Here is a 144179-nt window from a genome sequence, read left to right on the forward strand (position 1 = left end):
ATCATGTTCGGTCACAAAAAAAAAGTTATTCTTATTTAGGAAGCTGCTGCGCCACCCTGGTTTCCTACTAGCGCTGGATGCACTTGATATGGCACAAACATTTTTCTAATTATGGTGAACAAAAATGTTAGTACTATCGTCGGTTTTTGCTTTTAGTCCTCACACAAACTTGAAAACATTAAGCCGAACAATTTTGTCTAGACTTTGGCTCCAGCAAACTGAACCATATTTTAGTCTTTGCTGCTCTTGGGAAAATAAAAGGCCGATATCACGAAATGGAGCATTGAACCACCGCACCCGTTTCTTGTGCTGAAGCTTAAAAGCTCTCCAGTCTTAAAGCAGGTTCAATACAAAGCCTACGCACGATTTCCTCTAAAAAATAATAATCTCTACGAATGCTATGAGCCGTATACCTGTGCTACATTCCTTGCAGCTTAGCCTAATTGCAAGACCAGCGCTAATCCCTAAGCTAGACATCCGCTATGGAGGTTTTTGGCTGCCCATGAGATTGACAGTGGGTTTGTTACACTTTACACAGAGGGAAAAGGTATCATGATTCCTGCATCATTCTAGCAGATATGTTCGTATCGATGCGCAGGAGAACGGATTTTTGTTTCTTCATTTATCGCTTTAGTTTTCTGCTCGGGGTCCTAGTTAGTGCCGAATTTTTTCTTGCCTGCCAGCCTAAGAACAAATACTGTTCAAACGTTAGGACTGATGATTGGGCGAGTTGGTATGCTATTTTCAAGAAAAGCGCGAATTAGACAAGGACTGAAGGACGGTACTCACAGGCGCTGACTTGCAAATGAACGTTTATTTCTTGCTCAAACGAATACACGAATACATCCTCTCACATTTTTGCTTTTGCTTTCTGTTGCTTCTAATTTATATTTGTAATACGTTTCTGATCATTTTTTTTTGTACACGCTCTTTACGGTAAGCGTTCGCTTTCCAACCAATCAGCTCTCACAGCCGAGACGCGAGACTTCCACATTTTTTTTCTATGTTTGGTTGTTTTAGTGACATAGGAGCCCTGAAAAGTGATTAATGTTTATGTTGTTGTTATCACAGCAGAACGAATTGATCTATTTCAAAGCATGGCTGCTTTGCTAGTGTGTGACCGGCGTGTCGTGCTAATGGGTGGCTTTATTTGCCTACGTCATCCGCCATGTCGTGCTACTTTTGATGCTCCCAGGGACAAGAGCGAAAAAGTATTCTCACGTGTTGCAGGTGTCGCTGTGCTTATCAATACGGGAGCATCTCGCACTCCTTCTGTCTCGTTCACGCTTATTCGGGGGCATTCTCGCGCTCGTATCGATCGAATTGGAGCACGTTCCGCACTCATTTCACGTATAGGCTGTTATGTGAAACCACTAGTTCCATTTTGTGGCAGCAAAATGGTAGTTGCTCAGCTCGCAAACATTAATCGTTCAACATTTAATGCACAATGGGCTCTTCGGAGCCAAAAGTATCTCATTCATATGCGATTGTAACTCCTATTATCTGTTTCTTGTTGTATGCCGCTGTTTGCGGCTCGGGAATTGCTCAAGAGAGAAGTATGTGCGGAAGATTTTTGAACTTGGCTTTTCTGTTGTTTCGTAGGAAATGGTAAAATTTGGCTGTTCATAAAGTTTGTACAGATTAAACAAATTAACATGCCAAGAACCTGTCTCTTATATGGGTGAAATTTATCTGAAGTGTGAATTTCAAAAACACAATGGCCAACGATAGAGGACCGCCTGAGTTCGAAATCGTACGAAACGTGATAAGCATTGTGGACTCGACCCAACATGACAGACTCGACGAACACTCTCATTGAGTGCAAAGGTGACTCTGGGAAGGATGTCGGATGACACTCAATTGAGCAACACGAGCGAAGCATATAAATTCTGGTTCGCGAATTGTTACCCTGCATTGTGTAGAGCTCCTTCTCATATATATATTCCCACATTCCGTCGCATTTCACCGTCTTGTGAGGCTTTATCTCATTATTGATCATTTATTAGCAGCTCGTTCGCGAGGTAGAACTAGCAATTTATTAGTAACCTCTATCAAATACTCTCACCCTGATACAATTTCATGCGAAATTCGCTCGTGTATTAAATAAATTAATACGTCAAGAAACTAGTACACCGTTAAGCACTCGTTGTGGGAGCGCAAAATTCCGCCACGAATGCACCGGTTATTACTACTGCACTCATGCAACGGTATGCTATTCTTTACATAACTGCATATACAAGCAGCCATGTACTGCTTATTTCACTGCATATAACGCAAGCTAAGCTTTCATTATGTGATATTCTCTTAGGCACCGGTTGCATATTTAGATGTTTAGACACTACAATGACGCTGCAAGAGGCACCAATGATGCGATTGCCTGCCTCGGAAAACAAGCTTCATGGTCGGTTTTGTTGACACCGCTATGGACCAGCGCTCCTCGCTGAGTTCATCTTCTTTCTCAGCTGTGGAAAATACTTGATTTTAAACGGTTCTATGCACTAGCATCTATGGTGACCGTTTGCATTTAATGAAACACTCAAGTTAGTAACCCGCAAGTGGCGCCAAAAACTGGCCCTGGCAGCCTGTAGCTTTTGCCGTCACACCGAATCACTGGAGTACTTCCTGCTTATTGTACGCGCTTCCTCCGACGTACACAATCTTCTATTTAGGTCGCTGTTAACAGGACTACACTAGATGATCATTTGCATTAGATGAAACTTGTGAATTCGCTCTCTTCAGTCGTCTAAATCGCACACAAGAATCTGCGGGCTTGCTAGGCTTACTCGTGAAGGAAGGAGTCGACCTGCCCGGCACCGGATAAAATTTCAAGAGAGGCTCATCACTTGAAAGTGTTCATGTATAATTATATAAAATTTAGCCCATCGTTTCGGTTTTTCAAAAAAGTACAAGGCTTCGACAAGCGCAGCAGTTAAGGTCATCAGTAGGAATAGTTTCATCGAGCTGCAATTGCCACCTCGATCGTAGACGAAAGGAGGCATGTCTACTGAAACCACAGCATGCATTGCAGACGACTCTGCCGTCTGCATGTCGTTGAGACGTCTCGTCAGCATTTCAATATGGCGGTAGGTGTCGGATCCCAATATCGATAACATGGGCACTCAAACATTCGAAAGATTATCACAGCCTCTTGTATTTTTCAGTGAAGTTCAAAACTGCAGTACTTCGGACAGCCGTGCCATAGCCCGCTTAAGAACCTCTCCATTTAGCATTATTTGCGCGTTTTCAGATGTCCGGGAACACAACGCTGCACAAGCTGCTTCAATTTCTCAGAAAGCAGACTTTTAAAAACTGCGCTTTACCTTCGCTTAGACACCTTGTATATATACTCAATGTGCGCACATGCCGGCCAGGCAATTCGAGGTAAATTTCATGCTAAATGGGATCCTTCTAGGCGCTTTAATGTAGCTCAGCGATTGCTGGTAACGCCAAGCTGCAAATGTTCATATTTAGGATAGACGTACTAAGCGTTATGGCGAACTTGTCGCTTCTAAGTGGAATATAGAAATACGGCTTGCAGGTGGAAATAAAGTGGAAACACATTCAACAGCCAGTGATTGAAACGCATGGGTTCTGTACTGAGGCGAGAGAGAAATAAAACCGCATGAAATGAAGCCAATGACGAGGGTTGTGGCATGTGACAGAAGTCTTCCAATGACATGAGGAGCAAAAAAAAAGTGAGCTTTGCAGTTGGCGGCAAAAAAATTAGCCCCGCCGCCTATTCCCATTCTTTATTTCCAACTCTTTCAGATCTGCGCCATTTTAGAGAACGCTGACAGCGGCGCCCACCATCGATAGCCGAGCAGAAGAACATCAACAGGACGAATGCGAACAGAGCAGCGTCAGTTGACAATTTTGGATGGTCAAATCATGTGCGAACACCACGCTGACTTCTGCGGCGTTATCCTGCCAAATTCAATTGCACAAGGGGGACGAATCCAAGCTTATCAACACATGATTTTCTGAGCATTTACAGTAAACGGAAATCCCTGTTTTTTTTTTACTTTCTCTGGTAAAGTACAAACCGAATGTAGACGGCTCCACCCAAGGCAGCCGTTTTGGGACTTTTTTCTCTTTTAGTATTTGTTTGTTTCTATAGATGCTATTCACGTGCGTTTTTGTAATAAAACTTTCTGGACCAACTTCGTTGAGATGGGGCGTTTTCCTCGCCATCTCGGATAAAAGTAAAAGACCTCCTCATTCATGTTCCCACGCCTACCATACTGCGTGGGGGCGCCGCCTGACAAAGTACTTCTGCTGTCGAGACCGGCGCAGTGTGCCCTTCACTATACTGTACTTCTCGAAGACAGAAGTGCTTTGTCAAGAGCGCCCCCACGCAGAGTGGCACGGGTCGCAGCTTGGAGGGGTGGTCTGCAACTTTTGCCCACGATAGTAACTAGGCTCTTTCAATGGCTTTCAACTCTGTTCGGCCTTGTCCTGCCTCTTGGCTGTCCTCGATCTGTCCGTTTTGTCGCACAAGCTTAACTTGTCTTCCATTCTCTATTCGCTGTGTGTTTTATCTGTCTTTCACGTCGCCATTAGCACAGAAGCACATACCCCTTCCCTCGCGTGTGGGAGCATAATAGAGCTCGCTCAGTCCTCGCTGTATTGCGGTTCCTCTTTCTCAGCGGAAGAGTGGCATCTCTGCACGTGGATTCTCAGATCATTCATGTCCCCAATACCCTGACCGCAGTGCGGGCAGTGCAGCGTGTACTGGCGGCTATGAACTATTCTCTCATGCCTTGTGGCATTGCTGCGTCTCGCAAACCTCCGGCCACAATGCGAGCAGGCATGGGGCTTTTCTCCCGTGTGCGTCAGTATGTGTCGTTTGAGGTGGTGGAGGTCGCAGAAACCCTTCCCGCAGAAGCGACACACGAGTGACGCTAGCCTGCCGCCGGAGGAGTCATGCACTTTGCGGTGACGAGCGATATCAACGGGGTATTTGAAGCGCTGTCCGCAGTCCGCGCACTCATGAGGTCTTTCCTCTGAATGGGTCAGCAGGTGGTTGGTCAGGTGTTGCCGCTGTGAGAAACCCTTTCCGCACTCCTTGCACATGAAGGGCCGCTCGCCTGTGTGGTTCCGCTGGTGTCTGTTGACGTTGCCTCTATGTTAAAGCAAATAAAGGGAGGAGAGGAGAGGACATATTTTCACAGGCATAGTTGACGGCGTTTATCAGAAAAAAAGAATATTTCATGCATAATAGATAAACAACATGCGGCTATCCATCATCATCGTCATCAGCCTGGCTGCACTTACTGCAGGGCAAAGGCCTCTTCCCTGTCTCTCCAATTAACCCTGTCCAAATCTTTCCTAATACCATCCGCCTACTACATCTTCTGTCGCCCCTGCTGAGCTTGCCTTCTCTTGGGATCCACTCCATTACACTTAAAGACCTGTGGTTATCATGCCTTGCATCACAAGCCCTGCCCAAGCCCATTTCTTCCTCTTGATTTTGACTAGGATGTCATTAACCCTTGTTTTGTAGCGATAGCTACACTACGCAAGCACTTCGAGCCTTCAGCGTGGCACCCCTTGAGCTCCCTGGCGGCGCAATGGCCTGTCACGTGGTTGGTCGCGTGGTGCGGAGCAGCTGCCCCTGCTGATGGTGCAGCGCTCCGGAGTGGAGAGGGGGAGAGAGTGAATCCACATCCACGGACAAAGATGAAAAAGGTACCCCAAGTGAAACGGAGTGGAGAAAGACTGACTTTGCAATTCGACTGAGCAAGTTCCACTCGGCCAAATGTAGCTCTTGCATCACTCGAGGTTTAAACTCCGGGGGACTTTCAAAGTAATAAACCTAACTGAACCAGAACTAATCCACAACCAATTTTTTTTTTACCTCACCCACTCTGTCCACTTCCGGTCTCTGAGAATTACGCCTATAAAGAATTGGGCGTAAAGAATTGAGCTTTCTTTGCCAAATGCAGCTGCATGACTCTGCTCACTTTCTTGTTGTAACAAAGTATTGGTCGTCTCCAACTCCGTTTATTGCAGACTGCAAATAAATAATAACGGAAATTAATAGCAGATGGTTGAGCATGACTCATCACGGAATAACCAGAAGAAGCACTAGTCACGGTGGTGTATTTCCGAGCCCTCAATGATACAGCGCACCAACTCCTGGTCTTTTATCTAGTGGCTGATCTGAAAGGTTTTTTTATACGGCGCTTTTTGTTGTAAAGCCCGTCATAATGAACCCTGAATACAATGTAAGACACATCGCGACAACGAATAGTAAATTATAGCTGGGACGCAGTAATTGCTTATTCAAATAAAGAAGAAGCGAAATTGGCTTGTTTTCATTGGCTTAAGCAGAAATTTTGCCTCGGATTTCAGAATGCGACCTGACAGGCTACACAAACAACCTCCAGAAAAAAATTAGAAATGCCATGCGTCGTTAAATACTGAACAAAAAAGAAGCGAATAAAAAAGTGTTGATGACAAAATTGGACTCGACCTGGTATCTTCCACGTTCTAAAGCAGCGTTCTTGTCAACTGCGTCACAGAACAAATGCAAATCAGCGGTTTTAACAGCGCACTTCCACGTTCTCAGTAATATTCTGTACTCTATAAGTGCTGATTCAGCTGAGTTAGTGCGCTGTACCGCCGAAGGTTCAAAAACACGTGTGAAAAAAATGTTCGAACTTGGCGGGGCACAGAAGAGAAGGAAGTTACCCCATGCAGCTGCACTGCCTTCTTCGCGTGAAGTGCCTTCCTTTGCTTCTGAGTCTCGTCCAGTGCGCACTATTAGTGCCTAAACACAAATTCGATGCGTACCAACGCAGAGAAAAATCGTCCGTTGTCTGTTCCGTTTGTGTTCGCAGCCAGCCTAGCTCGAGGGTTGTTGTTGCCTCAAAAACGATGGCAAATACCCACGGTAGGGGATTGGCCAGGGTTTGGTGCTAATCCGAACAGGAAAAAATCACCGAGGTTTATCTCAAGCATATCATAAGTATAAATGGAGGAATCTGAGAAAGAAATCACGAAATTTGACAGACCTTGGAGAAATTAGAATGAAAATCGACGAAACAAAGCGGTCCATCCCGTTAAACTGCAAGCTCGTCGTCGGCTTCTACCTAGCAGAAATCCCTGCTCACTCACTGATGCCAATATAGAAAAAAAATTATCTGTAGTTCTTTTCACCATGCGTAAACAACAGCAGCAAAGCATATTTTGGCTTACTTGTTATTGCTGGAATAGGGGCAGTATCTACAGCTGTGCCTCACTTCCGGCTTCTGCGAGTGGTTGCTCTGCCGATGCTTCTCCAGAAGCTCTTGTGCGGAGAACAAGACGCCGCATGTCTCGCAGGGGAAGGCCGGAACAGGAGCAGACTTAGTGTTTTCACCCTCTGAAAAGAGATCAGAGTAGACAGCGATGTGTTGGTAGACACCGAATAATTGAGACCATATTCATTTTAGCACTGCTCTTTCTATAATGGTCAGAAACGCACATCTGTATGCATGCAACCGAACAGGTGAAGTAAAATCGAATGCAAACTTCATTTCACTGGATGCTTTCTTGAAAACAAGTTTTGACGGCTCATCCTTGGGAAATATTCACGTGACTTCGCGGGCGCCATTTTGTTGTATACAGCGCTCAGCTTCAGCAGCAAATACCGGGGCCTTTCACTGTGCCCCATGTACACATGGCGGTCACTGTGGCTCGGGTGAATTCTCTCTATACTACTGCTCCTACAAACGACAACCCCACCTGCAATTTATTTGAAGCACGATTTTGGATAGGGTGACAAACAGCGCAGTGATTAAGTGTTAATCTCACCTTCATTTCCTAACACCATTCAATCTTCTCCCCTATTCTTATTCTGAGTTAACGCGAGGTGGCGGGGGGATAATTCAAGTTCATTTACTTCAAAACACATCTTTATCTTCTGACCAGAATAGATTTGCCTACAATAAATTATACAGGATGGTAGCAAATTATACAAACTTCGCTGCCAACTTGAATTAGAACTACTTAGCAAAGTGGACCATTGTAGTTAACTTCCCGAGCTGCAATTGAAGTTTAAATGAGCTGTTCTGAAAATACTTATTAAGTGGGTGATTTGTGACTAATGAAAGCCAACTTGTGGTCATATCGAGTACAAGTCTGCAAGCGGGCCAATAATATATAAACATTTCGTTAGAGCGTTCCCATTTATTGGCATGGTAACGGGGGCAGCATTTGCGTCCGGATTCAAAAAATGAGGCGTAACAGCCTCTCCTGCATTGTTTCCTTCCTCCATGACCCCAACTATTCGGAGATGTTGGAGTGCGAGACCAGGGCGACGACATTGCAGTCAGTTCCAGAAACAAGTTACACACACTTGACCGCCTCGGAGCAAGGAAAGTCGCGGCCTGCCGCATCACGACAACCTTCCGAACGCCGCTGCGATGATCGCATGCAAAGGCAACATTCTGATGCTGCGGATGAAGTGCCAGTATAAATAAGGCACATATGGTGGAACCAGCGAAACTGACGCAGGATCAGACGAAGAGGCACACACACAACACCGTGCTCACGCAAACCTGTGCATTATGAACCAAATAGCCCAGCAATTTACTCCATCGAAATAAAATAGGCATATGGAATAGCGTGCTTTAAAGTGTGCGTGCGCCAAACGCTATTTCATATCGAGCCTTACATTAGGCTTGCTTTGCGTACCCTATTTTCTGAGTTTTATCGCACGCGGCTCTTCCCTGCTCTAAAACATCTGTTCCAAAATGGCCGCGCTAATTAAAGCAGGTCCCCTCGGACACTCGCCTAGGACTGAATTCGTCGTTGTCACTGTCATTTTCAGTGCGTTCACTGGCCATAAATGAGGCCCCGGGTTTTCGCTTCGTCTCATCTCGCCTATAAATAAACGTATGAGTGAAAATTTGCATTAATTTTCTACTTAGAGGAATGATTATATCGCTTCTAGTCTCAAAAAGGAGTGTCGATTTGTTGACAAACATTCTTCCATTTCACACAACCAGATGGCGCCTCTAGGCTCTGCTTATAATGTGAAAAATGCGTGCGTTTAGCGTACCTAAACGAGCATACGCTTCTGGTACGTAGACAGAGTGAATTATACTCTTTTCTAACCATTAATGTGTACGCCGCGAGCAGACCAACGCATACGATTAGGTGGACCGGAATATATTTAACGCGCTCTCCTGATTGGCTGAGGAGGTTTACGCCTTTGGTAGTGCGGCAAGTTAGCTACGGGATGCTGTTGTGTTCCCGTCAAGATGATGTACTAGTGAATGAACAAGGTCCCAAAAATCACTAGGTAGGTTCGCATAATCTATTTCGCACACTCAACGAACTTGGTTTCATTGTTCTTAAAAAGGCTGGCTGTACGAAGAAGCATGAAACCAAGTTCGCTGGGAATACGGAATGGATTGTGTATAGCATACCATTCACTTTCTAAAATAAATATTTAGGTCAAAGTTGAAGGCGCCTGAAAGCCCGCCTGCGTGAACATTTTTACAATGTAAAGAAAAGAAGGGTGGCTTCACTGATGTGCATTGCATGAAGTTCAAATAGAAGAGCAAAACTATAAAAGATCTATGAAGAATGCACTGTCGTCACCAGGAATGGTTGCGAACTGACGCACAAAATCATTGCGGCAGAAGTCATAGATAGCTTAAGTGACACGTGCATCGCTAAACAATCTGTCGGGCTAGAGCACTCAAAAAAGCATTTCGTCTACTGGCCCTCCGCAATGTATGGCCACGTCGTGTGTATCACTCGCTGTACACTATAAACAATTGAAAGTTAGCTCTCGTGGGTGTGCTTTCATTTTCCTGTGTGATGTTGCGTTATCTCCGTGTTATGTTAGCAGTACTGTTCCTCACGGATGGCAGATCACCTACAGCTGATGGTTTGAGCCCTTGCGAGCGGGTGGCCGGGTGCAAATATTCTATCAAAAATTAAATGGCTGCGGTTTAGCCCGGGTTAAACCTGGAGTGACGCGATAGCTACATCTGGCCGAGTGGAACTCGCTCAGTAGAATTGCAGTCAGTATTTTGCCGCTCCTTTTCGCCGGGCGTTCATACTTCATATTCGTCCCTAGACGAGGATTCGCTCTCCCCCCCCCTTCCAATCCACCCCACACTCGGTTTCGTCGGCGCACTGCGTCGTCGGCAGCTGCTCCACACCACGTGACCAACCACCTCGTGACCAGCCACGGCGCCGCCACGGAGCTCAAGAGGTGCCACGCTAAAGGCTCGTAGTGCTAGCGTAATGTAGCTATCTCTATAATAACAGTGTTACAGATAAAACTCCACTCTCCAAATCCAATCGAGCATTCACACTGGGCCACTTCGATTAACCCCTCTCGGTCTGCCCGCTGGCTGCCAGAAAGTTCGCCTCTGACAGGAAAGAGCGTGATGGTCACATGGGCTGGCGTCCACTCGCTTCTGCGGAACCGTCTGCTCCAGTTGCTAAGAGACGCTTGCTTGCTGTCTCACTCGATAGTCGTCGGGCAAGGCAATAGATCTATCATTCAGGAATGAGTCTTGGCTAGTTGGAAAACCACGTTTGAGGTAAACCACGCAGGAAGACGAGGGCTAGTGAACACGACTGACCAGCTTTCATCCCTGCTGCTGTCATCAAAACAGGCCAAAAAAGTAATCTATTTAATATGGTTGCCCAGAGACAAGCGTGACGAATTTTACTGACGTGACAGCATGACGGCAGTTAAATGAGCCTTTTTCCCCAGTTAGCTTTCTTTAAATGTGATACGAAAGGGAACGAAAATAAACCTTAACTGGGGAAAAAAGCCGCCTTTTGTTGGCGTCACGCACTCGCGGCTTCTTTGCGTACTGACGCGCAGAAATTTTGGTGCCATGATATTCGTAGTGAGCTGGCGCAAAGAAGTAGAGAGAGGGGAGAAGAAATAATGCCTTCGTGGCATTAAGATAAAACAAATATTAAACTGAACAAAACGCGGCGACTAGAGCTTCGCATACTCGCCTACTCACAAGAGCGCCTAAATAATACGGCTGTCTTACTGGAAAACGCCTTTGTGATCAGGTTGTGAAGAAGCCGCTCGGAAAAAATTGATGTGGCCTGGCAGGTTTTAACACTCGCCTTTTTACTTTCTTGTCCTATGTTCTTGGCTTTCTTGGCCTTGGCCTAGTGCAAGCGATTGTGGTCTCAACATGAGACTTCCGACAGCGTAGTGCAGAACGTGCGATGCGTGCCGAGGCGGCTGTAATCGGTAGAAGAAAGGCCGCGTTGCGTAACGACAACGAGGCGCCTCTAATCGGAAGAGGAAGGCGGCCGCGAAAGCAGAAAACTTGCAAAATCGAGGCAAAATTACGCCACGCCCCTTTGCTTGAAAAGAGATCGTAGTGTGTGATGCAGCAGTAAGATACGAAGTTATGAGAGAGTGTTGTGTTGCTGGGTGTTCTGCCTTCACTACTAAGGTGCACAGGGTATTTGGCTTTTCTCGTGACAGCGCGCGCCGAAACAATTGCTAATCGCAGGTGAAACCAGACTGCCTGACCAAGGGTTAACCTCAAAATATGAGAGGTAAGGCATGCGAAACTCTTGTTTTACAGGAGAGTTTCTGCTTGGGACGGTGGTATAATGCAAATCTTATCTGTGCACCCTGATTATTATTTAAATTGAAAGCTATAAAACGCAGCATTTCGCACTGATTTCATGGCTCGAATAAGTTGGCTTAATGGGGGTTTAACGTCCCAATGCGGCTCACGCTATGAGAGACGCCGAAATAAGTAATCCTGATTGTTGGAAAAGTAATTGAAAGTTATAGTATTCGAGTCAAGAGATTGCAGTGAAATATGCTACGCAAGTTGATAGGAGGCTATTAAGAAGGAATACAGCGCGAAACGAACGCTACAGAAGAGAACCAACATGCATGAGCGCACCGACTGTTCATTAGGCGCTGAATTTCTCGGCAGATTAGCTGCAGAAAATAGCATAATTTAGAGTAACTACCGCTAATTCACTGTTCAAACAATCTCCGGTACCACTCTGTCTCAGTGGAACACCACATTTCCTGCATTCCTAGCATCACCTGCAGTTTTCTCTTCGAAACGGCGCGCCGCTGCATTGTGCGCAGTGCAGCCGAACGAGAGAGTGGAATCCAACATGCCCCCGCCGAGAGCGGTGTCTTCAGACTCTTCACCCTGAAAGCGGCGCTGGCCCATCAAGGCACCCTAGTCCGTGGCGCACCCGTCTTTCTCCGGGCCACACGCAGCCCACGCTCGATCCGCGCTCTGAAGACCAGCAGGCAGCCTGCGGGGTGACAGAGGCGGAAAACTGAAGAGGCCCACTCTGAACCGCCACTCTCCATGTTCTCCCTCGCCAACCAGCGCCTTAGACCCGTTTCACATGCTGCGAATTTCACCGTCCGGCACTGCGAATTCGTTCGGTCAGCGGCTGGAGAGGGCCGCCGCTCTTGCCGCAGACGGCTTGGGAACGATTTCCGTCTGGTTGGAATTCATTCGCAGCGTCGGTGTGTTCGCTCTGAGACTGACGAATAGAAAGCATCCACTGCTTGGCAGTCGGTCAGGTTTGGCTTTGGCCAGCGTTGGCCAGGCTTAGCTTTGGCCATCGTGTACTTTTAGAATTATACAGAACTGTTTACTTTGATAAAAAGATACGAAATGTTACCTTCTATCTGAAAGTGCGCAAGACGACAACATAAACACATTCCATGTTACATTACTTCCGCATTTATTCACAGGTCGGATAAGCAGACATCTAGCAACCCTGTTGTCACAACCTAACGAATTCGTTGGTTGTGCGTTGCATGTGAAAGGACTGAGCGGAAATCGCAGAGCGGAGTCCGCAGCGGCTTCGATTCCGCGGCTTCGGTGCGGCAAAATTCGAAGCATGTGAAACTGGCCTTACTACCTCTCTTCCTCTTCCATAACCCATTATCCCTGCCCTCATCTTTCCTTGAGAGGAGGGTGCATTTTCCTCTCTTCACTTTCCCACTGCCCACGGCCGACCTCGAAGGGGGCACGCGCAAGAGCGCGCGCTCCCCTCGACACCTGCCTTCTGCCAAACAAGGCTACACACGAAAAGAAGGTGTTTTTTTTCCCGCAATGGCAGTGCTAAGACTGATGCCTTATTAAACTCAAAACAAACATTGTGGAATCATTCAAAATATACCTGATGAATATGTGAAGTTATGGCGTATTGTTTTCTTGGTTTTTCTGGTAATGTGTGTATTGTGTATGCGTTCTTTTTTATGCCTGTTTAGAATCTGAGTTTTATTTTATGGACGCAATGTGTTGTCTTCACGTGCCGCATTTATAATGTAAAGCATTGTCATGGACCCGAAACTAGACTTGAGCTTTGGGTCTATTAGCATTGTGCGTATTGTAACCTTGTAAATTCGTTTTTAATAAAAAAATACGCCTCCACGCAGTTCCTTTTGCACTAAGCAAATCACCCGTTGACCCCTGAGTTGCAGCTTTACGACCAGCGTATTTCATTTTGAGAGCGACCCATTTTCGTCGTTATACTTTCGGCCACCCCACATATCAGATAAACTTAGCGACCCATATACTGCACGAGAGAGGCAAAATCCACTACAAAACATTTTTCGAGAGTCGAATTTTTATCGTCATCATCATCATATTGATCCAGACTACTCCCCCTGACGTTTACGCCCACCACACTCACTGCCTCTCCCATGTCTCTCCACTTAACCATGTCATTTGCCAGCTGCACCCACCTTATACCTGCGAACTTCTTAATCTCATCCGCCCACCTTACCTTCTGCCGACCCCTGCTACGCTTGCCTTCAATTGGAAACCACTGCGTTTCCCTTAGAGACGAGCGGTTATCTTGCCTGCGCATAACATGCCCTGCCCCAGGCCATTTCTTCTTCATTTCGATTAGGAATGTATTTAACCCGGGTTGGTTCCTTCACCCACTCCACCCGCTTCCGGTCACCTAACGTTACGCCTATCATTTTTTTTCTTTCCATACCTCGCTACCTTGTCCTTAACTTAAGCTGCACTCTTTTCGCTAGCCTCCACATTTCTGCCCCATAGGTGAGTACCGGTAAGATACAGGTGTTGTATACATTTCTCTTGGATATATTGGTAAAGTGCCATTCATGACCCGAGAAAACCTGCCACATTGCGCTCCACCCAATACTTATCCTTCTAGTTACTTCCCTCTCATGATCCGTATCAGCTGTCACTACCTGACATAAGTAGACGTTTGAACTGCTGTTCCATTGCTAGGCTGTTGAACATTACTTTAGTTTCCTGCACGTTAATTTTTAGAGCCACCGTTCTGCTCGCCTGCCTAACTCATTGATCATGCTTCGTAGTTCATCTCCTGACTGACTCAGCAAGGCAAAGTCATCAGCGAATCGCAAATTGTTTTGGCATTTTTCATTAACTCTTATCCCCAACTGTTGCAATTTAAGCCTGGGAATACCTCCTGTATATTGGCGGTGAATAGCTTTGGCGAGATCCTGTCTCGCTGCCTGACGCCCTTTCTAATTAGAATTTTATTGCAGTCTTTATGGAGGACTACGGCAGCTGTGCAGTTGCTATAGATATCTTCCACTATTTTCGCATAAGGCGGTGTCGTCCGGATCCACATAATTCAACTACTCCAGTCGCAGGAAGTATAAGCTCATCCGGAACAGCAGCATGAGCCTAAAAACGATAACAAGACGCCTGCAGCAGAGTCCCTTGTTACCGCAATGGCTTAGTCTGATGTGTTCGTGTTATCAACTTTCTCTGATGCTGAACGGCCTGCTCTGCCATCCAAGGACATCACCACGGCAAGACCAAGACTGGTTGCCACTCTCCAGCTGACACTGCTGCCAAGCCCGAAGGTCAGGATGTGAGCAATATGTTGAAAAGGCTTGAGAGTTCAAGGCGCGTGCTGCTTTCACGCATTAACACGCCAACAGCAAAGATTGTTGTGCAGTTTTTGGATGCACTTGAGCCGCTCTTGGCGGCATTGCAGTAATTCATTATGGCACTACCAAAACCCGCTGCGACAATGCACGTGCGCCGTAGTGTAGTGGTGCAATTGAATGGCCGAGGCCTACGCGGTCGTCTGAGCAATTTCCGGCAACGCGTCCACAAATACCGCTTCCCTGTGCCTGTTATATGTGAGCAAAACATGCCGTCTCCTTTCCGCCTTTCTGGGTACGGGCTGCTGTGGTCTCGCGAAGAAGACGTAACAAGCAAAGTCTTAGTTTGCAGACGCCAAGACATTGCGCACGTCCGCCACGTCCTATAGCCACACAACACAAACCATTACATCTGTTTGACAGTCACGCTAAAAGGACGCGTCTTCGCGATAATCGGTGCCTACATTCCACCTAGAGGTGCCATTGATACTTCGTACCTGTATTCATCTATCTAGAGTTGCGAAGCTCCTCATATAATAGTGGTCGATTTAACTGCTCATCGCCCTCAGTGGTGCGGTGTTGTTATGAATAACCGAGGCAGGAACCCTGTTCGATTTATGCACTCCCAGAATTTCGTCAATATCAACGATTGTTCACCTACGTGCAGAAGAATTGCTGAAGAATTCTGCAAAATGGTTGTGGGCACAATTCTGGTAGCATCAAACAGTTTGTATACTTTTGTGCCGCCTTAACCAGACGACCGCTAAGACATCCTATTCACGATGCCTGAACGATGCTATTCACGAAGCTGTTCTTTCGTCGTGTAGGCGTGCATCTACACCTGGTAATGTCGGGATTCCGTACGCGTCTCTCTCTCTCACCTTGGCATGGAAAGCCCAGACTGTGCTTCTCGGTTACTACATTAATACATGGGCTTCCGGAATCGATCCAGAATACTGGAATATCAGCCGCCTGGTGGCTCTTTTGAAGCCTGGAAAGCCTTCTTGTGAGCTTACCTCATACCGGCCAGTTGCACTAGCAAGCTGCGTCGGTAAGGCTATGGAGCGAATCGTGCTGGCGCGGCTCGAATGGTTTTTAGAGCAGCTCTGAATCAGGATATGGTGACCGGGTTCTGGCGGGGACGTTCTTCGATTGACAGCGTAGTCGGTTTCATATCGACAGTGGAAGATGAAAAACGTAGTCGCCGACTTGTCGGTGCTGTCTTCTTAGACATCAAAGGGTCCTACGATAACGTGCTTCATGACACCATTTTTAATGCCTTTGATGACATAGGCATTGGCGGCCTGATGCACTCCTGGACTGTGAGCTACCTCAACGGCCGGTCTGTTTTCATGTCTACGCCTGATGGAGACTACCCTTCATCAGGTTTGCCGTGTAGTCCCTCAGGGAGGAGCTACCAGTCCAACCCTGTTTAACGTGGCGTTGATTGTTCTGGTAAGTGAACTTTCCACTCACATTCACATCAGTGCCTATGCTGACGATATCTACATCTGGGCTTCGGGTTCGAAACGTCCGCAAACGCGCGCGAGATTACAACGTGTAATGTCATCTACTTCAAGGTACGTACAGCGTCAGGGTTCGCACTTTCCAGCTGAAAAATGTGCTGAGGTCGCATTCACGCGCAAGTCTGTCTGCCACTACCCGGCAACACTTCAAGGGGTTGCAATACCATACGTCTCCCACAACAGATTTTGGACATTAAAGGTCGAGGCGTATAAATATGCTAAAGAAAAGACTCACTCATTTTTGCCATCTCCTTCGCTTCGTAGCAGGCATTAAATGGGGCCCAACGGAGCGCTCCTTGCTAAGACTTTACTATACTCTCTTCATAGGCAACAATCGTTGCAACCTTCATGTACTCTCTACCATGAGCATTTCCTCTTTGCGGACATTGGAGTGTTGGAGTGCGGACTTTGGAGTGGAGAGTGTTCAAGCAGAGGCACTCAAGATATGCCTCGGATAACGAGGCTGTGCCTCGAACAAAAGCTAGATTGATGAATCTCGTGCGTGCCCAATATCGAACTACCTGTTGCACGAACCACTTCTTGTATATTCATGCGCGCTTACACGGCACCGCTGTCACCCGCTGACGAAGATTTTTGATGGGCGACCGGACAGCAGTTTTGCACCTGCACTTCGCTTCCATCAATCCGAATTGCCATGATACTGTGCCCCGCCGCAACATCCCTTGCAGCCACCATCGGTGATGGCTCAGCCTTCAGTATGCCTGCTTGTCCCTGGCATACTAAAGAAATCTGCGATGCCGTTTAGCGGAATGAAGAAACTTGCTTTGCCTACATCTGGTCAGAATACCAAAACTGTGTGCATGTATACACGGATGGATCTGCGTCAACAAAGGCATCTACAGCAGCTTTGGTAATCCTCGCTGAGCAGACGACCCGGAGATTTATTTTAAAGCACAAGTCTACTTCAATCGCTACAGAGTTTGCTGGCCTTCAGGAAGCGATTCGCCACATCAGCGGAGAACCGCCTCAGGAGACAGGAGTGATGCATTTTCACTGACTCTAAACCTGCGCTATAAATTTTGGGATGCTTTCTACGCCACACTGCCTACCAATCTCTGGCTTTTGATATACTTAGACTCCTGTCATTTGCTCCTGAAAAAGGCCACCGTATAATGTTGCAGTGAATCTCTGGACACTGCAGACTCGATGGAAATGAGACCGCCGAGCTGAAGCAAGGAGCGCCTTCAGCAGTGACCTGCGCACAGCTGTGCCGTTCTCTAGACCAGACACCACTTGTCTCCTTTCGGGATCTATGAGGAGTGCCACGGCTATATGCTGGGCCCTGCCAGACACTCGACACATCCGCCTTAAATGGCTAGGCCCAGTGATGACCTTGTCAATTCCTCGTGGAATATTACGCCCTATTGCATGCATAACCCATAGATTACATTTAAATGTCGCCTTTGCGCGCAAGTACTTGCATTTAATTGGACAAGCAGACTCCTCGGACTTTACCACATGTGGCGTGCTAGAGTCTGTCGAGCATGTTTTAGTGGCGTGCCCAGCGTATGCACGAGAAAGGCTCATGCCAGTAGCTGTTTGCAGCCATTTGACACCCGGCCACTCTTGGAGGATGTGATCTTCGGGGCTTGGCCAGGTAGTTCAAAAACTGTTCAGGCAACGCGAGCGCCCTCACGCTTTTTAAGCGCTTTGCCTCGCGTTTGTGATGTAAGAAAGTGTTCCTTGTTTTCTTTTCTTTTTCATCTGCTTCCTCCCATCATCATCATCATCCACCATCGTGACCCTTTTTTTTCTCCTCTTCCCGTTCTCCAGTGCAGAGTAGCTGGGCAGATATTTATTTTTCCGACCAAGTAGTAGTAGTAGTAAAAGACTTTTATTCGACCATAATTTATTGGCCGAGCATGTCGACCGCCTGGGCGACCAGAAGCCGCTGTTCTTCTTCGCCTTCAGCGCCAAGCCAGTCGAGCCAGGTGGTGATGGATAGAAAGGGTGGGGGGAAGGAACCCTACTGCTGAGCAGCCGGGCAATAGAAGAGGCAATGGGCCAGGTCCGCATAGATACAGGGGCAGTTGGGACAGGAAAGGTCCAATCGATAGCGATAGAGGAAGAGGCGGGACGGCGTGATAACTGCATTCTTCTGAATGTGCCGAAGAAGGCGAGACTCCGGCACCGTGAGTGATGGATGAGGGGAGGGTAAAGGCGTTTGTCGAGGCGGAGCTCAAGGTAGACCTCTTTTATGGTGCGGCGAAGGGTGAGTCTCCCACTGTCCTCCGAGGGCTTGGGCCAGGGGATCAACGGTGCCGGAAAAGTGTGTCGCGGGCGAGCTGATGGGCCAGCTCATTGCCGTCAATCCCTGAATGCCCAGGGACCCAGCGGAGGAAAACGATGGAAGGCTGCAGTGCGGAGACCGCTCGTTCGACCTCCTGTTGGAGAGAAGGGGTCAGGGTGCGTTTCTGTATGTGGTGTATAGCGGCTTGTGAGTCTGAATAGACTGTGTACTCTTGGAGAGAGGGAAGGAGGGCAAAAGACTGGAGGGCATGCGCAATGGCGAGGACCTCGAGGGACAATGCGTCTGGAGGGTGTAGATACGGCCCGCTGGGGTAGGTTTCAGGAGCAGGGAGGTGTGGATGGTACAGGGCGTAGCCGCAGGAACCTCGAGAGCCACGAAGGAGGCATCCGTGTAAGCTACACCCTGGGTATCAAAGAGAGGGGAATGGTGCTGTGCGGCCGCATGACGACGTCCGGCGTGCAGGACGGGGGACATGTTGGTCGGGAGGGGAACGATACGAAGATTGGGAGCGGGGGTGGGAATAGGAGAGGTAAACGGGGAGATTGGAATGAGCGAGATACCCGCTTGAGTCAATAACCACTGACCCTGACGGGTAAGGGAAAGGCGGGCAAGCTGCGAGTCACGATGGAGACTGAGAAGAGAATGAAGAGGATGGAAGAGGCCTGTGGCAAAGAGCTTAGTGGTAGAGGTAGTGATAGGGAGGTTGAGAGCTGCCTTGTAGAGGCCCACAAGGGCAGTCTCGAGAGCGTTAAGTTGAGTCTGAGTGAAGGAAGCGTAGGGTGCAAAGTACAAGACATTGTTGAGGGCCAGCGCGTGGGCAACGCGGCACGCGTGAGCCTCGTGGAGACCTGAGCGTCGAGTGACCACGCGCCGCAGGAGGTGAGTTAGAGTGGCAGGTGGTGATAGCGCGGTGGAGGGCTTGCACATTTTTAGCCGCATGCAAAGGGAAGCCAAGAACTTTGCACTGTGTGACGACAGGAATGGGAGAGCCAGAAAGGTGGAGAGAGACGAAGTGGTTGTGTGAGCGTTGGTAGGAGGAATGGTTGAGAAGGAGAAGCTTGGATTTCTCAGGAGCAGGAGAGAGGCCAGCGGTGGTGAGAAAGGAGTCGATGAGATCTAGGCCACGTTGCAGGGTGTCCTGTACGTGACCGGGAGAGCCAGATGAATACCACAGAGTGATGTCATCGGCGTAAAATATATGATGCAGGTCGGGAATTTCAGCTAGCTGGGAGGCGAGAGGGTCCATAGTGAGATTGAAAAGGGTAGGAGAGAGAACAGCACCTTGAGGAGTGCCACGGGTGAGGTGGTGTGGGTTAGACAAGTGGGTATCTACTCGAAAGCGAGCCACACGTTTAGAGAGAAATGAGCGGATATAGGAGTACATGCGGGAGCCACAATTCAAAGAGGCGAGTTGAGAAAGGATGTGATCGTGGCAAACACCGTCAAAGGCCTTGCGAACATCGACAGTCACAAGTGCGTAAATTTGAGTGGGTGTAGGGGACCGAAACGTTTGCTGGAGAATCAGAAACATGTCCTGTGCACAGACGCGGCGTCGGAAGAAAATGAGAGAAGGGGGGAAGAACTCCCGTGCCTCAAGAAAATCAGAGAGGCGAGTCAGAGCCATTCGCTCAAGGGTCTTACCAACGCACGACGTCAGGGAGATTGGGCGGAGGTTAGAGAGAGAGGGAGGTTTGCCCGGCTTTGGAATCATAGAAATAAGGGAGGATGTCCAGGAGCTCGGCAAGCAGCCGCTCTCCCAGGCCTCATTGTAGGTTTGAAGGAGGAATTCTTTGGCGCAGTGAGGAAGGTTACGAAGTGTGGTGTATGTAATGGCATCCTCACTGGGAGCCGAGCGTGTAGCATTAGCAGCCAGAGCAGATTCGAGCCCCCGGAGAGTGAAGCATTGGTCCAGATCGGGGTTAGGTCCACCTGAGTACACCGGGTAGGAGGGTGCCAGAGGGGGCGGGAGGTAGAGAGAGGCGAGTTGATCAAAAACTTCAGAGGGAGTCCCCTGAGTGAGGGCTTTAGCTAGAGTGGGAGCAAGGGCAGGCTTAGTGCCAAGGAGGGATTTAAAGAGAGACCATGCGGATCGCGTGTGCAATGCAGAATCAAGGCCATCACAAAGAGCACTCCAACGAGAGTGCTCGAGGGAGGCGCAGTGGGCGACGATCTCAGCCTGCAGAGTAGTGATCCGGGAGGAAAGTTGGGCATTGTGTGGTTGGGGGCGAAATGAGCGTTGAAGACGTTTACGGCGACGCCATAAACGGATAAGGTGAGGATCTGGGTCTTGGGTTGGGTAACGAGAGCGAACGCGACGGCTACTGGACGTGAGCGCTGCAGAGATGCGCGACGTCCAGTCGTCGTAGGATTGAAAGGAGTCGGAGGCGAGATTAGTGCGAAAAGCATGCCAGTCAGTGTGAATAACCGGATGACAGCGAGGGATGTGGGAAAGAGAGGTGGTGATATGGATGAGAAAGTGGTCACTTAGAAGAGTTTCGGCTGTCACCTGCCAGTGAAAGGAAAGTGAACCCCGAGAGAAAGTGAGGTCGGGTGTCGTGGGGAGTTGTGAGGCAATGCCCACTCGAGTAGGAGAGCCAGGAGTATTAAGAAGGGTGAGGTGGCGTTCCTGGGCCAGACAATGCAGGAGGCGGCCGGGTTTGAGGGTTTGTGGGTAGCCCCAGAGTGTGTGAGGGACAATAAAGTAACCACCAAAGAGGAGATGGGAGGTAGAAGGAAGAGAGTGAAGGAATTTGCCCAGAGCAAAGAATAAAGAGGAAGTGACAGGGGGGTTGTAAAAAGACAAAAGGACGAGTGAGATGCGGGAAGAAGGGTGGTAATAAACCACACAAACTAAATATTTATGGAGGGTGGAGGGGATGTCAATTTGCTCCACGAGCACGTCACTGCGTACATAAATAGACGCAAGTGGTGTGGCCGTAGTGGCATAAGGAGGGAGAGAAACATAAAGGAGGGAGTGAAACAAGAAAGGAAGAGAGAGGTGCCGTAGTGAAGGGCTCCGGAATAATTTCGGCCACCTGGGGATCTTTAACGTGCACTGACATCGCACAGCACACGGGCGCCTTAGCGTTTTTCCTCCATAAAAACGCAGCCGCCGCGGTCGGGTTCGAACCCGGGAACTCCGGATCAGTAGTCGAGCGCCCTAACCACTGAGCCACCGCGGCGGGTCGGAGCTGATGGAATTTCATGAGTAGAGGAGAAGGAGGAGGGGGTGGTGGTTTGAGTGGCCCGGCGCAAAGCTAGGCGTCGGAGGTATGCAGCTTTAGCACACTCGCGTTGTTTAGCAAGGAGGTAGGGGCAAGTGGGGTCGAGGGAGGGGTGGGTGTTCACCTGGCAATGAACGCACCAGGGCTGGGCACACACATGAGCGGAAAGGTCAGCGGGTAGAGGAGCAGCACAGCGACGGCACTTTGCCGGAACGCTGTGCTGGGGGCATTGGTGGGCGCGGTGGCCTGGAGTGAGACAACGGGTGCAGGTGGGAGGATTAGGTTTATGAGGACGGCACCGGAAGGCAACGCGTTTGAAATATACAAAGTGGGGGATGACGGTACCAGCGAACGTTATGAGCACTGATTGAGTGGATCCCATCATGCGAGCAGCGAGAATATCTGTTTTGAAAGATTCTAGATCATGCATGAGCTCATCAGGAGAGAAGTGGCCACCGGCGTTATGGATGACGCCGAGGCATGAGATGGGAGGATGGGGGGAATAAGTTTTGATGCTGACAGGCTTACCGTGAAGGTGAAGGTGCGTGATAGAAAGTAGGAGGTGGGCGGTGAGAGGAGAATGAGTTTTTAAGAACACAAGGCTTTGGGCTGGCTTGGCCTGAAGGGTGATGTCTGCACTGGTCTTGGAGGAAAGTTGTGCAGCGGAGGTGACTGCGGCGAGCACGTCGTAGAGAGGCAGCTTGGGATTGAGGGTACCAGGAGGGAGTTGTATGCCAACAGTGATGAGCTCGGAGCGGGGTCGGGTGGCAGAAGCAGGCTTGCGGCTGGCACCGATGGTGCTCCAGCCGATTTCCGGGGATGGAATTTCGTCTACCGGGGACGCCATGAAGTCCATGTCTGCCGACGAATCGTCAGCCTGAGGCGCAATCTGCGACGCTGGTGCCGGGCTGCAGGTCTTGGTGTCAGCGGGTAATGTGGCTGGTGTAGGCGCGGCGGCACCGGCGGCGTCGACGAACGCAGGCGGCTGCGACGCGTCTATGGGCCCAAAGGTGTTGGCGTCCCTTAGAGCGTGGAGTTGGCTAGCAGTGGACGCTGCGGCGACGACGAACGCTGCCGGCTGTGCCGCGGCCGTCGATCCGGAGCTCCCAGCGTCGCTCACAGTGTTGGTTGCGACAGGATTTTGCGCGGTGGCGTGGGCGGTTGGAGTAGGCCCCGCGGTGGCGGCATCAGTGGGTCTGGGCTGCAGGGGCTTCGACAGACGCTGCATTGCAGAGGTGCAGGCGCGGCGCGTTAGGGTTAGCGAGGCGCCGCGCCGCTTCAGACTTTTGGAGGCGCTTGGAGGGCCAGCCCGGCAGCGGGCCGTGATGCCGGTGGTATCCACGTGCTTCGGAAGCCTTCCGGAAACGATGGAGAGGAAATCCAGGGGCGGGCGAAGCCCTGGACTAGGCCAGCGGCAGGTGAAAGCGGAGCACGATAGGCAGCCAGCTAAACAGGGCGGCGCCACATAGCGGGTCTCGACGATGATGACGTCTATATAGCTCAGGCAGCTCAGCGGCATACAGTGCACGTTTGCAGTTACACTGCGCGCTTCCTGCTACTTGTTCTGGAGTCCCGCATAGCAGCAGTCATTGAGTGACGAGTAAAATGTCCCTAAACCCGCAAAGGAGGCATTGAAAACTTTTCCGGCCAACCTCTCTGCCTTCACTCTCAATAAACCCTCTCTGTCTTCGAATAAGGCTCTTCTACACTCACAGAGCCTGAACATTAGTGCGCGAGCGGCGCGAACTTGATTGATTTATGTATTTTCTAAATAGTGTACAAAGCTCTCCCGTGTCCTTTCCTGCTATCGCTCCCCTCTATACTCCTCCTGAAGGTTAGGTGCAGAAGGTTAGTTGGGCGGATGAGATTAGGAAGTTTGCAGGCAGAAGGTGGGCGCAGCTGGCAAAAGACAAGGTTAAGTGGAGAGACATGTGAGAGGCCATAACACTGCAAAGGGTGTTGTAATGATGCTGATGATGATGATGATACTTCTCCTCGCTATCCTCTCCCATTCCCCTCCGCCGGCTAGAGCTCGGGTGCTTAAGATATTAGATAGCGAATTCCGCTGCCGGAACACTCTTTTCCTTCCGTCTTTTCATTTATTTTTAAATGAACTACTACTACTACTTCTACACTCTGATTCCGCAATGCCTCCATGAATGACGAGGTTCCCACTGAGTCAAATGCTTTGTCGTAATCAATAAAGGCTATATATGAGGGTCTGATATTCTGCGCATTTTCCTGTCACCTAATTGATAATGTGAATATGATCTGTTGTGTAATGCCTTTTACTAAAGCCTACCTGATCGTTTGGTTAATTGAAGTCGAAGGTTGCCCTAACTCTAATAGCGATTACATTAGTAAATTCTTTCTAGACAACGGACAGTATGCTGATCGGTCAGTAATTTTTCAAGTCCTCGGCGTCTGCTTTCTTATGAATTAAAATGTTAGCCTTCTGCCAAGCCTCTGGTAGTAGTAGTAGCAGTAGTAGTAAGTGGTTTTATTGAAATAATGATAGAAAGGAAGGAAAAGATTTTTGCTGACCCCGGCCTCTCCCATCGATACTGAAGCGCCTAAGCTGGGGCAGCGGAAATAAGAGATAGCAGGCAGAACGGAGAAATGAAATGAAAGAGGTGATGGGACAGGAAGAGAGGATAGGGGGAGGAGTAATATACGCAAACTATTTCCAAAATAAGAAAATCTTCTGGAACGCTCGAGGTCATAACTTAAGGTGGTCGCGCGTTTAAGCACGTCGCTAGAGTATTCAGTAGCCGCAGGCATCTTATTCAATTGGTCGAGCGTTGATTTAACGTTGCGAGCCCGAGGTGATATCACCCTCCCCTCCTGAAGTGAATCACATCCGCGAAAAATGACGAACCCCTCACCGTCCCCGGGTGGCCGCGAAGCTCGCGGCTTGGTGAGCAGCCCTCGCTCCCTGGCGCACGATGGGCTGCATGACACGAGGAGCTCCTCGCCCGTGCCGACAGCCTTGCACGTCCTGTAGTAGACGTTACCTTGGCGCGTGTACGCCACCAAGTTAGGTTCCCGCGGGCTGGTCGCGCTCTTCACGTATCGCATCCAGTTGGAACTGTCGAGCGGACGACCGTCCACCAAGAACTCCTGGCCGTTCTTGCGGACCTGGGAACACCGCGAAGAAACATAGCTGTGTGTCAGGCCATCAGGTCAAGATTAGAAGGCACCATGAAATTCTATTTGGTGAAGGTGGAAATTCTCACTATCCTTCTGTGCTGGGCACCGCTATCCCACTGGAGGCAACAATGGAAGACCTGGGGCTGTATATTGAGTTTCAAGCGTAAACTCGTCCTGAGAAAGCTTTATCATGAGCACTTGAAGGGCAGCGCGCGTGATATTATCTGCTGTTTGTGGAGGTGAAATACACTCAGGCATTTTTCTTACCTTCATCAGATGGCGACAAAGCCACCGACAAGAAATTATTTCACGTTTAGAGCTATTATAGTAGGAGACACTGCAGAAGATTCCTGAGCTCTAAACGGGGCCACGGTGGTTCTAAACAGGCTTCGTAATAGACAAACCTGCCAGGTGTAGGCGTTGCTCTCGCCGTTGACTTCCACCCTTAAGCCCTCGTAGGGGCCGAAGAAGACTCTCCTGGGCAGCGGTTTTAGCGTGAACACCCCGAACTCGGTGCGCTTGAGGCCGCAGCGGCGGATGAGCAGACCTTTCGGGAGGCTCTTGTGTGCACGCAGCGGATCCCCGGCTTCCACCTGCGAGCGGCACGCCCTCTCGTGGATGCCTGCCGCGGTGCCAGCTTCTGTTTTTCAGAGCATTCACTAGAAAACCACACTCACTACAGCACTTAGCCTCAGTGGAGTTGAAATTTAATACACGAAAACTCTATTCATTTGCATTTGAATGAACGCTGCAATCCTTGGAATCTATGCTGAAAAGTGATCTTCCAGATATGTGATATTTATTTATTTATTTATTTATTAGTTACCTGCATCGCCCCGTAGGGCATTACAGCAGGGGGGTACAGACTTCATTTATAGGTATAAAGCAATTATTGCAGTGCATGGAAAAATGCTTCGTTAGATGTAATACATACAATGCTCGATGGCAAACTGTTCCAGTCCCGAACAGTTCTAACAAAAAAAGAATAACGCAAGACGTCACCCTTGCAAGAAAATTCTCTGACCTTCAAACAGTGGTCTAGTCGCTTTGATATATAATGAGGTGCCTGGATATATTGTTCGCGGTTTATGCCAGTTTTTGAATAATAAATCTCATGGAAAAATTTCAATCTGATGTACCTTCTACGGTCCTTCAACTCTTGCCAGTTAAGTTTTCGTTTGCTTTCCGTCATACTAACTTGCCAATTATAATTACCAAGAACAAATCTAACTGCCCTATTCTGAATTTTCTCTAATTTTCCTACACACTCAGATGTGTGTGGGTCCCAGCAAACACATCCATATTCAAGTATAGAGGGTACGTGACTGAAATACAGCTGTGTTTTTAAGTTACTTGGTAAATGGCTAAAATTCCGCCGTAGAAAACCCAAACGTGACGCTGCCTTATTCGCAATATAATTAATGTGCTTATTCCATCGTAAGTCCGATGTAAAAAAGACGCCTAGATATTTAAATGACTTGCTTATGTTAAGAGTAAGATCATTAATTCTATACCTATACGGATGATTAGCACGTTTTCTTGTGAAGGTGACGTGAACAGTTTTGTTTATATTTAAGGACATGTCCCAACGTACACACCAGTCTGCCACTGTATCTAAATCAGTTTGCAGGATTTGTGAATCAGAAGTGGAATTTACTACTCTGTAAACAACACAATCATCGGCAAACATCCTGAATGAAGACTGTATGCCAACTGAAATATCATTAATATACAGCAAAAACAAAAGTGGTCCCAATACTGAGCCTTGGGGAACTCCCGACGTAACTGGTGCATACTGTGAAGAAATACCGTTCAGAACAACAGCCTGCCTTCGTAACGACAGATATTCTGCAATCCACGCAATTATTTTACAATCCAGGTTATACGCTTTCAATTTGGAGAGAAGAAGACTGTGCGCGACAACATCAAATGCCTTGCGGAAATCCAAGAAAACGCAGTCCACAATTTGTTGCTTATCGATTGCCGATGCCAAATCATGAACGAACTCCACCAGCTGCGTATTGCAGGAAAATCCACGCCTGAAACCATGTTGACTAGTGCATAAGAGATTGTGTTTGGTGAGATGGGCCATAACGCAACTATATATTACATGCTCCATAATTTTACAGGTTATGCTGGTTAAGGAAACGGGTCTGTAGTTCTGAACGGAGTTTCGCATACCACTCTTATGTATGGGCACGACACGCGCTACCTTCCAATCAGCAGGCAAGTCGGTTTCATTAAGAGACTTCTGGAACAGCCGGGTGAAATTGGCAAGCAATAATTGGCAAGCAAATTGGCAAGCAATAATGATAAAACGAAGGGGCAGTAATTCGCTCAGAAACGGTTGTCCTCTGAATAACGTGGTCAGGGCACACCTCGTCACTGAGATGTGGTTCAATCACACTCACATCCACTCACACTCACGTCCACTCACACACACAACCATTTACACTCACAACCATTTAGTGACGCTCATGTCCACTCGCCCACATTTCCGTTTACTTGTTTTCGGAAAACGGAAGTAATGAAATATTTACGGTCGCGGGCGACCCCGCTCGTGGCTCCGCTTGCAGAGCCCGGTTTGCACAGATGCGTTGGTGAGCAGCCCGGGGCTCTGTCGGGTTCTTTATCCAAATTTCGCAGTTTCGGCACTCGAAGGAATTTGTCATTTTTCATGCATATTCATGTCCCGGACCAAGCTAACGCACGTGTGCTCCCTTGATTCCAACTAAGATGATGACTGCGTGTTTAGAGTCAGCTAAGATTCTTAGACACGTTTTTGAACGGTGTCCAAAGGCGTGCGCAGGGTTGTTCATTAGGGGGAGCGAAGATTAAGCGCAGTGGCCACAATTTCCCAACCTCCTCTCACCTGGGGCCTCAGGATCAAAAATGAGTGCTAAGATGAGGAATGATGCAATTGCAAGCTATAGAAGATTTTTTTCAGCAGTAGTTCATACTTTTGTGTGTAACATACGCAGAGGAATTCAGTCCCTGAGCCACTGAGGCATCAATATAACAACGTGCTTACGAAGGAATTCTCATAATATTTAAGCCATAGAAAATATAACATCTTTTTTTTTTTGCTAACCGCAAAAGAGAACCTCAAAAGATCGCCTCAAATTGAACTGGCAAGTAAACACTTCTTGGAACGCAATTTCACGGTACCTCGACCGCCACTATCGTCTAAAAACGTGCACGTCTAGAACACTGACCTATAAGCAATGAAGGAAAAGGTGTAACAGAAAAAAGGCATTGGGCAGACTTGGCGCCCCTTTAGATGATGAGGATGCTAACACTGCCCCTAATTATTCTCACCGTAGTGCGCCTTCCGTGGAAGAATACGTACGTCGCTAACTCTTTAGCCATTTTGCGGTACAACACTCGTTGAAACGGCACGACGTTATGGGGAAAAAGCTCTATCCAGAATTTCGTAGAGGCAGTCGAACTATCCGGTTGAAACGATTCCTCAGGCTCCCCAAATATCAGTGCAGCTGGAATTGCTTAAATCGGAGCGTGCAAACAAGCTATTCCGCTGACATACAAAAATTGAAAACGCAAGGGTAAAAATTTCAGACACCCATTCCACTCGCCCAGAGCTGTTCCGCTCGACGCCTGCCGCAAGGTCGCCTATGGACCGGAAGGGAGCTGCTTCCTCGAGCCAGCCTTGGTACAGCGGAGGAACTTCAGTAATGAATGGTCGCTCTCGGGTAAGGCCGGTCAGCAAAGAACGTGGAGCACGTGGCGGCGAGACGTGCTCTTGCGAGGGAAGCAGCCAGAGAGTTCGGAGGCAGTGACAAGCCATCTGCACGCGATGGCGGCATGTGCACAGTGGCGAGTCGTCGCCAGAGTCTGAAGGGATTAGCGCTGGTGTCGCTCAGTTCAGTGACTCCCCCCCCCCCCCCATGTATACCGGGAGGAAGCGTGGATCGAGTCTCATGCGTGAAGGCCACTGGCTTTAAGGTTGTGCTAGGTCCGAGTTGCCCCATGTGGCCGATATTGGTGAAGGCTTTCGGACTGAGGTCCTTGCGCGGGTGCGATATGCGAAGGTTTGCGTCCAACTTTGTTGGAGACTGCTGCTTGGCCGCGCGGCGGTGATGACAGCAGCGACGGCAAGACGAACACTTTCCTGATATGGAGAACGCGCAGCTGAGTACGAGCTGTGCGATGGTGTCACCTAAGTGGCGAGACCCTGTATGCGATGTTGATTTGCCGCCATCGCCGATGGCAAGAAGGAATATTGCCGCAGGACTGGCTGCTCCGCCCCAGCGCTGAACCGGACCCTATTGGTGCGCACTGTGTCTGAAGGGTATTTAACCACGTAGAAGGGTGTAGGAGGAACTCTTGATTCGAATGATGATGTGAACTAATAAGTTTCAAGCTACAACCCGATGCTTCTCTCGGAAATTCTTTCCATGTGCCAACCGACAGAAAGAGCGTATGAAGAAATATAACTAGTGCCCATTACTGGGCACGACAAAAACAGAACCACGCCTTGAACACGTGCCGCGGAAGCACGCATGATGTTTTTGATTTGCAGGGCAGCTTCCAGGAGCCCAATTAGCCGATGGCGTATTTCCTAGTACATTGATGTTGACGGCAGGCTTTTCATGACCTTGAATAAAAAGGTCTTTTTTTTTACTCTGGGGACATTGTGGGAGAGCTTAATCCTCAGCTCACTCATGCTCTTCGAGCACAGTTCATTCGCTTCTATTGCTTTTTTTTCTGTAGGTTTCTTTTTGTAGAGCGTGAGGACAATCCGCAGAGACATTATATTTTCGATCCCTCTCCCGAGTGTAGAAGAATTACGTTAGAGCTCTACTTCTAGCCAATCAAAATGGGTGCGGCCAATTTGGCTCGCACCTCAGATCCCATTAAATCGCCGCACGTTTCGTCACCATCGCAAGAAAAATCAGTTATTGAGAAGATTAAAGCATAAAATATTACAACTTTGGTTATATCCTTGGCGTCAAGGCGTTACCATGTGTGATGGTATGGGTAAAAAAAATAAAAAACATATATGCTTGATTTGCGATGAAGGGCTCCTTCATGCAAACGATAGGAAGAATTAGGGACCACTGCGGTTACCGAAAAGAGCGCTTGCTTTTCGCGCCGTTTCGGGGCTTGAGCCGAGCTTGTGCAGTTCAAGAGCAAGGCCAAATGCGCCAGTTTCTTCACGTGGGCCCAGTTCATTATAAAAAAATTATGGCCAGAGCAGAGCTCTACAATGCCCACACCAGGGCACACAAAAAATTGCAGGGGACACTTAAGCTCTGCCAAGAATATAACGTGATAGCATGAGTTAATTCAATGTATGCAGAATTGCTTGTTTTCTTCTATACATTCATAGAAATCCGGGCGCAGTGGAGCACTGGTTAAGCGATGCGCCACAGCCCTGCGATGGCAGGCGCTGCCACAGGTCGGCTTTTAGTGCCCCAGGTTCCACTTCCCGAGTGACCAATCATTTTAACTGCCAACTGCCACGACATACAGTTGCTCACAGTCCGGTGGACAGGTTGCATGACAAGAGATTACGTGGGCATAGGTGGCCCACCTGCATCCTAGGTTGCTTTTCTGGGGAATCGTGGTTTTTTTTCCTGCTCACGGTCAATGACAATGCCAGATTTTCTGCGTCACGAGCTCCTTATCGCTCTCGCGTTAAAAACCTAAGCGTCCACTCCACTGCTCGAGATACCACTTTACGCTAGTTGTTGCAGATCATTTGCCCACCGTTTTTTAGCAGCACGCAATGAAACTCTTCGTATATGAACTCAAGCTGTGTAGAAGGACTGACAAGAGAATCTACCTTTCTAGCAGAGGCATGGCGAATTTCGATCAAAGGATCTGGCACAATCCGTAGCGACTCATTGCACCCGCGAATGGCGTGCGCCCACGCCAACTCTGAATTAGTAGGGCGAACAATGACGAAAGATTCACGTTCCTGCGCCAGCGAAATTCCCAGCTGCGGTCGTCCAAAAACACCGGCATGATGCCTTATGCTACCTCGAGGCGCCCTCGGCAATGAATATTTTCTTCCCTCAGCTGTGAACAACATGAATAGCGGTTACCTTGATCACGGCCCACACGCGACTAACTTCGCTGTTGCGTCCACACGCCACTGACATCCACTCACGACTACTCGCATCCATTCAAGTCTACTCACATCCGTGCATCACTTATGTCCATTCACCACTCATCACTACTCACACTCACATCCACTCACCCACACTCATCTCGACTCACACTCATATCCCCTCACTCGCACAGACACCCACTCCCAACCATTCACTGACACTCACACTCACAGGTCTGAGTGTGAGTGAGTGAGACGATGTGAGTGAACTCATGATCGATGTTCCGCCCAGTGGGTCAGGTACGACACAAAGATGCGGTGAAACGAGAGAAACAGGAAAAGTGGCTCCAATGGACAGTTCCCGTTAAGCATGCATGCTATGCCAGGTGAGGGTAAATTCTGCAATCAAGGACTGCCCTCTCCACTCTTGACATTGCCTGTCGTGTTCTGCGTCGGCTCTGTTCATGCGGACTGAATAGGCGGATAGGAATTGGACTCCAAGGCAGCGTTTCACTCTCAATATGCACGTGCTTCGCACTCACCTCGGTGTCCTTTATGTGTGTCAACGGTCCGTGTACTGGGCAGTCGCCGAGGTGGTCGCTCCCGCAGTCGTCGCAAACTGCAAGCATAGTGTCGAGGCCAGGGTTTCGCAGAAAGCGCAACGAGAAGGCCGATATGGAAGCTCGCTGGCTTAAGTCAGGGCGAGGCACAGGAATAGGGAGTAGTTTACATACACATGAAATATGTGTGTCTATAGGTGCATAAGCCTCATTTGGTCATCAATTAAAAGGCAGTCTTCAACGAGCTGTTTCAAAGTGTGAGACATGAACAGCATAAAGCAGTTTACCAAATGCTGCTCCGAAACGTAAGACAAACTGCCGGAAAGACCAGCTAGAAGGAGTCTTCTACGGAAGAATTCGTGCAGTTCTGTACACGTCATTGTGCTTTGCCAATGTCCACGCATTCACTAACGACTAGTAAGCTTAATTATGACGTGCGTGAGTTTCATAAAGAATCTAGCAACAGTTTTCGTGGACAACTCACACAGGTATTGTTCGGCGGAATTGTCCCCGCAGTCCATGAACTTGACTCTCTTTCCCTTTCTTCTCGCGTAGCGGGACTCGCCGGTATGCTCCCTGGAGGAAACTGCGATTAATTGCAGCAGAGTTGCTGTAAGAATGGTTTTGGCACAGAATCTTACGAAAACTTGTAAACGCAAGCTGCGATTGTTTGCTAAGAACAAAAGTGGAGGCTTGTGCCTAATTAATATTCTATCTTTACAGATGAAGTTCAAGGGGCAAAAATTTGCAGCCCCGGTCTGACAAAATCCAAAGAGCTGTTTCAAAACTTACGCTCGACTTATTGCCTCCCCCCCCCCATAAAAAAAATTGGTGCCCTGTCTAAGAAGCGAAGAATTGAGAGTAAATTGCTTCACTACTCAGTGCAATATACCGGGGGAGACTGGCTAAGACTCTCTGTATGAGGATCAAAATTATTGTTTGTACATTGCCGCGTAAAGTGCTAAACTCAGCGCGAGCTCCGCTGTGAAAGTGAATGTTCTGTGGCTTTTTGCCGCGTAGCGTTGCATATGCGAACGCCATCTCTGCTAAAACCAAGGCTCTCCAATCTCCCCTCTCCTTCTAGCTGCTATTTTTCTTTCTCTCACTGGCGCTTGGAGAGAGAGCTGAGTTTTCTTGAGCTGGGAGATCCCTTCCCACCTTCCATTTCACCTCAGCCGCTTTCCGACACCCGAAGGAAAGCGGTTAAACTTCTTCAGCGGGGTTACCATGGCATGTCCCATTAAAAGGCAGCCCGTGAAGACCTCTCGCCGTGAGAATTATTGCGAAAAGCTTATCATCTAGAAACACTGAAGTAATATATAACTCAATAATGTAGCGGTGAATGCATTACAACAGATGCCCTTCAGCCAAGACGTCGACAAGAGTGAGATAATGCGACGAATAACTTTCTTGCGCCTGTCAGCTACCAACAATCTCACACTAGTAAGCAAGGCGATAAACGGCGACGTCATGACATTCAGTCGTCGCCGTTGGCTGAAAGGCCTTGTTTGAGATGCACTTGCTGCTGCATTACTATATAGAGGGGACCCACGGCGCCCCATGGCTCCACGCAACAGGCTGCGCGTGAGGAGCACGCGTCATCTGGTGTCTTTCAGGTGCGAACGGCTGCTTCCGAGTGCAACAAAATGGCGCATGCTAGGCAAGGCGTGCTTCGCGTCTGGCCATCAGCAAGACAAAGACCGAACGAGGAGCGCGCCGTGGAGATTAGCGCGGGTGCTGTGCACGCGTATACTGCTTGCATATAGCGATGCTGAGTAGTCGCCAGCGAGATGTTCACGGTTCGCGTTCGGAGGAAGCGGCATCCTTCACTGCCAATCGCGAAGTGTGGAAGCTCGACTGATGTCGCGTAAATTGTTGGAGCAGATTGTCTCATCTGAGCGTGGATTTCAGAACCCAGCCCACAGCTGCGGAGCTCAGACACTGCTGAGTTTTTCCGCTTGTGTAAGTGCTGTCCCGTTGCTTGGACTGCGGGTACAACCGCATTGTTTATTTCTGTTTATTACTGTGTTGTTCCGTTACCCTGCAACAAACTGTGTTGTCTGCTCCTCGTGGTGTGTCACTCATCGGGCGATACCTTGCATCGCGAACCAAGAGAGGGGGGGGGGGAGGGGGGTCCTTGAAGTTAGGGGTTTACCTTTCGGTGTTTATTTTTTAAATGTCGGCGCACTTTTTTTTGCACCGTCACTGGGTTGTTAAACGGCACTCACACTATTTCGGTGCTTTTGTGAGCAAGAAATGTTTGTTTACCAATAATTAACATTCAAACGCCTGCACTTGGAGGTGTGCTTGTGGAAGGAACTGCGATATTCATTATAAACGCAACGTATGTTATATGAGATTGACGGCAGACAAAACCCCAAGTGGGAGTTAGCTTCTAAGGAATAGGTTTGCATAGTTCATGGGTGGAGTGTTCCGCTGGGTCCAACGAGAGGTCGGGATTTAAGGCATTCTGCATGTTGATGGCGGTGACTGAACAGCCGGTCATTCGGTCAGTCCTCAAAGTAGCCTCGACATTATACCTTTCCTTACGCCCATACAAGGTGCCTTGGCAATGTCCGATATCAAGTTGATAAACCTACATAATCACCGATCAGGTCTAAGCAGGTGACAATAGTGAAGGAAAAGTCCACAGCTTATAAATGGCAAGGAGGTGGTGTTCTCCAGTTTGCATAAACGTGCAAGCTAGCGACACAATGCATTGTTACGTCTCGCCTACGACGCGCGGTATAGCCGGCGCGGATGCAACGGACGCCGCGGCTTTGTTCAAAGCGGCGGTCATTTGGACCCGTTCATCGCTGCCGCAACGCCTCCCGCCAAGCGCGTCCAGGCAGGTTTCAGTGCCACGTGTCGTCGTGCGTGCGTGTGTGTGTGTGTGTGCATGTTGGTGCCCACGCTTGTCAAAGCGCGGCAGCCGGGGAGAGGAGCTCCCCAACTGGGAGGCGAGGAGGTCTGACCGGCGCCGGCCTGGCGGACGCGCCCGTCACGTCTGGACATGTTCAAGCGTCGCCGTATCGGACGCCTCTTCCCAAGCCGTTCCTTCTTGCCCTCGACTCCGAGGGTATAAAACGCCGCTGCCCCGGACGCCGAGAGAGACTTCGATTCCTTCCTTCGAGTAACGTGGTCGCCCTGACCGGCTGCTCTTTTGCGATGCCAGAATAAACAAGTTGTTCTGTTGCCAGTCGACTCATCCTTTGCCGGGAGCTTCGGATGTTTCCATCTGTGCCCCAGGCCGCCAGGCCAACGCTACCCTTGGGGCTTGCAACCCATTTGCAACAACTGGTTGCCAGCGGTGAGATCGCGACAACGGAGGCCAGCAGCGAAGATATGCGGTCAACTGTATGCTGAGCAGCACAACGACCATCCGGGAGCAGTGCAACGAGCCCTGTGTGATGACTGGTTGCCTGCAGCGGAACGACTGCGCTGAATTCTTGGCTGCGAGGTTTGGTGAGTGCGGGACTTTCTTCTTCTGAGTTTTGCCAGGCTTTTGTTAGTGTCAGAAACAGAGCTGGTAATTGTGTTGTCGTTGCTGCCGGGTTAGTTTGCGGCAAGACAATAGTAGGCAGTAGAGAAAGCAGCATTCGGAGCAGCCATGGATTTGAAGTCGTTGCGCAAACCGAAATTGCTGGAGCTTGCAAGAGAGTTGGGTCTGGATGTCTCAGACAAACTCAGAAAACCAGGACTGCTAAGGGCTATTCTTGAGTTGGAGGCTGAGGATGACGAGCTGTCGGAATGCCTTGAGACCATTGAGGAGAGGGAGCAAAAAGAGAAAGACGAGCGCGAACGTAAAGAACAAAAAGAGAAAGACGAGCGCGAACGTAAAGAACAAAAAGAGAAAGACGAGCGCGAACGTAAAGAACAAAAAGAGAAAGACGAGCGCGAACGTAAAGAGCGAAAAGAGGAGCGCGAACGTAAAGAGCAAAAAGAGAAAGAAGAGCGCGACCACGCTTTAGAAATGAAGCGTCTCGAGGTAGAGATGGAACGCGCTCGTAATGGAAGTCAGGCACACGGTGCAGGAGAACGGGTATCGTTCAAAATGACTGACCTGATGCGGCCGTTTAAGCTTGGAGAGGACATTGGTTTGTTCCTGGTTAACTTTGAGCGAACGTGCGAGAAGCAGGGGTTCTCTCGGGAAACGTGGCCACAGCGCTTGCTCACTTTGTTACCCGGCGAGGCGGCCGACGTAGTCGCTCGCTTGAAGAGAGAGGAGGCAGAGGATTTCGACCAAGTGAAATCGAGTCTGCTAAAAAAGTACAGGCTGTCAGCGGAGGCGTTCCGTCGGAAGTTTCGGGAAAATGAAAAAGGCAGAAGCGAGTCATATACAGAGTTTGCCTACAGGCTTATGTCAAACATGCAGGAGTGGCTCAAAGAAGAGAAAGCGTTTGGTGACCACGAGAAAATTCTGCAATGTTTCGGGCTAGAACAGTTTTATAGTCGGTTACCTGAGAACGTGCGGTACTGGGTCTTGGATAGGCCAGACGTTAGTACAGTGGCTAAAGCCGCCGAGCTAGCCGAGGAGTTTGTGACGCGTCGGGCTCGCGGAGCTAAGGACGGTCAAAAGGGTGAATTTGGCTCCAAGTCTGAGAGGCCGAAGTTCACACCCATTAGAGCATGGGGGGACACGCGTAGTGCGGATGCGAGTGAAAGCAGTCCGACCGAACGTAAGGAGACGGCGGCAGCCGAAGCCGAACGCAGAAAGCGGTTCGAGAGGAGGCAAGCGCGCGTGTGTTATACGTGCCAGAAGCCGGGTCACTTTTCGGCGCAGTGTCCAGAAACAAAAAGAGAAGTCGTGTGTTTGTCATTATGTAGCACTGACGAGAACATGAAGCTTCTCGAGCCTTACATGCGAGACTTCCTCGTGAACGGGAAAGAGTGCCGAGTGCTTCGTGATTCCGCAGCTACAATGGATGTAGTTCACCCCTCTTACGTAGAACCCGATATGTTCACAGGCGAGTGCGCATGGATCAAGCAAGCCGTGGAAGCTCATAGCGTGTGTCTGCCCGTAGCAAAAGTGCTTATTGAAGGACCTTTCGGAGCACTTGAGACGGAGGCCGTAGTGTCATATATGCTGCCCCCCCAGTACCCGTACCTATTTTCGAACAGGTCCGATCACCTCCTGCGCGAGAAGGGGCTTTTGTTTGGTGAGGCTAGCGTTCAGGCCTTAACCAGATCAAGAGTTCGGGAGCTCGCTGCAAAGGCGGTAGTTGCGGGGCCGACGTTGTCGAACAATGAAAAAGGGTCGGAGGCGCAGCAAGCTGATACTCAGAGCACGTCCGAACTGAATAAAATTGAGCCTGTAGCGTTGAAGGCACCAGGTACTGGAGAGGAAATGCCTGACACGGGAAAGTTAGAAGAGCTTCCGGTCGAGCTTCCGGGACTAAGCTCAGTGACGAACAGGGAAGACACTGATCAGGTTATTAGTGACTTAATCATTAAAGCACCGCTGTCGGCTGAGCAGAAAACCGAACTACACCAACTCTTACAAGAGTTTCAAGGTCAGTTCTCTGAGAGGCCTGGTAGGACTTCTGTCCTTACTCATGATATAGAACTTACCTCCCCAGAGCCAGTACGATCCAAGGCGTACCGGGTGTCACCCCGCCAGCGCGATATTATGGAGGCTGAGGTAAAGAAAATGCTACAGCTCGGTGTTATTGAGGCGGGTGAGAGTGATTATACCTCCTCTTTGATTTTAGTTGAGGTACCGGGCAAGGAACCTCGTCCTTGCGTCGACTACCGCAGGCTTAATTCCATCACTAAGGATCAAATTTATCCGATCCCTAACATCGAGGAGCGCCTTGAGAAAGTTAGTAGCGCTCAGTTTATTTCCACCCTAGATCTTGTCAGGGGTTATTGGCAGGTTCCACTTACAGAAGAGGCTAGTAGGTATGCGGCGTTCATTTCACCAATGGGAACATTCCGTCCTAAAGTTTTGAGTTTTGGTTTGAAGAACGCGCCATACTGCTTTTCAAGCCTCATGGACAAAGTGTTGCGGGGACAGGAAGAATTTGCTTTACCGTATTTAGACGACGTAGCGATATTCTCCGCATCCTGGTCTGAGCATATGGCACACTTGCGGGCAGTGCTAACCCGCCTGCGCGAAGCGGGCTTGACAGTCAAGGCTCCCAAGTGCCAATTAGCACAGGCCGAGGTTGTCTACCTCGGTCACGTGATTGGACAGGGTCGTCGCCGCCCCTCTGAAATAAAGGTGGCCGCTGTGCGAGACTTCCCGCAACCGCGCACGAAGACCGATATTCGGTCGTTCTTAGGTGTCGCCGGCTACTATCAGAGGTACATCCCCAGGTACTCCGATATCGCGGCTCCCCTGACGGATGCTCTAAGAAAAACAGAGCCCCAAACAGTCGTCTGGAGCGAGACAAAGGAAAGAGCTTTTAGCGCCTTAAAGAGCGCCCTAACAAGCCAGCCTGTGCTACGATCGCCAGACTACACAAAAGGGTTCGTTGTTCAGTGCGATGCTAGTGAGCGAGGCATGGGCGTTGTACTGTGCCAAAGGGACAATGGAGAAGTGGAACACCCCGTCCTGTATGCTAGTCGTAAGCTGACCTGTCGTGAGCAGGCGTACAGCGCCACCGAGAAAGAGTGTGCGTGTCTCGTGTGGGCCGTTCAGAAATTGTCATGCTACCTAGCCGGCTCGAGGTTTATCATTGAGACGGATCACTGCCCTCTCCAATGGCTGCAGACCATCTCTCCCAAAAATGGCCGCCTCCTGCGCTGGAGCCTCGCTTTGCAACAATATTCTTTTGAGGTGCGTTACAAAAAGGGGAGTCTCAACGGTAACGCCGATGGCTTAAGTCGAAGCCCCTAACGTGGGAATCCGCCTCAAAGTTGTTTGTTACTGATGTTTTCTTCCTGAGGCAGGATTTTTAACATATTGCTTTTGTTTAGTGTTTCAAAGTGATTATGTGCTTTCTAGTGCAATTTTCCAATTTGTGGACGCGTTCTGAGTGCTGCTTGACTACTGTAAGGAACTAGGCAGTAGTATAAAAGGGGAAAGAGCCTGGCAGAGCTTAGTGAGGGTTGTCTCGTGCTTGCTGACTGAGCGGTTGCGTTTCGGCGTAGTTCTAACGCTTGCTGGGAACGAGCACAAAAATGGCAACTCTCCCGAAGTCACTTTGCAGTGTCCTGTGTGATCCTGAACATGTGAACGAGGCCTTCTCTGTGCGCTGCGCTCAAGCAACGTCGAGGGACGACCGGTTTCGATTACGAGCATCATCGAGCGACATCCCTCTGGACAGCGGATGCAGTCCCCTGACCATCGGGATCTCCTTCTCCCGGCGGGGCGGTCTGTTACGTCTCGCCTACGACGCGCGGTATAGCCGGCGCGGATGCAACGGACGCCGCGGCTTCGTTCATTGCTGCCGCAACGCCTCCCGCCAAGCGCGTCCAGGCAGGTTTCAGTGCCACGTGTCGTCGTGCGTGCGTGTGTGTGTGTGTGTGCATGTTTTGCCCACGCTTGTCAAAGCGCGGCAGCCGGGGAGAGGAGCTCCCCAACTGGGAGGCGAGGAGGTCTGACCGGCGCCGGCCTGGCGGACGCGCCCGTCACGTCTGGACATGTTCAAGCGTCGCCGTATCGGACGCCTCTTCCCAAGCCGTTCCTTCTTGCCCTCGACTCCGAGGGTATAAAACGCCGCTGCCCCGGACGCCGAGAGAGACTTCGATTCCTTCCTTCGAGTAACGTGGTCGCCCTGACCGGCTGCTCTTTTGCGATGCCAGAATAAACAAGTTGTTCTGTTGCCAGTCGACTCATCCTTTGCCGGGAGCTTCGGATGTTTCCATCTGTGCCCCAGGCCGCCAGGCCAACGCTACCCTTGGGGCTTGCAACCCATTTGCAACAGCATACAATCGCACAACCACGCTGCTTATTGAACACCAGCGTCTTATCACGCTCCAGCTTCCGCCTTTACTAAATTTTCATCTTTTTGTTTATATCGTACTCAGCAGCCACCTAGCAATACATTGCTTGCAATAATGCTGAACTGTTTCTTTCACATCAAATTTCAAAAACTTAATTTGAGGCACATTTGTTGCTTTTGTGGGGGGTTTCAACTGAAACTTTCAACCCGTACATGCAACAATATCAGACTAATTGTCTGACGTGGTCTCTAGATTGCCGGGGTCGTAGCAGTTAAAGACTGCAAGTCCGTACAGAATCACATCACAATAAATCTTACTTTTATTCTTCCGTTTCATTTGAAAATACCCGCGAGAATCCTTAGTGTGCATTCTAGGGTTATTTAAAGCTCGATTTTCCACGGCTGTCGTCCGAGCACAACCAGGCGTTAACGCAATCTGACTTTTTCACGACGCGACTGCGCATGCGCCCATCCCCTGGCGGTGGTGTCGCGATACATATTGGAAGTGTCGCGCGCTCCCCTCGAGACCGGACGTGGAAGTGTAAACAAACCGGCTTCCAAGCGGGGCGCGTTGCTGCAGCCGTCGGGCGTTCAGCGCGACGCATTTGGTGATACCTACGAAATGTGTTGCATACGGCTGCAATGCCCAATATGTAAAGGGAAGCAAACTCGGATTTTTTCGCTTTCCGAATACTTCCAGGGACTGCCTTCGACGCGAAGCGTGGCTAAAAGCAGTTCGCCGGCTCGACGATCGTGGCCGCCCTTGGGCACCGTCAAGAATGTCAAGACTGTACGGGAATCAGTTTGTGACAGGTGCGGACGAGATATTGTGTTTAAATGCGTGTGCAGTCTGTCACGAAATGTTTTATTCACGGACAGGAAGGCCTCAAATGTCGCCGCTGCACCCAGACTTTGTTCCGACGCTTTTTGCTTTCTCAAGAAAGAAGGCCGAATGGGCAAGTGCTGTGAGCCGCTTTCAACGCGCGATGGAGCGGACAACGAAAAAGACGCTAGGAGAGTATTCACGCATGGTGCTAAAATTTTGTCATAACCTCCTATGGAAATTTCCTCGTTTATGCCACTACACCCTGGACAATCCCCCGTGTGGGTATGTGACATGTATTAAGAGGCAGAAGAAGAAGGTGCGTTATGCGTGTATTCGCATTCCCACTAATGTGCTGACTCCAGTAGAGCTTGAAAGGTCATTAGAAGAAATTGGCAAAGGCTTGGAACACCGTTTTTCGGCTCCGCTCTCTCGCCCACAACTGCTTGGGAAGCACTATGATGATTTCCTTAATGTCTCGGTTTCTGAGCTCTCTCAGGTGATAAATCGGTTACCTTCTGCAGCTCCTGGTCCTGACCGTGTCACCTCTGCGATGATTAAAATACTGTTCGACGAATCCCCCAATGCTATATTGGAGCTGGTAAATTACTCTATTAGAACCCCATGGATCCCGAATGTATGTCGTGTTTCCAAAATTATCCCGGTGCTTAAAAAGCTAGGCGAAGGGTTGGTCTTAGACAACATTAGACCAATTTCATTGACATCGAATCTGGTGAAATTGGTTGAACGCGTGCTGTATGGACGAATCATGCCCATTATTACTGAAAAGGGACTATTTAACCCCTGTCAGATTGGTTTCAAGCCTGGGTGCTCTATATGGTGTGCGCATACTGACCTCGAAAGCCGTGTCCGACTAGCGCGCCAGCGTCGACAGTATGCTGCGCTGGTAACTCTAGACATCTCGAAAGCATATGACAGTGTCGAACATGGGCCTCTGATGTACAGACTACGGGCTCTGGGCTTGCCAAGTTATTTTGTGGAATGGGTGTCAGCTTTTCTGGCTGACAGAGAATTTTATTGTTGTCAATGCGGAGTTTCTACAAGGAAATTTCATCAATCTAGAGGTGTCCCTCAAGGTGCAGTTCTCTCCACTGTTCTATTCAACCTCTTACTCAGTTCGATTCCGACTTCCCCTGACGTGACTACGTACGTGTATGCAGAGGATATAGCTTTCTTTGCTGCTGCGAGTGATTTACATTCTGTGTATAGGGTTTTACAGTCATATTTAAATTCCCTTGACCGATGGTTATCTGAATTACACTTAAGTCTTAATGTAATCAAGTGCGCTTTGTTACCTTTTCCGGTTACTCAACAGGTACACATTTCATTGCCTTATCGTCATCATGCCATTCCTCAGGTATGTTCCCTAAAGTATCTCGCGGTAGCTTATGACTCATCTCTCTCTTGGCGGTCACATATAGATCAGGTTGCTGCGAAAGGGATTCGGGCGGTACGCCTTCTGCGAAGGATGAGTAGCCCTCGCTGCGGTATGCGCAGACATGCTCTTCTGCTGATTTACAAAATGTATATCCGGCCAATCTTGGAATTCGGTTGCGTTTTGTTTTCTGCAGCAGCTGCATACAAACTGCGCCCACTTCTGCTCTTAGAGCGAGAAGCTCTGCGCCTGTGTTTCGGACTCGGAGCAGCATGCATCCGAGTTGATCTTCCTAGGGCAGCGAGCGGAGTTCTTGGGTGTCGGATGGTCTCGCCTTCAAACTCCCCAAATCTGTTTCGTTGAATCTTTGCTGGGCCCACTCAACGTGCGAATACCTGAAATTGTTCCGGTGCGGTCCATCCCCGACACTGTGTCTATCATCTACGATGACATTTATCCATGTAATGCAAAATTACTGCCTTTCTCATGGTTAAATGGTATGTTGCAGGGTTATTTGTCGACATTCAGCTCACATGTTGCAATTGCGACTGATGGCTTGGTGTGTGCAGAAAAGGCAGGTGTAGGTATTTACTCCCAGTCCCTTGACTGGTCTTTTTCTCTCCAAGATTTCACTCCTATCTATCTGGCTGAGTTTCTAGCAGTGGTTCTCGCTCTGCGCAAGGTACCAATTTCTTTATCAGCAGTAATAATAATTACGGACTCGTTATCTTTAGGCACTTTCCTCTCGGCGTCCACTGAATCGCAGCTCTTTAGGATACTAAAATTCCTGATCCCTCCACACATCACATCAATTCGATCTCTTTGGGTTCCTGGGCACAGGGGTCTTCTAATAAATGAATCAGCTGATGCTTTAGCGAAGGTAGCCCTGAGTGGACCGATTGTTGACCCACTTCCAACAACTGCTTACATCACGGCGCCACGCTTTCGACGGTACACTGTAATGAACGAATTGGGCGCATCGGCGCTTACTTCCTTGGACGACTTCCAGCACCTACTGTTCCCTTAGAGAAGCTGTTTGGCGATCGCGCAATCTTGAAGTTTCCTTCACGAGGCTTCGTTGCCGGGTGTCGCAACTAAATTTTTACCTCTACAGGCCTGGTCTGGCGATCTCCGCATTGTGTCCGTATTGTGCGGAGCCGGAAACAATAGAGCACTTTCTTCTTTTTTGCCGTCGCTACTCATCGATTAGGAGGCGACTATTAAAAGTTCCAATAGAGAATCTCAGTTTGCGCCTGTCTTCTGCGGTTGTTCTGTCTCTTGGCGCTTCTATGCTTGGCCATACCAATGGGAATGTTTGCTCTGCCGTTCAAAATTATCTCCTAGAATCAAAACGTCTACCATCATGAGCTTTCGTCCTGCCCATCCCATTATCAGCTTCTGTATTTCGGTTTTTACAACCACTTATAGTAATCCCTACCCGTTCTTTGCCTAAATTTTAGTTTGTATGACCCCCCTAACCTCTTGCAACCACCTCGGCTTCGGAAACTGTGCGATCCAAATTTTGGTAGGTCATCCCATGCTTGCCACATGCAACTGGTCATTTAATTAGTCACCGCCTGGTTATGGCCAATCGCCCTTGTGGGTATGTGCCATTGTGTGAGGTCAACAACAACAACAACAGCATCATATTCATGATGAAGAGCTCTGCGTGGTGTCGCCGGAATGGATCAATGTGCGCCTCTCGCGCTTGTCTTTATGGCCGCGCAAGCTTGTTTAACCTATTAAGCGGTGTGCTGTGAAAAAAATACAGTGAAATGCTCGCAAAGCTGCTTTGTTGCGAGTACGCTCGTGCTTTTATAGCTCGTGTGGCTATTCGGCAGCGCTTGAGCACAACGATTGCTTGTGAAAACTGTTGTCCCCAGTCTTTTTCTGTACTACGGCATGAATGGTGTAGTATCCACCTTTCATGAATGGCAGGCATATACAGCGGAAAACGTAAACCTCGCTGATCGGGGATATTTCATTGAATATTATGTTCCGAATGTAGCCTTCATCTTTGAAGTGGCGGCCCTTGCTCACATGGTGTTCGCATCGCATGCAGGATGATCAGAGATACTGAAGAATTTGCTCTTCGGTATGCACTGCAGCCTGGCTCGAACTTCGCACCCAGCCATCAGTCAATCCTAGAAATTCTCCAGGTACCAGGTGCTGCCCAGGACACGCCATCGTCGACAGATTCCAACAAAACGTGCTCCGGAGCGGCACTCAGTCCGGCCGGGTTGGGCGCGCAGTACCGTTCCAATGAGCTTCCAGCTTTGTACGCGAGGTGGCAGCACAGGAAAATGAAAAAGGCGGATTCTCTTTGGCCTCACTTAACAGGCAGAGAACCCGAACACTCACAGGAGGAATGGCCGGACGCCCCTTGGCCGCTGTGATCTTCGTCCTCAGCGCCGCTGGCTTGCTTGACGACACGCTTCGGGAAACGCTTGTCGTCAGCTCCGATGGCACCAGTTCCTAAGGCGAATGAGTCGGGATGTTAGGGATTACAACGTGCAGTGAATACACACCCACCGCGAGACCTGCGGAGGGGAAACTGCATTTGTCTATGGTAACACAACTCTAGCAGCACTCATGTTAGTTAATTAGTTTCAAGCATTCTGGGAACAGCCGTTGTTCTCTTTGAGTGGGTCATTCGATTGTTCGTCAGTAATTAGCCTGAATGAAATAATGCGCACAAAAGCGAAAAGAGGATAACGATCGATATTCATGCAGAAGCACAGGCGAGCAAATCAAATTTGTAGAATCCGTAGGAGCTGGCTCCATTGTGTTCCAAGAGTGGTATTTCAGTTATTTTAGACATCAGAACATGGACTTCAATAGCATCTGTATGGAGAAGTGAATGATATAGCTGTCCCTCCATACCCTCTTTCGCTAGCAATGGCGCTGATTTCACAGCCCACGTAGATATAAATACCACACAAGTGCGCAGGGCGCGTGCCCGCAGTCCTTTAGACATCTCGTCGTGCTTCTGGATTCCACGCAGTTGTCATCTGTGCTCTGAGGCGGCTCGCCCCAACCAACCTCCCGACAGGCGACAACCAGCATGTATCCCCATCCCCCTCATCCCATCGACTTCTCTCACTTCTCTCAAGGGCAGCCAGGCGGTATCACTCGATTGCTCATCACTGCTAGCAGCCCGAAGAGGAGGCAGCTTTGTGTGCAGAAAGTGCGGATTGGCAACCAGTCAAAGCCGATGCTGATGTCAACAGTCGATGGTCGTGTTTTTGCAGCATTTTCAGGGAGACGACTCGTTTCTTCCTTTTAAGAACTCGGCACGATTATACTTTTTTGTGGTTTTAATTGAACGACTCGGGTGTTAACCGCGGCTTCACGCTGTAACTGTTTCCGTTATGTGACGGTAATGCTCGCCAAATTGTACCACGTCGTAACTGAAGGTGCAATTCAAGAGCCGGCCATTTATTTTTTTTCCTCTCTGCGTTCTATATTTTCGCATCGGTGCCTACTCGTTCTAAGCACTTGTTTTACCGATCTGCAAAAGAAAAAAAATCAAACCTAAGCGAACCGCCCTTCCCGCGCCGTCCCTCCTTCGAGGGCGCGCCTTACTCGATGGTGTCGTGTTCACGCCGCTAATGTACAGACGCGAAAAGGCCTGTATGGTAACGTTCAGGCGGTCGTCTGCATAGCAAAGGGAGCGAAATTTTTGAGCAAGTACTGAGTTTCGCTGCCAGAGCCCAAGCTGAAGCTAAGATGCACAGAAATTAAAGCAAGGGACGAACAGCACTGGCGCACTACCATTTCTTCCGCAGCACACCCTTCCAGCGCTTTAATCAGGTCTTCTCACGAATGAAACATGTAAGCACGTTGCTTGCTCAACTGAAGTGTTCGCCACTCGTAAATGCTACCAAGCTTCAGCTTCCTGAATTGAAATCCAAGCTAACAACAGTCGAGAGCGAAACATTCGCGATCGGTTCTGTGTGTGGTATGCACTGGATCACAGCCGCGCTGCGGCGCTGCAATGTGCCGCCGCCTGCCGCCATGATTGAGGAGCACGTAGCAGACTAACTACTGCTCCGCAAGCATGTTTCCTTCGCGCGTGGCATTCGGACTGCCGCTTGGAATCCGCGTGCATCGGAGATTAGGCCGGTAGTCGCAGGGTGCGACTGCTGCACGTAACTATGTCGTAACAAACTCCACAAAGCACTGCTCGAGCCGGCCAAGAAAACAGCCGCAGCGGCGAATGTTGGTCGCAGGTTTGTTTCTCCTCAATTCGGGGATAGAAGCTCAGATGAAACCAGAGAGCCGCATTTAGTTAAGCCATCCGCGGGGAAGTGATCGATGATCCTGCCTCTTGCTACAGCGCTTGCGGTGCATGAGCACACCGGGTAAATACCGAAAATAAGGCGCCAATTATGTCTTGTGTGGGAGTCCTCTGCAAACAAGACAGGACTTGGGAAGCTCTGCTGCCCCTCTTGAGCAGTCGTTGTTTTGCACAAAGGCGGTCGTAGATTGTGACAACGCCCGCGTATAAGGCAGTAAACTTGGCAATGGTAATTCAGTTTTGCACTGTGCGCGCCGTGTTGACAAAATTCGACAGGAGAGTATATGCAAGCTCACACTTGATAGCGCTTCGTCAGTGTCGTGTCTCTTTTTCGTGCCGGCATCGGACAACACAGCACACGGTGCAAAAAGTAGTGTGCTGTTTTGGTAGGGTTTGAGGTTGCCGCGCCAGCTCGCGAGCTTGCAGTATCAACCTGACGCAAGCGCAGAGCTCACATCCTCCAAGATATAAAGACGCCGCCCAGGTGGCCATGACCCCACCGAAAAACGAAGCGCATGCCTGAATAATTCACTTCAAGATCAAATAAAGCACGCGGTCACATCTTTTAAATCAGTCAACATTTAAGCAAACTTGCCGTTTTGCGTTTGTTTAAGATGGACTTAGTCCAAAAATATCGCAAAAACCTAACATTCAAATCTGAAGCATTACATCGAAGTAAGATATGTAGTACAGATGGAAATCAACGGCTCTACGCAGGTATAAGCAGTGAACAGTTGTGGAAGGAACACCGCAGACGCGTCGATGCTGTCGAGTGGCGCAGGTTCGCCGATCATTTCCTCGCGAATGTGTCTTAACTAAATGCGGCTCTCTTGTTTTATAGAAACGCTGCTGTCATTAGCCACCATCTCAGCTTCTATCCCCGAATTGAGGGGAACCAAATCCGCGACCAATTTTCGTCGTCGTGGCGCCTGTTTTCGCGGCCGGCTCGAGCAGCGCTAACAAGCGCAGCTGCCCAATCGAAGTGGCGTTCATTTGCGATGTAGTTAAGTGCGGCTATCGCACCCTGCAACTACCGCCCTAATCAGCGATGCACGCGGATTCCAAATGGTAGTCCGAATGCCACGCGCAAAGAAAACATGCTTGCGGAAAAGGAGTTCGTCTGCTAAATTGCACACCCACGTTGTGGGGGTATAAGTGCTAGGAGAGCAGACGAACCGCAACCCTCGTAAGCAACAAGATTGTAGCCATAGACCATGACGTGATCGAGGATACACATATTGAACACGTAATAACAGAAGTTACACCTAAAAAGAAAAGAAAAGCTAGGAGTACCTTCATAGTAAACCTATATAGTCCCCCAAGGCAGAAGAAAGCCGGCTTTATAAAGCTATTCGCCGGGGCGAGCAGGCTTGCCGGGCAGAACACCCTAATTATAGCGGGAGACTTCAACGCTAAGAGCCTGAGCTGGGGCTACCCCAAAGACGAAAAGAAGGGTCGTAATATCTGCGTAGCTGCAGAAAGCATCAGATGCGAGCTCTTCACAGACGAAAATCAACCAACTAGGCAGTGTAACAGCGTCAGCCCAGACACGTGTCCCGACCTAACCTTTGTCAAAGAAGCAAAACAAGCGGAATGGGAGAATCTGCTAGAAAATCTTGGCAGTGATCATCACATCATAAGAATAAGCACCGCAGCAGATAACGTCAAGAGAAAAATTGGCACGGCCCGCCTCACGGACTTGGACGCCTTTAGGCACCGCTGCCGGCAACTAGAGGGCAACATCACCTCGATAGGAGAGTGGCGTCAACAACTTAAACAAATACAGGAAATGTACACCAATGAGGTAGATCGTACAGAAGAAGCACCAGAGGTGGACAAGCGGCTACACAGGCTATGGGAGGCAAGACGCGGTCTTATTAAGAGGTGGAAGAAACAGAAATTTAATAGGAATCTAAAGAAGAAGATAGCCGAGGTAACATCCCAAGCAGAACAGTACGAAACACACTTCGCCAGGCAAGGGTGGCAACAGTTCAGCACTTCGCTGAATGGAAAGTCAGCACGGCTAAAACGTGGCGGATTCTAAAAGCTCTCATGGATCATACCAAGACTAAAGCAGAGAGTGGAAAAGCCTTACAGGGACTAGTGCAGCAATATCAAGGAACAGACGAGCAATTCCTCGACGAAGTCAGAATCAAATGTTACGGCACAGATGAGCCCAAGGGCTACGAAGAAAACTACCTTGGAAAGAAAATCCAGATATGGACAAGCCCATCACCAGAGAGGGTCACCGAGGCAATGAGAGCCATTACGAAAAACAGCGGCAGGAGCAGATAAAATTAGAAACTCTCTTATAAGAAATTTAAGCGACGAAGCGGTGGACCAGTTGACGGCCTACCTAAACAGACTATAGGAAGAAGGAAAGATACCAGCTGAGGGGAAGCATGCCGCCTTAGTAGTCATAATCCCCTAACCAGGAAAGAAGCTAGAGGTCGAGAACCTTAGACCAATCTCCCTCACTTCTTGCCTGGGAAAACTGTACGAGAGGATCGTCACGAGACGCATCCAGCAACACCTAGAAAACAAGAGGCTCTACCCGGACACCATGTTCGGCTTCAGGGCGAACCTCTCGACGCAGGACGTACTTCTGCAGCTTAAAGAAGAAGTCCTGGAGACAATGCCAAAACAAGGGGAGAACGTAGTCATGGCACTCGACTTAAAAGGTGCCTTTGACAACGTCGGCCACGCCGCTATAATGGAGGGGCTAAACAACAACTGCGGGGGAAGAATCCATGACTATGTCAAAGACTTCTTGACCAACAGAACGGCCACGGTGGGACTAGGGGAGCTGAGGAGTGACGTCTTCACCACCCCAAGCAAAGGAACACCCCAAGGCTCGGTCATCTCGCCCATACTCTTTAATGTGGCGATGATCGGCCTAGCGAGAAGACTCAGCAGAATCCGGGGCATCCAGCGCGCGATGTACGCAGACGACAACACGGTCTGGGGGAACCATGGATCCCTGGGGGAAAAGCAAGATCTGCTACAACGAGCAGCAACATGCGTTGAAAGATACGTGAAGAAAAGAGGACTAGCCTGCTGTGAAGAAAAGTCTGAACTACTGAGGGTAGGAAGACATCCCACCGACGCGCCGCTCGAAGTGAACCTAGAGGGGCAAGACATGCAGGAGAAAAACATGATAAGAGTCCTAGGGATGTGGCTGCAAGCAAGCAGAAAATGCAGCCACACACTATGCTTGCTCGGCAAGTCAGCCGAATAGGTAGGCAGAATGATAACCAGAGTCTCCAACCGAAGACATGGAATGAAAGAAGAAGACACGCTAAAACTAGTAAGAAGCCTCATAGTCAGCAGTGTCATCTACACGCTGCCATACCACCCCATGATCAAAAGCGAAACGGAACAGGCAGAGACAATCCTAAGGAAGGCATACAAGACGGCACTCCACCTACCAAGAAACACATCGAATGAGAAGCTGCTACAGCTAGGAATCAGCAACACCTTTGTGGAGCTGGGAGAAGCACAGCATGAAGCACAGCTGAAGCGACTCAGAAACATGGCTACAGGAAGAGCGCTCCTGACAAGGTTGGGTCGCGATCCAAAGGCGCATCTCGATCAATCCGTCGATATACCCGACGAGATCCGTAGAACCCTGCCGGTCAATCCCATTCCGAAAAACATGGACCCAAATCTCCACGCGGCCAGGAGACAGGCGCGGGAAGATTATGTGGAGAGGTACTTAGCCAAATTAAAAAAACATAGTCTTCACGGATATAACCATGTATCCATGGAATAGACGCGAAAGCTACTACAAGACAGCTTCGGTGGTAGTTGATAACGCAGGCAATCTAATCACCCGCGCAAATACACGTAGCGTCAGGATAGCGGAAGCGAAGGAGGTCACTGTTGCGCTGGCAGCGGCTGAGGGCTATCGAAAAGGCGCATCATTGGTCATCCTAACGGACTCAAAAGAGACATGCAGAAACTATACGAAAGGTAGAATCTGCAGGGCTGCCTTAGCCATCCTCCGCGAAGCAGTACACCTAAGAAAAACAGCAACCCACAAATTAATATGGACTCCGGCACACACGGGGATAGAAGGAAACGAAAGGGCAGACAGCTTGGCTCAAGATATCACGTACCGAGCCGAGCGGCCATACGCCATGGGACAGCAGTTCACTGTGGAGATCAGATTTTCAGATTACCTTAAACTATCAAAGAGGCAGGAGAATTAGATACTCCCCGCCACATAAGGGCCTCACACAACAAGAAGCAGATAGTTGGCGGAGGCTGCAAACGGGAAGGTTCTATAACCTACATTTACTTAGCAAGATGTATCCTACACAGTATAGGAACACATGCCCGTGGTGCGGGGCAACCCCCACGCTTTACCATATAACCTGGGAGTGTAAGCGAAACTACACGTTCCACCAACACAAAACCCCGAGTGCGGAGCAGTGGGAGAGCCGGCTCACCAGCTGCGAGCTCGCCGCCCAAAGGGCAATGGTGCAGCACGCAAGCGAAGCAGCGCGACTCAGTGGAGCCCTGGACTAGGGGCCCAACCCTGCTTTGAAGATCAAGATTCTGCAGCAATGCAGACGAAAACCGAAAGCTAAACACTTAATGGACCAAATAAAGTTTTTCTCTCTCTCTCTCTCGTCTGCTAAGTGCACCTCAATCATGGCGGCCGGCGTGGCTGTGCGCCAATGCAGACCACGTGTAGCTTTCAGCGTTATGCAGCAATTTCGCAAAGCCTTGCTTACATATCAATGCAACGCGACAATGCCGGGTAGGAACACTCAGCGCTGGCGATCTTGACGTCAGTGAAAACGCCCTGAAGGTGGGCGATCCTAGTGCGCGGTCACCTTGCATGCTAGATGTTTGCAGGCACAGGTCGACGATCGCCAGTTTGTAATCGGTTTTGTGTATTGCGCCGACTATGCAAAGCGTTTAGCTGAACCTGTAGGCGCCTACCTTCAATGCAAAAACATGAGTCAATCGTGCAATCAAGGTAAACTGTTAATGCGCCCAAGCTGGTCACAGGAGGAGTCCTCTTTACGGTTCCCATTTTATCTCGACTGCGACGTCTCATGGTAACTTGCATATACGCCAAGGTTTAAGGGATGAAAATCTGCCCCTTGTACGCACACTTTGGTCGGTGGCGTTCTCCGTCAACGTTGCTGCAGTGTTCAGCTTACTTTTTGCTGTCTGGACCCACAATTTTCCTTTCTGTTCGCACAAAATAATTCCTTATTCGCAAATATGTTTAGAGAGAGTAAAGGCGAAGAATAAATTATATATAAAGAAATTGCAGACCCCATGAACAATTTAGCTCCAGTCTGGAACCTGCATAGCCAACTCCTGAGCTAAAGTGCCGTAATTATTCAAAAGGTCGTGGCAGGGCGCGATAACAGAGCTTAACTACGTCGTAAACGAACGCCACTTTGATTGGGCAGTTGCGCTTCTTAGCGCTGCTCGCGCCGGTCGAGAATACAGGCACAGGGATAAAGATGGTCGCGGGTTTAGTTGCCCTACATTCTGGGATCCAAGCTCGGATTGCATTCAATGACAGCAGCGCTTCCTTGAAACCAGACAGCCCCATGTAGTTCAGGCACATTCACGGGGAAGAGATCGGTGACCCGGCCACTCGATATCTCCGGTGCGTCTGCGCAGCGTCATGCATGACTATGGGCTGCGTATATATGCAGACCCCTTGATTTCTTACCTCCACTACATATCTGACTCTTCATATAATGCTTCCAGTGTTAGTCTTAGGATGACTGCCTAATTTTTACGACAAAGTGCATCGCAAACAAGCGTAGGGAAATCACCCAAAGTTTGCTGCAGAGTTGCACAATAGAATGTGAACTAGTGCTGTCTTGGGCCTTGATTTGAATTCTTGAGGCATGCGCTTCGTTTTTCAATAGAGTCGTCGCCCCCCAGGCGGCATCTCTTTAATGTGAACGATGCGAATTCTGCGCTTGTGTTATGGTGATATTGCAAGCTCACGAGCTGGCGCAGGAGAAAAACACATAAGTTCAGCACAGTGCTCTGTGCTGTAAGAAGCCAGCATGAAAAAAACACACGACATTGGATAAGCGCTGGCTGTGAAGTGTCAGCTACCAGATACTCTAGTGTTGATATCTATGAACACGGCGCAGAGTCGACAAAGGCAAGTAACTTCGTAGCCAATTTTGCGGTCTCTTTAGTAGCCGCTTTGACAAGCTACGACCACCTTTGTGTAAAAAAAGTGACTTCGCTAAAGTGGTATAAAGGCTTCCCAAGTCTGATGACGTGTATGCGTTGTTTGTAGTGGTCTCCCACGCTACACAGAATGGTCGTCTTTTAGACGAATTGAGTGGCAAACGTCGCGCGACTGATTTCGGTCAATTACTTAGGTTACCAAAGCACTTGGAAAATGGGAGGGAGCGTAGCAAATCGACTTAAACCTGGCGCGCGGCCTCCGCGTATCGAGAATGTGATTCCGATTTTTCTCCAATATTTAACGCTGCTTTTTCGTTTTCTTTGGGGGGCGGGGGCGGGGAAGGGGGATTAACGTCCCAAAGCTGCTCCGACTATGAGGGACGCCGTATATAGTGAAGGGCTCCAGAAATTTCGACCGCCTGGTGTTCTTTAACGTGCACTGACATCGCACTGCACATGGGCCTCTAGAATTTCCCCTCCATCGAAATTCTACTGCCACGGCCTCGATGGAACGTATTTAAGGTCGGCTTATATGCAAGCGTCTGAGCGATTGAGCGGCGCGTCGCAGCAAAAATTTGCTACTTGTCGCATTCGCTAGCGTTTACGCTTCCATGTGAAACATGCATTACCTGGTGTGCTCATGCTCCGCACACGCCGTAGCAAGTGGCCAGACTACCGATCTCGTCTCTTTAAATGTGCCTGAAATACCTGCGGCTCTCTGGTTTCACGGAAGCTCTGCTGTGTTTGACCACTATCCGAGCTTAAATATCACAATCGAGGGGAACCATACCTGCGACCAACTTTCGCCGCTGCGCTTGTTTTCTCGACCGGCCCCAACAGCGCTAAAAAGCGCATCTTCCCAATCGAAGTGACGTTAGTTTACGACGTTGTTACGTGCGGCTATCGCGCCCGACGACTAGCGGCCGAATCTCCGATGCACGCGTGTGACAAGCGGTAGTGCGACTGGCGAAGAAAAGGTGCTTGCGAAGCAGGAGTTCGTATGCTATGTGCACCTCAAGTTCACTACACCTCAAGTATGGCGGCGACCCCCCACAGCGCCGCGGGTATGCGCAAAGTTTCTTTTTCTCTTTCTAGCTTTGACTTTCTCTCTAGATGGAAAATTTGTCATCATTCGGCAGTCCGTTCATTTCTTGCTTGCAACCTCGCGCCATGGAAATGGTTAGTATGTCAGTGCATCATGGAAGTAACCCACTAGATATGCGACGCCGGAATGGAAAGGTGTTACCCCTGACTCAGGGGGATTTCGAAGGCCCACGAACCGATAGTCTAACGACTCAGAGGCGATCGAGCGCTGCTACACGGGCAGTTTCAATGGCCGTCGAGTCAATAGCCTATCGAGTCAATGGAGCAGCGCAGAACTCCATCGAGATTTCGAGGGCCTTAGAGCGCTGCCCAACGTGGCTAGCGTTGCTTTGAGCGGCGCCAAGCGCACTTTCGTACAAGATACATTCACGGCACAAAGGCATGAGCATTCATTATTCGGCGAAACTGTAATGCAAGCCGTCAGTACAATAATTTTAAAATTTTATAAGTCGGGTTTTGAGCGCTTAAAGTGCGTTGATTTTTACGTTGCGGTCTTTGCGCTGCTTGCGTACGTAGCTTTGACATCATGTCGGCGCCCTACCCGCCCGCTTCTCAGAAATAGCAGCTCCGTCGCTAATCCCTCAAAGCGATATCTTGTTTTAAACTTCTTACCCTTGCATAAAATTTCAAGAGCCAAGCAGCTTTTGTTTTTCAGATATCAATGCGATTTCCCAGGTGTTAAGCCTGACAAAGCAGTGCTCCGACGCAGTTCGACTGATTGGTTTCGACACGCCTTGTATCAGTGTATCTGCAGTAATGTCTGCATCTGTCGGTAGATGGCGCGGCGCGTGGCGTATGTCGGCAATACACCAAATCAGGGGGTACAGGGTGATATGGGATGGGCTTCGTTCGAGAGCAGAGAAGCGAGCAGTAAGATAGCATTTGAGGAGCGATTGAGAAAAACGGGGGAAAATCAGTGGGCTAGGAAAGTTTTCAGATACCTGTATATAAGGAATGTTGATACGAAATGGAGAAAGCGAACTATAAAATTGACAAGCACATATCTGGACAGCAGTAGGGGGGCAAATCAGCAATTATCGCTAAAGAAAAGGTTAAAGAAACAGAGAGAGCGCTGTGGAAAACAGGGATGCTGACGAAATCAGCACTGGGAACATACAGGATTTTTAAGCAGGAAATTGCCAAAGAAAATATCCATGATAATTGTAGGGAAAGCTCTTTGCTGTTTGAGGCCAGGACAGGAGTTTTGCGTACTAAGATATTGAGTCAGGTACCACGAGATAGACACGTTGTGCGTTCCGTGCGGAGAGTTGTGTTGTGTTGTGTTTAATGGCACATAAGCAGCTAAGGCTATCATGCGCCAGGCTCAAGGTATATGAACACTTTTCTGTAGGTGGGAGCAAACATGGTTGTGTAGAGGACTTAAATTGCTATTTCATTCTGGTAGTAATAAGAGAAAGACAAAATTTTATAAATGGCTAAAAATAAACGCTTTCAAGAAGGTCAGATAACCTCAGTAGCCATCCTTGGCTGGGCAAGGATCCTGAGGCTCGCAACCATTCAAATACCAACTCAGCCCTCTTCTCATGGAATGAGAAAATGGCTGAAATGCAACATATTATAAAGCAAAGCTGTGGATCAAAATTTACAGTTTTTGAAGAACACCTGCTTCTTTTAAAAAGCTAAAAACAAAAGATATGTTAACAACGGCATTTTCGCCTAAAAGCAGCACTGGGTGTAAATGAATGTATTCATTATAAAACTTCATAAAGTGCTTATTTCTTAGTTTTTCGAGTTTTGCACAAGAGAATAAAATATGGTTTATTGTTGGTTCGTCTCCACATCTTTCACAACGAGGTTTGTCTTGTTTCGTTAGTAAGAAATTATGTGTAATGTGTGAATGTCCAATGCGGAGACGACATAAAATTTCTTCAATAAATCGTTCCTGGTGCCTACAGGTCTTCCATTCACCCAGGACAGGTTTTACAAAGTGCAGCTTCTTGTTAACCTCGTAGTCCCAAGAAGCCTGCCATTTTTCTCTCAATTTATTCTGGACTAACTTGATGCAGTCCTTATGCGGTATGTTTTCTGGTTTTATTTTTGCGTTAAGGGCAAGTGCGGCGCTTGCATCAGCCCTCTCATTTCCGCTGATGCCCACGTGACTGGGAACCTGGCAAAACTTTATTGTATGTCCTTGTGAATCAGCTCGTGTTACATTATGTATTATGTTTCCTATTAAGGGTTCGGTTGCATTTCTGGGGTTTATTGCTGTAATTAGGCTGAGGGAGTCACTGTAGATAACACTGTTCTGTATGTTTTCTTCATTATTTGTTCTACAGCTAGAGCAATGGCGTAGCATTCTGCTGTAAAGATTGAAGCGCACTGAGGCAGCCTCACTACTTTTTCCCATCTGTGTAGAAATCTGTGCAATTCTTGTATCTTTCACTTACTCCAAGAAACTCTTGCTGTATATATTTCAGTGGGGTATGTCTTTTTTGAATGTGTGTCAGTGCGAAATCGCATACACCAGGAAACAAGTACCAAGGTGGCAACCTTTCGGGTCTCTGGGCAACATCAGGAAGTGCATCTAGTATGTTTATTTCTTGGCATATTTCTTCAAAGCGGAGGAGCAATGGTTTTACAGCTTGAGGTTTGTTGGTGAACACTGTTCTGGATGGGCATTTTGTAACTATGGTGTAACAAAGATGTTTCGGTAGCGCCCTTATTTTCAGTACGTATGCACAGGTAAGCATTGTTCTCCTGTTGGTGAGGGTCGGTTCATTTGCTTCTACGTGAAGGCTATTTATGGGTGATGTTCTGTAAGCACCAGTTGAAAGGCGCAACCTGAGGTTTTGTACTGGATCTAGCTTTTTAAGGTATGATGGCCTCGCAGACCCATACACTATGGATCCATAGTCTAACGAAGAGCGTACTAGAGAGCGATAGATGTGCAATAGGCACCTCCTATCGGATCCCCAACGTTTCCGTGAGAGTACTTCGAGTATATTCAGGGATTGGGTGGCTTTCTTTTTTAGGGTGATTATATGTGGTAGAAACGTTAGCTTTTTGTCAAAAGTTAAGCCTAAAAATTTGTGTTCTTGTTCTACTGGAAGTGTGGTGTCGTTCAAGTGGAGGGTGGGATCAATCTGCAGTCCTCTCTGCAGCGAGAAAAGAACCGCAACAGTTGTCTGTGGAGAAAACTTAAATTCATTTCTGTCTGCCCAAAGTGCTAGTTTGTTTATTGTGAGTTGAAGTTGTCTCTCACAAGTTGCCAGGCTAGAAGATGTGCATGCAATTTGAAGGTCATCAACGTAGACCGAGTACATAATGGACTGTGGAATTATACTGCTTAAAGAATTCATTTTTACTATGAACAATGTAGTACTTAAAATGCATCCCTGAGGAACGCTGTTTTCCTGAGTAAAATTATTTGAGAGGGTTGCGCCGAGACGAACTTGGAAAGAACGGTTGGAGAGAACGGTTGGAGAGAACGGTAGGAGAGGAGGAGGAAACGGCTGAACACTTGATACTTTTCTGTAAATGGCTTAGCCTTACAGTGGAAATCAGCGAGGCTGATTTATCCAAGGCATTAGGGTTTACGGACAGTCAAGGGAAAGTAGATTTTAAGCGGGTAGAAATAACCGAGCGAAGGTTATCTGATTGGTGACTAAAATCAAGAGAAGAGTAAAATTTCATGTCATGGCTAGGTGGCTTGAGCCACCGCCCGATTTAAAGGGTTCAGCCGTATCCACCCATCCATACATCCATCGTCGCGTACGTGCAGTAGAAGGGTTTTAAACGACAAGCGCGTATGCGTGTATTTCAGCATTTTGTATAGATTTAAAAAATATTTTTTTGTTATTTGCGCAAACTGAAAGTAGCGATTGTGGCGCCTCACAAACTTGTGGTAATGTAGCTGCGACACAGCTCCTTCGAGTTCTATGGCGATTGTGAATTTCGAAGAGTATCCCTTCTTAAGGGAAAAGCAGCGCGATTCCCCCTCCTCGCTCTGTTCACAGAAACCATGTAGGGCTTCTTAAAGCGCACAATAGCGACAGCGGTCGAGTTTTCGGGAAAACAAAGAAACTCAACCCTCACATCCGCACCGTCACTCTTGAGCAGAGTTGTACCTAACACGTTGCAGGCAAATGATTGCTCTTAATAAATTACACTTGCTTCTCATTTTGGAACTTTAATCGGTTACATTGTTTTTTCAAACGGGAAAGTTTCGCGTAATTAAGCTACTTTGTAATTGATTACTGGTGATAATGTACTTTTTCCAAAACAGGGTGTTAACGGCCGATAGAGGTAGGAGAAATTAATCCTGAAGGCAAACACAGGTGGTAACGCATATAATTCCGCCGTAACACAGCGAAAACCGACCGGCTGCGGAGGAGCATCTTGTGCATTCATGTCAGTACCACATCACATTCAATGCCATCAGCGCCGTATTCTACGGCAGTCCCCGTGCAGAGAAATATCATGTGGCTGCTCTGAGCTACCTCCGTTCTGTCTGATAGCACCGATGCTAACCTCTCAGTATGCACCTGACTCGGATGCTTCCACACAATGCACGGAGCAATAACGAAGCACGGCGCTTCGTAGACGACTTTCACACTAGCATCTATGTACTCCCCAACTAGGACATTGTGGGTAAGGTGCTCAAACGTTTTAATATAGATGGGTGAGTGCAGCTTTCGAAAATCAATTTGTACGGAGAATTGACAACGAGTGAAACAATATAAAGTAAGCCGGAGTAGTTCGTTGTATTCTGATTAAATTGACGTAATGGCAACAAAGCTTGGAAGGAGAAAAACGCAATTGTAATCGATTATTATTCTGTAATTGTTGAGTTATTTTTCTGGGGATGTAACTGTCCACTGTAATCACTTACATTTGAGATGGAGTTATTGTAATTGGCTACCTGATTTTTGTAACGTGTTCCAAGACTGCTCTGGAGTCTCCAACCAGAGCTACGCGGTGACTGCACGCGGCACGAAGCTGAGTGCTCTAGAATGCAACTATGAGATGCGGCACGACCACACATGCGGCTTGTGTTTAGACTTCGGCTAGCCAATCACACCACGGCATGTAGCCCCGCGAGCGCTGTCGATTTCAGAAGGAGTAGCGTGCAGCCTTACTTACTGCCGAGAATAGGAGCAGGCTTAGCGACACTTGGAGCTCTGGTAGTGTTCTCGAGACACTCCCGCATGAACACGCGTGGCCAAAGTGCTTTCTGAAACTAAATGCTTTACGCGATAGCATAAAGAAACTGTAGAGCCATTTTGTGTTAACTCATGTTGCACATCGCGAAATTAGTTAAATAAACAAAACCTACATACCCGAAGCGCAATTTGACCCCAAACCGATACGAGCAGATCTGTTCCGCTAGCCAGTGCTTGAGACCACTATGCACACGCCAATGCCACAAGCAAAACGCCCGCTTGTGAAACAGCTATTCTCAGGACCAGTGATCGGGAGGTCGCGGTTTTCATCGACTTATCGCGGTCTCGCCACTGACTACGCCGTGAAAACACTACAGCGGGTTTCTTGTGCTATCGGTAAGTGGGCTTGAGATTAAAGTTTTCACCAATTCCTTTGTTTTCGACGGAACGATGGGTCTAACCGTTCATCTCATTTTACAAAGGAAATAACATCAATATGGTCACCAATAAATGCTTCCAGCCCTCAAACGAACTGACACGACAAACTGAGGATGTGTTTCGATACTCCCAAGTAGACATATGAATAGCTGTCTAGCTGGATAGCCGCCATCTTGTGACGCGATATATTTGGGCGTGAACCAGGCAGCGAAGACTTCGATGCAAGTAAGCTTCCTGTCTAAACATGCTCCAGCACTATTGCGATGAGACTGCCGAGCGATGTGGGCGCTTAATTACGGATAGGTAGCATCGATCAAGCGTGAGTAATAGCGGTAAGTTAATTGCGTGAACTAGCGGCTGATTACGCAACATTCGTGGGCGTGCGTTTCCGCCTGTGCATATTCGTGAATTGTCGAATCACTTGGGGAGAGCATTGCTAAATCAGTGGACGACTTGAAACAAGGACTGAGACCAGTGGACATTGTAAGTTTCTTTATAATCAGACGATGCTGTCTCATTGCACCTTGATGTTATAGTCGGTTAAGGTTAAACCTAGTTGGTGTCTTTGGTTCCTCTGCAGGTAGGGATGGCTAGTGTAACGGCACGCACATGTTCCTTTTTCTGTAGTGTCTGTATCAAAACATTTTGTGCATATTCACTTTTAGTAACAGTTACGTAAGAAAAACACACCTGACGATGCCAGCTTGCTGCACCTTAATTTTAGACAATGCAAGATTATAACTGGTTGATCTTTCTGAGTTTCTTGCCGGGTGACACGGCAAACCGCAGGTGCAATGGCACGCAACTGCGTGTTTCGCTCGCTGCAGTAACCGTGTCATGTTTCGCGCTCATTGTTTTTATGCTTATCACGTCGACGCTCGGCGTTTTATGTTCAAAATTGGAAGGTAGTGCTTGCCGCTTTTGATAAAAAAAAATAGACATAATGGAGACTCGAAGATGAGGAACGCTACAGTACATTGTACAACACAGGCACCGAGGTTAAATCTTTATAAACTTAAATATTTTAGACTTGCCTCGTGCACACGACTCAATTTTAGCGAGGTCAGTACTTCGCGAATGCGGCTGAAGTCGGTGATTCCGAATATCTCGCAGGTAATAAATTTTGGTCTGTCTGCCCGTTGTTGCCAGGAAGAAAGAAAAGGAAAATGCACAGGCCTGTTCACTGGCTCAAGCCGGGCCACAATCGCTACCACGTGCAGATAGTAGGAGAGTTGAAAGATGGGATAGAAAGACAGGATAGTAAAGACGCGCTAAAGACAAGGCCGATCCCGGAGGCAGTGCAAAACCGGGCCAACCGGTGGCGGAAGTGAAGCAACCTTCAAACTTTCCGCCACATTTCCAAAAATAAGTCCAATTGGACCCGTAACGGATACTCTACGGGGTGCGGACATTCGTTTGCTAAGCAGGCGCGACAGGCCTTGTAGTGCTACCCCCTTTCTCGGAACGCTTTCACGTGGTTGTATGCTGCGCGTGCCCGTAAAATCTAGCGCATGCGTGATGAAGCCCTTTTCACGCGGCATGGCTCACATAAGTGTGCCGCGAACTGTAAGAGTGCAATGACACTGGAGTAAGGGATATCGTGCGGATGGCATTGGGAAATCAATGTTTTTGAGCAGTTGCGAATTCATGGCTCAGAATGTTCCTTGTTATCAACTACATTTTGAAGACGGGACCAACGCGCTCTTCTTGGAACCATTTTAGAATAAAGTCAGATTCCGTCATATTGCTCAAATTATTTGTTATTTGCACGGACACACCAGAATTAGGCCCTCGCGAAAATTAATCGATTGATGTATGTCCGACGGAAGTTAAGTTCCCGCCCTTTCCCACCAGGTTCGAACGCGCACAACGGAAAGCAAGGAAGACTTTGGGAGAAGCTTTGCGACGCAATCGGCAGTCGGCTGTGGGGGGCAGCCGCCGCAGCGAGCATTGTGTCGACAAGCTCACCAGTTGCTGCGCTGCCGCAGTCGCGGAGGCCGCCACGTGTCCGAGACGGAGCAGACGGACGTCGCCGTGATGACCGAAGCTCCATGGCATCCGCCGCTGGTTGCATCCACGAAGTCGTTCAGCACTCACCACCTCAGTTCGCGTACACTTTGATGCACTCACTGCACGCCTCAGGAGGGTCAAACGCCTCAACTAAACAAGGATTAAGCCTGCCAGTGCACAGCTGCTTGTGCAAGCCAGCCCCGCGGAATGGCGGAGCGATACAGGATGAAAAAATCGTCACAATTGAGGCCGCGGTTACATGGCAGCGACAAAGTAACAGCGGAGCGAGTTCCCACAGCGTCGGCTGCGATAAGGCACTGTTTGTATGGGAAAGCATCGAAGCATCCGCGATGGTGGCGACGTCTTGTGTCGCAGCTGAGAGTTCAGACGGATTCCACAAAGGCCAGTCTCAAATGTCGGGCGACCGTACGGTTCCCGAAGGACGAGAAAAGCGGGGAGAGACTGTAGCAAATTGATTTCTACCTGTCGAGCGACTTCCAGGATTCGCCAATGTGAACCTGCCTTTAGGCCGCTGATGCTCGTCCCCTGAAGCAAGCCGATGCGAGGAAAACCGGTCTCGCTCGCGGAACCCCGCTGCATTCATCCCATAATGCCCTGCGAGACGTGACTCCCAAAATTCATAGCGAATGTCCGGACCCCGTAGAGTATCTGTTAGGGGTCCAATTGGACTTATTTTTGGAAATGTGGCGGAGAGTTTGAAGGATGCTTCACTCCCGCCACCTGTTGGCCCGGTATTGCACTACCTCCTGGATCGGCCTTGTTTTTAGCGTGTCTTTATTATCCTGTCTTTAAATCCCCTCTTTCAACTCTCGTACTATCTGCACGTGGTGGCGATTGTGGCTCGGCTTAAACCAGTGAGCAGGCTTGTGCATTTTCCTTTTCTTTCTTCCTGGCAACAACAGACAGTGACTCCTAAATTCCCTGCGAGACGCGACGAACGGACGCTTCATGACACGCTCCCAAAGGCTTCCACAAGCATGCCTTTCAGCGATTTCTCAGCAAGCTTTTTTCCTCGTTCAGCGGATTCCTACTCGAGGATGCCATCTTTGCAAGGGATCACTGCAAATACACTTGCCTGCACAGAGACGATGCGGAGCGAACAGACGCAGTCATGCTACGCTCGCTAGAATGGAATGGCAACACGTGGCAAAGCTCAGCACCGCTGAGGAGAGAAGGCGGACAGCGCGCAGAAAAAAAGCTTCGCACAACCATTCCCAGAAAACGGAGACCCCGCACACAAGGGTGCCTCGACTCACCTCTACCTAAGCAGTGGACCGAAACAACCATGCGAAATAACCGCGATGAAGGCACGCGTGTAGTGCAGTCACGAAGTGTTGGGTCATCTGCAGCACTGCACTGATCCCGGTCCTCTACCTATTCCTTTTATTTTCTCTGGCCAAAGAGCAGGTGCTTCTGATAGCGATGCCGCGTACAGCAAAAGCCTTTTCGTTCCTTTTTAATGCGAAAACATGCTAATGAGGTGGTAAACACAAAGTTGTCGTCCACGCCGGACGGTCGGCCAATCTTAGTGCACTCATGACGTCATCGGCAGTGCCTACATCATCAGAAAAAAATATGTAGATACTTTGAAATAAAACTGCCAATGTGAGCTTCGAATGCATACCGGCACGAGCATCTGAGCTTCGCTGGCCAGTTCATTTCAGCACTGCGCCATCACACTTTTTGTTTTCAACATGGTATTTATTACAATGACACAGTCTTATACGTATATGAACAGTTTACAAACCATGACGATAACAGTGGGAAATCAACACTGTGCATAATACGGCAGGCATCATCGACACAGAAATAGAAAAACAGGCAATGAATACCACGGCGGCTAGGTCTCCCTTAGGACCGGATCGCTGTGTGCGCCGCGCTGCCAGTGATCGCGAAAGTTCAAGTTTGCACCGCCGCTGCACTCATAACGCTAGCTACCGGTGAAAGATTACTTACATAAACATGCAAGGGCGTAGAAAGAGAGTAAAGTGGCTAGATATATAACAGCAGTCAAAGGGGTGGAGACACCAAATTTTTGGTTGGCGTGTTCTTTGTTTCAGACATTGCGCATTGCCCCAGGAAGCATGGTACACGCTGCGCAATTGATGTAAGGTATATAATTAATTATTGCTTTATTTATACTGGGCGATTTCTGTTTCTGAGCGCCGGGGTGTGCTGCCTTGTCATTACCAGGGAAGAGCAGCAACCTTGGTCACATGGGCCCCATAAGTTGTGACGCACGTATTTCTGCGTCGTCTGCTCATGCACACATGCTGTGCATAGCAGCGCCTTTCGAAATCATATGCCGACAAACTTGGACGGTACGGCGATGTGCTGACTAAAGCTAAGCGAGCGAGGAGTGGCACTGAGTCCTGAAACCAAGCGGCTCGCTTCGGCCGATCAGTCGCCAGACCGCGTATGCCAACGCGGTTTCTGCGTTGTATTTCGCTGTGCCACGCCGACGCCGATGCTCCGCGGACGTCTGTGTCGGTGGCCCGTAGCTGACCCTGGTCTCATTACAGGGACACGATGCCTCACTTTTCCGACCGACCAATACCCGGCTCTGTCATGACTTCGCGCCGCCCGCGCACCCACGCTGCGAGACCGCTCAGGGTCCTGTGGCTGCTGATTACGATATCTGCTGCTAGTTCAGCAAACAGTGAATGTATTCGTTAAATCAATGCTTCCAGACAATTGTGCAGGGTTCAGACTTAACTGCACGGGTGCATAATTCCTGCAGGAAAGTGCATATGACGACGACTGCATCTCGGTGCTACTCTTGTTTACATATCTGCATCAGTGTACAGACACTAATTGCGCTTTAGTTCGGCTCGAATTGCAAGCTGCGTTCCACCTCGGTTAAGCAAGCTCATCTCTTTTGTGCCGGCTGCGGGTTTAGTTGTTTGCGCAGTGTGATAACTATGCAAGAAGCGCCGAAGAATGCTAGCGCCAGACTGAGGAATGCTTCGATCATAGCCAGGTTGCTGACAACGCGTAGGACCAGCGTTTCTGGATCGTTGTCGCTACTTTTTTGCTTTTTCCGATGTGCGCAGTACTTAATTAAAATCGGTTTTTCTAGAGGTGCGTTCGGCACCCATTCGAGACAAAACAAGATGGCTTAATTTGTTGCCCTCAAGCGACGCCGACGACAGTAGCTGCCGCCACGGGCGCCTGCAGCATTGGACGACAGACTGGGTCACACCGCCTAGCAGAGGCGCTTACTGCTTAATGTATTGCTCCCTATGATGTAAGAAATCTTCGATTTAAGGTCACTGTGGTCAAAACTACGCTGTATGACCATATGTATCCGCTAAAACTTTTGAACTCGCTCTCCACAATCGCCGACATTGCACATTCGAACCCGACAGACTCGCTTGGCTTCTTCGTATTGTAGGTGTGCCGAAGGGTGAACATATGAAAGGCAGTCGCTCGTTTCGCTCGTTCGTATTACGGCGAAGGTGCAAGCAAGGAGGCATCGTCTCATTGCCGTGAAGTTTTCGCTCGGCCGCCGATATAAGCTGCCGGCTGGTGCATCAGCAAACGCATATTTGCACACCGACAGCTGAGTCGCCTGAGCAGCTCCTCGCAGATGTCGCGCGTCGCCGTTCATAGTACGTCACGTTAAGGCGTTGTGATATCACTTCTATTCACTGATATCGTTCCCAGGGCTATACGTCACCAACTATAGCGCTAGCGATGGGCCTCCATCGTGAGAAAGAGCACTTAAAAACTCTTTGGAGCTCAATTCAAATATATTTTATGCACTTGTTGCGTCCAGTACTTCGCCGCGGGCATGGGCGTCCAGATGAAGGGGGTGGTGAGGCGATGGGGGGGGGGGGGGGGTTGGGGGGGGGGGCCAGGCCGCACCCCCCAGGAAATTTGGGCAATAAATTTTCGCTCGACCTAAGTTGATTACCACACTCAGGTTCTTCGTATCCGTAGAAGCGCCATTCAGTATTGCGAGCAAACTTCGCACTCTGCACACTATGACGTAATATTGCTGGTGGTGGAACGGCAGCTAAAGAATGACAGGCAGAAGGTAGCGAACAATTCTGAGAGGAACGCTTGAGGTTTTTTATCTTGAACTTCGAAATCTACACAGCATTATTGCGAGAACTTCTGCTTTCTCATAAATTGCCGGCTACATTTAGGAAAAAGTCTATACCACCACACTTATTAGAAAAGCTTGACACCTTCCCGTGGCGTCACATTTGCTTGTAGACACTCCTTGCACAAATGACGAATTTCGACCACCCCGACACCCAAACCAAGCTGATACAAATATACCCCTCAAAAAGCTTCTACGTTTGTAGTGCACTCAAAAGACGAGGCCAGTAGCCTCATTATGCGACCGATTTGAACGAAGTAGAATAGGACCACATAATAATTTTCGTCCCAGATAAATGCAACCGCACGTAAATAGGATATTCAATTAAATAAGCTTCTTTATTAATGGAAGAGTGTAGTCCGTGGGAGTCTATGCTTTGCCTCATTTTCTGGTTATGAAAACGATTGACAAGCGTTCGGACAAATTTATAGTGTGTAAACACCCAGAGAGTCACATTGCCATGAAAACGGCTGTAGTACGTCTGCGGTATGACTTGCCGGGGAAAAGGGAAGGAGGCAACGTTTTTTCTCATATATGAAAAGTGTTAGAAAGCAGCACCGAAAATGGAGGCCCGCGCGCTTTTTCTGTACTGTAATGAAAACAGGCATAAAGGAACTTCTCAGCTAGGCTTCGGAGAGAACGAGTAAAAGCATATGAAACGGCAGAAGAGGCGAAATGTCGGCCATAAGACATAGCCGGCACTCTTCGAGAACACTCGCTGGAAAACGCCAGGACCTCTTAATGACGAGCGAGTCAGCGACTTAACATGGAGCTGAGGGTACCGACAACGAGCAGATCCTGCTTTCGAAGCGGCCTACACAATATAGCCATCCAATAACGCAAAACAAACTAATACCAAATACACCCTGCAGTATGTTCCTACACCGCGACCAAATGCAAGGCCTCTTTCCCGAAAAGGCTTTCGGAGCCTTCTCCTGTCGGGAGCCTTCACTTTCGCTTCCCCTCCCTCTGCACATCGCCGCCGTCATCCTCGCATTGAGTGCTACGCCGACGCGCCTCCTCACAGTGAGTCATGGCTCCGTCAACGGTGAAAACGTAGGGGTAAGGGCCGTTGTACGATCGTTTCGGAGAGGCTTCCGCCAGGTCCGCTTAGCGCGCGGTCCGCCAGTTTTCGACCGCCAGGCGGACGTGAGGCGGAAAGGTGTTGTACGATCACTTTGGCGCTTGCGAGCGAGGCGGATGGTCCTAGCATTCCGATTGGCGCGCCCGGCAGTGCCTGTCGTCTAATCGCGTGCGGCGGTACAGGCATGCATGCTTGTAGCAAAACACGCAGATATCTTGCAGTAGGAATAGCCCGTATTAATTGCGATGTACTCGAGACATCCGTTCCGTCAATGCTTTTTTTTGGCCGCTGGATTTTCGTCGAAGGTACAGTCGTATTCGGCTGTGATATGTGTGGGAAACGACATGTGGACCATTTATATCCAAGAATCCGAAAAACACGTCACATCGCGATCGCGAACTCCTCCTCGTTCGATCGCGGTGTTTTCACAACGGTCGAAGATCTGCCAAAATAGCAGAAGGCTGCCCGCTCGGAAAATTAGGCTACCTTCAGGATTTCAGAACAACGACGCGATTCTTATGGCGAATTCTCGATGGGGTCAGGCCACATTACAGGCTGCTATCAATCGACCGTAATTATAACCGGATAATCACATTTTTCAAATAGTTAAGATTACATACTTAATATTCATAGTCAGTTACTCAAAATTGCACACTGCAGTGTTTTTTTTGCACTGCTGACAGAGGAAAAAATAATGGCACATGCAGCCTTTCCTAAGGGGCCTGTCACACTAGCCCGACACGACGGAGATGCAGACACAACGACACCGATCATCGGCCGACCGGGTCGGCAGACCGTGTATGTGGCAGACCAAGCTGTCACACTAGGCCGACAACGACACCAACGCGTCCGACGACAAGATGTCTTCGTAGAGTGACGTGCTTTGACGCCCACGACGCAGACAAACCCAGTCTGCCGACCGTGTCGACGCGAGATCGGTCGCCGAGCTAAAACATTCACCAGACACGAACACGATTCCGCTCTAGTGCTGTTTGTTTAAGTTCATAACAAGCTCTGGGATAGTTGAATGTCCAAAAAAAGTATCATTACTGAGGATCTTTGGCCAACGCCAAGGTTCTGGTTGAAGTGATAACAACGGTACAAGCAAATTTCAGCCACCTGCTGCTGCTGCTGCTGCTGCTGCTGCTGCCGCTTCGTGCAGCTCACCTGACGTCTGCTAGATCCGCTGCTGAAGGCGTCGCGGAAATCGAGCATAACTTTATTTTATTGTGGGACAGGTTGGCAGTAAAGGGGTGACTAGAGAAGTTTCTTTATTACGGCGCTGGCTAGTTCCAAAGCGCCCTGAGCTGCGGCATCGATGCGAAACCAGCTAGGCTTAGCGACGAGCACGGCAGCCGGGAAGCAGCGCAGTTCGTCGCACTGGCGCTCCCGCAGGTGGCGTCGTTGACGAAAGCGTGGCTGTTGCGCAGGCATGCTGTCGTTGCTCGAATATAGCAGGCGGCCTTTCTGATAGCATGGCTGTTTTGTCTTTTTTGGTGCGAACGTGAAGTAAACCGAGCCTGCTCGCCGGCAGGCCAGCCTGAATCCTTTCGGCCGCCGTAACAAAAATCAGCTTAAGATTGTTTTTGACATAAGCAATAAACGCTGAGACAGAGAAATGTGCCAAATGTATCATTCCTGAGGATCGTTGACCAACACCGAGTCGCTGGTAAAAGCAACTGATACGAGCAAAATTTCTCGCCAGAATCGCCTGCAAGCTGCCGCTGGCCCGCCGTTGCGGTCCGGCTCGCCTGTCACCCGCAGCGGTCCGCTGGCTCCGCAGCCGAAGTTGGCGCGGAAATTGACCATAATTTTAGTTTATGGTGAGATTATACTGTTAACAGCAAAGCAATATTAAGAGATATTATAGCGCAGGCTACTCGCGAAGCGGCGTCCGCTGCGCTGCAGGCAGCAGCGCAAATCGTCGCCTGGCGCGACCACAGGGGGTGCTGTTGGCGAAATCTCGCTACTAGCGCAAGCATGATTTGTCGCTGCTCGTGTATAGCAGGAGGTATTTCTGATAATATGACTATTTTGTCTTTTATGGTGCGAAAAAGCTGATGACGAAAAGCTGATATAGAGTAAAGCTGATGACGAAGACGAAGTTGTCCTGTATCAGAACGCTGCCTTCACGTCTGTGCAGTTTTTTGGTAATTTGTGCTATAATCAGGGAGGCGCCGCTCCCTCTTTGCCACGGCGATGGAAGTGGAGGCTGCTGTGCCTCTATTGGAACCCAGTGGGTCGGCAGCAGCCGCCCAGAGGAAGCGCGTGCACCGCCAGAGTGACTCGAGCAGCCAGGGCACTGTTGTGTACTCGGTGCCAAGTGAAGACTCCTCGTCCTCGGCCGACGACGGTTTCATACCGGTTGTTGGCAAGAAGGCCAAGCGCAGACTGCGTAGACAAGCCGAATCGTCCTCATCGAGCACGTCAACGGTGTCCTCATCAAGAACGGCAATGATCACCACGGCGCGAAGGTCCTCAGCGCATACAGCCTTGTTTGTGCCGTTGAACTCAACGAACAACTTGAACCTACTGAACAGGCAAGCCCTCTCTATTTATCTGGAGAGCCTTGTACCGGTAGGCATAAAAGATGCCAGAATCAACCCGTTCAAAAACGTCATTGCCATTGATGTGGTTGAGCGAAGTTCACTATAGAATTTAACCGCAATCACACAACTCGTCAACATCAGTGTACGCCCCCTTATTCTCCATGACAGCGGCACTACGGCTGGCGTAATCTACAACGTCGATATCGCCATCTGTGATGCAGATTTACCCATAATGATCAAGCCGGCAACTGAAGGCATTTCCATCATTCAAGTTCAGCGGTTAGGCAGATCTCCATGCATTAAGCTGACCTTCATGGGTGACTGCATACCATCGTACGTGAAGGTTGGGCACTTTCGTCATCCAGTTGGACCTTTTGTGCCTAAGCCACTTCATTGCAGGAAGTGCATGAGGATCGGCCACGTGAGCGGCGTCTGCATCAACTCCATCGTGTGCCCGCGATGCTTCTAGTCACACAGCGGTGATGTTTGCCGCGCGACTACCTTGAAGTGCGCCAACTGCCACGGCCCTCATGACTCTTCCTCGAAAGACTGCCCCCGTCTAAAGACCGAGCGGTCGGTACTGAAGCAAATGGTGCGAGACCATTCTACGCACAAACAAGCCGCCGCAAAGGTGCTACGACGTCGTTCGCGCCGCCGAAGGTCGTCAAAGAAAGCAGTCACATTTGACAATAATGCCCCAAACCCAACTGCAGCTTGTCTGCCTCCACCAAAAACCGTACCAAATCAAGAGAGCCCGGCGCTTGGTGAGGCTGGACCTGCTGCCTCAGATGCAACTTGGCCACCACCGCCAAATCCTTCTACGCCTACTGCGTCAGGGATGTTGGCGCACTCAGGGCAGTGTGCAGCGCCTACGACTGATCCAGCCAACAGGCACGATCAAGGCCATAGCCCAGATATGCAAGTGATTGCAATGCTCACGACACTAATGAATGTCATGCGTGCTCTGCTTTCCAGCCTACTCACGCCAGCAGCACATAGCGCAATTCAAGTGCTGGACGCGCTACATCCAGTTCTTGCTGCTCTACATTACACGGCATCATGGCTCCTTCGCACCGTTCTTTTCAAAGAAAGTCAAGCAAGCTTTCATTTTCCAATGGAATGCTCGTGGGCTCCAGTCCCGGATTTCCGATTTACGGCACTACGTCTACGAGAATGGCTTCCCCATTCTTGTGATTTGTGAACCGAAGTCCCCGGCGATTTTGCGAATATTCGGTTACGAGGCATTTCCATCACCCACGTGCAACAGATCGAGCAAAGTCATCGTCTACATTCGGCATGAACTTACGTATGTGCAACATTCAGTTCCTCCGAACGAAGACAATCAGTACGTTTGTCTGACAGTGAAGAGCTGTGACCTGACGTTTACGCTACTGGCGGTGTACTTGGCGCCATCAAGTCGTTTCGACGCCAGAAGGTTGAGTGCTTTGATGGCAGCTACACCTGCTCAGTGGGTTATTATGGGTGACTTGAATGCTCATCACACCATGTGGGGAGGCGTTAGGATGGACGTTAGGGGAAGACAGCTTGTGTCCTTCGCCTCTGACCATGACCTCCAGTGCCTGAATGACGGAAGCCCGACCTATATACGAGCGGTGACTTATAGCAGCTGCTTGGACTTGACTTTCGTTTCAAAGTGCCTTAACAACAGCGTCCGGTGGTTTTCGGATGTAGAAACCCATGGCAGCGACCATATCCCAACCTATCTGACTATTACCGGCCATTCCACATTTTCCCCAGCCACGTGTAGGCAGCGCATTGACTGGACAGTTTTTAAATTACTTATGGAGGCTGCTTGCGCAGAGGGCTTCCCTACCGGTCTTGAACAAAACATTAAGGACGCCATGGAACACGCCACCTGCCCCTTTAACCCTGTCGCTAACTACACCGATTTTCACTTCGAATTGCAGCGACTGCGATCACAACGGCGCAGGGCAGAGCCCAGATACCGACGCACAAAGTCGCGCCTAGACCTACGAGATGCTAGCCGCATACAGAAGAAGATTCAGAGCAGAATTCAGGCACTGCAAACACAACGGTGGAGGACATTTTGCCAAACACTCGATCCACGGAAGCCTTTGTCACGAGTTTGGAGTGTAATTCGGGGTCTTCGCACGTACCCTCAACAGCGCTACCCGTTCAAATCCGTAGCGCTCCACCAAAGGCGCAGTGTGGTTGAGGTAGCTGAATATTTCTGCGCAAGAATAACAGGCCCTCAGAATACAGGTGCAACGCTGCACTGCAACAATGTTCCACCCTCACGGGAATCTCGGATGGATGCACTTTTCTCCATGGAAGAACTTGATGCTGCGCTGGCTTGTTGTAGAAGGTCATCATCACCAGGGCCCGATGGTGTGACGTACTCTGCGCTTGCCAACTTTGGCAAAGAAGCTCGACGGGCTCTTTTGGACACTTATAACAAGTCATGGACTGCTGGCATAGTTCCTCATCATTGGAAGACCAGTCGTCTGGTTCCACTTCTTAAGCCGGAAAAATCCCCGCTCGACCTTTCATCATACCGTCCAATTGCACTCGCCAGCTGCGTCGGCAGAGTCATGGAAAGAATGCTGCTCACACGCGTGGAATGGTACTTGGAGCGATATCAGATTTGCCAACCTTCATGTCTGGCTTCCGACGGGGCCGCTCTTCTATAGACAGCGTGGTTGACCTTGCAACGTCGGTGCACCACAGCAAAAGTTTGAAAAGATTGACCGTGGCATTGTTTTTGATATCAAGGGCGCGTACGAGAACGTAACGCATCAGGCCATTTTGGACGCAATTAAAGCTGCTGAGATCGGAGGCCGCACGTTCAGCTGGATACGCAGCTATTTATCAGAGAGGTCGTTTTTTGTCCTGACTGCGGACGGACCAACGTCCTTACAGGGAAATTTCCACGGAGTCCCTCAGGGTGGAGTGCTGAGCCCAGTTCTCTTCAACCTTGCTCTCATCGGCCTGGTCGACGTATTGCCACAATCTGCTCAGATCTCAGTATATGCAGACGACATCTGTATTTGGGCATCAGGGGTGACCCGTCCTCAAGTTCGTGCAAGACTTCAAAAGGCAGCATCGATATTGACATCTTATCTTAGCTGGCAGGGTCTGAACATTTCGACCGAAAAGTGTTCACTTGTGGCGTTCACACGCAAAATAATGTCACGCTACACCATTCGCATTAATGGTGAAGCCATTCCCTATGAGAGAAGCCACAGATTCCTTGGTGTTGTCATCGAAAGGAACCTCTCGTAGAGTCCACATATCTACGACATGAGAAAGAGACGAATTGCGATTGTCCGCGTCCTCTCCTTCCTCGGGGGAAAGTCCTGGGGCGCATCAGTGCGCTCTATGCTGCAACTGTACCGTTCCCTATTTCTGGGCTACATGCGATGCAGTCTTCCGATATTCAGTTCCATTAGAAAGACAAATATCAAGACTCTTAAAAGTGTGCAAGCGCAAGCTCTCCGTATCTGCCTTGGACTGCCTAAATGTGCATCAACAGCAGCAACTGTTCTTGTTGCCCGGGAACATCCTGTTACTACATACATTGCTGTTGACACCATGAGAACACATATTCGGCACCTCACACAGGTTCCCTGTCATCACCTCGCAACACTCCCAATAATTAGGCCGCGCACTGCATTCGCCAAAGTCACTGAAGCTCATCGCGCATATCTTCCATCGGAGTTCACCCCTGCGTCAACACCGTGCTCACCCTTATGGAGTCTTCATGAACCTCGGGTTAACCTCTATAATCCTGGAATTACGAAGAAAGCTGGTGTATCACTACCCGCTCTCAAACAACTCACATTGAATCACCTGCATTCTTACCACAGCCCCCCATACATGTTCACACAGATGGATCAGTTGACTCGACCAGTGCTGCGGGATCGGTGGTGATACCGGCCAGATACATCTTCATGAAAGAGAACATCCAACATCTTCAACTGGTGCGGAACTCGCAGCCTTACGGGCTGCAGTAGAGATCATCAGTCAGGAACCTCCATATGACTGGACGGTTTTCACCGACTCTAAAGCAGCCCTTCAAGCCCTGCAAGCTGCGCTACGCCGCGGGTCGCAGGATCAACTTGTTGCTGAGATCCGTCTACTCTACCACGGCACCGTTTCCAAGAGGTCATGACATCATTTTTCAATGGCTGCCAGGACACTGTGATATTAACGGTAATCACCAGGCCGATACGGCTGCGCGTTCGGCTCACAACGACGGACTTCCAGTGAGGATCCCAATCTCAAGACCTGACGCAGAGTGTGGGCTTCGCCCTTTGGCGCTGGAGCTCACACCTTTAGCGTGGAACACGGTAAAGTTTTGCAACCTCCGCCTCAAGGCACTGGACCCTGGACTGCGCGTTCGTCTTCCACGTAACTTAGCATGACGCGATGCAACATTTTTATGCCGTTTATGGATCGGCGTTGCTTTTACCAACCCCTACGCTTTCCGGATGGGGATGGCCGACAGTCCTGCCTGTGAAAGCTGCGGTTGTGAGGAGACTATCGCTCATTTTCTCTGTGAGTGCCCTGCATTTGCGAGTGCAAGACATACACTGTGTTGTGCGCTGGACCGCCTCGATCCTCTCCCATTAAGAGAGCAAAAGATCCTCGGTCCGTGGCCACAGCAGTCGACTGCCCTCAAGGCATACAAGGCAATCATTGCCTACTTGAGAGCGACTGGATTGAGTGACAAATTGTGACAGCATTGTGCGTGTGTGTGTTATGCCTTTTTCCTCTTCTCTCTTCCTCCTTTTAGCCCCCTAATCCTTCTTCCCCAGTGCAGGGTAGCCAACCGGAACCCCTTTCTGGTTAACATCCCTGTCTTTCCCTCCTCATCTTTATCTATCTATCTACTTATGGTGCGAACTTCAACACCAAGCCAAGCATTAATCAGACCGCTGCGAGTGGCAAAGCGTACGCTTTGAGCTTGAGTGCTTGAGTCGAACGGCGTAGCGATGCTTGCTGCTCTGTGTGTCCCTGCTTACAGTGGGGCTGCAATATTCGCAAGCAGCGACTGGTGCAGCGCGCCGGCTGAGTTTTCGCACATGGGTCGCCTGCTTTTTACTTCTGTCGCGAGTGTCACGCAGCTGAGTGCTCCTTATCAGGACCTGTGAAAACGGAGAAACGCTCTGTTCTCCAAGGCGTCGTGGGTATAGCAGTAGCTTCGCATTCCAGAGGTTCCTAGTTAAAATCCGCGTGGTCGAGAATTTTTTTCTTCCTTTTATTTTAGTTTTAAATAATCTCTCCCGTGTTGTTTAGCCGCGCGCGACTGGATTTATTTTTCGAGCTATGCCTTTCTCACCCAGCAATAAGTGCCGATAAGTACTGGGCTGCACTCAATCTAGGTTCCTAATCACGAGTGTTAAGAGTTTGTTTTACTATGGTGGGATTTTTAAGAGTTAAAAATGAAGCGTTCCGGCCCATGAATTTCAGATAGGAGGAAATGACAAAAGAGTGAGAACGAGAAAGGGCCGAGTCGGCGGGAGGTCTCGCACGTTGTCTCGCTAGTGTGACATGGGAATTGGCGAACCATCGGCCAACTCCCCCCACAAGACGTGGCGCCGACGCCTACAGTCGACCGACTGTTTTCGTCGGCGCAGTGTGACATAGAGCCAGACATCACGATGACATGGTTTTGGCGGACCGAATCGGCCGACTGTTGGCCTGTCCTTTGCACAGTTCTGATTTTAATAGGTAAACAGCCCCCCCCCCCCCCTCCCAACTAACTACAGTCAGCTGAGTGCTAATGAAAAAGACATGCTTATCGATTCAATATAAAAGTTGTGTGCGTGTGTGTCTGAATTGTGTATGTATTAAAAATTCACATTTTAGCACACTGCTCTCAAACACAAATGCACATGAGAAATGACTTTTCCAATCGTATGGAACAGGTAAAATAGGTTCTAATTAAAGTAGTTCTACATTTTACAGAACAGTGACAAAGTAACAATAGTGACTTGTTTTTGTTGTTTTTCAGTCCATTATTAAAGCCAAAATAAAAATAGCACTGTGTGGCTGCAAATGGTCTTAGACATGCATCACTTGGCTATAGTGCAAGGCGCTTTGTTCTCCAGAGACAGCGGGCCATCAGGTAGTCCTTTAGCATATCTTCATGAGCTGATATTGCCGTTGCACAAGTCAGACTACAGCATTGAAAACAAGTATGGGAAGTTCTGCTGAAGGCCATGCCATTGTTGTTATGTACAAAATAAGCTGGCATATACTCTGTGCAACTCCAAAGCATTCTCAAATGTCGGTGTGAGTAGAAACCAATGTGGGTGCCTTTGTTTTGCATAAAAGTCTACACATGCCTTTGTGTTACTATAAACATAATGAGATGTGGGAGCCAGTAAGGTGGATTACAGGTAGAGGAAATGCAAGAACCACTTAGGAGAGTATACATTGCAATGTTTCGTGGCTTAGGCTGGGAAAGAATACATTGTACAGTCAGGGAAAAAGGATACAATGACCCTATAATCTGCTTATCTCCAGCAAATACCAACAATTCAAGCAGAATTTGTAAACTTGGATTTCCAGTAATAGGCCTATGATGTTGCACAATAAAACGAAATAAGAATTGAGCCATTTAAGTATGTGACAGGCATATATGCGTAGGTTCTCTGATACAACTTTAAAGCAATGTTTAAGAGTTATTTTCACTCATTAGTAAAATGTAGACTGATTGAATGTAAAGGTGACCAGTTCACAATCTAGCTAGCAAAAGTGAGCATTGCTTGCTGTTAACTGATGTTTATACCACTCAACATGTGTTGAATTTAGGGTGTGCTATTAGTTGCCGACTGTTAACATTTTCAGCAAAATATATCTATTTCACTGCCAGTCTGGTTTTCAAATAATGAAATTAATTGAGGCATGAATAGGCATCAGAAACTTGGAAAAGACCAATTTGAAGTTAGGCCAAAAAAGCCGAACAAAAACAGAAAAGCAGTGATGATTTTTGTCTTTACTGGTGTCTCTTTGCTGCAAATTGAAGTTGACGGCTTTTTTGTTCAAGATGAACCAACTGCCCTGTTAACGCTATCTTGAATATATAAAAGTCACATGCATAAACATGCATTCGTAGCATTCTCACTGAGCCATGTTATGAAGGCGGTGTGTTGCTAAGCTGAAGAGACGACAAGAGAGAGAAACCAAGAAAAATCTGACCTAGATAGGCACAATAATGCATGCTTAGCTTTTGAGTGCACAGGTTTAGTTGGCTTGACCTAGCTTGTGCACAGTGTGCAAGTTATCGTAAATGCAACTCTATGCCGTCCGACAAAACTATTGTGTAAATCTGCCCCAATATTACTTGAAATAGATTGTGAGGAAAGTTCTTACGCGTAACAGAACATTGCCTTGGCTTGCCGAGCTGAGCAAGCGACTCTGCACTTCATTAGAACAATTTATTTTAACATTTATAATACCTAAACTGTACTTAATGACAATACTTGAGTGGTCAGCTTTGTGTAGAATTAATCAACCATTAGGATCCAAGCACAGCCATACGGCTACAAAGGAAAGCCTTGTAGCTCTTCTTTGTGGCCTTATGGCTGCACTTGGGTGGACAATTATGAGTATTTACTCCCTTATTGCAAATATTCTCTGCATTGGAGGAATCACAATAATCAGTAGAAGAACATCATCATTTACTGGATAAATTTCTGCAGTGACCAGCTCAAAGCACAAGAGGTTAGTAAGCCTTGTGAGGTGGAAGGCCATTCCAGCCTTTAGTGGCAAAAACAAAAATAAATCTTGAAATGCAGTGGCGTGAGCTAACTGAGGCACAGCAGTACTTGTGGGGCTAGTGCAGAAGGAACCATGAGTCAGAACAGATTATTTGGTTATGTGACGGTAAAGAGTTAAAAAAAACTGCAGTTTCTGCACGACATGAAGAAATTTGAAGATTCACCTTTACTGCTGTGAAACTGGAGCTTCAACAATAGTCTGAGATAATAAAACAAGGGCTCAGGTCTGAACTCATTCTAGGATTTTAGTTAAGTTCGGTTTGTGCCATGCGCCATTAGAACGCCCAAGGTGATGCCACACAGGGGATCTGAACGCAAGTAACTTGGAAAACGGCGATGCTAAGTACATGTTATGATGTAAATATCCTAGGCTGTGGAAGGGCGTACAAGCATTATAAAGTGAGAACATGCTACATTGCGAGCCATGTGAATGGCTGAGTGTTTCATCCAGTATCCAGTGAATTTACCTTTCTCGGTAAGGCCTTATAAGTAGGCAAAATGTAGTTTGCTGACAATAAAAAAAATATGAGTGCATTCTTAGTAACATTAGCAAACAGGTTATGCTAGAGCATGCAAAATGTTGTTTTGGAGAACTAAAACATGGGTATTGATTGCAAAATGGCAGACCCCTTAATATAGCCATTAGTGAAGGCATGTAAAAAACACTGGAGGGAAAGCCATAATGTAGGTAGTAAAAAGCTGGGGCTCAAGGGCAATGCCTTGGGGGACATCCAAGACTGCAGGAAAAGGCAGGGTGCTTAAGAATTGGCAAGTGAAATCTGCCGACAGCTGGCTTCGATCCAGATTAGAGCTATTGGATACAAGTTAAAATAGAGAATAAAAGCCATACATAAATAAGCGAATCACGTGCTTTTTCAAAGCCAAGAAGGAAAGCATCTAGGGGGATATTGCAGTCAAGGTGCATGTCGTGAAGAACAAGAGCAAGTTGGCTATTGCATGAATGTTTTCTAAAAGCTTGCCAATTTAGATGAAACAACTTAATGGGCCAAAACAGTCTAGCAGTGCAATAGTACAAAATGTGTTTGGTTATTTGCAGCACATGAAATGCAATAAATAGGGCCATAGGTGCTGGGTAATGATGGGTAAGAAACATAGAGGGGCCAAGCTATGAGGAGGCAGGAAGCTATCTGCACAGCATGCGCTAGATATGCATACACCGTGCTTCCTGTCCTGTTGATGTTTGCTACAAATTTCACAAAACTTGGTACGAGTGTACTGTCGGGTGAACCGGCGGTAAGTTTGCATGTTGAAACTGCGCTAAGGGACAAGGACAACAGAGCAAGAATTGCTACTATGTGCAGTGGTGCTGTTCTCCATCGAATTTGTTCCTAAAATACCTTTAGCAGCTCTAGGGGGTTCATTTTGCAGTCTGCTGTTTTAAGTGGTGTCAAGTAAAGCCAATCGCTATTCTTCAACCAACAAACTGCTGTGCCATACAACACATCCTTCTAAACATCTTCATAATTTGCAAGATAAATGTACTTCTTTAGTCCCGTATTCAAAATAACACAGAATAATTGATTGTGTCATCATCAGAACTAAAAAAAATTGACCATACTTTCACATATACAGCCATTCCTCAATAGTGCAGTCCTCGTTAATATGGACTCAAACTATTAGCAGTGTTTCTGGGGAAAAAACTTTTTTCAATGCACTTGCGCTTTGCTAACATAGAAACTTGGTGATCATAGTGGTCAAAGTGAAAATGCGTACGGCCCATTGTCGCATGTGTTCTTGTCCGATTAATGTGCAGAGGGGAAAGCCTTAAAACTTTGGATTTGAGCAGATAAATCGAACGCTGCCTGAACCATATGCCTTTCTTGCACACTGGAATATACCTTGCTTGCACATTCTTGCGACAGTTCCACTAGTTAAATTCTGTAATCATCTACGCTGACGGAGCTTACAGAGCGCCTCTTTAAAGTGATGCAAGACCTGTGCAGTGGCGGTGTCATGAAGTGTTTATTTCGAGCTGTTTGTGGTTGTTGTAAGCGTTTGTAATTCCTGCGAGGATCATCACGGACACCGGCGGGTAACAGCTGCTCACAGTGAATTTCTTGTGAGTGCATGAGCGGCATAGCACTGCGACAAGTGTCCGCGTAGTGAACGTGATTGCGATCGGAGTGAGTGCTTTTACGTCAAGGCAGCGAAATGTGTACCTGCGAAAGCTCACGACGGACGCCGTGCTTTCCGAATGCTGAAATGATCGTGGCGCTGCGCTGCTTGTCGCATTCGTGGCGATGGTTGAAGTGATCGCGACCACACGACGTTATTTCTGCTACGTATTCATTACCATTTTGATCGCGATTCGTGCGGGCACTGTGCTCGAGTGCTACCTTGTGTGCGACGTGACATGATCTTGGCTGCACGGCCGTCGGACTGTTTTCTGCGGCGACAAAAGCAACGCCGCCATCCTTTTGCATCTTGGTGCTTCATTTAATACATTTTGTGATTATGTGTGCCCAGGTTACGAGTGGCTGGCGGCACTGTGTGATTTGTGTGAAAACATGACTGTGCAGTGCAGATGTATCTTCGGGGGCGTCATTTCTATTTATTTCCTGCCCACTGTGCAGACATTTGTCTGCAATCAATATTTGCGCGATGAATGGGTGACTGAACACTTCCTCTAGCCATTTCGGTTTAGGTTGTGACAACATGGTATTACGCGATTACGAACAAGAATCATTGCCGCATTTAAATCATGGCTAGTTCACAGTGTAGAATCTCTAATATGTGCTAACTCATGAGTCTACTTTTCAATGAGCATTCCACTCTTTTACGCAAAAAGATAATAACTGTGGCAGCGGCTTATGGGGTAAAAACTGTCCGCAGAACAAGTTGGGCATAGCTAGTCTTGATAATATATATATATATATATATATATATATATATATATATATATATATATATATATATATATATATATATATATATATTAAGAAAATCTTCCCCATTGCTTTTTTGCCCCTCTTTCTTTGACCAATTCTTGGCAATGTGAGGCTGAAGTGGGATCTTGGTTTCCACTGTAATCAGAAAAATTCGGTGATCGTGAAGTGCCTCAGGAACCGTGACACTGTTTGTTGTTGATTTTGCTCACGGTCCCTTTCGATCAGAAGATCAGCGGTACAAAAGTGGATGTGTGCACAATGCTATTGTTGCAGAGCATCTCGTGAACTCTGCTTTGCTGGTGTTAAGTGGTTATTCCGCAGCACTCCCTGAGACAGCCGCACCAGTTTGTTTCACAACACAATCTCGAAGCCTTGAGAAGGAGATTTCAGAATGCACATGCACCCTACTACCTTAATTTGCCTGTGACTGCTTGCTGCGGACATGGTTACTTGTCTGCTGAGTAACGGCGATGGCGAGCACAATCAGCTGTGTATCGAGAGTGTAGAACGCTTCCCAGATTTCCTTAATCCTCCTTACATTTTACACAAACAAAAATTTATTTGCTGACATAAAGACGCACATTTGCACGTTCCCCAGTGATCAGCTAGGTTTCCTGGCCCACTTATCCTTTCACATTTGTGTGGTCACGACAGTACCATTCCTGCACAGATTCAAAGCTACAATAACAAGGCTTATTTCAGTTCTTTGAAATGCGTTAAGCATTTTTGCATGGCGGTTGGTTCTGCAATACCGACGTGGCCCTGTTTGTGAAAGTCCTGTAGTATCAATGAACCGTTTACCTTCCAAGGCAAAGACCATATTTAATTTGAACCCATTCCTTTACTTGAATGAAATGGCTGTTGCTGCTTGCATTAGCAGATTCCCCGCTGTGCACTGGTGTCTAGTTCTGTTCTTGCCCGCTGCGCATGCCTGAATAAGGAAGGTTGCATTTTTGTTTTCTTCTGCGGTGTACTCAGTATAAAAGGTGCTAACCTAGCATTGCGGGCTGCGGGTAGGCATATGTGAGGTTATAATTTAAGCAAGCGATTCTGTTATTTTAATTTTAAGCAGGTTATTTCATATTGTGCAATGAGCAATCCAAGCCAGGGTGCGAGTCGCCGAGCCCTGACAGTGATTTTTACACTAGAAAGAGAAGGTCCTTGGCAACCAGAAAGTTTGTGAGCTGGTTAGAAATCAGTGTGCCTGGCAGTCCGCGGGTTAGCGTAACAGTCTGTGCAGACAGTGGGGAAGCATTGTCATGGCAATTCCAGAGTGCAAGAAAGGTACATGATTCAGGCAGCGTTCGATTTATCTGCTCAAATCCAAAGTTTTAAGTCGTTCTCCTCTGCACATTAATGGGACAAGAACACATGCGACAATGGGCCGCCGCATTTTCACTCTGTCCACTACGATCAGCAAGTTTCTATGTTAGCAAAGCGTAAGTAAATTGAAGAACGTTTTTTCCCCAGAAACACTGCTAATAGTTGTAGACCATATTAACGAGGACTGCACTAATGAGCAATGGCTGTATATGTGAAAATATGGTTAATTAATTTTAGTTCTGATGATGACACAAGCAATTAATCGGTGTTATTTTGAATACGGGACTAAAGAAGTACATTTTTCTTGCAACTTGTGAAGATGATTAGAAGGATGTGTTGTATGGCACAGCAGTTTGTTGGTTGAAGAATAGCGATTGGCTTTACCTGACACCACTTAAAACAGCAGACTGCAAAATGAGCCCTCAGGAGCTGGTAAAGGTATGATAGGAACAATGTCGACGGAAAACAGCACCACTGCACATAGTAGCTATTCTTGCTCTGTTGTCCTCGTCCCTTAGCGCAGTTTCAACATGCAAACTTACCGCCGGTTCAGCCGACAGTACACTCGTACCAAGTTTTGTGAAATTTGTAGCAAACATCAACAGGACAGGAAGCACGGTGTACGCATATCTAGTGCATGCTGTGCAGATAGCTTCCTGCCTCCTCATAGCTTGGCCCCTCTATGTTTCTTACCCATAATTACCCAGCACCTATGGCCCTTTTATGAAATTGTCATGTGCTGCAAATCACCAAACACATTTTGTACTCTTGCCCTGCCAGATTGTTTTGGCCCATTAAGTTGTTTCATCCAAATTGGCAAGCATTTAGAAAACATTCCTGCAATAGCCAACTTGCTCTTGTCCTTCACGACATGCATCTTGACTGTAATATCCCCCTCGATGCTTTTCTTCTTGGCTTTGAAAAAGCATGTGATTCACTTATTTATGTATGGCTTTTTTGCCGTGCTTTAGCTTGTATCCAATAGCTCTAAACTGGATCCCAGCCGGGCGTCGGTAGATTTCCCTTGCCAGTTCTTAAGCATCCTGCCTTTTTCTGCAGTCTTGGATGTCCCCGAAGGCATTGCCTTTGAGCCCCAGCTTTTTACTACCAACATTATGGCTTTCCCTTAAGCGTTTTGTTACATGCCTTCACTAATGGCAATATTAAATGGTCTGCAATCTTGCAATAAATACCCATGTTTTAGTTCTCCAAAACAACATTTTGCATGCTCTAGAATGGCCTGTTTGCTAATGTTACTAAGAATGCACTCATATTTTTTTTATTGTCAGCAAAACTACATTTCGCCTACTTATAAGGCCCTACCCAGAAAGGTATATTCCCTGGATACTGGTTGAAACACTTAGCCATTCACATGGCTCGCAATGTAGCATGGTCAAACATCATAATGCTTGTACGCCCTCCCACAGCCTAGGATAGTTACACCATAACATGTACTTAGCATCGCGGTCTTCCAAGTTACTTGCGTTCAGATCCGCTGTGTGGCATCACATTGGGCGTTCTAATGGCGCATGGCACAAACCGAACTTAACTAAAATCCTAGAATGAGTTCCGGCCGGAGCCCTTGTTTTATTTTCTCAGACTATTGTTGAAGCTCCAGTTTCACAGCAGCAAAGTTGAATCTTCAAATTTCTTCATGTCGTGCAGAAACTGCAGGATTTTTTGAACTCTTTACCCTCACATAACCAACTAATCTGTTCTGACTGATGGTTCCTTCTGCACTAGCCCAACTAGTTCTGTTCTGCCTCAGCTCATGCCACTGCATTTCAAGATTGATTTTTGTTTTTGCCACTAAAGGCTGGAATGGCCTTCCACCTCACAAGGCTTGCTAACCTCTTGTCCTTTGAGCTGGTCATTGCAGAAATCAACACAGTAAATGATAATGTTCATCCACTGATTAAAGTGATTCCACCAAGGCAGAGAATATTTGTAATAAGGGAGTAAATACTCATTAATGTCCACCCAAGTGCAGCCATAAGGCCACAAAGAAGAGCTACAAAGCTTTCCTTTGTAGCCGTATGGCTGTGCTTGGATCCTAATGGTTGATTAATTCTGCACAAAGCTGACCACTCAAGTATTGTCATTTAGTACTGTTTAGGTATTATAAATGTTAAAATAAATTGTTCTAATGAAGTGCAGAGTCGCTTGCTCAGCTCGGCAAGCCAACGCAATGTTCTGTTACGCGTAAGAACTTTCCTCACAATCTATTTCAAGTAATATTGGGGCAGATTTACACAATAGTTTTATCGGAAGGCGTACAGTTGCATTTAAGCTAGCTTGCACACTGCACAAGCTAGGTCTAGCCAACTGAACCTGTGAACTCAAAAGCTAAGCATCCATTATTGTGCTTATCTAGGTCAGATTTTTCTCGGTTTCTCTCTCTTATCATCTCTTCAGCTTAGCAACACACCGCCTTCATAACATGCCTCAAATGAGAATGCTACGAATGCATGTTTATGCATTAGGCTTTTATAAATTCAGGATAGTGTTAACAGGGCTGTTGGTTCATCTGGAACAGAAAAGCCGTCAACTTCAATTTTCAGCAAAGAGACATGCGCTCCAGTAAAGACAAAAGTCATCACTGCTTTTCTGTTTTTTTTCGGCTTTCTTCGGCCTAACTTCAAATTGGTCTTTTCCAAGTTTCTGATGCCTATCCATGCCTCAATTATTTTCTTTTTTTGCAATACGAGACTGCCAGTGAAATAGGTTTATTTTTCTGAAAATGTTGATAGTCGGCAACTAACAACACGCTCTAAAATTCAGCGCATGTTGAGTGGTATAAACATCAGTTAACACTAAACAATGCTCACTTCTGCTAGCTAGATTGTGAACTGGTCACCTTTACATTCAACCAGTCTACGTTTTACTAATGAGTGAAAATATCTTTAATTAAACATTGCTTTAAAGTTGTATTAGAGAACGTACGCATATGTGCCTGTCACATAATTAAATGGCTCAATTTTTATCTTATTTTATTGTACAACATCATACACTTCATACTGGAAATCCAAGTTTACAAATTCTGCTTGAATTGTTGGCGTTTGCTCGAGATAAGCAGATTATAGGGTCATTGTATCCTTTTTCCCTGACTGTACAATGTATTCTTTCCCAGCCTAAGCCACGAAACATTGCAATGTATACTCTCCTAACTGGTTCTTGCATTTCCTCTACCTGAAATCTACCTTACTGGATCCCACATCTCATTATGTTTATAGTAATACAAAGACATGTGTAGACTTTTATGCAATACAAAGGCACCCACTTTGGTTTCTACTCACACCGACATTTGAGAATGCTTTGGAGTTGCACAGAGTATATGGCAGCTTATTTTGTACATAACAACAATGACACGGCCTTCAGCTGAACTTCGCATACTTGTTTTCAATGCTGTAGTCTGACTTGTGCAACGGCAATATCAGCTCATGAAGATATGCTTAAGGACTACCTGATGGCCCGCAGTCTCTGGAGAACAAAGCGCCTTGCACTACAGCCAAGTGATGCATGTCTAAGCCTCTTTGCGGCCACATAGTGCTATTTCTATTTTGGCTTTAATAATAGAATAAAAAACAACAAATATAAGTCACTATTGTTACATTGTCACTGTTCTGTAAAATGTAGAACTGCTTTAATTAGAACTGATTTAATTATAACTGCTTTAATTAGAACTGAATGTGAATTTTTAATGCATACACAATTCAGACACACACACACACACACACACACACACACAACACATATATTGAATAGATAAGCATGTCTTTTGCATTAGCTGTCAGCTGACTGTAGGTAGTTTGAGGGGGGGGGGAGGTTGTTTACATATTAAAATGACAACAGCTGTGCAAAAGACAGGCCAACAGTCGGCCGATTCGGTCTGCCAAATCCATGAATTCGTGATGTCTGGCTCTATGTCACACTGCGCCGACGAAAACAGTCGGTCGACTGTGGGCGTCGGCGCCACGTCTCTCACAAAAGGGCAGTTGGCCGATGGTTCGCCAACTCCCTTGTCGCACTAGCGAGACAACGTGCGAGACCTCCCGCCGACTTGGCCCTTTCTCGTTCTCGCTCCTCTTTTGTCATTTCCTCCTATGCGAAACTCATGGGCCGGGACGCTCCATTTTTAACTCTTTTAAATAAATCCCACCATAGTAAAACAAACTCTTAACACTCGTGATTATGAATCTAAATTGAGTGCAGCCCAGTACTTAGCGGCACTTATTGCTGGGTCAGAAAGGCATGGCTCGAAAACAAATCCTGTCGCTAGCGGGTAAAGAAGACGGGAGAGATTATTTAAAACTAAAATAATGAAAAGAAGAAAAAATTCCCGACCACGCGGATTCGAACTAGGAACCTCTGGAATGTGAAGCTACTGCTATACCGACGGCGCCATCGAGACCAGAGCATTTCGTTGTTTTCAGGGGTGCTGACAAGAAGCACTCAGCAGATTGACATTCGCGACAGAAGTAAAAAGCAGGTGACCCATGTTCGAAAACACGGCCGGCGCGCTGCACCGGTCGCTGCTTGCGAACTGCAGCCCCATGCAAGCAGGGACACACAGAGCAGCAAGCATCGCTGGGCCGCTCGACTCAAGCACTCGAGCTCAAAGCGTACGCTTTGCCACTCGCAGCGGTCTGATTAATGCTTGGCTTGGTGTTGAAGTTCGCACCATAAAAGACAAAATAGTCATATTATCAGAAATACCGCCTGCTATACACGAGCATCGACAAAGCATGCTTGCGCTAGTAGCGAGGTTTCGGCAACGGCACCGCCTGTGGTCGCGCCAGGCGACGAACTGCGTTGCTGCCTGGCGCAGCACACGCCGCTTCGCGTGTAGCCTGCGCTATAATATCCCTTAATATCGCTTTCCTGTTAACAGTATAATCTCACCATAAACTAAAATTATGGTCAATTTCCGCGACACCTTCGGCTGCGGAGCCACAGGACCGCTGCGGGCGACAGGCGAGCCGGACCGCAACGGCGAGCCAGCGCCAGCTTACGAGGCGATTCTGGCGAGACATTTTGCTCGTATGAGAGTTGGTGCTTTCACCAGCAACTCGGTGTTGATCAATGATCCTCAGGAATGGTACATTTGGCACATTTCTCTGTCTCAGCGTTTACAGCTTGCGTCAAAAACAATAAAGCTGATTTTGTCACATATATTAAGGAGCCTAAATTAAATTTTAAAGGAAAAAGGTGTGAAGAAGACGACGCGAATTAACCGAAGAATAAAGAAGAGAAAGGAGAAGCATTCGATGCGGTGGAGAGGGATGATTGGTGGAGCAGCATTCGGTGAGGTGAAGTGACATGATAGGTGGAGAAGAGAAGAAGACGACGACAAGGCTTACGTGGACTAACACCGAGGCTATAAAAGGGGGAGTGAGAGCGAGGCACAGGGGGGAGCAGCAGAGAAGCGGAGGCTCCGGCGGGTCAGGGACACGTTGGCTGGAAGAGAGCGACGCCGGCTACTGCTCCGGTGAGCTCGCGTTCTACGGCAACGCAACGTGGACCCTTTGCCGTGCCTGAGCCCGTTCCGGGGAGTCGACGGAGGGCGCTGCCACCTGCTACGGCCAGGGGTATCTGCAGCGCTGCTGCCACCCATCCGTGTCGTGCCCCCAACGCCAACAACACCGGCATCACATCCACGGGTGCTTGGAACTGGAGCTTGTACGCCGCAGACAGCGACGCCAGCCCAAGCGCGTCGAAGGCCGCCTAGACGCCGCCTACTGGATCCATACAATGCCGCAGCCACGCCGAACCAACCGTGAGCACGAACGCAGAACGCTAATAGTAGAACGCTAGTAGTAGACGCTGGTAGCAGTGTGCCCGGGTCGTGTGTATTTATATTCTTCGTGTTTTGTGTTTGTTAGTTTTGTGTTCTAGTGTTTGTGTCACATAGGGTGTATTAAATGTGCGTTTGTGTGGGTACACCTGTCGCCTAGTCCATTCTTTCGGTCCGAGTGTTCTTCGGAGAGATCTGTGACAAAGATAAGTGGCGAGCCTGTGCCAGGATTCATTTCCTTTTTTTCTTTTTGCTTTGTCTCGGATCTTTCCGATCTCTCGACGGCAGTAAGTATGGATTTGGCAAAAACGTTAGAACTGGCGCTCAAGCTGGGGTTAAATAAAGAAGAGGCGATGCGTCTCTATGACCAGGAGGCAGAGAGAGGAGTCATAGGCAGAGAGAGTTAAGGGCGCAAGCACGCGCAGACGCTCGCGAAGCAGAAGAGCGCGAGGCGAAAAGAGCTCGCGAGGCAGAAGAGCGAGAAGCTAGACGAGCTCGCGAGGCTGAAGAACAGGAGAAAAGAAGGATAGAACGGGAGAAGGAGTTTATTTTGTAGAAACAGGCGCACGTCGCGGGACGATATGACGATATCAGGGACAATGATCAGCGTTTCTTGGCGGGTACAGAATCTCCAAGACCAGCCAGAGTTTGCCCAAGAAAGCTGATCGCTCCTTTTGATGACAAGAGAGATGATTTGGATGCATATCTGCAACGTTTCGAGCGGATAGCTTTGGGGCAATGCTGGCAGCGCAGTAATGGGCCACGGCATTGAACGTGTGTTTAGTCGCAGAGGCGCTGAAAGCGTTTGGAAGGATGCCTGCTGCAGATTCCATGGACTACGAGAAAGTCAAAAAGGCACTCCTCCAAAGATTCAGGCTTACAGCAGAGGGTTTTCGTGAGAGATTTCGCACCGCGAAACCTGAGGAATCGGAAACCGCGAAGTAGTTTTCCTGCAGGCTGACCAACTATTTTGATAGGTGGCTTGATATGTCGAACACAGAAAAAAGTTTTGAAGGTGTGTGTGACAAGCTGGTCACAGAGTAATTTTTAGCGTGTTGCAGCTCAAAGCTGGCGCTATTCCTGAAAGAAAAAAAAATTGTGTTCGTTGGAAGAGCTCGCCGACACTGCAGACCAATTCCTCCAAGCTCAAGGGTTAAGAAATTTGAGTAAGGCAAAGGAGGAAACCCAAAAGACCTTAGAAACAGATGCGGCAAAACCAAGATCATATGGCGGTGCATCTCTGGCGCCAGCAAGGTGTTTTCTCTGCGGCAAGGTGGGACACCGTGCAGCTGACTGTCGGACTAGTAGCGCTGCCCAAAAACACAGGTTGTTTGTCAAGGTTATAAGAAGAGGGGTCATACTCTGGATGAGTGCCGATACAGAACGCAGGACCGAGCAGCATGCGTTGTCGACTCTACTGTAGAACTTGTCACGCCGCCCGAAGTTCCGCAGTTGAAAGGAGAGCAAACGCCGCTAGAAAATGAGGCAGTGAGTGGAACACCCAAGTTGAAAGCAGCAATGCCAGTGGTGGTTGGGCAAATAGAGGACCGTCCTATATTGGTGCTTAGAGACAGCGGAGCCAACACAGTCCTGGTTCGGAGAAGCCTGGTGAAGGACGAGGATCTTACAGGGGAAGCGTCGGTCGTCACTCTTGTAGATAGCGCAGTGAGGTACCTTCCTGAAGACAAGATTCTAGTGTCCACGCCATATTATACTGGGCAGGTAGGGGCGAAATGCGTAGACCAACCCATCTACGATCTCATCTTGGGCAACATTACGGGTGCAAGAAGTGTTGAAGACCCCGATCCCGAGTGGAGGATGCTCGATGGTGAAGAACATCCAAAGGAGGAAAGGTCCGCGACAGCTCGAACGGGTGCAGTTTCTCGTCGGCAGTGGAGACAAGAGCTCAAGTGACAGCCCGAGCAACGCAGCGTCCGCTCTCTACTGTTACGATGTGCATGAGCGTAACACCGGGCGAAATTGCAATTAGGCAAAAAGAAGACCCAAGCTTGAAAGCCTGCTTTGAAAGAGCCGGGGGAAAAGCGAAAAGAAAGAAGAGTCGTACGTCCTTCGAATATCAATTGGTAAATGGCCTGCACAGGGAATGCATATTTAGTTCAGGAATGCGGGTCCAACAGCTGGCGTTACCGAGAGATATGCGAGAGACCGTGCTGCACTTAGGACATGACGCCATTATGGCCGGACACCAGGGTGTTCAAAAAACGGTGTCAAGGATCACCGAGGAGTTCTTTTGGCCGGGTGTTAAGAGTGACGTTAAGCGCTTTGTTCGCTCATGTGACGTGTGCTAGCGCAAAGTTCCGAAGGGAAGAGTTGGTCCCCTACCTCTGGGCAAGATGCCAGCCATCGACCTACCGTTTCAGCGAGTGGCGATTGACATTGTGGGGCCAATCTCTCCAGTATCCGCCAAAGGCAATAGATATGTGCTTACTCTGGTTGACGTTGCCACTCGTTATCCTGACGCAATTCCACTGAGAGCTACTTGCAGTATCCAAGTGGCGGAGGGTCTTGTGGAAATGTTTTCGCGTTCTGGGTTCCCGAGGGAAATTTTGAGTGACCGGGGCTCGAACTTCACATTGGAGCTAACGAAGGAGGTTAACCGCCTTTTGTCAGTAAGACAGTTACTGACGACGCCTTACCATCCCATGTGTAATGGGCTTGTAGAGCGGTTCAACGGCACCCTCAAAAATATGATCAAGAAAATGGGCCAGGAGAGACCTACTGATTGGGATAGATATCTCCAAGCTCTTTTGTTCGCTTACCGCGAAGTACCGCAAACGAGTCTTGGTTTCTCGCCCTTCGAGAGGTTGTATGGGAGAACCGTTAGAGGTTCACTTACAATACTCAAGGAGCTGTGGGCTAATAAGGTGATTTCATCAGCTCTCAAGACAACATACACATACGTTCTTGAGTTGCGGGACAAGTTGGAAGAAACATGCAGGCTTGCACATCATGACCTGGAAAGGGCGCGCGAACGCTATAAGGGCTACTGTGACGAGAAAGCCACTCACAAGAATTTTAATCCGGGCGACAAGGTTCTGATCTTGCTACCCACGGATCATAATAAGGTACTGATGCAGAGGAAGGGCCCTTCCCTTGTGACGCAGAAGAAAAATGACATGGATTATGAGTTATTGATAAGTAACACCAAGAAGGTGTTCCATGCAAACATGTTGAATAAGTATGACGAAAGAGTTCCCATACAGTGCGCCCCTAAAGTTGTATGCTATGTAGTAGCCGAGGAGACAGATGATGTTGTCGAGATGCCCACATGCAGTGGGAAGAAAACTGTAGGTTGGGATAAGGTGGTAATAATCCCCAATTTGAATGTAGCCCGAAGCTCACAGATAAAGGCCCTACTCCAAAGCAAAGAGGATGTGTTTTCAGATGTGCCGGGCAAAACGGATGTCATATGTTGCAGACTAGATCTCTCTACAGATAGACCAATCAGCGTGAAGCAATACCCACTAGCTTTAGCAGTTCAGGAATCAATAGAAAAGGAGGTGCGGGATATGTTGGAGCTTGGTGTGATTGAGAGGTCGTGGTCAGCATACAATGCGCCTCTCGTGGTTTTCAAAAAACCCGATAGTACTAACCGACTGTGTGTAGATTTTCGTCGCCTAAATGACATCTTAGTACCCGATGCAGACCCCATACCAAGAGCGGACGTGGTGTTCGCTAAAGTGGCTCACAAAAGGATTTTTTTCTAAATTTTCATTAGCTAAAGGGTATTGACAAATACCAATGGAAGATTCTTCTAAACAGAAGACTGCCTTTTCGTGCTCAGTGGGTTTATCTCAGTTTAAATTCATGCCTTTTGGTTTGAAGACAGCGTCTGCAATATTCACGAAGCTGATGAGGAAAGTTTTGTATGGGCTGCAAAATGTAGAACACTATATTTATGACATCCTTGTGGCGACAGATACGTGGGAGAGCCTGTAATTAGGCTGGAAAAACTATTTGATAGAATTCAGTGAGCCAGGTTGAACATACAACCGGCAAAGTGCGAGGTGGGCTTTGAAGCCATTTCTTTTCTCGGACACAAGCTGCGGATGGGCGGTATCGCGACGAAAGACGACATCTTGGACAAAATACAGCAGGCCCAGACACCGATGACCAAGAAAGAGGTACAGTCGTTCCTGGGTTTAACGGGATACTACAGGGACTTTATTCCTGATTATGCCCACATATCCGACGCGCTTGTCCAACTCACTAAGAAGGGTGAATCAATAAGCTGAATTGGACTGCTGAACACGAAAATGCATTCGTGATGTTGAAAGTGTGTATGACGAAACCACCCGTTCTGCTTGCTCTGAATATGGAAAAAGAGTTTGTGCTTCGCACTGATGCATCACACCGAGCTTTAGGAGCCGTACTCTTGCAAGAAGACAATCGCGTGCTACGTCCGGTATCTTTTGCAAGGAAGAGATTATCGGCTAGTGAACGCAACTACTCCACTGTTGCAAAGGAATGTTTGGCGGTGGTGTGGGCGGTAGAGAAATTCCACATTTATCTGTATGGAAGACATTTCAGGATTCAGACAGATCATCAGCCGCTTGAATACTTTACCAAAGCCAAAATGAACAACAGTAAAGTTATGAGATGGAGTTTGGCCTTGCAAGAATACTCATTTCAGGTGGAATATATTGAAAGCAGAGATAACGTTGGAGCGGACTTCATGAGTAGAGCCAACTGAACAGCTCTAGGTATCTCTGGCATGAATCTTGTTGTTGTTGTGTTAATGTATCTCTGGGATTTATCTTGATGTTGTTGCTGCTGTTGTTGGTGTTGTGATTATACAAGGGAGTGCGTTTTGGACACGAACATGTTGATTAAGGACTCTGTGCGGACAGCGGCAGTGGTGTGTTAGTGTTCTGGAAACGCAATTTGGTGTGCTGTGTTAGTGGTGTGCGCTTGGTTCATAATCGCAACAGAAGATAGTCGGTTGGCTGGATGGCTTGCAGGTCAAGGTGACGTGAGCAGTTTTTCATGGGAAAACTTTTGAGAGAGGGGGCCCTTGTCACATATATTAAGGAGTATAAATTAAATTTTAAAGGAAAAGGGTGTGAAGAAGACGACGCGAATTAACCCAAGAATAAATAAGAGGAAGAAGAAGCATTCTTTGTGGTGGAGAGAGATGATTGGTGGAGCAGCATTCGGTGAGGTGGAGTGAGATGATTGGTGGAGAAGATAAGAGGAGGACGACAAGGCTTACATGGACTAACACCGAGGCTATAAAAGGGCGAGTGAGAGCGAGGCACAGGGGGAAACAGCAGAGAAGCGGAGGCTCCAGCGGGTCAGGGACACGTTGGCTGGAAGAGATCGACGCGGGCTACTGCTCCGGTGAGCTCGCGTTCTACGGCAACGCATCGTGGACTTCCCGCCGTGCCTGAACCCGTTCCGGGGAGTCGACGGAGGGCGCTACCACCTGCTACGGCCAGGGTTATCTCCAGCGCTGTTGCCACCCATCCGGGTGGTGCCCCCAATGCCAACAACACCGGCATCACATCCACGGGCGCTTGGACCTGGAGCTTGTAAGACGCAGACAGCGACGCCAGCCCAAACGCGTCGAAGGCCGCCAGTGACGCCAGCCCAAGCACGTCGAACGCCGCCTACTAGATCCATACAACGCCGCAGCCACACCGAACCAACCGTGAGCACGAACGCAGACCGCTAATAGTAGAACGCTAGTAGTAGACGCTGGTAGCAGTGTGCCCGGGTGGTGTGTATTTATAGTCTTTGTTTTGTGTTTGTTAGTTTTGTGTCCCAGTGTGTGTGTCACGTAGGGTGTATTAAATGTGCGTTTGTGTGGGTACACATGTCGCCTAGTCCACTCTTTCGGTCCGAGTGTTCTCCTGAGAGATCCATGACAGATTTTTATTACGGCGGCGGACAGGATCCAGGCTGGCCTGCCGGCGAGCAGGCTCGGTTTACTTCACGTTCGCACCAAAAAAGACAAAACAGCCCTGCTATCAGAAAGGCTGCCGGCTATATTCGAGCAACGACCGCATGCCTGCGCAACAGCAGCGCTTTCGTCAACGACGACGCCTGCGGTAGCGCCAGTGCGACGAACTGCGCTGCTTCCCGGCTGCCGTGCTCGTCGCTAAGCCTAGCTGGTTTCGCATCGATGACGCAGCTCAGGGCGCTTTGGAACAAGCCAGCGCTGTAATAAAGAAACTTCGCTAGTGATCCCTTTACTGCCAACCTGTCCCATAATAAAATAAAGTTATGCTCGATTTCCGCGACGCCTTCAGCAGCGGATCTAGCAGACGTCAGGCGAGCCGCACGAAGCAGCAGCAGCAGGCGGCTCAAATTTGCTTGTATCGTAGTTATCACTTCAACCAGCACCTCGGCACTGGCCAACGATCCTCAGTAATCATACTTTTTTGGACATTCATCTATCCCAGAGCTTGTTATGAACGTATTCAAATAGCACTATAGCGGAATCGTGTTTGTGTATGGTGAATGTTTTAGCGCGGCGATCGATCTCGTGTCGACACGGTTGGCAGACTGGGTTTGTCGCCGTCGCGGGCGTCAAGGCACGTCACACTACGAACACATCTGGTCGTCGGATGCGTTGGTTTCATTGTCAGCCTAGTGTGATAGCTTGGTCTGCCACAGACACGCTCTGCCGACCCGGTCGGCCGATCATCGATGTCGTTGTCGTGTCTGCATCGGCGGCGTGTCGGGCTAGTGTGACAGGCCCTTTAGGAAAGGCTGCAAGTGCCATTATTTTTTTCTCAGTCAGCAGTGCAAAACACTGCAGTGCGCTATTTTGAATAACTGACTGAAATATTAGGTATGTAATATGAACTATTTGAAGAATGTGATTATCACGGTCGGTTGATAGCAGCCTGTAATGTGGCCTGACCCTATCTAGTATTCCCAATAAGAATCGCGTCGTTGTTCTGAAATCCTGAGGGTATGCCTAACTTTTAGAGCGGGCAGCCTTCTGTTATTTTGGCAAATCATCGACCGTTGTGAAAACATCGCGATCGAACGAGGAGGAGTTCGCGATCGCGATATTTTTCGGTCTCTTGGATTAAATGGTTCACATGTCGTTTCCCACACATATCACAGCCGACCACTACTGTACCTTCGACGAAACTCCGGCGGCAAAAAAGAACCGTTGACGGAACGGATGTCTCGAGTACGGCGCAATTAATACGGGCTATTCCTACTGCAAGATATCTGCGTGTTTTTCTACAAGCATGCATGCCTGTACCGCCGCACGCGATTAGACGACAGGCACTGCCAGGCGTGCCAATCGGAATGCTGGGACCATCCGCTTCGCTCGCAAGCGCCAAAGTGATCGTACAACACCTTTCCGCCTCACGTCCGCCTGGCGGCCGAAAACTGGCGGACCGCTCGCGAAGCGGACCTGGCGGAAGCCGCTCCGAAACGATCGTACAACGGCCCTAAGCCAAAAGGGTAAAAGCAGCCCGGCTGCCACACTTACCGCTGTATTCAAGAATGAAAATTAAGTAGTGACTTAATTTAGTTGTGACTTAAGTAAAGTAAAGTTGTGACTTAAGTAAAGTATGAGTGGCGAAGAAAGTTTCGAAAGGGCACTCAAGCAACACTTATGAAAGTAGCGCTTTTAGATGTAAGTAGGCACCATTTGAATGAGGCTAAGCAAACATTTTTGTATATCAAATAAATTCATGAACAAATAAGGAACAGAAGCGCCAAAACAGCACTGCTAATACATAGTACAAGTCTCAAGTAACGTTTTAACAACAACAAAAAGTTTTTTCGGCTAGCTTTGGAGAACTATTAATAATTGTCTGGCCACAGACAAAGACGTCACTATAGTAGCGCGCGTAGTACTGCTCCTGTCAACGCGTACTTTCCGCTCGCGCGTGTCCATCGGCTGCATCATCCCCAGCATCGCGAGCTCTTTTTCTCTGCTTTATATTGTTACCGCTCATTTTAATTGTAAATTCACTGCTGGTATCATATATATATTTTTGGTATTATATTTATTGATAGTGTTTAGTCATTTGTAGTGTGTTTTGTTTTCTGTACTGCGTCATTCTTTGGTGCTGTGTTGCGACGCGCGCGTGATGGAGAAACCGGAGAAGTACAAAATAAACTTCTCCGGAGTTTAGCGAGCTCTTCTTCTCAACCTCGTTGCAAGCACAAGGCCGTACTAGAAAACAAGAAAACCGATGCCGTGTCAGTCGCAACGAAAAGGAAGGAATGGGAGATTATAGAAACTCAATTCAATTCTCATCACAACGTGCGCCCACGGACATGGCTCCAGCTGAAGAAATGCTGGGAGAACCTGAAAAATAAGTGGCGAAAGGGGAAAGCGGGCGACACCCGAGAGATATTTAATACCGGTAAGTCCTGTTTTCTTTCGTTTCTTTTTTGCTGACAGATTCAGAGGTTCTCTCCCAGATTACAGAACTGTTCCGATTGCTTGCAGCGTGCATTTTATGACTAGCTTTCCCCTCCGCCCCTCAAAAAACAAATCTACAGAGAATGTTTACGACATTCGAATCTGAGCGAAAGCATGAATTTGTGCTACATAGAAGACGACGGTGAGCAGGCAGTGCCGCGAAATGGAGCAAATAAAAGTCGAAGACGACGTTCTCTAATCCACGGCACAAGAATGTGGTGCAATTCAACATGAGGTCTGTTCGCTCCGACGGTAGCGTAGTGGTCTCGCCCAGCAGCCATCAGTGCACGTCAAAGATCTTCAGATGGTCGAAAATTATTCCTGAGACCACCACTACAGCACCTCTTCCTTTTTTATTTCACTCCCTCCTTTATCCCTTCCTGTAGGCACAGTTCGGGTATCCATGGAGATATGTGAGACAGTTAATGAGTCATTTTTTTCCCTCAAAATCAGTTGTCTATCTCCCTATGCATTTCTAGAGTTGTCATGAAGGCTAAAGTCGTGTATTAATAACGCTGTGCGACGGCATGGAAGCTAACAACCTATGTGACGAGCTGTTTTGCGTCTATGTAATGCTTTACAGTGGCTACCACGGTAGCATAAAACCCTAAACAGGTGCATTACGGAATTTCCTGTTGCTCATTCACTTACATCATCACCATCATCAACCTGACTACACCCACTGCAGGGCAAAGGCCTCTCCCATGCCCCTCCCATTGACCCTGTCCTTTGACAGCTGCGCCCACCGTATGCCTGCAAACTTCAAAATCTGATCTGCCCATCTAACCTTCTGCGGCCTCCTGCTACGCTTGCCTTCTCTTGGAATCCATTCCATTACCCTTAAGGACCAGCGGTATCTTGCCTTCGCAATAGATGCCTTGCCCAAGCCCATTTCTTCCTCTTGATTTCGACTGGGATGTCATTAACCCGCGTTTGTTCCTTCACCCGCTCTGCCTGCTTCTGGTCTTCTTACGTTACACCTATCATATTGCTTTCCGTCGCTCGCTGTGTTGTCCTTAACTTAAGCTGAACCCTTTTCGTTAGCCTCCACTTTTCTCTTGAGGGACAGTGGTACACTGCCATTCATGATATGAGAAAACCTGCCATATGCACTCCATTCCATTCTTATCCTTCTATTATTTCCGTGTCATGAATCAGATCAGCTGTCACTAGCTGCCCTAAGTGAACCTATTCTTTTGCCACTTCCAGCACCTCGCTGCCAATTGTGAACTCTGAGGTGCTGGAATAGGTACTGCCAATTTTCTTGCTGTGTGTTTTCACCGCCACAGTTAGTATCTAGCTTTCACGCACCCGCAGTTTGGAGTCAGCATGTTTAAGGTTGTTTCACCCGGAGAGTATTACTAAAGATACGCAAATATCGTGCTTCTGTCAGAGAAAAAGACTCCTGCTTGCGCGAATAAACATGCACGTTTTCGTTGCATCATAGCGCTTAAATTCCGAAAACTTCTTTGGCGTTCATACCGAATGTGCTTAGTTTTTGTGAATATTCATCGAGGGATTTTTCCAGTGGTTGTAACAGCACTTTCTATGATTACTTAGGCGGCGGCTCAGCTGCCTTCAGCCAGCTCACTGAAGAGCTGCAAAAAGTTGGCGCTGTCGCATCCCACATGGGGGTTCGCTTGGCGAACCCCTTCGAGAGTGATCGCCACCAAACAGACCCAGGCGGGGAATCCCAAACCACACCATCGGTGGCCGCCCTGCTTTCGCCCACTCAAGAGGCTTCTATTCCAGGAGCCAGTGGTATGACTTTTGCTTTATATATATATATATATATATATATATATATATATATATATATATATATAAATATATATATATATATATATATATATATATATATATATATATATATATATATATATATATATATATATATATATATTGTTCTTAGAGTACATAATCAGTGTATGCACTGCTTTTCTGTTTTTATGCGTATAGGATTAGATGAAACACTCCAGCAAAATGAATTGCCGCATCCCCGCCTGGCGCTTGTGCCTGACCATTTTTCCTGTTGTGGGCTGCTTCTGTGCTTATTATTTTCTTTTTTTCTGAGCATATGAGCTCTTCAGTTATTAATAAAGTGTGCATAAGACCTGTAGCCATGTCCAATTTTCTGTGGCATCTGTGATGTCTTGACCTGTCATTAAAATAGTGGCCTGTGTGAACAATGCTATCAAAGCTTCGGCTAAGAGGTGCGAATTCACTGGCCGAACATATTTTCCAAGGTGGTCATCCAAGGAGCATGATCGGCAGTGTATGTGACAAATGTATTCCGGAATGGTTTCCTTTCGAAGCAGGCTAAGTACGTGTTGTATGCCTCCTGTTTTCTCGCATAAACGAACTCTAACTGAAGCATTGATTGAGTTACTGCACTACCCAAAATGGTAAAATGTGAAATAAAGGACACTGAAAGCAACTAATACAAGCGTACAAAATGGCGCAGAATGCATTTCAAGTACTCACTTCATTGTAAACCATTCAAAGGCTAAGGTAGTCTACAGTACTAGCAATAATTGAAGTGTTTCTTGATCCAAAGCGACATTGCATTGGATTTGCCCTCTTTTCGAGGTCTAATAGCAAGCACTTCCTCCGCATTAGGTGACGCAGAGGACCCGCTGTGGTCCCGGCACTATGAAGAGGGTAGCCCGCAGCATGATGCGCAAGTGGAAGAGGAGCCAGTGGCCACGACAGCCTCTTTAACATCAGCCACAACGGCAACCGCAGCACCCTCGGTGCTTCCTGCTGCCTCTACAGCAAGGGAAGCAGGCACCAGCCGCACTGCGGGCACGCATAGGCAGTCGCTGGTCGAGCAGGAGCTAGCAGCTCGCCTTAATGATATTTCTGCTGAGAGGGCACAAAAGTGTAAAGAGCACCGGCTGCGGATGCGACTCTTACGAGCAGACCACCGCGACAAGCTTTCAAAGAGAGCGGCAATCCATCAGCTTGAGATGCTAAATCTTAAACTTAAGTATGACGTGAAACGGTCTAAAAAGATCCTTTTGGAGCTAGAAATAAAAGCAGTAAAGGGTAACGTATAGGAGGGTGGTATTGGAGGTGGGACAGGCGGACATAATCTCGAAAATGAAAGCACTGCAACTATGGCCAGGTCGCCTGAGGGAATGGATGAAGGGGGGGGGGGGGTATGCAAATAAGGAGCCAGATGAAGTTGATATGATGCCAGACTCTGCGGTGTTCTTTAATATGCACTGACATCGCATAGAACACAGGAGTCTGCACTTTGCCCCCTAACAAATGCAGCTGCCACAGCCAATAGGACAGTACCATAGTCCCTGAGCCATCGCAGCAGGTAAAAAAGTTGTAACCTCTTATAGGAGCTCTGAAGGACTCTAATAAAGTTACGATATGCCTGGGACGTTAAAGCACACCAGTTCACGAATATTTTGTAGCAAGAATTTTTTTAAAGCGCTTTGTAGCGGCTAAGCTCTCTGCAGTCAAAATTTGAATTCTCTCCTCTCATCACACTTTGCACGCTGGAAGGTCGGCGCTCCTCCGCCGGCCCCACCTCCGGGGTGCGTAGCTTCCTGACCCACCAGAGCTACGCGGCTTACTGGCCGCGGCCATAGTGGCGGCCCGACGTCTGAAAGAATGTAACCAGTAGCCATCTCAACTTGTATACGCATGTGTGAGAGAGGGAGAAGGGTGCGAGCATGAAAAAGTCGCCGGGAAGTGCCGACCAACTTAGGCGCGTGATTGTGGGTTCTCTGCAGCGTATAGAGGTGTATTACTTGGCTCGGATGTTCATGACAACTCAATGCAAATATTGAGAAAGTTAATGTGCTCTCCTCGGAAGGTGTTTCACAGCGCCTTTAAGTCTTGCTTGAATTTCAACCTCATCCAGCTTTTCTTAGGTTCTTTTTACTACAGAATGTTTCTGGTGTTTAGGATAGTCAAGCTGCCGCATTGCCGTAAGTGGTTATGGCGCTCGGCTGCTGACGCGAAAGCCGTAGATTCGATCCCAGCCGTTGCGGTTGAATTTTTGTGGAGGCAAAATTCTTGAGGTTTGTGTACCGTGTGATGTCAGTGCACGTTAATGAACCCCAAGGGGTTGATATTTACGAAGCCATTCACTGTTGTGTCCCTCATAACCCTGCTCAGTTTGGGACATTAAACCCCCTTAAAGATAGCCAGTTTCTAGATCCGGTTTGTAGTATGGTTTTATGCAGGGTAAAAACCTGCAGATTCTGTTTTTAGCTGCCATATGGTTGTACAGTATGGTTTTAGTAATCTGTTCTGTTTGAACCAAATGTTTTGTCGTTCAGCGTTCACAGCGTTCCGCAAAGTCAGCCTATCGTGCAGGGCAGAAGTCTTCAAAAAGTGGAGCAGTGCCTTAGAGGCCTTCACCGCCGACGACCGCCGCGGCCAGTGGCCGAGAATCTTCGTTTCTTCAGTGGGCGCAGGTCTAGATGCTCCAGTGCACGGAAGAGAGACTGTCTTTCGGCGCTGTAGGCAGGGCATGCTCAAAGAATGTGAGCTATAGTCTCATCACACCCGCAGATGGCACATGCAGGGCTGTCACACATACCTATTAAGAAGGAGTAGTGCGTGTTGAAAGCTACACCAAGCCACAGGCGATGCAACAAAGTTGCTTCACGTCGTGGTAGGCCAGATGGAATCTGAAGCTTTAGATCTGGGTCTAAGGTTTTTAAACGCGAATGCGAGAACAGTGCTGCGCCGGCTCTCTAATGGGGATGGACACACAATCGCAGTCATGGTGAGCAGTTCACGCGGTCTCGTCCGCACGGTGGTTGCCTGTGATGCTGCTGTGTTATGGCAGCCATTGGTAAGCAATATTGTGCCCTTTGTTGATGGCTGTGTGGTGGAGCTCTCGGATTTTGGCGACAAGTGTCTCATGGAACCCATGACGAAGAGCAGATTGTAGCGCTTGAAGGGCTGCTTTTTAATCAGTGAAAAAGGATCATTGTTAGGGTGCTTCTTCCCAGATATCCCACTTGAGAGATTCATTAACATTGCTGGACCAATATTGCAAGGCTTCACCGAGGACAACCGCGTCACCTCACCATTCTTATTTCCAAGTTGACCACTTCAGTCTTGCACTGGCGTCTGCTAGCCATCGTGATTAGCTTGGTTTGTAGAGCAACTGTAATCACAGGTTTGGTTCTTGTACCGGGATGAATTTATGCTTCGGTTGGCCGTTAGAAAGATAGAACAATGTCCTTTCAACAATTTGGTACCTTTGGCCGCAGCGAATGCAATTTTGTGTGATACAAAGCTTTGCATTGGCATTTTCTCACATCAATAACATAGAAGCTGTACGTCTGGGAGGCCACATGAAATTAGGGGTTTGGGCTAGTGGCTTGGAAAAACAGCTTATGTGTCTAACCTCCTAATTTTCCGGCACCACTTATGGCAGTGAATAGGTTTCTCTAAGCTTCCCTGACAATCTGGTGTCCTCATAGTGCTGGCGCACGTGTTTTTAAACATCAAAATTTAGGCTCCAACTGCCCGTTCTTCCAAGTGACATAGAAACTTGAAGGTTTCTTGGAGGCAGCTGTGTGCACAGTTAGTGACATGATTCGCCATATCTTCGTCATAACTTATCCGTGCTTTGTCCAACAATTTACATACTCAAGAGTTCAACAAAGCTTTTTGTGGTCAGGGATTGCAATGGAAGTGAAGGGACGCAGTCAGTGACCATAATTTTTAGTAGCTGTGTGGCTGGGTGTAGGTGCATGCTAATCAGCGATTCCAGCTTGCTTGAAATCTATATGTCCGTATAGGGTTTTGCTAAAAATTTGAATGAAATTAGCATTTATTAGAAGCAGAAAGAATTATGGTACATACGTAGTCATACGCCGCCGAGGCTGTAAACGTCTGAAGGTTTTAACCGGACGCTCGGTGGATCATTTACGAATGTACCACAAGCATGTAAGTAATTAAGTGGTTTATTAAAATAATAATAATAATAAAAAGAAAGGAAAAGATTTTTGCTAGCCTACCATTGACACTGAAGCACCTGAGTTGGGCCAGCGGAAATGAAGGATAGCGGGCAGAATGGAGAAATGTAATAAAAGAGGTGAGGACACAGGAAGAGAGAATAGGGGGCAGAGGTAATGTACAAAAAACTATTTACACAATAAAAAATATGTACAGGTGGCGCGCGTGATTAGTTCATGGTGAAGCAATAAAAACGCTCACACCACAATGTTCACTACAGCTGGAATGGGGCGCCCAGCTGTTGGTCGTCCAAGGTAGCACTCGCTGAGCATTCGGTCACTGCGCGTAACTACCTGGCGGACACAACAACAAATAAGGAAATAAAAACTGGTGTAGTGTAACAGTACATGGAAAAATCAGTGAAATATCATACAGTACAATATGATACATTATGATACAGATATATGATACAGAAAAGGATACAGTAAAGTCTCAGTACAACACTACTAATATTGTGAAAGCAAAAATACACAGGTGCAAGAGAAACAGTTTTTTCGCATGTAATAAGGGCGAAAATGCAAGGACCGGAGAAGTGTACAATGCGTATGTCGTACTATGCATGTCGGCGCATGTTAAACAACTCAGTTGGCCTAAATTATTCCCAAGCCTTCCGTTGCAGCCTCTTTTATAACTCATGTCATTTCAGGGGATTAAACACCACAATTTAAAATTTTTATACCAATTTTACGAAATATTTGAAACATCATATGCAATGAAACAAGAAACAATATTTCATGGGTAATAGTGAACTCTTGAAGGGAAGGCTAGGATGTAGATTTTTATGTAGAAACAAGGCAAGGAAAAAGATAGTTTTCCTTCACACATCACTTCTGCAAGCTGTATGTCCAGCATGATGATGCTCCTCAGTGGAAGCACTGGGCAATGATCCTGTCTCTGGTTCTAAAATCACTTGCCGAATCCACTAGTGGCACTGTGGCTGGCGGCTGGGCTTCCCCAGAGACAGGAACAGGCGCAGTGCAGTCACGAGTGGCATCGTACAGTAGAGCGGGTGGGACGGGGTCCTTGAGCAGCCGGCCCAAGTTGTGCAGCGCCGCACATGCCGTAATCAGGATAGGCACCGTGGCCTTCTTGATTTGTAATGTCATTTTGAGGCATAGAAACCTTCTCTTCCATACCCCAAAGGTTCACTCGATGGTTTGTGACTTGTTGTACCTGTTGAAAATGAACGTTTTTTTTTTAGAGCTGCCTTTACCTTTGTTAAAACTACAGCTTGAACTGAGTTGTACTGTGGACTTCCTGGTGGAACATCTTCTCTCAAAGGAGTTATCAGGTATGGTCTGCATGCATAGCCCATGTCACCAAGGAGGATGCCGGGAATGTCCCCCTGTTCGTACTGCACCCTGGCCCGACTGTTATCAAAAATGCGGCTGTCATGAGCCGAACCATGCCAGCTGGCAACGCGGTCCAGAAACTGAAGTTTGGGACCTGTGATTGCCTGCAAAATAAATAAAGTACCACGAGTAAGATCGACTTGGCCTGCACTGCGGCCAGAATGTTATTCTGGAATATGGAAGTAAATAGTGTTGGGCTGCTAAATAAAAATGCGTGCTTGTGTAAACCACTTGCAAATAACATCAACACTGCTTGTTTTGAGCAATTTATATTCGTGGACACTACATAGAAAAGTTGCAGCAACAATGGACATTTGTCTCGTACTGTTATGTTATTTCCATGTCTGTCATTTTACTGAAGGCATGTGCTACATATGCAAAACAACTCACTACTGTAATAGGTTACCTCTGCATTGAAAACAATTAAAACGAAGGCATATTTGTGATGAAATAGCACCAGGTAATTATTGTCAAAGCTTATTCTACTCAAAAATAAGAATTAATTTTGCATACAACACAACATTCCTACGCCCTGTACTCAGCTGCAAATCCGGAAAAAATCTCCAATTTAAACATTTGTCACAGAACTGTTTGTTTGTAGCAACATATTCTTTTGTTATGCTATTGTTGTGATTATCAGCAGCAACAACGTAACGATGGTGAAATTACGATTTTATGTTATCAATACTAATATAACGCGAGGAGAAGAGAAAATTAAAAATACAATTACGGTAGTAAGGCAGCCTCGACCCCTGTTTGCGCCAGGGCAACTGAAATGCTGGCTTCTCCAAGTATGGTATCGAAGGGTGGCTGACATGCAGTAATTAGCTCAATACTTCAATATCTTGGAACCGATTATAGTGCGAAGGGCATTCCGAAGCATTAAATGGTGCCTCCCGCCGAATACTGAACATTATTTTTTCTCAATTCGCCGAACATAAATTTTTTCGTCGCAGAACTTACCTGAACATTGATAGAGAAGTATCATTTCCTGTTGCGGAAGACTTCTGCGTCATTTCCTCCCGGACTCTTTATCGGGATGTGGCACCGCAGCGGTGGCCAAGTGGTTGAGCATCCGCCTCGCATGCGGGAGGTGCGGGGTTCGATCCCCAGTGCCGCCGGGTACCCACCGGTGATACAATGGGTACAAGCTTTCCCCTGGTCTGGTGCTCGGCTTATTTAGGCTGAAATGCTTGGGAAATGGGTCTTTGACCCCACCTTGAGAATTTGAAAAATACCTTGTGTCATGGCGCTCTTTGGCCATAGATGCCCTTGCGCCATAAAAACCCATCATCATCATCTTTATCGGGATGTGGGTGCCGTCGATGCAGCCGGTCACGCCAGGGAACTTCGCCACTCCATATAAAATTCCTCCATAACTCCCGGTGCTTCTGCGGCGCTCGGAAACTTCATGAGCTCCGCGAACAATGTTTCGGCTATCATGTTCAATATGCGCGCAATGATCCGCGACACTGTCAGTTGAGACACGTTCAGAAGATCGCCGGCGACGATCTGGAAGGTCCCCGCGCCGTAGGACCGCAAGGCCACGAGCAGCTGAAGCTGCGGCGGCACCGGGAGACCGCGTTCGTCGGTGTTGGCGCGCAACAAAAGCCTCCCAAGCAGCTCCAGCAGCGCTTGCTTTGAGAAGCAGTACTGCTCAAGAATTCGGCGTCGTTGTATATCTCCATGGGGTTTTGCCGATCCCTGAGCACTGGCCGCGGAGCGTGCGCGTACCTGTACGCTCTAACTTCGGCGATTACGGCAGCGCGAGCACTGAAGCTGACGAAGTCCGAAAAATTGCGGTAGGACTCGGCCATGTCGAAATGCGGAAAGTGTCACTGAAGCTAGCAGAGAGCCTAGCTTAAGTTGTCGGGTCGATAAGTGCGCCTTTGATCTCGGCTTAAGCGAAAGTGCTATTTATGAAACGCTTTAAGCGCCGGAGAGTCACTTAAGTCGTACTTAAAGCTTAAGTGCCGTTCTTGAATACGGCGGTTAGGGTCGCACCATCCAAGTGCCGCGTACGGGCACGCGTCGTTCCGCCGTTTTCATACGACGCCATCGTTAGCTCTGCAGACCTGTTGCAGACATACAGCGGCACAGGCGAGCATGTGTTTCGAGCCGCCTTGAGATGGGTGTCTGTTTCATTGATCTCAAGAGCGATAGCGACATGGAGTCAGACAGTGCACAGGGGATCTTGTTCTCGCCTTCATCGCTCGCTATAATCAGGATACGCTCGTACGCCGGCCACCGAAACGGCGACCATTTGTGAATGTGCATTTGGCTGAGTTTCCCACCCACGTGAGAGGCCTCGCCACAGCCGCAGCAGAGAGCAAATGATTCCGACCATCTTCCCAAGAGAGGAGCCGACACGGCCACATGTTTCCCAGCACGTGCATCTTTGTACAATGAGAAACACTTATGTGTGGATCCTTGGAAGGGTGGTCTCCAGCAGAGTGGCGCCGCTCAAACTATCTTCTGCGGGGTAGGCGTTATACACTAATAAATATGAATGTAGCCCAAAAAGGTATCGGTCTTACAAATACATTAAGAACATTGAATTAATGTTTGACGTAACAAAACGTAACATCGCTGTTTTGGTGCTACATGGAAAATTCACAAATGGTCATCAACAAAGTCAGGGCAGGAGAAAAATGATAGGAGAAAACTTGGAAAGGCGGGCAAACATACTCCAAGCTAGATTAGGCAGTTGCTACCACGTACTAAAAAATCGTAAAGTACTGCCCGCCACATCTTTGCACCATATATCCACTGATATTGATCCCATGTAGGACCGAAACATTATAACAATTTTACTTTTTTGCTTTACTCGAGAGATAATGGGAAGTTCTTGATGTACTTTTTCAAAAGTTTTTGCACTGTTATATATTTAACGTTTTATACCACTATAAAAATCAGTAAAAAGTAAATGCAACATTCTCGAAACTGTTAAAGCAACCTCCCACGAGCATGCGGGTCCACCTGTTCTGACGGTACACGAGTTGATAGTTTTCAAAGACGAACTACGGGAGCGGAACTTGAGCTCCACACACGGCACAGAATGCAAATAATAATTTGGCCTCTGAAACGGTACTGTCGTGTCAAGCCTATACACCCGTTACCAACGGATGGCTGGTGAGGAATATTGTGGCGAATGTATAATAAAGAAAAGAAAAATTCCCAACAAAATATTGGAACTGTGCATAAAACGCATGGCGGGCACAATATAAGAGGTTTAGTTGCAACTTACATCTACCCGAGTATTATAATTATTGCAGGAACAGTGATAAAAGTGTGCAACAAACATATTGCACTTTTGTTTATATTTATGATCCCCACATTGAAATAAAATTTAGAGGACTATATCAAAACATTCTTCATTTGGAGCATTACGCTAACGTTTTGCCACAACATATAACATTGTATGGTAATTTTAACAATATATTGACATTAAAAAGTCCCCACATCAATATGTATACAGTTTTCTCTCAATGTTGAACTAATGGTTTCTTTATAACACATAATATTATTTAGTAATGTTCAACATTATTGTAACATTCAAATGCGGCATTTAACGTATACTGCAATTATTCTAATGATTGGTGTGACCCGCGACCCATCCACCTCGTATGAACGCTATAGCAATCGAGCGCCCTTTACATGGCGCTCTTTCCGCGCGTATATATTTGTTTCTGTGAGTTCCTCCTTTATATTTTGCGACCGGAGCATTGGCGCCGTGGCTGAGTGGTTAGTGCTCTCGACTGCTGAGCGCGAATATGCGGGTTCGACTCTGGCCGATGCGGCCGTCTTTCGGTGGAGGCGAAATGCAGGAGGCGCCCATGTACTGTGCGATATCATTGCACGGTAAAGAGACCCAGGAGGTCGACATTATCCAGAGCTCTCTACTACTGCGTTCCTCATAGCCTGAGTTGCTTTCGGACTCAAAACCCCATAAAAACTCACAAAACAATTTCACCCCTAAAGTGCGCACTCGGGGACATTGCGACAAGTAAGCCCTTGCACGTGTGCGTGCCTCTGGGTTTGTATTTGCTTCGGTGTTTTTAAGTGCCCAGTTGTGAACGGAGCTGAGAACATCCAAGAAAGCGGAAGAGAGAGATGAGCAGTGTGTGCGCGGTTCCTCCACTGTGCGGATGCGCGAGCAAGATCGAGCGAGGTGTATGAAGCGGCGAGCTTGCAGTTATCCTGTAAATAAGTTTTCGTTTTATATATAGCCATGTTTTGTTTTAAGCGTACGCATTCAGCTGTTCTTGTAATCAATGTGCATATATTTCGTAACACTATCAATCACGAGGAACTCGGCGGCCAGCTTTGTATCGCGCGGTCCCGAATTCTGGATATTCAACCCTTCTTCAAGCGTCAGTGGTTATCTAACGAAGCGTTATCCAACTGCGCCCCTTGATGATTCTGGTGTGACACGTGACAATGGTGTAGTATTTGACCAGAGTGAAGCAACCTTTCATCGCCGGACAGTAGCTGCTGTCGTCGACTCCATGAAAGGGACACTGAAAACAGTGAGCTCCAGTGACGCAGCGGGCCGAGATGATTCCCTTTTTCCTTTCTTAGGATTTAAGCCCGTGTTTGACCAGAGCAATGCACGCTTTCATCACCGGACAGTAGCCGATGTGGTCGACTCCATGGAAGCAATTCCTCCAACAGCGAGATCCAGTCACGCAGTAAGCCGAGACGATTCCCTTTCTCCTTGCATGGGATTGGAGTTCGGAGACAACAGCAAGAAAACAACTAACTTGCCTCAAGAATATGACTTAGGAGAGTTTCTGGGTAAAGCTAAACTCACTGGCATCCCGGAATTTTTGAAGTTACGTCTTCTTACTAAGCCATGGTCGCCAAATGTTGCATACGATTTTAAGAAGGACGTAACACCTGGAAAGAGGCCTTTTCGCCACCAATGACTGGGAGCTTACGCCTCATGGCTTCCGTACTCACCGATAGCGAAAAGCACCCTTTGTAGTTTTTGCGTCACTTTTATTCCGCGTGTTCATCGGGTTACTCAACGTATCTTTATTGTGCGCGCTTTCAGTAACTACAATAACATGCACGAGGCGGGCAGGGATAACGTAAAATCCCAATGGCACCAGGAGGTCATGACGGCCTCACAGAACTTTATGGATGTGATGTAAGGCTAAAAACTACCCGTTGTACAGCAGCTGAACAGAGCATGGCACGAGAATGTTGAAAGGAATCGTGAGAAACTATTTCCAATAGTTTAAACCATTGTCTTTTGACCGACGCATGACTGGCATATTCGCGGCAAGCAGTCCAACAGTGGAGTCTTCAATGATCTCTGACTTTCGTGCAGAAGCTGGAGATTCTGGACTTCAGGTGCACTTCGCTTCTTCTGCTGGCAATGCTAAGTACACTTCTGTCCGCGTCCAGAACGAGATTATTCCAATCTGTGGCGACATCCTGAGAGAGCAGATGGTTGCCGAAGCTAACACAGCGATTTCTTTTTCCGTTCTTGCTTACGAAACGGCAGATATTTCAGGAAAAGATCAAATGTCTATAGGCGTTCGCTTTATTGACAAGGTGGAACCGACGTGAGCGTGCGAAAGCAATTTTTGGAATTTGTAGAGCTGGACCAATTAAACTCCGCTTGCATCGCCGTTGCAATCTTAATGCTTTTAACGAATTCCGGGCTGATTCTTTCGAAGCTGATTGGACAGGGGTACGATGAATGCTCTACAGTGGCTGGGAAAGGTAGCTGGAGTGAACAAAATAATAGTGAAACAGTTCCCGACGGCACTATTTTTCAACTGCGCAAGTCACAAACTAAATCTCGTCATCAGATTTGAACGACGTCTCTGAAATAAGAAACACAATTGCAATAATTAAACAAACCATAAACTTCTTCCGCGAGAGCGTGCTCCGGAGAAAATTGGTGTCCAGCATTTCGATGCTGTGTGAGAAAAGATAGTCTGCAAGATACAAGTCTATTAGGATCTTCCTTCAGCATTACGTGGCCCTAGTCGAAGCACTCGAGGGGCTTGCGACAACGGAATCATGCTCGAACGCAGCAACCGGCAAAGAGCTCACATCCTCTACTGCACAACAAGAAGTTCAGCTTTCATCGCCTGCTTGCACATTGTAGCGAAGTACAGTGCTCGGCTCGAACCAGTTACGAAATTTCTGCAAGGTGTATCCATAGACTTCCATTCTGTGCATGGCCACATCAATGAGCTGCAACGTATTATTCGCCGCCACCGGCCAAACGCTGTAGATAAGTTCTCTGACATCATGAATGCAGAAAGGGAGGCAGCCAATCACTTAAATGTGTTGATATCTGTACTAAGATAAGTCTCTCGTCAGGCCCACCGAGACAACTACGGGATTCAGTCGCCGGAGGAATACTGCCGTATGGGAAAATATGTGCCGTATTTGGACTTTATCACTGCTTCTTCAGCTCGCCGCTTTTCTCAAAGCAATGAGAGAAGCTTCAACCTTGTCCAGCTGCATCCATCAAAAATGAAGCACTTGAGCAGTGTTGAGTTCGCTGCCCTCGCCGAAGAACTCCAATTCTTTTACGGCATCGACAACTTCAAGGAGGAGGCCATCTCTTGGTACGAGATGTGGTGCAACGAAACTGGGTACCCATTAGAGATAACTTACTGTGAGCTTCTACTTCAGGCCAAGACACTCTTCCCCGGTGTTGCAAAAGCCATTGAGGTCACTCTAGCTTTTCCAGTTACTACCTGTGCGGTCGAACGCTCCTTCAGTACAATGAGGAGAGTGAAAATCTGGCTATGCTCAACGATGGCAAACGACAGGCTGGACGGCCTTTGTATGATGAGTGTGCACCGATAGCGTGTAATGAAGCACGCAAATGACTTTATCCCCTGTGTCATTACGCGATTCGCCAAGAAAAATCCGAGGCGTCTGAAGTTGCTCTCCAAGGAAAACATGACTGAGTGACTGCAGCTGCGTGTTTGTGAACATATTGTGCTGTGTGCTGGTCATCAATTCGAGTGAGGCGAGAACCCGCATGCAGCAAGACTGTGCACTCTTCTCCACTAAGTGATTGTATCTTTTTGCATTTTTTATTATGTGTTATCGTTTGTTCGTTAATAAACTCCAATGTATATCTCCAAGCCGTGCATTAGTTTGCTGTTTGTAAATTTTTTATGTATGTTTGTATTTTGCTTATTTATGTATATATAAATAAATAAATTTAATCCGCACATAGTGCCTTTTTGCTGCAAACATACCGCTGCCCCCCCCCCTCCCCCTGTCCGGCGTCTACAACCAACGGGCGCCCTTAGCCGTGGGTGACATTAAATACAGAAGAAACCCATAACAAGCTTACTATAGCTTCAAAATTTTGTGTCCCAGGCCCTTTAAAGGACCATGAAATATGTGTGCACGGTCTGTGCGAGACGCATCTGAGGGATCAGAAGATCCACCGCTTATTGATGGCTATTTATGTCTGTGAAGGGTGCAGCAAAACAACAACGTAGAAGAGGCGGGGGGTGGAGGTAGATATGCTGATACATGAAGGAAAAACTTGGCAAAGAATAAAATCAGCTTGCAAACATCATGTGTCAGTATTTCATTTCAGTTCATTTATTGAAGCCTTAAGAGACCGTGGGCGTTACGTAATTCGGGGGCAAGAGCAGTCGGTAACAACATATCGATACCAGTTCAACAGTAACAAAAAGCAAAGGAACGAAACAAGTAAAAATTTTGGTAATAGCAGAGACAGCAGTACAGAATAAGATTATTTGGTAAGATGACACACTTATCGTAAAACACAGGGGACTCGCAAGCTTAGTGCGAAATAATGCTCGATCTGTGCACGAATCAATATTATCAGGCAGGGCATTCGATTGGGCTATTGCATATGGAAAGAATGAATCATTCATTGCTGGTGTGCGGCCTTTCATGATAGCTATTCTATTTCTCTGGTTTAGGCGAGGAGACATTCTTTACGGGGGCTGCAGCAGAGGGTGTCGGTTAAACGGCAGAGGAAAAAGAATAATGGATGCAGAAGCGTGATACCATGGGACGTGATTGAAGACTTGGGACAAAAAGGGCTCGTTTTAATGCAGTGACGCTAGTATCATGTGGGTATTCTAACATAATAAACCACGCAGCTCGGTTTTAGACTTCTTCTAATTTATTGGTTAGGTATGCTTGTGAAGGGTGCCAGATGGATCAAGCGTTTTCGAGCTTCATGCGTACATATGTGTTATGAGCCAGTTGTCTGATTATAGGTTTTGCCGTAAATAACCAAGAGTGCGCGATGCCTGGGAGCATATTCAATTAATGTACGCAACCCATGATAAGGATCATGTCAGGCGAACGGCAATGTATTTTTATGAGAGGAAATTCGGGTAATGGGAGTTGAATTAACATGGCATGTGCTGCCAATAGAGGTTTGTTTACGACAGAAGAGCATTTGTTGGCATTCGCTGAAGTTAAGTGGCATGTGCCATTGTTCAAGACATGATACAATTGAGTCTGTAGGAATTTGTAGTTTAATTGTGCCTTCAGGTGCATGGATGACGTTATAAACGACGCAGTCCTTATCGAAACTTTCCATTTTTCTTTCGCTCTTTTGACAGGTCGGAGGCCACAACCTCACTCATCGAGCATGAGCAATGCTCCTGCGTTGCGCTGCCGTTGCAATTAAAATATTAAACCAAGCCTCTGCTTCGCGAGTGGAGTGAAACGCAGCCATGCCAAGCTTTCTGTGGCTCTGCAGCCGAAGCTAGGCTGGAAAGGGAAGGAGACATGCATTTGCCTCTGTGCTGTTGGGAGAGGGCAATTGTCGTCCGGTATATAGTATACGCGCAAGCAGGGCATAGGCCTTACAAAACAAATCTCAAGCGCTGCGCCCACTTTTGGCTAGGGTGCCGGGAAGCCCGCTCGGAGGCAGCGCTGACCATCGAGGCGCCCACTTCTGGCAACAGGAGGTTCCGCGCCGCTGTGGTGAATTTTTTTTGCTTTGCAGGGAAGCTGAATTTGGTATTTATTTAACCCGCCTAAATCACTGTTGAATGTCTATAAAATGTTACATGGCATTCTTGGTGGCTGCTACAAGGAACAGGCAGGGACAGGAAGCCGCGGGAGCCGGTGTTACGCTCGGTGGCAAGTACTCGTGCGACTTGTGTCACATGGCCAAGTCCTGAATGTATATAAACTGCACCTAGCATTTTAACGTGATACCGTTATGGAGAACCCGCCGTTGTTTCTCAGTCATGTGTCGAGAAACTCGGTTTGTTTATTTGGGTTTAACGTCCCAAAGCGACTCGGGCTGAGACGCCGTAGTGAAGGGTTCCGGAAATTTAGACCACCTGGTGTTCTTTAACGTGCGATGACATCGCACAGTACACGGGCCTCTAGAGGTTCGCCTCCATTGAAATTCGACCGCCGCGGCCGCGATAGAACCCGCGCATTTCGGGCCAGCAGCCGAGCGCCATAACCACTCAGCCACCGCGGCGGCGCGAGAAACTCCAGATTGGCCGAAAAGGTGGCCGCACTGTAAACAACGTTGCACATTTAAGGGTGGATTACAGTGTCTATAACTATCACCCTTCGAAAAGGGTAACTTTAGGTATCAAACCCTCTATATAAAGGGCGCTTTTCTCACAATGCACCATTTCGGAAATCACAGCGCCGCGAAAAAACCTAGCGGGCACGCGACGCATTATGGGAAAAGTGAGCGAGCGCCGACCGACCCGCCATCTTTCCTGTCTCCTGCGTTTGCACAATTGGGGTGTGTGTGTGTGTGTGTGTGTGTGTGTGCTTCGTTTGGTTTGAGATTTCGTGTATTTTTTGGTGGGGGGCGGTTGCAGGTACGCTATATTAGGTGTTACGTGCCTGTTGGTCACTTAGTGACCGCACCCACTACTGCACGCGATGTCGTCGAAGTGCCGAGGCGGCGGTCAGACTTGTTGTGTGCCTGGTTGTGACAACACGCTGAGAGACCAGAACGTTTCATTTCATGCGTTCCCTACAAATGAAAAAGAAAAAAATGAGTGGGTGAGAAGAATCAACCGCCAGGGAAGTGCTGGTCGCTTCTCTTTGTGCCAACCTTCTAAGCACCACCGGATATGCGGAGCCCACTTCAGCGCAAGTGGACGCCGTGGTTATATGAACCGGCTCCCAACAATTTTCCCCCATAAAGTCATTAATCAAGTATCTCATTCCTTTAACACCGGTAAACATATATTCAGACGGTTATTGCATATTATCATAACTTCCAAATCCTTTCCAGTCGCGAAACGCAAGAAGACGAGATCCAAAACTGCCTTTGCCAGCCCGGTGCTCCTGAACGAGTTGGAGATCGGCTGCGTAGTTGACGTGCCCCAATGCGATCAAAGTAAGTGACGCTTTAACTGTGCCATCTTTTTTCTGATGCTTCGGCTTAGTGTGTACGCATTTTCATGAAAGCGTTTTGTACGCAGAGAGCGACGCAGTTTCCAAGGAGCCCAACCCAGCTGATCTTCGGTGCACCGGCTTCGCCTCGCACGGAAACGGAAGGTTAGTGGTGGTTAAAAATTGTCGCTTTCTGCATTCCACTATGAAAACTTATTTTTTCGCTTTTAACGGACCCCTATTGCGCCCACTGATACCGGGGTCCACGGGTGTTGTGGCAACCGGTATATTAATAGCGAGCGGCTTCTTCATCCAGTGAAAACTGACAAAACTTTTTTCCGCGAAGCCAGTTTTCCGCGTGCTTTTGCAGCTAGCCATGGGACGTCTGCATGATAGGTTGCATGTTAGGAGGGGCAGAATCTCATGTGTTCCGTGACATAAATGTCATCAGTGATTTCTACCGTGCCTATGTTACTTCTTCAGCGAGTTTTATGATAAACGCGGTACCTCTTCCGCCAGTGCACGCATTGTGAAACTTACCCGTTTCATTTCTTTTTCCTCGACATTATTCCCTTCACCCCAGCTTGGAGAAATGTCACAAAAGTCAGGCTATCCAAATGTAGTGCAAATTTGGCGGGCCAGCTGGGTGCATGAAACCTAGTAGTTATGTATTTTGGTTCACTACGGATACTTTCATGCAGCATGATTGGCGATTCCACACCAGTACGCTGGTAGCACAAGCTGCAACGTCGTTGAAGTGCATGCTCAAGAGGGGAAACGAACAGGTCATGAGGTTTAGAAGTATAACTGGATAGTATTGATCTGGACTTGCTGGTTGGTAAGCTGCTTGCACAGGTGGATCAGTGGAGTGAAAGAGAGTTGGGCTATATGGCTTCGTCGTCCTGGTTCTTTGTTGTCTGTATATCAATGTAAGCCGAAAGCAAAGGTTCAGAACACCCATTGTGGGCTGAAGTGACTAGTTCAAAACCTGAAATCTGCATTAAAGCAGGGCCTAACTGTTCGCAAATCATTAAACAGTTCATTTTTTTTAGGTGTCGACCACTTATACTCCATGGGGCCTCGAGACGTAGCATCTGCTGCCACACTAAGAAAAGTCGCCCACCTTCTCGAACACTGCGAAAAACTCGACCATTAAAATAGCTTGCTCCGCAAAGACAAATCTGAGCTCCAGAAAGAGGTCTAGGATCTGAAGTCTCAGTTGCACGATGTGAAAGTTCAGGCACTTAAAGGGAAACTAAAGCTAAAAGATTGTGTCTCCAAAGTTCACGATTTTGTTTCAGATGAGAAACGACTCGTGTTTTATACGGGCTTCAACTCCTTCAAAAAATTTCATGAGTTCGTAGAACATGTCGAATGCATGTACCAGGCACTGAAAACGGGTGCTGGCAGGCCACCAGCACTGACAATGAAAGAACAGCTTATTGCAGTGCTGTGCAGGCTCAGAGTTGGCTTGCTAGAGCAGGATTTGGCATATCGCCTGAAAGTGTCTGTGGCGACCGTGAGTGCTATGTATTACTCATTTTGGGTTAATTTTTTGTATGAAATGCTAATCCAGGTACCAACGTGGCCATCACGTAACACAGTGGACCTGTTCATGCCAGATAATTTTAAAGAATTGTATCCATCTACATGCATTGTACTGGACTGCACAGAAATTTTTATCGAGAACCCGTCTGACTACAAAACACAAAGCGACACTTTCAGCTCGTATAAAGTACATAACACCGCAAAAGGATTCATTGGCATCACTGCAAACTGCTTCGTTTCTTTTTTGTCTAATCTTGCTCCTGGAAGACTTTCTGATCGAGAAATCACAAGACACAGTGGCCTGTATGAGTTGCTCCAGGAAGGGGGCAGTGTAATGGCGGATAGAGGATTCCTCATTGAAGATAACCTCCGTCAGCTTGGAGTCAAATTAAACATGCCACCCATGTTGAATGGCCGCACGCAGTTGTCGCTGGCAGATGAGTTAGCAACACGGCAGATAGCCAGTTTGCGAATCCATGTTGAGCGTGTCATCAGGGAAGTTAAAAACTTCAGGATACTCCGCGCAGTCTTTCCTAATGTTGAACAAGATATGAAAAATTTGTTGTTATCTCAATAATTTCATTGAAGAGCCCATTCTAAACCGATGAGTTGTGTTGGCGTTTTTAATGTTTTGTATGTTGTGCATGGTCTACTGTAACGCAATGTGCACAAACTTTTTCTTTCTCAGTTGAAGAAAGACCAACTTTATTTGGCTAAAATGCAGTCGGCTTCTAACAAGTTTCATTTATGTTTTGGCCAGCTTCGGCCACGGAGCCTGTCTTGGAAAGATTTGCCTTATGGGGATTCTACGTCCCAAAGCGACCGAGGCTATGAGGGACCCCGTAGAGAAGGGCTCAGGAGATTTCGGCCACCTGGGATTCTTTAACATGTACATACATTGCACAGTACAAAGGCCTCTAGAATTTTGCCTCCATCAATTCGACGCTGCGGCTGAGACTTCAAAAGTTGCTGGCCGACATATTTAAAAGGGGTACGCAAACTGCACAGCACCTGAACAAATACTTAAATTCAGTTATGACTGGCTGCATAGTAAGATAGCAGTAAGCAGCTACAGCATTAGTCCGAGAATACTTGGCTAAGGCGGATGAAGACATTCATGAACATAGGTGTTTGGGGAATCTAGGAAGTGCTCCAAGAAACCAGAGAGTTCCACAAAACACAGTTTGAGAATCCCTGCTGCAGTGCAAGGCATTGAACTTGCGTTAAAGTACACTACTTCATGCACAGCAGACTAGAGCAGCATTTCTTGCTCTGCTGAAGTCCGAAGTCACTGTACAGGCTACATAGGGCTGCAATGTCTGATTTCTGTGTCAGTGTTGTGCAAATGATTTGAGCATAAAATGTGGCAGTACTATATCCGAGTCATGACTTGAAACCAAATCACCAGTCTCATTGCTGAACTACACAGACAAGATGGAAAGTTGTTTGTAGCCATTGTCTTTTCTACCACAGATTGTCTTTCGTAACTTTTTGGAATGGAATCTGTAAAGTGAATTCCACTTTGTAATTTTTACATGTGTTAGTGACGTGCTCCTAATTTTCAAAAACAATTGTGATATAGATATGTATTGTATATTTGTATATGTGTGTACTGTATATGTAAAAAATTTGTATATGTGTGCGAGTATTTCATGGAAAATGAAATTTGATAGCTTTATTACCAACTTTTATGTAATGTCCTGCATGGAACCCTTGAGAACGAACTTATATGAATCAATGCTATCGCACTAAATATCAGCTGCGGTACTCTAGATGCGGCAGGTTTGAGCTTGGTCGTCAAAGCAGTGCGAGCCCAGTGCTGCTCGCAACTTGTGCATTAACCCCACACAGCAGAGTTCAAAGTATGCTGAATGTGCACTTTGGGCGCTCTCTATGACTAAACATTGATTTACTGTAAAGCATAAGCCGTCATTGGTTCACTCCACGTATGTTACAAGTCGTATTGAGTGAGAGTGCCTACACTGCGGAGAACACACTTGTCACTATGCAAAGATTTTACTTGCAACTTTCAATGTGGTTTCCTTACAGAGACCAATGTGAGGTCACTATCATCATCAAGTTTAGTAAATGTTGAAGTATGTAGCTGCCCAGGTTCCTGGGACTAAGAGTGCATTATGTATGTATTCAATGACAGGGCAGCAAGACGTGTGGTGCTCGACATTTACTTTTTACACACCGATTAGTTGCTAGTTGCACACACATTTAAATAGGTGGTGGCAACACATGCACATGGTCATAATGATATTACACAGAAAAACACTTTCTTCATTTCTTCTTAGAGACTATTGCCATACAAGATATTTAAAAACCAAATATATGTAAATATGAACACATGCCAAAGCATCCAAGGAAGTGCATGAGTCCAAGCATCATTGTCCTGCAGAGCAATTTAACTGAAATAAATCATTGAAATTCACACACAAGCACAGTGCTCTTGGTAGTTCTTGTAACTTTCCAGAAGACATGGTAGCATTTTGGAAATCCAAAGCGAGCTGTCAAAAGTGATCCTCTGAAAAGTGCAGTCTGTGCCATTATCAACCATAAAATCACATCAGGAGAGTCCAGTCAAAGCCATTTGCCCCTGGACCTGGTAAAACTACTTGTGCGTTGGTTTAAGAACTCCATTCTCCAGGTAGGATGCCGTATTCGCAGCATTTTCTAATTCATAACCCTGTTCCTTGGCAGCTGAGGTCCTAACTTCAAGGAGACCAAAATCTCCCCCCTCCTCTACAACACAGTCAGGCGTTGCACCATGAACAGGGACACCAGGGTTGACACACAACCCATAACAGTAACTCCTAACTGGCACTGTTCTCTTCCCTATGTAACGCTGCATGGCTGTATCTTCATTCCTTAAACCAGCAACCATGATTTGGTCTGCATCTGGCTAGACCCGAACAGTCTCTTGAAAAACTTCCCGTCAGCTGGCTTCTGCCGTGACACCACATCTCCGAAGTGTGAAGCAGTCAGGCCCTGGGATCTCTCGAAGTTCCACGTTGTAGAGCCGCTTTGCAACCTAGTCGCTTGCTCAATTGTCGATGAGTCTTCTAAAGTAAGCTCACAGGAGCCGAACTTGCACCCAGCTGGCACATGCTCAACACACAGGGATTGCACAGGTAACCTGATTGGCATCTGGCGAAGAGCCTCCTCGTGAGGTGTTCTTTCCACTGGTGCGGGCAGAAAGTGGTTGTCCTCCAGCGTCTTGCATAACATGGCGTTTGGAATACTTTTCTGTGTCTGATGCATTCTCTTAATATGGTCTTCTGTCACTCTCAGAGAAACTGTGGTTTCTTGAGTCAGATGCCTGCCAGCTTTCATTGGCATATGTTTCACAAAACGTAGTTGCGAGAACTCGCGTGTGTGCACGTTGGCCTTCTCAGCCCCAGTAACCCATGCTCTGGGTTTGTCTGTACACGACTGCGTGTCTCGCACGTAGGCTGCCCCAGAGCGCTTTAGGTCTAGTACAAACCATAATAATGCAACTACATGCTTACAAACACCTGCAGCCCAGCCCGGCAGTTGCAGATTCATTCAACCGCAGTTCCATTTGACGAGAGCACAGCAGCGGTGTCATATTATTTTGCCAAAGAGAACGATGCCTCCACGGTTGCTTTAACAAAGTGAACCTGTCAGCCTTGCAAATAAGAACATTTTGAACCTTCGCTGATTTAAACATCCTGTATCCGCTTACAGTATGTTTCTGAGCACCATGTGCATTCTGATGTGCCAAGATTTCTTGCTCTGAGAACCCATCCGGCACATCTTTTAACTGATTTGTCCATGGTCCTTTCGGTAACCTTTCTTGAAGAGGAATTGCATTATGAATGGTTCGTAGTGGTACCTGCACCATGGGTATAAGCAATTGTCAAAATGTTTTCCTTGGCACTCCACATATAAACAGAGCATGCAAGCTTACACAGCTGATCATGGGATCACCAATGCGATCTTGAGATAAAAGAGTATTCATACATTGTGTTTTGTTCAATTGTCGCAAGCATGCTTAAAAAGCAACGCTGAACCCGTTTCGTTTACTACGTGCTGCCGTGAAGAATCTTGCATATGGACGGACTCGGTAAACATCTAGCTAACTTAAAACTCTGAGGCCGCCCTAGTGCAAAGTACTGGCGCGTCCATGTTTTTCAGGTTAGTCAAAACATCCGCCCCGGTTTTTTTTTCGACCGCGTTCGCGTTACTTGTAGCCACCGAGGCACGTTCATATTTTGGCTGCGTGTATCTGCACTCCATGGTAGTAAGACATGGAGACCGCGATCGAGATGGTATGAGCTGTCGAACTCGTTGAATATGGCACAAACAGCAACTGCTATCTGTATCGAGATACTATGCTCAGCTACACAGAATGTAACAGTGCTAATACAAAAGCTTGGTTCTACTTCGTACTTGCTGCACGTTCTTCAAACAACACTACAGACAAGAAAATGCGCTGGCACAAGCTTTGCGCCAACTCAACTACTTAATTATTGCAAGGTGTACGTTATTAACGTATGCTCTGTCCGTTTCTTTCGATCATATACTTGTTTCAGAGTCGTCCGAAGAATAAATATAGATTAAATAGCACGCTGCAACCGAAAGACTGAATGGGCAGTGCACGATAACGACGTATTTTGCTAAACAACAGCGCATACCTTCTGGCAAGAGGGTGTCGCATTGTTGCAACAAACATGGATGTACTGTACGCTACGGACTACGCCTGCCGCCGGGACAGCCGCACAAACTTGGAAGGTTCGCCACGGGGCGACCAGTAAATAAATGCACTGTTAGCGCGTGCTCACCAGCAAAACACGCCTGCTAGCCGTAGGATCGCGCTCGTGCCTTCTGCAGCATAGATATATAAAACGCTGATAACGGTGTTGCTATGCAACGCAAGCTGCGAGCGCGCGACACTGGCACATGTGTGCGCTTCTAGTGCGCTCACGTGCGAAAATACTCGCTTCGCGCTCGTAGCGTCGGCTGCATAACCACAGAAACGTTGTACGGCATTGTAAAGATCACTTGTGCGGCGCTAATATGCAACAAAAGTATTACTAGCTCTCCAAAAAACGTTTTTTTTACCTGCTGTTGCGCGGCATCCATAGCGTACTACTGCTCCGGCGGATCCTGCCCGACAACCTCGCTCACAATTCCCAGCCTGCTTTGCAACTTTCCGAAATGGTCCATTCCATCCTTCTTTACCCAAAGCCGTGAAAGGTGCTTTACGTAACCTACACCTTTTTATAATGGGTCCAACAGTCACATTTCACCTCTTACACCCTTTTGAATTTTTCACTGTTATGCCGTGTCATTCATTGTAGACTTTTCACTATATTTTGTACAGCAATGTGAAGCTTTTTGATATATTACATTGTATCAGCTGACATTGTACCCACCCACACTTGCAATATGTGCTAGAGACAATAGCTCGGCTTTTTCTTTGCATTCTTAATGCCCAGTACATGCGAAGAGCATTCAAAAAGGTCGGGCATATTGCACTGTATGCTTCGGGGAACAATTATTGATTTGAACCAGCAACTGCAACTTGGTGCATTCTTACAAATCATCAGACAATGCACTTTTACTCAGTCAGAATACATCCAGTAATTCGAGTTCGAATGTGGAACAAAAGTTGCAGGCTCCTAGCTCGCAGCTCCTGTCGAACTGTCAGAACGCACGCACAAATGAATTTGCACTCTTGAAAGCATCAGCACTATGTCTTATCCTGTAGAAAGCAAAACATAAGAAAAGAAAAAGTAAAACTTGCACTTTATACAAATGATAGCATTGGTGCCATTGTACTAGTTTTTAAATTTAGTGCAGTAAAAGCTATCACCACGGGCTTTAAAAAATATTTAGACACTTAAAAAGCACTAAAGGATTACTGGAGCTCTCGTTGCCAAAATAAGGTCATTCTCCCATGCAATATTTCTAGAGCAGAATGCCGTGATACTAGAAAACGCCCTCTTCAAAAAAAAAAAATTTTTGACCTCATGATGTGAGGGACAAAAAAGAAGAAAAAGGACATAGCAAACAGATGTCAAACTTGTGCCTCAAGTTTGTTTCGCATGCAGTTATTTCTGCTTTACATACGTCTATTGTTGAACGTTTTTGTGAATTCTCTTGCTTCTTTTCTTTTGACTGTACTCCATTGATTTTTTCACCTAGACAAAAAAAGAATGGGGCTGAGAGGGAAATGCAGCCACACATGTTTGGGCAGACATACTATAGTTGGATATGACTCAAGAATGAAGGGGCAGATGCCCATCAGAGGCCCCTGTGTCAGAGAGAGACGTCGTACAAATCGTTGATGACGAGATTTAGATTGTGACTTGCACAGTTGAAAAATAGTGCCGTGGGGAAGTATTTCTGTATTTTGTTCACTCCAGCTTCTTTTCCAACCATTATAGAGCATCCATCGTACCCCTGTACAACGAGGTTCGAAAGAATCAGCCCGGGAATCGTCAAAAGCTTCCAAGATTGCAGCGATGATGCAAGCGAAGTTTAATTGCTCCAGCTCTACAAATCCCAAAAACTGCTCTCGAACAAACACTTCGGCTCCCGTCTTGTCAATAAAGCGAACGCCTACAGACATCTGCTCTTTTCCTGAAATATCTGCAGTTTCGTAAGAAGAACGGAAAAGGCAAATGCTGTGTTAGCTTCGGGAACTGTGTGCTCTCTGACGATGTCACCACAGATTGTGACGATCTCATTCCAAACGCGGACAGAACTGTGCTTAGCATTGCCAGCAGAAGAAGCGAAGTGCTCCTGAAGTCGAGTATCTCCAGCTTCTACTCGAAAGTCAAAGAGATCATTGAAGACTCCACTATCGGACTGTTTGCCGCGAATTCGCAAGGCTTGCGTCGCGCAAGACAAAATGGCGGAAACTATTGGAAGTAGTCCCTCACGATTCCTTTCAACATTCTCGTGCCATGCTCTGTTCGGCTGTTGTACAACGGGTAGCTTCTAGCCTTTCATCAAATCCATCGAGATCTGCTAGGCCATTATTGCCTCCTGGTGCCATTGGGATTTTACGTGATCCCTTCACGCCTCGTTAATTTTTCTTTAGTTACTGAAAGCGCGCACAACAAAACTACCTTCAGCAACCCGGTGAACACGCGAAGGAAAACTGACCCAAAAACTACAAAAGGGCGCCTTTCGCTGTTGCTGAGTGCGCAAGCCAAGCGGCGTTATCTGCCAGTCTTTGGTGGCGAAAAGGTCTCTTTCCTGATGTCACATTTTTCTTAAAGTCGTATGTAACATTTGGCGACCATGGTTTAGTGAGAAGACGTAACTTCACAAAGTCTGGGATGCCAGTGAGTTTACCTTTGCCTAGAAACTCTCCTAAGTCATATTCTTGAGGCAAGTTCTTTGTTTTCTTGCTGTTGTCTCCGTACTTCAATCCGAGGCAAGGAGAATGGGAACCGTCTCGGCTTACTGCGTGATTGGAGCTCGCTGTTGGAGGAGTTCCTTCCATGGAGTCGACCGCATCGGCTACTGCCCGGTGATGAAGGCTTGCATAGCTCTGGTCAAATTCGGACTTCAATACAAAAAGGATAAAGGGAATCCTCTCGACCTGCTTTGTCACTGGATCTCACTGTTGGGGATGTCCCTTCCATGAAGTCGACGACATCGGCTACTGCCCGGTGATGAAAGCTTGTATGACTCTGGTCAAATACTACACTGTTGTCACGCTTCACACATGAATCTGGGGGGCGCAGACGAATAACACTTCGTCAGACAACCTCTAACGCTTGAACATGCGTCGGATGTCCATCATTCGGGACCGCGCGAGACGAAGCTGGTTGTAGAGTTCCTCGTGGTTGATAGTGTTATCAAATATATACACATTGAATGGAAGAACCGCTGAACGCGTACGCTTAAAACAAAGCATGGCTATATATAAAACGAAAACTTATTCACAGGATAAATGCAAGCTCGCCGCTTCATACACCTCGCTCGATCTTGCTCGCGCATCCGCACAGTGGAGCAACCGCGCACACGCTGCTCGTCGCTCTCTCGTTCGCTTTCTCGGATGTTCTCGGCTCCTTTGACAACCGGCCACTTAAAAATACCGAAGCAAATACAAACCCAGAGGCACGCACACGTGCAAGGGCTTACTTGTCGCAATGGCCCCGAGTGCGCACTTTACGGGTGGAATTGTTTTGTGAGTTTTTATGTTGTTTAGAGCCCCAAAGCAACTCAAGCTATTAGGAACGCAGCAGTAGAGAGCTCTGGATAATGTCGACCTCCTGGGTCTCCTTACCGTTCAACGATATTGCACAGTACATGGGCACCTTCTGCATTTTGCCTCCCCCGAAACGCGGCCGCATCGGCCGCGATCGAACCCGCATACTCGCACTCAGCAGTCGAGAGCACTAACCACTCAACCACCCACCGCGCCAAGGCTCCGGTCGCAAAATGTAAAGGAGGAACTCACAGAAACAAATATATACGCACGGAAAGGGCGCCATGTAAAGGACGCTCGATTGCTGTAGCGTTCATAAGAGGTAAAATGATCGCGGGTCCTACCGAACATTAGAATAATGGCAGTAACTTTATATGCCGCATTGGAATGCTACATTAATGTTGAACAATATTAAATAACATGGTGTGTTATAAAGAAAGCATCAGTTCAAAATTGAGTGTAAGCAGTACTTTGATGTGGTGAATATTCAATGTTAATATTTTGTTAAAAATTACTACGGAATCTTATATGTTGTGCCAAAGCGTTAGTTTAATGTTCCGAACAAACAATGTTTAGATATAATCCTCTAAACTTTATTAAAATCTTGGAACTATAAATATCAACCAAAATTGAATATGCTTGTCCCAGACCTTTTATCACTCTTCCTACATTAAATATTATACTCGACGAGCTGTTCGTTGCAACTAAATCTCTAATATTGCGCTCGCCATGCATTTTATGCACAGATCCAATATTTTGTTACCCATTCGTCGCTATTACTCACCTGCCACCCGTTGGCAACGGGTGTATAGACTAGACACGATAGTACCGTTTAGGAGGCGAAAGTTTTATTTGCATGCGGTGCTTTGTGTGGAGCTCAAGTACCGCCCCCGTATTTCGCCATTGAAAAATGTCAACTTGTGTACCGTCGCAATTGGCGGACCCGCATGCTCATGGGAGGTTGCTTTAACATTTTAGAGAATGTTGTCTTTACTTTTATTGACTTTTTATAGTGCTATAAATACTTTAAATATATAACATTGCAAAAACATTAGGAAAAGTACATCAAGATCTTACAATTAACTCTCGACTAAAGTCTAAAAAGTAACATTGTTATAATGTTTCGGTCCTACATGGGATCAATATCAGTGGATATGGTGCAAAGATGTGGCGGGCACTAGCTTACGATTCTTTAGTACTTGGTAGCAATTTCCTCATCCAGCATGGAATATGCTTGTCCTTCCTTTCAATGTTTTCTCCTATCATTTTTTTCGTGCACCGACATTGTTGATGGCCATTTGCGAATTTTTCAGGCACCACAGAAAAATTATAGCAATGTTACTTTTGGTTTGGTCGAACATTCATTCTATGTTCTTAATGCATTTGTAAGGCCGATGCTTTTTTGTTAGTGTATGACGCCTACCCCGCAGAAGATAGTTAGAGCGGCGCTACTCTGCGGGAGACGAGAGTTCCAAGGATACACCCAAAGGGTTGATTGTACAAAGATGCACGTGCTGGGAAACACGTGGCCGGGTCAGCTCCTTTTGTGGGAAGATGGTCGGAATCATTTACTCGTTGCTGTGGGTGTGGCGATGCCTCTCATGCGGGAGGGGCGCTCAGCCAAATGCACATTCACAAATGGTTGCCGGTTCGATGGCCGGCGTACGAGCGTATCCTGAGTATAGCGAGGGATGAAGGCGAAAACAAGGTGCCCTGTGCACTGTCTGCCTCCGTGTCTCTATCGCTATTGAGATCAAAGAAACAGACACCCATCTCAAGGCGGCTCGAAACACATGCTCGCCTGTGCCGCTGTATGTCCGCAATAGGTCAGCAGAGCTAACGATGGCGTCGTTTGAAAACGGCGGAACGACGCGTGCCCGTACGCGGCACCTTGTTGGTGCGCCCCAAAGCGTGATAGGGGCACTGCTTTCACCCTTTTGCTGAGAACACCGCCGCCCCTGGCGTGCGGCGCTTTCCCCTACGTTTTCGCCATTGACGCAGCCATCACTCACGGTGAGGAGGCGCGTCGCAGTAGCACTCAATGCGAGGATGCGGACGGCGATGTGCGGGCGGGGGGGGGTCGAAAGTTTAGGCTCCCGACAGGAGGGGGCTCCGATGGCTTTTCGGGAAAGGGGGCCTTGTATTTGGTCGCGGTGTACCAACATACTGCACGGTGTATTTAGTTTTACTTTACTTTGTGTTGTGGGCCTGGAGCTGGGTTTGAGGCTATATTGTGTGGGCCGCTTCGAAAGCAGGATCTGCTCGTTGTCGGTCCCCTCAGCTCCATGTTAAGTCGCTGAATCGCTGGTCATTAAGGGGTCCTGGCGTTTGCCAGTGACTGTTCTCGAAGAGTGCCGGCTATGTTTTATGGCCGTCATTTCGCCTCTTCTGCCGTTTCATATGCTTTTACTCGTTCTCTCCGAAGCCGAGCTGCGACGTTCCTTTATGCCTGTTTTCATTACAGTACAGAAAAAGCACGCGGGCCTCTATTTTTGGTGTTAGTTTCCAACACTTTTCATATAGGAGAAAAAACGTTGCCTCTTTCCCTTTTTCCGGAAAATCATACCGCTGACGTATTGCAGCCGTTTTCATGGCAAAGTGGCTCCCTGGGTGTTTACACTGTATAAATTCGTACGGACGCTTGACAATAGTTTTCACAACCAGAAAATGAAGCAAAGCATAGACTCTTACGAATTACACTCTTCCAATAATAAAAAAGCTTATTTAATTGACTATCCTATTTTGATAGGTAACCAGCACAAAATTTAGGTGCGATTGCATTTATCTGGGACCAAAATAATTATGTCGTCCAATGTTAATTCGTTAAAATGGATCGCATAAAGAAACTACTGGTCTCGGATTTCAGTGCACTACAAGTGTACAAGATTTTCGAGGTCCGGATTTATATAGGCTGGCTTAGGTGGCGCGGTGGTCAAAATTTCTTCATTTCGGCAAGGAATGTCTAAAAGCAAATGTGACGCCACGGGAAGGTGTCAAGCTTTTTGTAATAAGTGTGGCGGTATAGACTTTTTCCTAAATGTAGCCGGCAATTTATGAGAAAGCGGAAGTTCTCACGATAATGCTGCGCAGATCTCGAAGATCACCAGCAAGATAATGTCATAGTGGGCAGAGTGCAAAGTTTGCTCGCAATACTGACTGGCGCTTCTACGGACATGAACCTGAGTGTGCTAATCAACTTTTTTGCTCGAGCGAAAAAATTATTGCCCAATTTTCCTTGGGGGGTGCTACCGGGCCTCCTCTTGCCGCCCCCACCACTCCCTTCACTCCATCTGGACGCCCATGCCCACAGCGAAGTATTGGACGCAACAAGTGCTTAAAATATTATGCGTTGCATATTGCACTCAGTTCAGCCCTTGGGCGCGGCCGGGCAGCCACCAAACCACGTGACGTGACGTCACGACAGCCGGAAGGAAAGCTGGGCCCCAACTCGCGCGGTTGCACGCGGCCGCAGCCACCACCTGACTCCCGCTCCTCCCGCTAGGGGCGCTGCGCCGGCGCGTGACGTCACGGAGGAAAAGCTGTGCCCCAACTGGCGCGGTCGCGCGCGGCCGCAGCCACCACCTGACTCCCACTCCTCCCGCTAGTGGCGCTGCGCTATGATTGACGTCACGGCATATGTATAAAAGAGCTGCGCTCCTTCGCCGGGAAGGTCTTATACCCCTGTCACACGGGACTTCTTCTCAGCCTTTGCCGTAAAGTTGCCTTATTGCACTAAAGGAGGAAAACCAAAAAGGAGCAGCGACGCTGCTACACGGCAAATCCAAAGGAGTTAGAACGCGGCCTCCGTGAATGCCAAAAGTCACCGCTGTGTGTGAAGCGGCGCTAGTAACATTATGAAATTAAAGGAGACGGTAGCACTTCAGCTAAGAGTGCTTTCGTTTATGTTGGAAAAAGTAGCTATCACGATAATAAACGAGCGTTCTGACGGTGAGAAACGGATATTTTGAAACAAAGTTTCTTTTTTTTTCATCGTTCTCGGTCCGACCACGGTAGGCGCACTTTTCCGTTCGGCTCCTCGTCGTGTTCGAGAGGCGTGCTTTTTGTTGTTTGTGTCTTTGTACACACAAGCAAACTCAAAACACGCACACAACAAAGAGCAAACGAAGAAAAAACAGAAAAGCGAGATGCGCAATGTGCGCAAGCACGTGTGTGTCGATGCAGCTGCTGAAAAGCGTTCAAGTCCTTTCTTAGCAGTGTGGATGTCTTTAGTCATAGCCTCCTCTACGGTTAAGTGCACTGTAACGCAAAATTAACCATTAAATAAGATAAATTAGATATTCTTTACGGTTTCAAAACAAAAACTTGCGTCAATTTTTTATTCTTTGAGCTCGCTAGCTGGCGCTGCCGTCTAGGTTGCTCCTTTAAGCAACTTTAAGGCCGCTGACGGCCGCCTTTATTGCTACGGACCTTTATTGCAAAGGTCTCGACGCTTTGCCGTGTAGATGCGCGTCACGCGCCTTTGGGGCAAAGGACCTTAATTTCTAAGGCCTTACAAGTTCCCGTGTGACAGGTGTATTATACCCCTGTCACACGGGCATTTCGACGGCCTTCGAACCGATAGTCTATCGACTCAAAGGCGATCGAGCGCTGCTACACGGGCAGTTTCAATGGCGATCGATTCAATAGCCTATCGAGTCAACGGAGCAGCACGGAAGAGTCCCAAAGGGCTCTTTCTCACGATAGAGGCCCATCGCTACCTCTGCAGGTGGTGAAGTAGAGCCCTGGGAAGGATATCAGTGAATAGCAGAGACATCACAACACCGTAACGTGACGTGCTATGAACGGCGACGTGCGACATCGGCGAGGCGCTGCTCTGGCGACTAAGCTGTCGGTGTGCTGATCGGCATATATGCGTTTGCTGACGAACCAGCCGGCACCTTATATCGGCGGCCGAGCGAATCCTTCACGTCGATGAGACGATGTCACCTTCCTTGTACCTTCGCCGTAATACGAGCAAGCGAAGCGAGCGACTACATTTCATATGTTCCCCGTTCGGCTCACCTGCAATACGAATAGCCCTAGTGAGACCGCCGGGCTCGTATGTGCAAAGTCGGCGATTGTGGAGAGCGAGTTAACAATTTTTGCGGATACATATGGTCATCGAGCCAAGTTTTGACAAGAGTCATCTTAAAGCGAGGATTGTGTACATCATAGGACGCAAATACATCAAGCGGGAAACGCCTTTCCTACAACGGTGTGACCCTGTCTATCGGTCAATGCTGCAGGCGTACGCGGCGGCAGCTACAGTCGTCAGTGTCGCTTGAGGGCAAGAAATTAAGCCATCTTGTTTATCTCAAATGAGTGCCGAACATACATCTACAAAAAATAATTTAAATTATGTACTGGACACATCGGAAAAAGCAAAAAAAGCAGCGAAAACGACTCAGAAACGCCGGTCCTAGGCGTTGTAGCAACCTGGCTATGATTGAAGCATTCCTCAGGCTGGCGCTAGCATCCTTCGGCGATTCTTGCAGAGTTATCGCACTGCGCAAACAACTAAACCCGCAGCCGGCACAAAAGAGATTAGCTTGCTAAGCCTAAGTGGAACGCAGCTTGCAATTCGCGCCGAACTAAAGCGCAATTGGTGCCTTTATACAGATGCAGATATTGCCACACTCCCAATCAATCCAATGGCGCCATACCGTGGCCGAACTGTTTTAGATTGGTCTGACCATACCTTGCGCTCTCGAGGGGCTAGAGGTTTTCGTCTTCTTCCTCGCTCGAGCTCCCTGCTGTCTTGGACGCCTAACACGAATAATTAAACCTGGTTTTCAGTGCTTCGACCGTTTATCGGTGACATATTTGGTGGAGGTGCTGGGTGACGATCCATGTACGCTGACCTCGAGGACACTCTTGACGTCAGTTCTAAACGCGTGGCTACAACACCAGTCCACAAGGCGAGCCGCCGCCTGCGAGGCCTAGAACCAGAGTTCGGCGAACTCGCAAGACCAGCAATGGCCATGACGTCCGCTACGGCTAGCCAGACAAGTCAGCATTCCGGGAATGCGCCGCCGTTCGTCCTTCACAAGCCTCGGCCGCCCTCATCATTCCACGGTGAGAGGTTTCAGGGCATCGAAGACTTGTTGGCCAGCTTTGACCGTGTGGCGGGCTTCAACGAGTGGGACAGCGAGCGCCAATTCCGCAACGTGTACTTCGCACTACAGGACTCGGCCAAGACGTGGTATGAGAACCACGAAGCTTCCTTCACAAACTGGGAGATCTTTCGCCGAGTGCTCTTAGCCACGTTCAACACCAGCGAACGACAGGAGAAGGCTGAAATCGCCTTGCAGTCGAGGTCGCAACAGCCGAACGAGAGCGTCGCAATGTTCATCGAGGACATGACGCGACTCTTCAATCGCGCCGACCCTTCTATGCCCGAGGACAAGAAGGTACGCCACCTAAAGCGCGGCGTCAAAGAGCAATTCTTTGCCGGACTGGTACGTGGCCCGCCAAGAACGGTGGCCGACTTTGCCAAGGAGGCAACAAGCATGGAGCGTTCTCTCCAAGAACGGGGCGCGCACTACGGCCGTCAGGCTAGTGTAGCAGCCGCTCACCACTGCACGCCCACGTCGTTACCCACTGAGGAGCTTCCAGAGCTTGTGAGGAGCCTGGTGCGCGAAGAACTCGAGAAACTTCGCTTCAAAGCTCCACAGGCCAGCGCCGCTGCCATACCGGACGTGGTCTGAGATGAAGTCCGGCGAGCTGTTCAGTCGCCACCAGCTCCGCAGCCAGCGCCTATGTGATGACATACAGTCAAGCACTGCAAAGTCGTCCTGGGCTAGTGAGTCAAGCCTTTTCTCCCGTCACTCCTGTTCCCTCACTGCGGTACCCAACTGCAGCTGTACTCGTCGTATCGCAGGAGCCCCTGTCCACCATGAGCAAAGCGCGCGTTTGGCGTACGCCAAACAATACGCCAAACAATAGGCCGCTCTGCTACCACTGTGGGGAGCCCGGCCACATCCTCCGCCACGGCCCCTACAGCAGAATGGGCTTAAGGGGGATTTCACCTGACGCACCTCGACCACGCTACGGAGAACGGCCGCGGGACAACGAGCAGTATTTGTCCGATAACGTGCAGCCAACGACCTCGCGGCGACGCCAGTCCCGTTCGCCATCCACAAGGCGGTTTTCTTCGCCAAGCCGCCCGTCTTTTTCTAGCCAGTTCAGAAGCGCGTCCCCACATCGGGAAAACTGAAGACGGCGTCCCCCGGGGGTTGGGCCGCCGCTATTGGATCAAGTCAAGAGCCTCCACCCGACGATTCGCGGCTACGATCCGACCGATGACGACCTCACCCGAGGACCTCAACGACAACGACGGGCTGTGACCGACTGGTGTCTGCCGAAATCCCTGTAATCGGTGAAAATCGCGATGTGACCGCACTTTCGGATACCGGCGCTGACTTTTCTGTAATGAGCAGTCGGCTAGCTATGGCCCTCAGAAAGGTTCTGACCCCGTGGTCTGGACCACAGATCCGCACCGCCGGCGGCCATGTGGTTACGCCAATTGGCGTCTGCACGTCACGAATCCAGATCCGCGGTGCTACTTTCCCTGGTTGCTTTACTCCAAAGACCTGATACTTGGTTTGGATTTCCTTCGGGAGTACGGTGCTGTCATCAACCTTCAGGACCTGGTCGTGTCATTCTCCACTCATCCCCCTGTTGACGGCGATCCCGAGCCAAGCTGTACTAAGTTACGCGTCTTTGACGACCACGTATTAATCCCGTCAAGAGCTAGCATGTTTGTTACCGTAGATTACGACATCACTGGTACTCGTAGCATCGCTGAAACGAACATGTCGCTGCTGCTTGGTCGGCAAGTCTGTGTTGCTCGCGGATTTGTCGAGCTGAACAATGGCCGAACCGAGATCTTGGTAACCAATTTTGGCTGTGCACCTCAGTGTTTGCCTGGCAGAACAGTTATTGCGTATTTCGACGAACTCGGCAAATTATCGGGACAGTACGCTTTGTCCGAAGCCTCGGCATCAGTAGAGGCACCGACCACTCCCATAAAGACTGACGTGAACCATAACCTGCCGTCTAATCAGAGACGCTGCCTCGAAAGCGTTATCCAGTCTTTCTGAGACTGCTTCTCCTCAACCTCTAAGGTGAGGCAGACACCGCATCACTAAGCACCGAATTATAGTCGACGCCAACCAGCGGCCGTTATGTAAGCCGCCTTACCGGATCTCTTCAAAGGAGCGTGATGCCATTCGCCGCCAAGTTCAATAAATGCTCCAGGACGACGTGATACAGCCGTCGACAGGCCCGTGGGCGTCGCCTGTTGTTCTAGTAGCAGAGAAAGATGGAGCCCTACGGTTCTGTGTTGATTACCGACGTTTAAACAAAGTCACAAAAAAAGATGTTTATCCTCTGCCGCGCATTGATGACTCCCTGGATAGGCTGCGCCACGCCAAGTACTTCTCATCGCTAGATTTACGCAGCGGCTATTGCCAAATCGAGGTGGAAGAGCGCGACCGGGAAAAGACCGCCTTTATTACACCGGACGGTCGGTCGGTACGAATTCCGAGTGCTCCCTTTCGGCCTGTGCTCGGCTCCTGCAACCTTCCAGCGGATGATGGATACCGTTCTTGCCGATCTGAAATAGCAGTCCTGTCTCGTGTACTTGGATGACGTTGTCATCTTCTCTGATATGTTTGAAGAGCACCTGAGACGCCTGCGCGCTGTGTTCGAAGCAATTCGGTCGGCCGGACTTTCCCTGAATCCCGACAAGTGCCACTTCGCTTTTGAAGAGTTTAAGGTTTTGGGCTACATCGTGAGTGCTAAAGGGGTTAGCCCCGACCCCGATAAGACCGCTGCCGTGGCTGCTTTTCCTGTGCCCACCGATAAGCGAAGCGTGCGCCGCTTTCTGGGTCTCTGCGCCTATTATCGGCGTTTTGTGCAGAACTCCCAGATCGCTGAGAGCCTCACCCGCCTCACGAAAGATTCCGAACCAATCTTCTGGGGCCTAAAACAACAAAAGGCTTTTGAAGACTTCCGAACTCGTCTCCAAAGTACGCCCATCCTTGGACACTTCGACGAGTCAGCCGCCACTGAACTGCACACAGACGCCAGCAACATCGGCCTCGGTGCTGTACTTGTGCAGTGGCAGGATGGTCTCGAACGCGTAATCGCATACGCGAGCTGCACCTTGTCACGATCTGAGACAAACTATTCCACCACCGAAAAAGAATGTATGGCCGTTGTGTGGGCAGTGACCAAATTTCGCCCGTACTTATATGGCCGCCCTTTCAGGGTCGTCAGTGATCACCACTCGCTGTGTTGGCTGGCGAACCTCAAACATCCGTCGGGACGGCTTGCACGCTGGAGCCTTCGCCTTCAAGAGTTGGATGTGACCACCGTTTATAAGTCCGGCAGGAAGCACAGTGATGCCGACTGTCTGTCTCGTGCTCCTATCGAGGACAACCGAGCTGATCCCGACGACGATTCTATTTTTCTCGGCGCCATTTCCACGTCTGTCCTCACTCAACACCAAAGGGACGACAGTGAACTACGGCCTCTCATTGAGTATCGTGAAGGAAGCGCTGCGTCACCCCCGCGAATCTTCTCACGTGGACTGTCGTCATTCTCTTTGTGCGATGGCGTTCTGCAAAAGAAAAATTACAACCCGATGGAAGCTGCCTATCTGCTCGTCGTACCTGAGGCCTTGCGCGACGAAGTTCTGCAGGCGTGCCATGATGACCCATCTTCTGGTCACATGGGTTTTTCTCGCACTTTGGCGCGGATACGCCAAAAGTACTACTGGCCCAGGGTTGCTTCAATTGTCCAGCGTTACGTCAGAACTTGCAGCGAGTGCCAACGTCGCAAGACGCCGCCGACTAAGCCAGCCGCACTACTGCAGCCTATTAACCTGCCACAAGTACCCTTCCACCAAGTCGGCATGGACTTACTCAGCCCATTTCCGGAGTCCTCGCTGGGTAACCGCTACATTGTGGTCGCCAACGACTACCTCAGCCGGTACTGTGAAACTAAAGCTCTCCTTCGTGGTACCGCTGACGAAATAGCGAACTTTTTGTTCTAAATATTGTGCTTCGTCACGGTGCACCTGCCATCATTTTAACTGACAGAGGAACGGCCTTCACCTCGCCCCTTACGCAGGAGGTTATGCGCTTGAGCGGCACCAGTCACCGCAAGACAACCGCTAACCACCCTCAAACGAACGGCCTCACCGAACGGCGCAACAAGACGATCGCCGACATGATTTCCATGTATGTTGACGCAGACGACCGCAACTAGGACGCCATACTCCCTTACGTTACATTTGCCTATAACACTGCTCTACAAGAAACGACACGCTTCACTCCATTTCGTTTAGTGCATGGTCGCGAAGCCGCAACCATGCTGGACGCCTAGTTGCTCCCGACTAGTAGTACCTCATCTGTTATGGGTGCTGCCCAATTCGTTCGTCACGCCGAGGCCGCCCGCCAACTCGCCCGACAGCGCATCCGGCACCAGCAAGCCCTCGACGCTCGCCGCTATAACCTCCGCCACCGAGCTAACCAGCCCGGCGAACTATAGTCTGGGTTTGGAGCCCAATACGCATGCGTGGGCGCTCCGAAAAGCTTCTACGCCGATTTTTTGGCCCCTACGAGCTACTCCGCCAAGTCAGTGAGGTGAACTATGAAGTTCTCCCCTAGGGTACAGTTCGCTCCTCTAGACGGCCCACCCCCGAAGTCGTCCATGTCGCACGGATGAAGCCGTACCACGCCCGCTAGCACTTCAGGCCTATCCACACCATCCGCCGGACACATGCGCCGTCCTTGTCTTCGTGCTTCTCAATGTTGCGGCACCGAGTCGTTGCCCTTCAGAGAGGGGAAGTAATGCCACAGTCCAAATCAATCCAGGGGCGCCATACCGCAGCCGAACTGTTTTAGATGGGACTGGCCGTGCCTTGCGCTCTCGAGGGGCTAGAGGTTTTCGTCTTCTTCCTCGCTCGAGCTCCCTGCTCTCTTGGACGCCTAGCACGTCTAATTAAACCTGGTTTTGAGTGCTTCGACCGTTTATCGGTGACAATATGTAAACAAAATTAGCGCCGAGATGCAGTCGTCGTCATGGGCGCTTTCCTGCAGGAAGTGTGTGCCAGTGCAGTTAATTCTGAACCCTGCACAATAGTCTAGAAGCATTCATTTAGCGAATACATGGACTGTTGTCTAAACTAGCAGCAGATGTCGTAATCAGCAGCCACGGGACCCCAAAGGGTCTCGCAGCGCGGGTGCTCGTGCGGCGCGAAGTGAAGACAAATACGCGTATTGGCCGGTAGGAAAAGTGCGGCATCGTGTCTCTGTAATGTGACAAGGGTCAGCTACGGGCCACCGACACAGACGTCCGAGGAGAATCGGCGTCGGCGTGGCACAGCGAAATACAAGGCAAAAACCGCGTAGGCATACGCTTTCTGGCGACTGAGATCGGCCGAAGCGAGCCGCTTGGTTTCAGGACTCGGTGTAGGTCCTCGCTCGCTTGGCTTTAATCAGCACATCGCCGTACAGGCAAGGTCTGTCGGCATAAAATTTCGAAAGGCGCTGCTATGCGCAGCTGTGTACGAGAGGAGATCACGCAGCAATACCTGCGTCACAACTTTTGGGGCCCATGTGACCAGGGTTGCTGCTCTTCGCTGTTAGTGATGTCGCAGCACTCCCCGGCGCTCATAAACCGAAACCGAAATCGCTCAGTATAAATAATGCAATCATAGGTGGTGTCCAAAATACATCTGATATTGCGTCACGCAGAGCTTTGTCACGTGAATTTGGACTTCCGGGTCCTTCCTGCGTTTCCTTTTGTATAGGCATTGCATGAAGACGTGCGGTTTCGGCATTTCTTTCCTTACTACTAACGCTCACAACGCTGAAGAAAGGGTGTTGTGCGCTGCTCCATACTGCAACAACTTCAAAACAAGAGAATGCAACATGTTCCGATATCCGTCAAGTAGTGAACGGCGAAAGCTTGGGTATTTGGTTAAGTAGGCTGTTTTCTCTCCTTGAGGAGCACCAATTTCTCGCTCGGACCACTTCGGACACAGACGTTCTCGCATGTCTGCGGTAGCACCGCGCGGTCGGAGGTGCAAAGGCATGTGCAGTTCGGCCTCCGTCACTACACCTCGAAAAGATGTTAAAGAAAAGAACGAGTTGTTGCTCAGGAATTTGTGCTGCATGCGAGTCGCTCGAATCCAGAGCTAACTCTTTAGGCCTATGCGATCGCAACAGTATGCTGCCGAAACGGCGACACTGGCCGCGGCGTGGTCCCGTTGCCAGACATTGTTGGTCGCAGTATATGTTTTCCAGCACATTTAGGATATATGAACTGTTTTATGCGAAGAAATTTCCCAACTTCCTGCCAAAGTGAAACACATGTTTTAACCAGCAGACCAGTCGATCGACATGAGCACACAGCACGTGTGAAGAAGCGAGGATTTAAGTTACAGTTACCCGTTCGTGTGGACCCGCATGTTGCTGTTATATTTCTTGGTTTCCTGTTTGCGGAGAGGGAGGGTGGCAGAAAGGTGATCACATTAAAAGGGGTGATAAGAATTATTCGCCACTATTCTTTTCATACTCTGAGCCAGTAAGTTATGAGAGGCTTCATTTCATGATAACCGAACTTAAAAAAGAATGTAGCAGTCAACATAGTCTAGCTGTTTTCACCTCTCATACGGCATGTGGGAGAATTGACAAATGAGACAAATGTTATAGTACTGAGCTGTCGCTGAGCAGCAAAGCATCATTTGTAAGCTCTCTGGTTGCTGAACATGCATGCGAAGTAGATAAATGTTTCCGTCTCAAGATTACATGTGATGCATTGCATGCTTGCATATAGGAATATAGCCCTGAATGGTTGACTTTTTATTGAGAGGGACTTTGTTGACTCCAAGAAGGGCGAAATGCGGCAAGGACGGCAGAGGCCAGTCTGGTGGTCTTTGGGTCAATTATCCGTAAGGATAAAGAGCAAAAACATGCTATAAAATTGCTAGTCTCAAAAGGCCAAGGAACACATCGTGTTCACAGACATTCCAGATTTTTTGGTACCACCAGTGGTATGTGGGGACGGTTTACCAAAATCGGTTAACATTCAAGCTATGCCGCAGTGTTCACGCCAAAACTCAAACTGGATGGGCATGCCTTTCGTTAAAAGAACTTGTAGAAAATGCTGAAAACAGCTATCGAGCCTCTGTGTGTGATGGAAAAGCCGAAGCATGATATTTAACTCCCTACCATGCTATTTATTATAATTTACTATTTGTCCCTCGGATATCATGCATTAAAATCATTTATTACATCCTGTGCTGTATAATTTGTGCCTGCAAGTATTTTTGCGAGACCAAGGTTATATCGGTTGTTATTACCCACATGACAAGAAGAGTTTCCAGTTAACAGCTGATGAACTTTCTCATTTTGCAGTTAAACAGCAAAGCTGCGTATGTGAAGAATTAGTGTCGCTTTTGGCTGCAGTCAGCTTCTGTTTTGTCTTAATGCCTTACTTTATGTTGTGGTGCCTGTAGCAAAGTTTGCAGCAGGCTTTGACGCTTTGTTTCGTCTTGGTGTTTTCATTAAGAAAAGCACAAGGCAAGGTAATGTTCTGTTCAGCTGCTTGTGTTATTGCTTACCTACCTTAACTTGAACCCTTCGCATACAATGCACAAGTTTTATATTTCCACATTTCTCTACATATGCATCAACAGCTGAGGTGCCAGCCATTGGGACATCTTTCCGTACATTGGCTGGTGTTTCTTCTTCCACCAGGCTCCGAGCACTAAGTACACGACAGCAAAATGGCTACAGGCTCGCTTCTGCCATGATGGGAAGCCATAAAGCCATTCAAGAGGTGCCATAAAGCAATGCATTTATTTTAGTATTTCTTTTTCATGTACATAAAGCAGCAATCCGCATTGGGAAATCAAGCAGAGGAATTCTTAGCATTCGGAGCTGAAAGTTATATGTAAACGGCGTGTTATGTTGCGCACCACAATATGCAGGCTGTTAAATGCATTGCGTCGTTAATTTTGTATCTGAGTCAGGTTCTTGTGCACGCACCTAAGCCTCAGTAAATGGGCGCACCCCTCTCAGTGTAGGAATAACTGCTATGTCACTTGCCCATCTATGCCCTTGACGCACATTAGTAGAAGTTTTTAGCCCCAAATTCTAGGTGCGCATGCTCGGCGCAATTCGTACTGGCAGGAAGAATACAGTAGGGCTCAAAATGCAACACATTTGTAATGCAGTTGCATTTTTGCATTACAGACGAACTGAAATTCAATTGTTTAAGACGGTTGTTATGCATGCGAGCTAGTGCAGTAATTATTACATAATTACTGTGCGATGTCAGAGCACGTTAAAGAACTCCAGGTGGTCTAATTTTCTGGAGCCCTTCACTACGGCGTCTCTCATAGCCTTAGTCGCTTTGGGACGTTAAACCCCCATGAATCATAATTATTACATAAGTCATAGCAAATATTCGACAAAAGCACTTGAGCTGACAAGAACGTAACAGACAGTAAAACAGATATTGCACCTTTTACTAAGGTTGTGAAGCCTTGTGAAGAAAAGATTTTTTGAGGAACTCAACGCGCCGCATGTGCCAGTTTTAGCGCAACTAAAACGCGGTCAACCTTGCCTGCAGGCAACGACAGCTCCGGTGCTACCGCGCAGCAAGAAACCCTTGCAGCTCCGATGCAGTGCACATGAAAGCTTTGTAGTGTAGAAAATCATAAAATATTGCAAATTGTATGGTGTCACATCTAGAAGCGATACATGGGCAATGAGGGACGCAGCAATGAAGGGTTCCGGATTAGTTTAGACGGGGTTCTCTCGCACAGCACACGGGTGCGCCTTTCGCGCTCCGCTGGCATCGAAACGCGGCCGCCGCGTCCCGGACTCAACCCGCGGCTCCTCTGAATCAGTAGCCGAGTGCGCTAACCACTCGGCCACCGCGGCTGGTGTAGGAAAAGTACGTCAAGTACTCCGAGGATTTGCATGATGTAAGCTCTTCGCCGTCGCAGCCATCCAGTTGCTGGTAGTACATATATTCAGCGCCTGCTAGCGCGAAACCTCTCGGAAACATGTTCCCTAACACATATTAGAGATCAATGCAGCAGCCGCGTAACAACGGGAGAAATTTTTAGCCAGGGAATGAAGTGTATTAAACTTCTGCGGTAACAGATGACGCACGCCAATACTTCGCACTTGGAACGATTTTTCGCCATTAAATAAAATACCGAACGTCGATCGCGGACAGAATAATGCACGTACAGCATGCTTATCTTTTTTACGACTTTATTCGCGCGTATTAAGACATGAAGAGCCAAATTCAAGCTTGTCAATTCCGCATTTGAAGCAAAGCGCTGTACACAGGCATCTCGCCGAATGACCCTCAAGTCGCAGTACCCAGCATGCCTTGCTGCTCGTTCAGATTGGACACCGCGTATAAATTATTTACCGCACTTATACGAACTGCGCAACCTGTATCACGCATCCTGAGGCAATACGCAACGTTTGAAACAAAGAACACGCCAACCAAAATTTTGGTGTCTTCACCCCTTTGACTGCTGTTCTATTTCTAACCTCTTCACTTTCTTTCCACGCTCTTGCATGTTTACCTAACTGATATTTCACCGGTAGCCAGCGCCATTAGCCCTGTGGCGGTGCAAACTTGAACTTCTGCGATCTCTGGCAGCGCGGCGCACTCAGCGAGCCGCTCCTATGGAAGACCTAGCCGCCGTGGTATTGATTACCTTTTTTTCTAGTGCTGTGTCGATTATGCGTGTGGTATTATGCATCGTGTTGATTTCCCTTTGTTATCGTCAGGATTGTACACTGTTATATAAGTACAGGACTGTGTCAGTGTAACAAATACCATGTTTAAAAGAAAAAAATGCTGTGATTGTGCAGTTCTGAAATGAAGTGGGCAGCGAAACTCATCTGCTCGTGCCGGTATAGATTCGAACCTCACATCGGCAGCTTTATCTCCAAGTATCTACATACTTTTTTCTGATGATGTAGGCACTGCTGATGACATGATGAGTTCGCATAACGTTGCAGACAGTCTGGCAGGACGACAACATTGTACTTCCTACCTCATGAGCATGTTTTCGCGTTAAAAAGGAATGAAAAGGCTTTGCAGTCCGCGGCATCGTACCAAGAAGAACCTGAGCTGCGACCAGATAAAATAAAAGGGATAGGGAGAGGACAGGGATCAGTGCAGTGCTGCAGATGACCCAACACTTCGTCACTGTGCTACAGGCGTGTCTTATTCGCGGTTATTTCGCAAGCTTATTTCGGTCCATTACTGAGGTAGAGGCGACTCGAGGCACCCTTGTGTGCGGGGTCTCCCTTTTCTGGGAAGAGGAGTGCGAAGCTTTCTGCGCGCCACCCGCCTTCTCTCCTGCGCTGTGCTGAGCCTTGCCGCGTGGTTGCCATTCTAGCCAGCGTAGCCAGCGTAGGTTTTCTAGCAGCCTAGGCTGCCTCTGTTCTCCCCCGTGTAGTATCCGTGCAGGCAAGGACGCGGTAAAAATCTTGCTGAGGAATCGCTGAAAGGCATGCTTGTTGGAAACCTTTGGGAACGTGTGATGAAACGGCTGTTCGTAGCGTCTCGCAGGGCATTTGGGAGTCGCTGGGCTCGGTAGTGCGGGGGTGGGGGCGAACGCAGTGCGGTTCACTGACCCACACCGGTTTTCCTAGCGTCGACTCGCTTCAGAAGACGAGCAGGAGCTGCCTAAAGGCAGGTTCACATTGGCGGGTCCTGGAAGTCGCTCGATAGGGTGAAATCAATTTGCTACGGTCTCTCCCCGCTTTCCTCTTCCTTCGGGAACCGTACGGTCGCCAGACATTTGCTACTGGCCTTTGTGGAATCCGTCTGAACTCTCAGCTGCGACACAAGACGTCGCCACCATCGGGGATGCTTCGATGCTTTCCCATACAAACAGTGCCTTATCGCAGCCGACGCTGTGCCATCTCGCTCCGCTGTTACTTTGTCGCTGCCATGTAACCACGGCCTCAGTTGTGACGATTATTTCATCCTGTATCGCTCCGCCATTCAGCGGGGCTGGCATGCACAAGCAGCTGTGCACTTGCACGCTTAATCCTTGTTTAGTTGAGGCGTTTGCCCCTCCTGACGTGTGCAGTGAGAGCTTCAGAGTGTGCGCGAACTGAGGTGGTGCGTGCTGAACGACTTCGCGGACGCAACCAGCGGCGGATGCCATGGAGCTTCGGTCATCGCGACGACGTCCGTCTTCTCAGTCTATGACGCGTGTCGGCCTCCGCGACAGCGACAGCGCAGCAACTGGTGAGCTTGTCGACACAGTGCTCGCGGCGGTGGCTGCCCCCCCGAGCCAGGTGCCGATTGCGTCGCGAGGCTTCTGCCAATTTTTTCATGGCTCTCCCTCCTGCGCGTTTGGACCGGGTGGGAAAGGGCGGGAATTTAACTTCCGTTGACCATACATCAATCGATTAATTTTCGTGAGGACCTAATCCTGGTGTATCCGTGCAAATCGCAAATAATTTGAGCATTATGACGGAATCTGTATTTCCCCTAAAATGGTTCTAAGAAGAGCGCGTTGGTCCCGTCTTAAAAAATGTAGTTGATAACAATGGACATTCTGAGCCATGAATTCGTAACTGCTCAAAAACATTGATTTCCCAATGTCAACCGCACGATATCCCTTACTCCAGTGTCCATGCACACCTAAAGTTCGCGGCGCACTTCACATAGCCATGCCGCTCTAAAAGGGCTTCATCACGGATGCTCTAGAATGAACGGGGACGCGCAGCATACAACATGTGAAAGCGTTTAAAAAAGGCTGCGAGCACTACGATGCCTGTCGCGCCTGCTTAGCAAAATTTATTACCTGCGAGGTTTTCGAAATCATCGACTGCACCCGCATTCCCGAAGTACTGACCTCGCTATAAATGAGCCATGTGCACGAGCCAAGTCCAAAATATTTTAGTTTCTAAAAATTTAAGCTATTGCCTTTGTTGTACAGTGTACTGTAGAGTCCCTCATCTTCGGGTATCCATTATTTCTATTTTTTTTTCGATCAAAATTGGCAAGCACTATCTTCCAATTTTGAATATAAAGCGCCGACGTCGATACGATGTGCATAAAAAAACAATGAGCACGAAAGATGTTCCGGCAACTGCAGCGAGCGAAACACGCAGTTGCGTGCCATTGCACCTGCGGTCTGCCATGTCACCCGGCAAGAAACTGAGCAAGAGCAACCAGTTTTAACCTTACATTGTCTAAAATTAAGGTGCAGCAAGCTGGCATCGTAAGGTGTGTTTTTGTTACAAGACTGTAAATAAAAAGAAATATGCACAAGATGGTTTCATAGAGACACTAGAAAGAAAAAGGAACACGTGCGTGCCGTTACACTAGCCGTCCCTACCTGGTGAGGAACCAAAGACACCAACTAGGTTTAACCTTGACCGACTATAAAATCAAGGTGCAAAGAGACTGCATCGTCTGACTATAAACAAGCCTGTAAGGTCCACTGGTCAGCCGTCCACTGATTTAGCAATGCTCTCACACGTATGACTAACTTCTCCACAATTCACGAATATGCACTGCCGATAACGCACGTCCACGAATGTTGCGTAATCAGCCGCTAGATCACGTAATTAACTTAACGGTATTACTCACGCTTTATGGGTGCTGCCTATCCGTAATTAAGCGCCCACATGGCTCGGCAGCCTCATCGCCATAGTGCTGGACCATGTTTAGACAAGAAGTTTACTTGCATCGAAGTCTTCGCTGCCTGGTTCGCGTCCAAATATAACGCGTCTCAAGATGGTGGCTATCCAGCTAGACAGCTATTCATTTAAGCCCAGACTCCATGTGCGCGAAAGAGCGAGCGAGCGACGCGACAAGGCGGCACGGCGACGCTGGCTCCGTCGCTTGTGGGCAACCTCCATGCAAGCGAAGGCGGCAGGCGACGCGAACCCGCGACGTGTGCAGCGGACTCCGTGCTTTGCGCACTCAAGCTTAGAAAAACGCCCGTAACCTGTTCTTTCTCTTAAAATGTTTTGAGTGTGCCTCACAGTCAGGGCCAAAGGAATATTTGCTCTACGGCAGCTGTGTAGCGGCAGTGGAGATAACCAACGGCGTGCTTGCGGAGACGAAGTCACACCACGGGTTCACGGGGGAGGTGTGCTTTCGTTCGGTGCCTGTGCACTCCGGCTTAGTAAAAACACTCCCATAAACTGTCACCGCAATCTGATTGTAAATGAGCAAACTATAATTTACCAGTGATAATGTGCGCCGCGAGTGTTTCTGCACAGTTGGAGCGCAGCGGCACGGTGTATCGAACGCCGGTACCGGCGGCTCGACACGCAAATATCCCTGCAGTACACCCGCTCGCGTAGCCCGCTCCAAATGCTGCTAGCCATCCTCACCCAACAAGTAGATTGTTTTAATTATTTAAATCATGCGGGTCTGCCTTTCAGCTACAAAACCAAATATTTTCTCGACGGTGGCGATGACCAAGATGACGGGCTGGTTTCGTGAGATGTACCCGTGAGAAACCGTGGACAAACCAAAAACGGCATTGGGGGGCTCTGATTGGCCAGTCGCGGGGGTGGGGGGGGGGGGGGACTTCCAGGCGTCGAGCGAAATCTTCTGTGGGTGCAGATCCGAGCGACACGGCAAGCGACACATACATTTTGCTTCGCGCGATGGCGTCGCTTGCCGCTGTCGCCTTCGCGTTCGCGTGAGTTTTCGCGTACATCGAGTCCAGGCTTTCTACTTGGGAGCATCGGAACGCATCCTCAGTTTGTCGTGTCAGTTCGTTTGAGGGCTGGAAACATTTACTGGTGACCATATTGATGGCCTTCCCTTTGTAAAGGGAGATCGACAGTTAGACCGGGATCGGTCAAAAAAAGAAATAGGTGAAAACTTCAATCTCAATCCCGGTCACCGATGGCACAAGGAACCCGGTGTGGTGTTTTTTCGGCGTCGTCAGTGGCTAGACCGCGATAAGTTGATGAAAACCGCGACCTCCAGATCACTGGGCCAGAGACTAGCTGTTTCACAAGCGGGTGTTTTGCCTGCGGCATTGTCGCATACATAGTGGACTCAAGCACTGGCTATCGGAACGGATCTGCTCGTATTGGCGTGGGATCAAATTACGCTTCGGCTATGTAGTTTTTGTTTACTGAATTAATTTCGCGATGTGCAACATGAGTTAACGCAAAATGGCTAAACAGTTTATGCTGTGGCGTAAACCAATTAGTTTCAGCAAGCACTGGGTCACCCGTGTTCATGCGGGAGTGTCTCGAGAACACTACCAGAGCTCCAAGTGTCGCTCAGCCTCCTCCTACTCTCCGCAGTAAGTAAGGCTGCGCTTTTCTCCTTCTGAAACCGACAGCTTTAGCGGGCTACCCGCAGTGGTGTGATTGGCTAGCCGAAGTGTAAATACAAGCCGCATGTGCGGTCGTCCCCCGGCTCATAGTAGCATGCTAGGGCAAGCAGCTTTGTGCCGCGTGTACTCACCGCGTAGCTCTGGTTTGGGCCTCCAGGGCAGTCTTGGAATGCGTTACAAAAAATAGGTAACCAATTACAATAACTCCATCCGAAATGTAACCGATTACAGTGGTCAGTTACATCCCCAGAAAAACAACTGAACAATTACAGAAAAATAATCGATTACTATTGCATTGTTCTCCTTCCAACCTTTGTTGCCATTGCATCAATTTATTCAAAATACAATGAAATACAGCGGCTTACTTGATATTATTTTACTCGTTGTTAATTCTTCATACAAAATGATTTTCGAAAGCTGCACTCACCCCTCTCAATCATAACGTTTGAACACCTTACCCAAAATGTCCTAGTTGGGGAGTACACAGATGCTAGTGTGAAAGTCGTCTGCGAAGCGCCGTGCTTCGCTGTTGCTCCATGCATTGTATGGAAGCATCCGAGTTAGGTGCATACTGAGAGGTTAGCTGCGGTGCTATCAGACAGAACGGAGGCAGCTCAGGGCTACCACATGATATTTCTCGAGACGGGGACTCCCGTAGAATCGGGCGCTGATGGCATGGAGTCTGATGCGGTAGTGATCGACATTAATACACAAGATGCTCCTCCGCAGTCGGTCGGTTTTCGCTGTATCATGGCGGTATTATCTCCGTTACCACCTGTTTGCCGCTAGGTTTAGTTTCTCCGATGTGTACCGGCCGTTAACATTCCGTTTTGGAAAAAGTAAATTATCACCAGTAATCAATTACAGACAAAAGTAATTGAATTACGCGAAACGTTGCCGTTTGAAAGGAAATGTAATAGAATTAAAATTGCAAAGCGAGAATAAATGTAATTTATTAGCAGCAATCAATTACCTGCAACGTGTTGGTTCAACTCTGCACAAGAGTGAGGGTGCGGATGTGAGGGTTGATCTTTGTGTGCCCGACCACTCGGCCGCAGTCGCTATTGTGACCTTCAAGAAGCCCCACATGGTGTCTGTGAACAGAACGAGGAGGGGGGGATCGCGCTGCTTTTACCTTAAGAAGGGATGCTCTTCGAACATCACAATCAATCGAACTCGAAGAAGCTGTGTCTCTGCTACATGGAAAATCTCTGTTTCCATTTAAATGATTCTCGTGTCTTACGCCAAGCTTGCGTGGGGCTACAATCGCTACTTTCAATTTTGCGCTGATAACAAAAATATTTTATAAATCTATACAGTGTGTTGAAATACACACATACGCGCATGCCATTAAAAACCCTTTCAGTTGCATGTACGCCGATGGATAGATGGATGGATGGATACGGCTGAACCCTTTAAATCGGGTGGTCGCTCAAGCCACGTAG

The sequence above is a fragment of the Amblyomma americanum genome, chromosome 4 (assembly GCF_052857255.1).
Source record: "Amblyomma americanum isolate KBUSLIRL-KWMA chromosome 4, ASM5285725v1, whole genome shotgun sequence".
Taxonomy (NCBI): Eukaryota; Metazoa; Arthropoda; class Arachnida; order Ixodida; family Ixodidae; genus Amblyomma; species Amblyomma americanum.